Below are 144,179 nucleotides of genomic sequence, written 5' to 3'. Positions count from 1 at the left end.
CTCCAGAGAAGTTACTGTTCATTACTCAGCGAGCAGCCCTTTCAGCCATGAATGGTGACCTTGGCAGGAGGTCCTGGAGACCACAGAATTAATTGAGAAAGTTTTAATAAAGGCTGGTGCATGGAAACAAAAATCTATATGACTAGTGCATTGTTGGCTGGTGAGGATAGGCGGATACCTATCCTGTTACAAAGTCAGATTCATTGAGTCCATTGCCTCACTGTGCTTTCAGGGTAGATTTGATGACAAGCTAGAGAAAGGCAGCTTTAAAAAAATGTTCTTTGTTACATTCTGAAAGATGTCTTTGCAGTTTGACAAAAGTGTAGGCTCACTTAATAGGAGTCTGTTGTATTTAGCCAGATGCTTTCTTGGAATAGCATTTTTCCATGGCATCATAGTTACAGAAGTGGTTATGAACACATTCACTAGCTCATGTGGCCTAAATGAGTTTTCTTAATGAAAAAAATAGCCTTATGTGTTGATTCCAGTTGCCGTTGTTTCTTCAGTCACAGTTTCTTGTTTGTGAAAGCTCTGAAACTCTCTATGTCTTTGAATTCATCGAGCCTACATAAGGGGGCAAATGTCAGCATGGATGTAACTTCTTAAGCAGGCATGGCTAAACTTCAGGAGGGGCTTGGACCTTCTGAGCTAACACTGTGGAAGTACAAAGGGCTGGCATACACTATGAGGGTAGTTGGGGTGTCTTTATGCACCCGTCAATTCATATCCCAGCAAATGCCGTGATGTTATCGGGTGCTAATTTCCCTCAAAGTGACAGTGCACTCACTGGAAATAAAGATCAAAGGGAGGCTTTGTGCCATAACTTTCTCTGAATAAGAGCATATTGGAAGGACTGCACTATTCTCTCTCCTTGTGAAGCCATAATTAAGCAGTTACATCAGTATTTGTTCTGAGATCATGGGCTCTGAAATCACAGGACCGTGTCATCTTGAAACATGTGGACCATGACCGTGGGGAATGCTGAGTGGTCCTAGAGGACATGAGGTTTTAATCAAAGCACTCTGAAGTATTTGGGGCTCTTCATACTGACTTGGATGGGTTTTAGATTGAGCTCTTGAAATCTAGCAAGTTTAGGCAAATAGGCGTAAGCAACCAAATGTTTTTCCAAAGCTCATTTTGTCATCAACAGAAAAAACACACTGCAGATGCTCAAGATGCACAATTCAAGCAATTAAACTAGTTGGTTTTTTTTTTTCTTTTAAATAGAGAACTTTTTTTAAAGAATACTGAAACTTTGAGGGTTCTATCAACTCCAAGCAAAGCTGTTGCCACTTCCCCATCTCTCTTCTGACCGAAAACTACTTTTTTCGTTACTATTTACGGTGAAATGAGATATGCTGTTAGCACAGTTCATGAAGATTTACTCCAAAGGGGATAAAAACCTGAATGTATGGGTTAGACTGGAAGCCAGCATGTAACTGGCAAGCAAGCAGTCTGCTCCTATAGTGTGGGCTCAAAGTTATCCCATGTGGTTGGCCTTTTATGCTTTCTTCTTTTTTTTTCTTTTTAAACATTCTCCTCAAACAACACCGACAGGCTCAAGAGGAGCCAAAATATCCTGCCTGAACACCTGCAAACTTTGGATGTGGGAGTGAACGGGCAGGGCTGGTGCCAGCTCTCTGTTGGCGTGATGGATGGGACCGCAGCCGCGTTTCCAGGGGCTCGGGCCAGGCCTGGCACTGAACTTTGCCTTTTAGGAAAGGTCAGCTCCTTCCTGCCGTCCCACCACACGCCAAGCGGTGGGATGAGCCAGGCCACGGGGACAAAGCGTCACACAGCACAATGAAGAGTGTTAATATGAGTAATTATTGCAGTATGTCACTGCACTATTTTAAGGCTGCTCGCTGCATGCCAAAGAGTGCTCTGGGCAGGGTTTTCATTACAAAATCCTGCCAAAACACTTCCTGAGGGGATCGTGATAAATATAGATAGCAGAGAGCCAGTCTGAATCCACTGCAGCGAATAGCAAGAGTGCACATGCCTTAGGGTCCTCAAGGCTCATAAAGCAGAAGATACTTGAGTTGGCTGAGCTCCCTGAATAATTCAGCTGACTCCAGTGAGGGATTTTCAGGTAGCATTTTGATATGGTATATTAGACATGCTCAGGAATCGGCTCCCAGCTCCCCCTACCAGTGCAGTGGGGGTCACTTTTATTTCTGGCCCTTGATTAATTGTGATGGATCCCAGTCAGATGTTTTAGGACAACCACTTTTCTCTTTTGTTGCATAGCTTCACTGTTGACCATCTGTAGAGCATTGCTCTTTGCCTCGTGTCATGGCAGAAACAAATAAAGAACAAAGGAAAAATGTCTGGCTGTTTTTAAACTCTCTCTTAATAGCATTCCCAACTGCACACGCACATGAGCAGCACCACCACTGGTTTTGCAGGCAGCTTTATGTTCTCCTCGCTGTCCCCAGGGCTGCCAGAGGTGCCTAACCCAGGTGTTGTATCTGTAGTGTTGTCTGAGGACTACGGAATGACCCTGATTTTCATCTCCCAAGGCTGCCAGACCTTGGATTTCTACTCAGTCAGTGCAAAGCAGTGACTGCATTAAAGCACCTGTACGTAGGGGTCTGAGCAGGGTCACCTCTCCTGGACCAGCTGGCCCAGAAGCCCTGATGCTGCTGCAGTAGGGACCACTGCAAACCCGTGAACCCATGTGTAAAGCAAGGACCATGATGGCTTCTCTAAGAAGAATGCTGGCATTTAGAAGCAAAACCTTGTGGAGCGGCCATACATTCCCTAAAGGCTGATTTTCACCCCCAGTCCTTCTGAACAACAGCCAAAGCTGCCAGGCCAGGAGGTATTTTTATGTCTCAGTGGGTAGCAGAGTTGGGGCACAGTGTCCCCACAGTGATATGGGACTGAAGACATTGGACTGTGCTGCTTCTGCTTGGAAGCCTATAATTTTTCCTGCAGGCTCTGTTTTTTGGGGTGCTGGTGTAACTTGTTTGCCAAGTCATTGTCAGCTGGGGGTTATTGCCAGAATGTGAGATTGATGTTCTATGTGCTTGACCTGGACTTCTGCTGCTGTTTGGCAACAGTGTAGGCTCTGCTGGCCCCCATCCTGCTCCAGGTTCACTGACCAAGGCTGTCACAGAGTGTAACTTCTGGAGGTCTCCTGCACTTTGCATGTTGCATATTGATTTGCTTTGAAACTTTCTCATCTCTGTGTCTGACAGACTCCTCCATGGAAGGTTAATCCAAGAGAGACTTATAAGTCCTCTCCCTGGCCACCTCATAAGTTCCTGCAGCTTTTCTCCCAGCAGAAACCAAGGAGCTTCCTCAACTGCAGAAGTCATGAGGAGCAGTGGGGAAAACTAACAAAGGGGCCCCATTCCTCCCACAAGCCAAAAGCCATTCAGGGACAGCAAAAAGCCCCTTCTGTAAGAATTCCCTGCTGTATTTTCCCTTCTCACCTAATTTCCTCCCATGTCCTGGCTTCTGGAACCACCTGAGAGACCCCCAGGGCAGGCCATGTGGGCTCCTTTCTGCCATTCACCTTCTCCTGTTCCCCTATTCTGCCCAGGCACGTGCACAGAACTCTTCCTGGAGCATGCACAAGGAACAGCAAGGTCACAGCAAGTTATTCCCATGGCTTCCACTAAGTGTGGCCTGTTTCATATGCTTTTCTAGAAAATACCTCTTTGTACTGTGAAACTAATTCTGTCATGGTGGCTCTAAATGCTTGAGGAGAATTCCAGTCAGCTCACTGAGAGGGGTGATGGTGCATAAGCAGCAAATGAACTTTAGTGTCTGTGTCTAATAGACCCCATAGCTCTGAGGGCTGGAGAAAGACAGAAACATTTTTTCTTTCTTTTCAAGTGTAAGACTATCATAAATCCAAAATTGTCCATACTAGATAAGGGGTTCATGTTACAGTGTTATTGATGTTTATTTTTTGTTATTCATGACAAGCAACCTTGATCAAAGTTAAAGCCCATTCTCTTATCTCCTGTATAATTACACCAGTAAAACAAACCCCAGACTGTCTTGTTAAAGTATGAAAGATGCTGATTTGCTCCTCGGTTTTTTTGTTAGAGGGCAATGCAGACAAGGTATCCAGCAACAACTCTGAAAATGCAGGATGTCTCTTTGCAGCATCTGCATTGCTTTGGTTGTAAAGCATCGCAAGTGACTATGCAGTAGGGAAAATGTCTACTCCAGCAGTTTTGTTCCTCACAGAGAACTCCCTGTACCTGCTGGGACGGCAGGATCAGTTGACTGCTACCTGCTCTATTTAATTGTCTGTTTTTGTGAGTGCCAAGAGCTGGAAAACAGGAATAACAACATGTTTAGAGGTCTGATCCTTTCTCACGACCCACAAGGACTGTTTCCACCACTCATTCCAAAGGGAGAGTTGCAGGTAGCGGAAGTGGAAAAAGTTATGAGGAAAGATAGCTGTGAAGGTTTGATTTGGACATGTTGATCTGAGCTAAAAACAATGATTATTTCCACTTCCCACCCTCCCTGTCCCACTCTCATTTTTCCCACCCTCAGCAGACTGACTTGTGGCTGCCTGTGAAGACATGCTTTTGACATACTTCACTGTAATGTGCATAAGATAAGTCATGTGAGAAGGGAAGATTTGGGATTCCCATCTTTTCTCCACTCTAACCTCTTCTCTGGGCTCTCCTCTCCTCTGCTCTGTGCTGCAAAATAGTGAGTTATTCCAAGCCCCAAAAGGTACCACCCCTTAGCTACAACTATAAAAGCAAATGGCTTTTACAACTATGGCACCAAATAAAGTGCTGCCAGAGTAGCTCCGAGAACCTGTCGTAATAGCGTCATTCCTGTTCCATTTCCATTTTACCACTTGGTTTCACACAACCAGATTAATGCAGGGGAGAACCAGGTCTCGGGCACAGAGAGGTGATTTTGGTGTGAAACCCTGATTGTCGCCACAGGATGCTGGTGACCTTCAGACTTGCGTAGCTGCTCGGCCTGTGGCCATCTGAGAAGAAAAGCTACTTGGATAGAAAATTCCAATCATTGACCTCATAAGTACGAAATTCATATTTTGTGGGGGGAAGAAAAAGCCTGACAGTAAAGAGCTGCAATCGGAAAGCACAACCTTGAACCATGACCAAATGGGAATTGGAAAAACCTGGAAGTTACAAATGAATGTCACATTTTCCCCTTATACAAAATTTAGTGCTGTCCCTAGAGACTGGTGATTTGTCTTTACTTCACAAAGCTTACAGCAGCAGACCTCAGCGCTGCATTCTTAAGCATTTTGATTTGTGGGGCCTACAGATTTCCCAGCAGCACTGCTCTCATAGTTAATCCAATCCTCCTGCCAGCACACCCAGTTTTCTGTGTCTTGTGCTGGACCCCTGGAGCTCCTCCAAGCCCCTTGGGGACCTACAAATGACAGGCTGAATGGCTCTGTCCTCCAGCTCTGAAGCAGCATTGCAGTTTGAGGGCTCTTTTGTAACCTGCACTGACTGAATGGAACTTTGGATTGTGTTAGAGAAGGTGGTGCTCTGCCTCCATCATCACCTGTCTAGGAGAGCAACATATTGCTTAAGAGCAGCAAGTAGGGAAGCAGCAACTGCTGTCATGGCTCAGCATCCTGAACACTCCCCAGAGGCAGAGAGCTCCTCCCCAAGCAGAGTACAAGCTAGGCTTGAAATGTCTTTTTAATATTATTATTATTAATTAAAAAAAATACTGTTCTGCTCTGGCTTTGCCACAGCACAGTTTCCCTACAGGCTGAGCAGATTCTATCCAACTGAAACACATGTTCAACAACAAGAACATCCCCTGCCAGTTATTTAAGCAAAATGCCTAGTGAATCTGTCTGTGTGGGAGCTGACTTGGTGCAGACAAGCCTGGAGCTCCTCTGAGAGCTCAGGGTCTATTTGTGGGTCACTGTGATACTGGCTTGGTCACAGCCACTCATTTCTCTGCACCATCCTGACACAGAGCCAAGCACAGCACAGCAGAGTTTCCCCCAAGCCAGGTAGCTCTTGCTGCTGGGAGCAACTAGTTTGAAACCCCATACATGACCAGTTTAACCAGAACCCTTCTTGTCTGAGACTGCTGGTGACTGACAACTAGACTGAGCTCCCATGGAAATAAAACCGGCTGCAGGTCCTGGCAGAGTGATGTAACTTCCCAGCAATTGTAACTTCTCCAACTGTTAAACTTCTATAAAAACTTTGAGGTGTTTTCTGACAAAGAGCTGTAATAGTCTAGGGAACTTTGACTCCTCCTGCTCCAACACAGAATAACCCACTTCAGTTAACTATACTACATTTTAAGGTTTAGTCAATATTTGTATATCTACAGGAACATATTAAACACTGTGTGCATGCTATGAAGTTTTACCAGCATTTTTTTGTACTCATGATTCTTCAGAATTCCTTTCCTTCCCTTCCCCTACCCTACCCTACCATAGTAAGCATAGAGAAGGTGTAGGAAGGGCAGAAAAGTAGCAGCAGAACCTATGAATAACTTTAGCTCTTCATCTACTGGGCTGATCTATGTGAAATTCACACACAAACAGGAATTCTGAAAACCTTGGAGAAATTGAGAGTGCAGAATCACCTAATAAGGAGACTGGTTCAGGAATTTCTGGTCTTAGAAACATCCTCTTTGCATTTAACTTTCAGACCAAAGTCTGCTACTGGTGGGTAAATATTATCCCTTCCTCATCTCACTTCAGTAAATTGTTGTTAAGAGTCATTACCAACAACCAAACCCCAGGTGAATCTACAGCTCCTGCCCTGTTCTGTTTGCAGGTTTCACTTCTTTTGATCTTTCTGGGAAGCAGCCTGGCTACAGTCCACATGTTTTCCTCTACACCAACAGAAACTGGTGAGCACTTTGTGTCTGTTCAGCGCAGTGATGGTAAAGGGCAAAGTCGAGGCAAATCTGGCTTTGTCTGTTGTGGAAACACCAGCCAAGGGTGAGGCTCCTCACAGGGGAGGGTGGGAAGGGTTGCACAAAACAGTGTCAGATCCTGGATGGCTCTGGCAGTTCAGCCAGCACAGTGATCAGCACGGTGGGTATCACTGCTGTGGAAACTGCAAAGGCCACGCTTCCAAACAGATGGAGGTCTACCCAGTCATTAGGTTATTAACATTGTTGGCATCCTTTAGAGACTGGGAGAAGGACATGGCCCCAAACATACACCCCATGATACAAAGCATTTGACAGTGCAGAGATGCTGTCAGGAATTTCCTCAGCAATTCCAAGTTGCATGCCCGAAGCTAAGTGCTTGCACTGGTATTGAAGGACTCTGTAGTCAACCAGCAGCCTGTTCATCAGAAACACTGAGTGTCCATTATTTTTATTGTCTTCATAAGATCTAAATTTTCCTAAAATGAAGCAAAGGATGTCAGAAAAAGGGAATGATGTAACACGCACATCCATAGAATCACAGACAATTTGAGGTTTGAAGAAAACTTCAAAGATCACTTCCGACCCCCCTGTAATAAACAAGAATATCTTCAACTAGACAAGATATCTCAGAGCTCTGTCCAACCTGTACTTGAATATTCTCAGAGAGGGGGCCTTTACCACCCCTCTGGATAACCTCATGGTTCATCACTCTCATGGTAAAATTCTTCTTTCTTATACTTATATCTAAACTGGTATCTAAACTTCTATCTTACATCTAAACTCTTTTAGTTTAAATCCATTACTCTTCATTCTCTTGAAACAGGCCCTGCTAAAAAGCCTGTCCCCATCTTTCTTGTGAGCCCTCATTAGGTACCTCATTAGGTACTGGAAGTTGCTATCTGAGGTCTCCCGAGAGCCTTCTCTTCTCAAGGGTGAACAACCCCAGCTCTCTCAGCCTGACTTCATAGGAGAGGTGCTCCAACCCTCTCATCATCTTTGTGGCATCCTCTGGACTGATTCCAGCATGTCCACATCCTTTTTATGTTGGGGCCCAGAAGCTGGATGCATCCCTCCAGGTGGCATTTCACCAGAGTGGAGAAGATGGGGAGAATCACCCCACCTTGAGCTGCTGGCCATGCTGCTTTGGATGCAGCCCAGGATGCAGTTGGTTTTCAGGACTCGGACTGCACATTGACTGGTTGAAGTAAATTTTTTTCATCCATCAGAACCCACAAGTCCTTCTTGACAGAGCTGCCTTCAATCCCTTCATCCCCCAGCCTATATTGATAGCAGGCATAGCCCTGAGCCAGGTGCAGGAGCTTGCATTTGCTTCAGTGGCCCTGTAGGATGCAGGGATGCCGTTCCCCCTGGTCAGCCTTGTGTGCAAGCCTTGAGTGCCCCTGCAGCTTGTGCAGAGTGAGGCCAGAGCTCACTGCCTGTGGATGCAAAAGGCTGGGGTCTTGGTCCAGCATGATCTCACTGCACCCTGGCAGCTTGCTCCAGCTGCAGACAGGTATTGATTGGGGTGGCCAAAGGCTTTGCCTTTCCTTGAGAGGTTTTGGTAGTAAAGTCTGTGATGTTTTTGTCCAGTCACAATGGGTTTTCCTGATACACCCAACCTGTTCCACGGCCATCTTGCCTAGTCACGTTCATTGGTTTGAGCTTGGCTTGAGGTGCATTTCAGATTCTTTCCTATAGCTGTGCTTTTCCCTTCCATTGGTAGTTTTCACATCCCTTCACCCTCTGCCATGAGCTCTGCCTTCTGCAGTCTGGCCATTGCCTAATCGAGGGAGACAGCTTTCCTGTTGTTACTGTTGAAGCTGCAATAAATAGCATATCCATTTCTCCATTTATCTGCTTTTTGAAATCCAGCCTGTAATGCCAGCAATAATTACTCTGTTTCTATATTTAGAGATCATCAGCACCTCATGAATATCAAATTGTACTGTTATTATCTCTGTACAATATGGGCCAGTCTCCTATCAGTGTAAACATTTATAACAGTGATTATCAGTAGGACTGCTAGAGATCCCAAAATAGACAAGGCTGAACAGGAGTCTGCCATTATTTGTTTACTGAGGGAGGCAGGGAGAGGGGCAGAAGAGCCAGCTGAAGGTCTGACGGCACAGCGCCCATCTAGCACCAGTGTGGGAAGGCTGGTATGTGGGGAACTGCACCTGGTGGGACCATTAAGAGCAAGTGTGGAGAGTCTGCTGAGCCCAAGCACCATCCTTGGAATTAGGTTGCCATCTGCTCAAACATCCTGCCCCACAAGAAAATTCTTCAGAACACTTCCTTAGGGTATGTTTTTAGTACCTTCATTTGTCCAGAAGGTGTTTTTTAGAGCCGTAGTCTGACTGGGTTGGTAAATCATAGAAGCAATTTCCAAATTACAGATTAAACTAATTTTTCTGTCAGTATCAGCTCACCAAGGGGAACTGGTTGATGTCTCATCTTCTGTGGCACTGAATGGCTACATCTGAAGGTGTCTGGCCCCCTCAGGCAGTGCTTACTGTTGGCTTGAAATAAAACTGTGCTCTGAGCTCAGAAAAATGGCAGGATGCACAGACAGGAGGGTGGTGAGAGGCTGCTGGTAAATGTTAAGGGCATGGGTGAATGCCAATGGGTTTTTGCACTTGCTAACTTGCTTGGTTGGTTTTTTTTTTTTTTTTTATGGACATGCTGCATTGCATTGAGAAGGGCTAATCTAAACTTCTGTCAGACAGCTGAAGCTCAGTGGACCTGGCTGCCTCCTAAGAGACCTTTCCCCTGCTCTGAATCTCCAGGAGGCTTCCAAGGAACAGTCACTCACCATCATCATCTTTCAGAGCTGTCAAGATGCTTCAGCAGCTCAGCTCTTGGCATGGTTTTCCAGCCCTTGCATGCTCTGCTGTGGCCCATGTGTACTGTTTTCCATGCAGATCCATACCCCAGACCCCAAGGACTTTACCACCATCAATGACTGCAGTGATTAATAGAACTGCCTTTTCCTTTCCCTCACTTTTCCCAAGAGTTATTGTTCTTGAGTGATTACTTTGCAGCTCTAGGGGCCACCTGGGCATGGCTAGGCAGAGCCATCTCCTGGCAGGACAGTAAGGAAAGCTCCTGATCTGCTGGCGCAGCATTTGCCACTGCACAAATATTTGGCCACTATCAATGGCATGTCCCCAGCCTGCAGCCTGAGAGAGCAGGCTTACAGCCCAGTACCCAGCTCTTCTCACCCATAAATGGTGTATCTGTGCTTCATAGCACCTGTTTGGTATTTAAAGTGGAGGTGCTAAAGTGCAGGTAAGAGAAAACTACTGGCACTTGGAAGGAGTTGGGTGGGAAAGTGGCTGTGTCACTGAGATCTGGGCAGGTGCACTGCTTGCAGACAGGGCTGGTGGCACTGAGGGACACTAGCAAAGTGGTAAAATCCTATGAACACAGTGGATGCTGTGCAACTCCAGGTCCTGCTGTCTCACACTATTTTGTCCTAAGACAACAGCATATCCACACCTAAGCACATCCTTCAGATTCTAGGTGAAAACATTTTAGTGACACTAAAACCAAGCCCTAGAATCGTATTTTCTATTCTGAATAAAAAAAGTTAGTAAATAAAGCTGGCTTCTTATCAATTCCTCATCCCTGAAAGTGCTGTAATACACCACTCGACAGTTTCTGTTCTAGCTAATTTCTAGAATCAGCTCTCTTTTCAGAGAAACCACTGCCAGAAGAGGACATGACTAAGCAAGAGAGGAAACTCAACTGTAGCAAAATGTGAGTGAAACAGAAAATAATCACTGAGTAAACTAGTACTTGTCGGTTCAGCAGGGGAAACAAATCTAGATCATTCTCTGCAGCTTTGGAGAGACCTCACTGGCACTTGCACAGCTGGCTTGGAGAGGCAAACAGAATACAAAACAGGAGTTAAGGGCTCCAGGGCTGTGCACAGCACCTCACACTTTCATCTCTAGCACAGGGGGACGTGTCCTTCCGACAAGACAGCTCTTGTACACATGTTTGTGCTGAGAGAATGCTGTCTATGTTTGGTTTGGAAAAGCTATGCTTGCTTAACAAAACCTGAATTTATCCCTGTAATCCTTCCCTGCATCTCCATGGCCAGATTGGAGCAGCCTGTGGAAAAAATTCCTGTCTATTTTCAGAAATAGATAAAAGCATTCAGATTACAGAGTGCAAATCTCATCTCAAAACGGCTGGAAAAATCCATTCAGTGCCACTGTCACTGACCCTCACAACCTCTCCAAGTAATGAATTTCAGTTGCCTGTGCCTCTCCCCCGTGCTGCCTCCTTCTCCTCCTGCCGCCACTGCCGGCGCTCCCAGCATCTGCAAAATGTCAGCCTTGAGTCCCACTGTTTATCCCACAGGGAGCAGGGAGGGAAGCGTTATGTAAAAGAGCCGAGTGTGGAAATTATTATTGATCTCACTGCTTGAAACCACTAGTGGGATCTTTTCAGTCCAGTGTCCATGCTTACAAATTTTAGCAGAGCACCCGTGTGCCAAGGAAGAAGTGCTCTTTACCACAAAGGTGAAAGTGCCAGGAATTGCCTCATTGCCCACACTTGTCCCAGGGCTCTGCTCTCTGCTGTGCCTGGGTATGGTGCCATCCCCTCCACTGCCAGGAGATCCTATAGCAAATGAGCCTTTAACATCACTTATTAGTTCATGAGATGGAAGATTCCATGAAGGAGATTACTGCTCATTTAGAGGGATTGTGTGCTTTAGGTAGCCCTGAGGTTTGATGAATTCCTGCTCATGGTGGATTAGGTGCCCTGTTAGCAAGCAAAATATTAAAGACAACAGCAGCGAGCTTACATCTCACTCATATTTTGCTTATGGATTACAGTCTTTGTAATTAATACCAAGGAAGAAGGCACCCAGATGGACTGTGGCTTTTGAAAGATTAACCTTGATGGAATTTCTTTTTTTAATTTAAAACTTTATTAGTCTTTCTGTGATGTTCAGAGCAGACTAGGGATGCTGATAGCTTTGTGTCTGGCTCATCAAGTATCTAACAGGAATCCTGTGGTCCTCCCTTGGGATTGACACAGCTGACAATCAGCACGCTTGTGTTCCCTCTGACAAAATCAGGCTCAATCCTGGGAGGTTCTGAACAAACCATTTTCAGGGCTGAGGACACTTCAGTTGTCTCTCCTTCTGTTTCAGGATGAGGAGCAGGATATGAAAATCTAAAAGAGGAGTGTGTGGCAAAAAAAGAGATGCTGGAGAGATCATCAGCTCTGATAATGAGTACATGGCTTAGGGTGATAACGTGAGTGTTGCTCCTAGAACTGCTAACCTTCCAGGGAAACAGCTTTCTTCACTAAGAAATTTATAAATATATCCACTTTGCAATGGTGACCAGAGGCTTAGTTGTTACCTATTTAGTTTGGACAGAGAGAAGCACAGAACTGAGTGAAATATGTAAAGGATGGACAAGGTATTTAAATGACTTCACAATACTTTGAGTTTGTGGATTGCAAGGCAGCAGGTGCGATATAAGCCCAAATTCTACATTTATTTAATGTGCATGTTTAGAGCTGGATTTATCTCTGTGTGCAGGCACATGAATGTGTATTTGCATGCATGATCTTTGAAGCCCAAACACAGCTCAGCTGAACATGCAAATGAAGAAAACTGGGCAGCATTTGTGTATCCATAGATATATACATTGCACATGGAGTACAAGTGCCAAAACACACTGGAAAGCACAGCACACCTATTACAGTCTGCCTGAAAGTATAATGCCAAGGTCAGAATTTTTTTTTATCCCACTGCCCTGTTTTTAAAGCCTAGAGAAATACCCATACTAGCCAAAATAATCTGATTCTTGAGCTCGCTTCGGTATTTTCCACAATTTTCAACCAGCTGTCAGGTGAAATTTTCAGCAATTGTAAACGGCTGCTGACATTTTTAGAAATGCTCTAACTGCACCATTTTAAAGAAATGCTAAATTATTCTTCTTTTAAGATAAATAAATGTTTTTTATCATTTATAACAAAGTCAATAGTGTTTTTGAAAATCATATATCTGATGCTATGGGCGTAACTTCATTATTTCAGATAATGTTGCAAAACAAAGGTACCACAGGAAAGATGATTATTGCCTATAAAGGTTAATGAACTTAATACCTCTTAAAGTGGTCAAGAAGGGATACATATTGATTCAAGGTTACTGGATCTATATTTATGGAATACATAAACCTGAACTATATTGACATATATAAAAATGAAGGTGTTTGTTAAGATCTAGAACCAAATTTCAGGTTATAAAAATTTTGTTTTAATTATCTTCAGAATATCTGGACATATTGCTGTTGTGATCATGAGCCTGAGAAGTATAACAATGCCTTCTCCAAGTGAAAATCTAACCTGCTAAGCGAAAATGAATGTGGAAATCCAGTAAAAGATTCAACTCTGACCCATTTGGAAGTCAAAATAAGCTTGTGATATCCTGTTCGTTCACCAGGGAGTCATACTTATCATTGAATTGTTACAGCTAGACAGAACACAGGTATTTATATATTCTGCATGATCCAAGTGCTTAAAATTGCTTTCAACTGTTGACTTCACTGGAGATGAATGAAAGACGTTAATAGGACTGCTGCAATCCAGCCTCTTCCAGCACTGTGTAATGGCCCCAGGAATATCTCCTGTGTACATCATTCCCACCCATTCCAGGAGTTCCCATGGCATTGTGCAAGTCCCACAGCAGAGAGGTCACCACAGCTCCTGCTGCCAAGCTCCCCCACCAGCTGCTGCCAGCTGATGGCTGCTCTGCAGGAAAACAGCTCTACAACACAGGCAGCTCGTGGGGCCACTTGGATGGGTGCCTCCTGGAACAAAAAAGAGGAGGGGAGGGAAAGGAATGGAAAAAAGGAGAAAAGAACTGAACTAAAATGAAATGCATGAATATGGGTGGGAAAATGAGTTCTGTTCCTTGCTGAAGCTGCCCAGGCAGATTCTCTTACCATGTGTCCATGTCATAAGATATGTTTGGCCAGCAAAGAGAACAGATATGTTATCCAAACACCAAATAATGATCTTCACTGCTCCACTGAGACACTGACACGGCTTCCCCTGGGCACCATCCCTTTTTGATGGAGGCAGAGATGAGCAAATCTTCTTGGATAAATACCCATGGACAATTCATTTCGCCTCTTGGTTTCTGCTTGGACTATCTCTATCTTTTCCATGGAAGTCTCCTCCTTTACTCCTGATTCCTGCTGTTTCTTGCTCTGCTTTCAAAGCTATGTGTTTTTGCAATGAGGGATTTCATGAAAGGAGAAAGCACCTTTAGGTAGGTTTAAAGGGTCTCAGAGGGATTATTTTAAGTCTTATGATTATACTTCTAGGTTTAGAATGGATGTAATGTATAAATTAATCAGACAAAATGTTGAAATATGTAAAACCTGGAAAATGTCAAAATCCCCCACACTTAGGACTTTCCACATACACGTTCCCAATAATTTCTAAGTCTACAGCTCCAGCTCTGAGAGTAATGCTTATTTTTGATCTTAGCTTTAGCTAAATGGTGGTGAAGAATCTATCCTGGACCTCACTGAATTGGTAGCCAGCCCATGGGTATTTCAGTAAACTCCAAGTTGAGTGGAAGGAGACAGTAGCAGACTGCATTAGAAAGCTGTCAGTCTCCTAACACAGACTAAACTCATTAAATCCTCTAGGACTTCCAGACTGAAGATCAGCATTCACAACTTCAGCCCCAAATCACTCATAAGCAGTTGTAAATAATGGCACCCATGTAGAAATCCCTCTAGTGGTAAATTCTGCCCTGGGCACAACATAGTTAGCATGAAGCAGCAGCCTCCAAACAGTTTGAAACTATAAGTTTTAATTATAAGGGCAAAGCAGGTTACAGCAACCCAACAGACAGGAGAGGTGAGGTTCCAACCTCCAAACTGGCATGATGCAACCTCCAAGTAAAGCATAGCTGAGAAGATAAAACAGCTCTAGAGACCACAGTGATTCTTTTGCAGCCATCTGAGGCCCAGAAGCTTTAAGGACCCTTGTGCTTAGAACACACTGAAAGGAAACCCTGACTTTTATGATAGTGCCTTGAAGGAAGCAGCACCACAATTGCATAGGAAAGTGGTCTGTCCTTTGCACAGCTGGATTGTTTTCATGGCATGCCATAAAAAATGCTGGAATAGTGTTTCTTCCTCCACCTCTGCCTGTAGGCTCCACAAGGAGGTAGAAGTGTGGGTACAGTGCGTTCTATCACCAGTTTGTTGATAACTGGAGGTCATGAGTTAATGGCACTTTGCTGCCTGAACTCCTGCCTTGCAACTCGGTGCCTGATTCACCCTGAGTTGTATTTCTGTGTGTTCTCACCAGGTCCTTGGGTGGTTGTGCAGGCAGCTGAGAGACCTTCTGTCCACAGCACTGGCAGCTGGGCTCCTCCATCGCTCCTTGGATAGCACTGCTCTCTGCTCCTGACCCTGGCTGAGGTGCTGGAGCCATGGAGCTCTCTTTGGGGCACCTTTTCACTAGACAGGGGGAAGGGAGATGGACCTCTGCCAACAGATTTGAAAAAGTGGGTTCTTTTGCTCATTATCTGGATATATATTGCCATTGCTGGCTTTGCCTGGCTTTATGACTGTGCTCCCTCTTGCCTAATAAAGATCTGGGAATGCAAGTGAGTGGTGGAAATCCATCTTTTTAAGAGCTCCCGGGGAGGGTATGTTTAGTTTTCTCAGGTTTCTAAGTGGAGATTGGAATTTAGTCCTTTATCAAGAGGGGCCATGGGTATATTAAATCCAAACATTTTTCTCTGCTGTTAACCACCTGGCAGAAAGGTTACACTAATTACATCAGATGTGTTTTCTCAAATTTTCCTGCTTCTATTATATGTGTGAGGCTTATGACAGGGGAACCAGTCTGACCATTGGGAAATGCAACCTGTCTTATTCACAACTCAGTTCCCAGATTAACCAGGAGAGAGTGACCCTCATGGGAGGTGAGGTATGGGGACAGAAACAGGCAGATCATGGGAGAAGAGCAGAGCAGAAATTATCCAATTCTGTCACCACAGAGCTCCAAGTCCATACTCATGGGCAGAGAGTGGGCAGGCACTGTGCCAGTAGAAAGTGCACAAGACTATGGTGCTTGGTACTTGGAGCAGTGAAAGCAATTTCTATGCTGTGCAAATAAATCTTTATCCTCCTCCTAACAATCAACAGACATCTTTTGGGGTTGCCATTGTAAGAATGGTGAGAGTGGCAATGCAGATGTTGGCTTGGTCTAGAGGGAGGAATAGAAAAGGAACAAGAGGTGGAAGAGAGGCTATGTTTGTGACACTAAAGATGAGCCTTCAAACTCCTCAGCAAATCTGTACCCCTCTGGCAAACATCAGAGCATGGCTAGCCATCATCTCAAGCCCTGCAGTACCATTCACGCAAACTGAAGTGTTTGGCTTTTTATCACTTCTCCCTGTGTAGTATTTTTGCTAAAGGTGTCTCAAAACTTGGATACTTGGGCCAGGCTTTGGTGGAAATTTATGGTTTGAAGATTTTCCTGGAAAGCAAGTGTTAATTTTTATCTCCATCCAAAACCAAATTGCTCAGAAGTGACAGTGGTGAAAACAGTATTTAGTAGAAAAACACTGTCCTACTCAAAAGAGAGAGCACAAAAAAAGAAAAAGTCAGAATTTAAAAAGTAGAGGAGTAAAATATGATTTGACCTTGTTCTTTCAAATGAGACTCAGGGATTAAAGTGCACTGGGGGCTGAACTTCTTACATTTAGTGACAGCTCTTTTGACATGCTCCCACCAGATGCTTCTGTAGATTGGAAATGAGCAACAGGGAAGAAATATGGTAGGTTTTTTTCCAAGATGCAACAAGATGTTGTACTTCCTGGCCACATGTAAAATGAATTTACAACGGAAACATGCCAGAAATGCCTGAGGGTAACACTAGCCATAGCAGAACGCTGAGTCTTTTTTTTTTTTTCTCTTCCTCCAGCATTGAATAATGGTCCTGAATGTCATTTTTCTTAAAACAACCCCAGCATGGGTGACTGGTGAGTGAGATCAAGGTTCCATGTTTCATAGGGCACATTGGGAAAAAGGTATTGTGCAATCTGCACATACGTCCTCTGTCATACACACTAAGATAACTCTCAAGGTTATTTATTGCAACAGGCCCCTAAAGCGATGACATTGTGAAATTAATATTATTACTAGGAATAATTGCATTGTTTTCTCTGACTCTAGTTATTCTTGCTTTCTGCTAATACATGCATGTCAATGCTGTTCATTGCTGGAGTGACTTGTGCTGGAGTGACTGGAAACACTTCACATGGTTTGCAGAGAACAGTTTTAACATTTTCCAAGAAAAGAGGAAAAATGCGCTTTGACTCTTTTCAGCCTCACAACTGTACAACAGGTTTGCAAAATATTTAAGCACAGGGCTAGCAGGTCTCTGTCAAGGTCACTGTAACCTTAAAAACACTCCTCCTGATTCATTAGCTTTTCAATTACACTGAAGTGACGAGAGCTGCCTCTTAATTCAAAGAGGAGACAAGAGGGACAGCCAATCTCGTAATGCAGGTACAACAGTAAATTACACTGCACCAAGCCCTGCGTGTCTCAGAGGGCTGACGGCAGTGCTGAGCTGTGGGTGATGAACTGCCAGGGCCGCGCAGCCAGAGGGGCAGATTCAGGGGCTGGTTACAGCACTGCAAATCTCCCCTTCAAGCACAGTAATGCTTTACACTTCGCACATGGAACAGGAGAAAATACCACTGTGCAGTAAGTTGAGAGACCTGGAAGATCTTTATGTCTTACTTAGGGCTCTTTGCGTTAGTGTCAGCCCTTCCACACTGATGCACATATGCTTTCCTAACCACAATGCTATCCAAAGCCTCCATCTTGGTTAACATTTCATCATTCACACTCCGGGAATTATCATTTCCTCTAGACATGCTGACAAAGCTCATTGTTTATTGCTCACAGCATGTCAGAACTGCTGGTTTTGCTTTGGACTGCAAGTTGTTTGGAAAGCCACATGCTTTTTCTGAAGCCGGCTCAGTCCCCTGTGTGCCAGCTTCAGCTGCTGCATTCGCTTTCACCCAGAACGTCAGATCCTGTCCAGGGGAGCCAGAGCAGAGGAGAGCATCAGCTTCAGACCGACCAAACAGCACGGGAGTTCATGTAACCATGGCCAAAATCCTCCTGGCAGTCACAGGTACAGACTTTCCAGCAAAGAGGGCTGGCACTTTACTACCTTGCTCCCCTCTGGACCCACAGATAAACCTGCTGGATGAGTGCGCCAGTGAGTGCGACCTGGACTCGTGCCTGTTGTGCCATTTCCCAACTCGGGGGAGATTACAGCTCTTCCTGGCAGCAAAGTTGCCCATGGAGAGATTATAACAGGGAAGGAGGCCATCCATAACCCCTTCTGGAAAAGAAAACGATCTTCAGCCAGGGTCCTCTGCTCCAGGTCTCCCCAGCCAAAAATGGGGGCAACACCTGGCTGCTCACTGACCTATTACAACACTGCAGTCATGAGCAGTTGCTAAATGGTGCAGAAATGCAGATCATTATTTATTAGTTACTGCATTTCATGTAACAGGACATTTATTTTCCCATAAGTCCCTGAAAGCTGAACTAATACAAAAAACACAGGACTGGTCCTCCAGATCTGTACAGCGTTACCTCTGGCTGCATGGCTGAGCCCTCCTCTCACTCCAGGAGGGGTGAGAGCTGAGTATTTTGGTGAAGGCTTAATTTCTGTCTCGAAGGAAAGGTCCTGAGCCACATAATCTGACCTCGCCAGCTAAAATGTCTCCTGGAAAATCTATCCTACCCACGGCAGTACCATAGGCAGGAGAGGGGACACACAGCACAGGAGCTGCCTGTCCTGGGAGAAAGAGTGCAGCTGCACACATGAGTGGAGGCAGAGCTGCAGGAATGGACTGAGAGGTGTAAGACCAGCAAAACGGCAGTCAGGGGATGTCCTCAGCACACAGCAATTAATGGTCAGGGACGAGCAGGGTCACTTCAGCATTCCTTATTGCATGGAACAGACATGCTCAAAGGAACAGAACACGTTCTCTGCAGGATGGAGGTCCCTCTGCATCCAGTGATTGCCTCCGAGGTTATTACTCCCCCCACAGTAACCCTAAAGGGAGCTAGTAAGGATTGGTGGAGAGTCTGTTGTCAATGGGAAATCAGTAAATGGTTTGAGTAAGTTTTCTGGGAGAGCAGACAACTCCTAAGGGTCACTTGCACTGATGACAAAGAGAAGCTTCGCCACAAAGAGCCCAGGCAGATCTGTGTTCCTGGGAGCACTGCCCTTCCTCACCCCTCAGCTGTACTTCACTGTCTCACTCTGCTGCTTTGGGCCTGTCAAACCATTGTAGCTGTGGCCTGTCTCCTGGAGCTTGTTATCCCACATTTTATTTCCACCATGCAGGATCTGTCCAGGTGATTAAACAAAAGACATCTTTTCATTATTGTTGTTGTTTTTACTGTGCCATTGCTATGTCCTTTATAACAGCTTTGCTTTTCCTGTGAGGAATAATCTCTGGAAACTTGGATCAAATCCTTTGGCTCACACTAGAAAAGGTAATAAAATCCTGGGAACCCAAAATGTTTCTCTGTTGTTTTCACCAAGCATCTTTTTCCAGCTTGAAAAAAGCATTTCTTGTTTCTGATTTGTTTCCTGATTTAGGGAAAATTTCTTCCTAACCTGCCAGTCTTCTTCCTGTTGTCCAGCACACCTGGGCATTTGGAAGAATCTGCCCATGTGCTCAGAGGGCTCCAGAGACCTTTCTCTTCCCCTCCACAACTCTGACTCTCCCTGCAGTTACAAGGAAGCCACTAATTTCCTCATTGCTCTGGTTTCTCCATCTGCCACCTTATGATATAATATTTACTTATCTTTTCAAAGCATTTTAAATCTCTGTAGGAATGCATTATAAAAGTGCATTAGTGTTATTACTTTACTCCGTTGTGTAACTTTGAGAAATGCCTTATGTAAGGCCAGCTCCTCTATCCCCTCTATGATCCCCATCCGTTGTCCTCCTGCTGCAGCTGCCTCCTCCCATGACAGCAGTAATTAAGCTCTGGTGTTTCCCAGTACCTTTCTTGGTTCCTACCCAGACTTTGGGGATTTAGCATCCAGTTCCCTCTACATCAGTTCAGAGACTGGCAGCTTTGGATTCAAAGGTTCTGCTGCTTCTCTCTCCACACCTGCATTAGGGTCACAAGATATATTTTCAGAGCCTTCAGAACTACTCATATGAACTCAAAGCCCCTTTTTCTGGCATCTCAGAAGTACCTTATCAACAACAATTATTGGTACTTCCTTATAACTATAACATGAGTTTTAGTGGGAGGTCATTTGTAGCCTCTTAGCCTTGTACTCTCTTGGGTTCAGTCTTCACAAACCATAATAACAGGACCAGAGGAGCAGTCCAGCCATGACCTACAGCAGAATGTATCCAGATGGTGTGGTGAGAGAAGTGGTGAGAGGAATGGAGCTCCTGATGAGAATGACATAGCTGATTCCTGATGTGCTACTGTGATCTGCTTTTTTTTCCACAGCATTTTTCTTTTTAGTAGGCAAGTTAATTTTTTTTGTTCCTTGTATTTGCTGTCATGCCAAAATATCTATTTTCAGTGAGATAAAAGGCTGTCAAAAGAGCAGGTACTTGAATTAACAACACTGTATAGAAGAGTTTTCACTAAAGGGGCAGATGACATGAATACAAAGGGTGCAAACCAGTGAGACTCCTTCATACTCTTCTTCCTCTTTCTCTTCCTCCTTTCCTGAAGGATATTGGTCCACATCCTGACTATTTTATATGAAGCAGCTGCCAGGTTTCATGCCAGAGGTGACTACATTTCAGAGACAAGCAAATGTGCTGCTGTATTACTGCCAGATACTGACCTCATGTGTGTTAGTCTTGGCTTTTCAAAGAGCACCACTGGACTTTGGTGGTGCAGCTCCAGCCTGACCCCAGCATAAAAGAGATCTGAGCCCATTCCACTAATTTTTGGCATTCAAAAAACGTAAAGTGTGTGTCCTATAACAATGTGTCCATACGCTCTGCCACCCTGCTAACACCCATCTCTCTCATAGTCAATTATTTGGACAAGAACTGGTGACTAATAGAAGCAATTTGTAGAAAACATGCTGTTCCCAAGTGACCAGCAGCAAATTGCTAATGACTGACATTAGAATGACCATTCTCCAAAGAAGAATAGTTGAAAGCCCACTGTGCACAGCACTGATCACATTTAGCAACAAAACAACCCCTCCTGATTCTGGCATCTGCCATTGATGCTGGCTGCTGCTTGCTTCCTTTGCCTGGTACATCCGTAAGACAAATTACACTGAAATTAAGCAACCACATATTATTTGTTGACATAAACATGAAATGTAATGAAATGTACACTTCACTAATGTGACCTTATAAACTTGATGGACAAAACATTAAAAATACAAATGTGCTATGGGGAGAAATCCTGCATTTTTCAGGAGATGGATCATAGGGCTTAATAGATCATTTCCATCTCTGAAATTTCTGAGTTGTGATGAATGGAATTTCTTAGTATTTGAAGCATGAGAGGGGCATGTTTAAACAGACTGGAGAGGACTGCAGTGTAAAATCTTTGCTCCATAAAAAAGGCAGCCTTGGTTTTTATTGCCCCTGTGGGGAGTCTCCTGTGAACCAAACAGCAACTAAATCAAATAAACATTTCTGAATCAACTCCATCTTCTCTTCAGCTTTGGAGAGTTTAAAAAACCCTGTAATTTATCGAATCACGTTTATGGTTGTACCTACAGATGTCTTTTGAATTTGATAGTAAAAACATTTAAACTCATAATGTTTCCCAAATCAGCTAAATCCATTATCTCACCTGTGCCAGTTTCTATATTTGTAGGGCAGTAAACAGTGGCCCTTATTGTTTGCTGTTCATGGAGCTGTGCATAAGAACGAGCTTAGTCTGTCTCCAGAGATATACACCTACCTTGCAGGCACCAGAAACATTATACCAGCTTAAATCAGTGCAAGCTTTCCATGCTGTCACTGCCTCCCATGTTTTGATTTGGTGATGGTAATGTCTATTCACTGCTGTGCTGATGCCCTTCGAGTCAAGGCCCCTTCTCTACTTCTGCTGTTTCTGGAAGAAAAACTAACAAGTGCAGCTTAGGCATGTTATGAACAGTTAGCAAATTTCCACACCTAGGAGGGTATGTGGGCTCAGATATCTGATTTTCTTTGCAAGCAGATGGAGAGGTGAAAATCCTTATGTGGGCTTGTCATATCCTTATCTCAAACCCTCCAGAAAAGTAGGCAAATGGAGGTGAGATGGTGAATTATCCAGACATCAAGTAACTTAGCTCTTCTCACAGGCGGTGAAATTTGCTTAGAAAACCCAGGAGAGAGGAAAAACCCACGTGGATGTGGAGTATGACAGTTTCAGCAAATGAGCTACATGAGGGCTGTTAAGAGAGGCAGAGCCATCCCAAAGTGTTCATGGAGTGAAGGCAGTGGGGGCCCTGAGGATCACATCTGCACTGCTCTCTGGGGCAGAGGGCTTTGGGGAATGCACCTCATGACCCCCCACCTTGGGCATTTAATGACCCCTTCTCATCCTTCCCTTTCTGTTATGCAATCCTTTCTTCTTCCTCCTCTCCCACTCCTTGATTTTACCATTCAACACCATCCCTCGGGTTAATTTTCCAACTGTTTACACGGTATAAGACCATTAGGAAAGGAATGAACACGTTCTGATGAGATTTAGGAAGTGGAAATAGCTATGTAAACAGCAGATCCATAAGTAGCTTGCGTGTCTCAATTTGAAAACCATTTAATGCAAGCACAGCCCAGGCCGTTTCTCGACAAGAGCTCCTAGAAAGCCTCTTTATTCAAGTGACTGAGACTTTTCCACGGAATGGGAGAACATGAGTTATCTTTCTGCTGTTCTTTGGCAGTTATAGAGAGGCGTGACTGGCTGCCTAATGATATTTTCCATATTGTTTATCTTTTCTTCCTTTTGAGTGCCACATGGTCGATCACTCCCTCAGCTCAGATATAGGCCCCAAGGGGACTTAGTCTACAAATAAAACACAGAGCTAAGCAATAGTGATTAAAACCCAAAATGTTTTAGGCATACTGCTGTTGTTAGTAACACAGGTTTCAAATTATTTCCCTCATCTCTATGTCCCCTCTTGGAGACTTGTTATGAGCTCCATGATGCCACTTGTCATCCTGCTGAGCTATACCAACACAAGATGAATGGAGAGGTCCCACTACAAATCATATAGCAAAAAAATGTTTTGTAAAGCTAACTACAGCTATAATAAAAAAAATTCCTTTCTCTTGTGTTTTTATGAAGATCTTAAATTCTTCATTCCATATGCTTCCACATCCTGTCAGTGGATGGATAGTAGCTTGTATCATATTCTATTTTCACTTTCTATTTCTCAGGTGCTAACACAACTTGAAAGACTCAATCATTTTCAATTTCACCCTCTGGCAAAACAATTTTAATTGTTGTGAGCTCCTCCCCTCCACACTGTGAGCAACTTTTTTGGTTTTCAATCTGGTTTTTTTCACATGAACTTTGCTTATGTGGCCCTGCCACTTTTCACTCTGGATGCAAGTCCCTCTCCAAGAGCTTTTGAACCTTCTTGATGAATTTTGCTCAAATTTGATTGAAGGGCAGAAAGGCAGAATTCTCAGAAACAATCATGCTCTTACAAGATCTGTTAATACAGACATTATGATAGAGGAGTGAGAACTAAATTCATGCCCTGACTGAGCAAACATTATTGTTTCTCTTGGCAGTTGGTACTCACTGGCCCACCTGCTTCTTCCTTTGCAGGGATGCTGCCCATGGAGTGGCAAGGAGACAAAATTAATGCAGTGGAGATGGGTTGACGGGCACAGGGAGCAAGTCTGTTGGGAATCAGGCCTTGCTGCTTCCAGCTCTCCCCACAGGAATTGTTTTGTGGCTAAATTAAATCTATATTGTTTTATTTCAAACACGTGGAAAGCTTGACTTCGGCATCAAATGGCATTATTTTTGTGGACGTAAAGCCAGTACCTCAATATTATTTTAGCAAAGCTTTCTGAAATGCACATACATTTCCAGTCAGCCGGATTCTTCCTTTTTGCTGAATACTGAACATTCTTTTCTTCCCCTCACTGTTGTCTTTGGCTGTAGAAATTGTACTTTCCACTTTCACAAAAACTGTAGGGGCATTATGAATGCCTGTATTTTTCTTGAGCAGACTTTTTGCTTTCTAACAAAATGCCTACACTAACTCACTTCACACAAGTTCAGCTTTCAGTGTATGTGTGCAAAACACAAGGTGCTTATCTACTTTGCCTGTGTAGTTGCAACTGAAAATTAAATTTGCATTTGTATTTTCTACTATAGTGCTATGGTGAATGCTTGAAAAGATGTCATGTCCTTCTTCAGCTGCCTGCATGTCAATGTGATAGACAAAGAGATTTATCTCCAAACAAAATTGCTCTGGGGTTCTTAAGGAAAATAGGAACACGATTACTCATTATTGTTTGTCTTACCAATTTGTTTCCTCCACAGTTTTAAGTAAAATATCTTAACTGAAAGTTTATATAACAAGGTGTTGGCATTGTAAGGAGTGCTGCAAAATGTTTCACACTTTCTAATCAAATTACAAACTTTGATTATCATCTCCTGGCAGCACTCTCAGCAAGAAGAAAGTGCCATTATTCTTACTACACTGATAGGAAAGTGAGATGATTTATCCAGGGTCACCCTGGAAGTGGCAGGGAGTGCGCTGCAGTAAGATTCTGGCCTACGTGTTGGCACACAAAGTGCCGAAGCTCCTTACTTAGCTACTTACAAAATCTTTCTCAGTATTTTATTAACCCACTTCAACAAGTATTTCTTTCGTGCAAAGAGCTTCAGCCCAAGAGGCATTTAGCCATATGCATTTTTGCCCAGTTTATCAATCTAATGGAAGAGCCATGACTGCCCTATAGTACAAATACCAAAAGCCACACCTAGACACGACTGCAGTTTCACTCCCCTCGTCTTCCTAGACAACAGCAGTATAATAACGTGGGGACAGCTTTCCATTACCATTGCAGGGTTGCACCAGAAATTTTGCAGATATTGCAGATGCCATCACTGCCCTGTTTCTATTCAAAGTTTTGAGGCTGCCCAGGAGCCTGGCCACAAGTCTATGGCTGACAGCCCACAGCACATGTTACCCTTGGGGACATTCTGCTGATGCTATGTCTTTCATGCTAAGTTATTGCTATTTAAAATTCAGCAGTTTGCCTTGCTTTTGTCCTTATTTTCAAGAGGCATCAGTGAGGATTCATTTGACCTGTCTTTAACCATGTCATCAGCCGGAGTGAGCTCAAGGTTAGCCATTTCAACTCCTCATGTGCTGGGCTGTTTTAGACATCCATTTTGGAATGGAATGGGTCACTTTTTGGAGCTGCCTAGAGGAGGGAATCTTGGTGACTAAGTCTGACTAAATGCTTGTTTCCTGGTTAGCATAAGTCAGCTGAGGTGAATCACACAACAAAGAGCATTCCTACACAAGAGGCAGAATGTTCCAACACAGGACTTGATTTTATTTCTTCAGCTAAGGCATTTTGAAGGATTTGGGATGCTATTGATACTTTTACATAAGATCTAGTCCATTCTGGGTTTGAGATAGCACAGGGTCTTTGGGAAGCCCGTTTCAGTGCTTGACTGCTCTAATTTTGAAGAATTCCTTCCTATTAACTTATTGAGATTTCTCCTGCTGCAACATGGGACCAATGTCTCTCACCTGCTTGCTGTGCACCTTGGAGAAGAGTCTGGCTCCACTTTCTCAATTACCTTCCACCAGTTATAGACAGCAGCTAAGACCCTCCTTAGCTCCTGCTTCTCCAGGCTGAATGAACCAATAAGAGCCCTCAAAAAGTGATGACAGTGGATTTTCCAACATCTCTATGACTTTTAGGATGAAATTCCCCAAATGCTCATTCCCTACTGATTTATTCCCTTTTTATTTACACTATTGACTGAACTGGTGACTGATTCTCAAGTCCGCCAAGGTACTCCCTAAGGCCATAAATTCTCACTGGATCATTGAAGGTGTATCAGAAGAGACAATGTTGTCCTCAAAACCAGCTGCAGTGGGAAAGAAGGATCCCAGAGGAGGAGTGGCTATGGGGGGGGGGATATATCCTTAAATAGGTATTGAATCAGGTTTTGCCCTTCATTTGTACTTTGCAGGAGTTTTTTGGCAGAGGAAGATGTTAATCTATGCACATGGAATTGACGCGGAATCAGAAAGAGAGCCCAGGTTGCTTTGGTCCTCGTCCAGCAGCTCTTGTCAGCCGGGCATGGACTCGCTTTGCTTTCACACAAACATAAAACTTTATTTAAAACCTCCTGGAGTTTCCCTTCTTCGACTAGGGGTTTCACCAGGTTTGTTTACCTTATAAAAGCACACATGTGGAAAGAATATAAAGAGGTTAACTCCATCAACAGTGCGCGGCGGCAAAGGGGGTGCAATAAAAACTGAAAATACAGCCCGTTTCGGGGAAAGTTAAGAGAAACCATCTCCTCACAGCAGTGGAAATCATGCCACGGTCGTTTTCCACTACTCTCCCACCCCACAGGCTATTTTATGAGAAATTCCGCAGCTAAACACTGGCTCGGTTTTCCCCTTCGCGCAGCGCTGTGGGGCGGATGAATCACTGTCCGTTTTGGGCTGATCCCCGAGTTGGGAGGCGATCTTTCCCCCCCGGTGGCCGCAGCCCGGCCCCGCGGTCCCCCTCAGGAGCCCCCGGCCCCTCTCCCGCGCGGGCCCTTTAAGGGCCCTGCCCGCAGCGCTGCCATGGCAACGGCGTGACCGCCGTGACCGGAAGTGAGCGGGGTCAGAGGCCGCGGGAACATGGCGGCGGCCCTGGCGCCCGCGGGCGGCGGCGGCGGCGCGGCGGCTCCCTGAGCTCCTCCCGCCGCGGCGCTGCCCCGTCCCAGGTGAGGGAGGGACGGACGGAGGGGGGGCCAGGCCGCGGTGCTGGCGGTGGCAGCGGCGCCGGGGATCCGCAGCTCCCCCGGCCTCGCCGGTTCTTTCTCGCCCGCCGGGCTCTCACCCGCCTCCCGTTTCTCCGCAGGCATGGGCGCCGCGCTGTAGGAGGGCCGGGAGCCGCGGCGATGGAGGAGAGCGCTTGAGCTTGTCTGCGGAGGCGTTCCGAGTGTGTGAGACGTGTACGGTACCCGAAACCTCGGTTTCAGTGCTGCTGTTTTTGTTGCACCTGGAGGAATAAATAACTGGAGGCCTGTTGTTAAAAACCTCATCCTTAGTATCTTTCCTTTCGGGAAAAACAAACAAACAAACAAAAACAACCAGAACAACAGAGCGTCTTGTTTCGACTTGTACATACACAGAAGCCAGTCAGGTTTTTTCCAGCTGAAACTGGGTGGTTTTCCTTGGTTATTGTGTCTGTTATTGTGTCACTTTTCCCGTTAGTATTGGCGTGTGTGCTGCTGTCTGGGCTGGATGTGCCCTCTGGCAAAGCTAAACTTTGACCTGAATGGTCTCTTGTGCAGTAAATGCAGGGTGAGTGCTGAAACAAGGCTCGTAGCTTTGCACAACCGGGCTGTTCAGCTCATAGCTGTGGCTGCAAGAAGCTGCGCACTAAAAATAAATGCTGGAGTTAAACTGGGCTTGCAGCTTCACACTGGTGCTTGTGTTTATTCATTGCAGTACAGTTCTTAGTCACTGGACTTCATTAATCTCTTTTGTTAGTGTTTGGAGTGGACTACACTAATGGGTAGCATAATTTGCTTATTGATTGAAAGCGTCACCATATTTCATTTATTTCAAAGCAGCTGTGTGTTTTGTTCAAGACATGACCCAGCCTCTGCTTTTGGACCACTGGACTTTTTAGTTGTAGATAGCATGGTAACATTTTAATGTTTCTCAAGCATGGGTTTATTCCACTGTAAAACAGAGATTAATAGATGGGTCCCCCTCTATCCTGCTTTTTACTTAACAAATGGTGAAATTATAATAAAAAAAAAAGCCAAAATATGTCTTAAATTGAACACAGAAATCTGAAATGAGTTAGATGATTTTGCAATTTTACATTATTATCTAGTAGTCTGAACGCAAAGCTGCAGTGGAAGCTGTACCTCAGCAAATCAAGGTACCCTTTACCAGTGTGAATTCATAGTTTGGTCAGTGTGTGGGCTGCAGCTGGAGAGTGTGGTCTCACTCCTTTCCATTGTTGGCCATGGGTTCTTGTTTCTCTCTTTGTAGTGGATTTAGTGGTTGGATGATTTCAGGGACAGTTGATCTAACAGTTTTATGGGGATGGAAGTTATGCCAGTGAGTGCTTGCTCTGATATGTATGAAAGTTGTTTGTCCTTCTGCACTAATGTAACCCACCTGTGGGTCAACCATAATGTGAAACAGTACCTTGAGAAACCAATTCTCAAATTGGTCCTTCAGAAAATCAGAACTATCCTCAAACTTCTGAAAAATTTCGATTAAAGAAAAGAGAAGTCAGCCATGTGTAGTGAGTATGTGGTAAGAGTGAAGAGACTATAAGCCTGTGAAGGAACTTTCTCATCTTTCCAGTTTTTTTTTCTCCATTCACTGCTTGCAAAAGTGTTTCTGTGCTGAAAGAGGAAAGTCAGTCACAAGCCTTTATTTACTTTATTTACACCTCAGGGGCTGGTCCACCCTGTGTACTTAATGAGGCAGAATCTTGAAGGAAAGGTAATTTTGTACCCTACTGTGAAAGCCAGACTGAGATTCTGCAGGGAGACCTTGGTTCTGGTATGGTCCAGCTCCTCAGTCTCAGGGAGTTTTGCTTTCATGGAGCTGCCTGCCCTCCCCACAAAAGCAATCTGGAAAGAGGATTGGAAGTGGGATGAGGTGTCATCTTCACACCCACCTGGGGTTTTATGGGTGTTAGGATTTGCTGGATCAGGTAACCTTTCTGCAGTTGCTCACGTGGGAGGCTGTCACCTGTTTCATCTGTTCCTGCAGAGTCTCTACTCCTTCAGCAGCTATTTTTAGTAAAGCCAGATTTTTAATTCTTAGATTCTTAATCTGAGCTGCCATAGGTGCAAATCCTCTTGTCCTGCTGCTGGTTTTCTACCTAATTCTATCCAAGACTTTTCCCCATAGAGTTTCCTTCTCTTAAGTTTTGTTTGGACAGTCTCATGTATATCTTTTCTTTCCTGTCACTTTACCCATCCTTCAATGTGCTGCTTACTCCTCCCAACTCTGCTTTGCCAAAGCACCTTTTTTTTAACTTTTGTTGGCTGCTTCTTCCAGCTTCTTGGGATGTGCAGAATCTGTCTCAATTTATGCTTTCTTCCTACCTCATCATTATTTACAAATAATCTGTGGTTTCCTCTGTCCTTCTTTCCTTGTTTTATTCCCCTTCACTTACAGTCTTACTCAAGGGTTTGCCTTCCTTGTTCCCTTGTTTCTTCAGGTCATGGTGCTGGGAACACACAGACATGAGACACTGAGCTCCATAGTCTGGTTCAATGTTTTATTGGCACTGGCCTGAGGAGAGCTGGTTTGTGTTGTGTGTGTGGTGCTTGGTCAGCACTTAGGGCTAAGAGAGGGGGAGATGGAACCTTTGGAGAGTTGAATTTTTGGAACAGATCCCTGCTGACTGTGGGCAAAGGCTCACAGTTTGATTTTAGTATTTGTTGCCTTGGCCTAACAAGTAAATTGCTCCTGAAAGACAATTCTGCATTGTGAATTGTCCAGATTTTTGCTGTAGCAGGGCACAATAAGATGTAATAGAGCTATGTTAGCAGAATTCTTCAAACATACCCAGAATGTCTCTTCATTTTCCTGTCTTTTTCTCTTAGCTGAGCTAATTTACTTGTGAACTTGACCTTGTTTTGATATAATAAATTTAATTTACCTAATTATATTTGTTTGTATTAGAGTTCTTGTATGCTTAGGGGTTAAAAACTGTGAGTCTTTACTTGCCAGTGCAAAATTAGTAGCTTCACTGGGTTCAGACACTATCCTTTCATGAGTTCGAGAAAATTAATTTTTCCTTTAATCTGGTAATAGGCTTAAGGTGGTTTCCCTTTGAGAACAGAACTGCTTTTTTTCACCTTGCTTTTCCAAGATTTTCCAAGATATTCTTTTCAAAAGCTCCCCTGACTCTTGAGGAGCTTGTTTCAGGCATCCTTTGGTATAAAACCTGCTGTTGATGTTATTTTAGGTATCAAGGGAGTAGGTATTGCTTTCATTTCAGTGTTCCTGAAAGATATTTCTTAATCTCAGGTGCTTTTTCATTGAGCTTGAGTTTTTATTATTTTTAAGGCATCCAGCATCTTTTACCATCGAGAGAAATTGATCTCTATTAGCTCTTCTCCTTTGATGGCAGCTCTAGAGGTGCTGTGAAGGCCAAATGAAGACTGCCTCACGAGTCTGTATGAAGATCACCTCACATTGCTGGTTAGAAAGAGAATTATTTTTTCTGAAAAGTTTCTCTGGTCCTTTATAAAATTACTGTTTGAATGATGGGGGCCCTGTGAACTGCTGTGCCCCTAGACATGCTCACAGTTCCTGTGTGCTTTCATATATAATCGACAGATTGTTTTGTACTCCTTTCACTAAATCAGTGAAACAACAGACTGGGCTGTAGTCAGAAGATTCAAAAGACAGCTGAGCACTCAGGCTTTCAAAGGACACCAAGAAGTAGAACACAACCAAGTCATTAATTTGTCTTCCTAAATCAAAGACAGACAATAAAAGGCCGTGCAGGTACTGACGAGTACATGCAATCATGATTTTGAAACAAGAATGGAGTTACTTTGAATTTCTTGAATGCTAATTGCATCAAACTGTTAATGGTTCTTGCAGATCCAGATTTAACTTACTTTTCAAAGAAACTGGAATTTACAATGGTTATATATGAAATGGGCAAACAGATCTGGGGTGAGCATATGATTATGTTTAACTTTTGTTTCCTTTTAAGTTGTACATGGTCAGTATGATAATGATCCCATGCAGATGTGAATGTTAGTTGTGAAGTAGCAGAACATGTTCTATGACCCTTCAAATCTATTTGAAGACCCTCTCTGGTGTTTGAAGTTTAAAATGTTGCTATCTTGCTACACATGAGAGCTTGGGTAAAATGCATCCTGATGCAGTTTTAACGGGGATAAAAGGGCTGAGGATCCTCTGTTCAACTTGAGCAGATCTTGGAGAGACAGAAGCAACAAAGAGAGATTCCAGGCCTTTTTTTTTTCTCCTCGAAGAGAATTCTTGAAGTAATTAATTCCACATCACTTGGTAATTCTGCTCTTAGATTTCATTATGGTTGCTCCTATCTGGTGTTGGTATTGGTGTTTAACATTGATTTCCTTAGTCTTCACACAAACAGCCCACATTTGTTCAGATCGAGTATTAGTATTATGTGTTTGAATACAGAAGATAATTGCATATCTTGCAAATTACCCAATGGCTGTTTCATCTTGAAACATTTAGAAATCCATTTCAATTTCTCATAATTATAATGTTTTAGTCAGACAGCAATCTAAACTTAGGACACCACTTTGGCAGTGATATGCTTGTTTTTCTAAAATGAGCGCAGTTTTTGTGGTTAAATTTTCCTTTCATTTAAGTATAGATTTTAATCAGTGTAGACCAAACTTTTCCAACCATCTTTAAAATTAGCTCAAGCCTTATTTTAAAAAGTATGTTCTTCTAATGTGATTTAACTTACACAGAAAAATGTATGCAGAAATTAATGGTTTTAAATTGATTAATGCTTTTGAAGTGTTTTTACAATTTGTTTATAGACAGCCTCAAATGGGATACTAGTATTCTCTTTGTAATAAATACCACTGAAAGCACTTCATGCTGTATTTCTGGAATTTGAAAGGTATCTGTTTAGAAAGAAACTGTAAATTCCACTCATCAAGCAGCTAAATTACAACATCAAAACAAAGTAAAATGCCTCAGTTTTTCCAGACTTCTCTGCAAACAGTGTGTGTGAAGTTTTGGAGACTACTGAAGTTTTCATGGGTTGTCTTGTATGTCCTTGGGCAGGGTACAGTTACAATGTTCAGTTGGTGACTTAAAGCTGTAAACAGATGTATAGCAAGTGTAAAGCTCTGGGTAGGGGATATTCAGCATTTTATATATTCCCACACAGAAGTGGGAAGGAATCTGAATTGCATCTATCAGGTGACTATTACAACCCTCAGAGTTAATGCTAAACATTTGGTAGTTTCAGTTTCTAGAAAAGTACTAAAAAAGCCCTCAGGTAAAAAGACCCCAAAAACTGCTACCACTCTTATAAGACTGTTTTTTACCCAAATGCAGAAAAAAAAGGTCTTGGCTATACTGAGAAAGTTTTCCAGTTGGCAGAGTGTTCAGAGATCAAAGGAGTCAATTTGTCAGCAAACTTCTCTTCAGATAGACCATTTCTTCTGATCACAGGTAGAGTGATTTCCTTTCCCTAAATGTGAGGACAAATGTAAGAAAATTATGAGCTCTGTGAATTTCCATTATTTGGTTTTATATTTCTATATGAGATGTGCTGGTTAGCTTTGATAAACTGTTTCTCTAGTGAAAATAATGTCATAAAATTCTGTCCTAGTTTGGACATGGAATTGTGAGAAAGCTCATTCCGTTTTTAAGATGCTTTATTATATTTTTCAGATGTTAGATGGACTAGATCCTTCTGGTTTTTAATACCTACAATAATAATTTGTTCAGCTGATCAATTCCATTTACTATCAAGATCATGTTTGTGATCTGCTTGAGTGTAAAGAGCATTGATTTTGAAAAAGTTGATAGTACTTTAGCAAGAATGAACAATAATATATTTAATAATGACTAGTAAAGCTTTCCTTTTTTCTTCTAATTGTTACAGCTTGTGCTGTTACTTTTAAGAAACTTATATGATGAAGTATTTTTAATTTCAGTCAGTGATTTTTTTTTTGTCATAAACTGGACTAACTCTTTCCTGGAATTCTTGTGGGAATTTCTACAGAAATAGATTTTTCTTCTATTCTGCTCCCTGAATAGAAGTTACGTGTTTTGTCCTCATTGATAAACAACTTTTAACTCTTCCGGTATGATAAGCCAGGAGACAGTGAGGACCACATGCTGATCCATGGAAGATACAGTTTTTCAAAGTGAGCCAAGCTGCAAATGGGCTTTCAGGCTGTGGTCAGAACTTGGAGCTTGTTTCCGGTTCTGCTGGGTATATTTTTGAGACTGTGTATCAGCTGTAGCTGGGGACCATGTGCTCCAGGGAAGTCATTGCTTGGTTCTTTAACAAAGCTAAGGAAAACTGCAAAAAATTTCTCAAAGAGCAAAACAAGTAAAAGAAATACGTACCTAAGTCTCTGTTGGGAACCAGTCCGTTCTTCGTTTTTTTTTTTTTTTTTTTAAACTCTTCACTCATGGAAGTCCTCTTTTCTTGAGTCCGACGTTTTAGAAAGTGTGAGGTAATGCACTCATGCCAAGGTTATTGAGACAACCTGTAGTCTGGTAAGGTAAGACTGATCATTTCCTTTCAGCCTTCTAAAAAGACAGTAGCTTTCTTCTGGGCCTTCCTCTTCAGTATGAAAACACCACTAATCTGTCAGTTTACCTAGTGAATTCCTTTAAAAAGAAAACAATTATAGTAATTTCTTTTAGGATCTCTTACCCAGATCAGTAGATTTGTCCTCAGGACAAGTAAAAACGATGGGCTGCCAGTGAGCTGTTTGTATGTAATTCATCATCAGATAGTGGAACTCTCAGTTAATGTCCTGGGAATTGGCATGCGTTTCACATTTGGAAAGGGGGTGTTTGGTTTGTTCAAATCTCTCTTAAATAATTACAGACTATTGAGGAAGATGGAATGCAGTGTTCTGGTTATGTTTGATCTTTCTAAACTTTGGTGATAGACTGTTTGAGGAAAGGACTTGGTCTTGCTGCATTTTGTGCTGCCTCAATGAGATGGATAGATTTTGCACTAGAGTTTCCTTAAAAAAATATTCGTGTATTTTTTACTCATGTAAATCATACTCAATATGATTTACAATAAATGTTTTGCAGACTCATCTATTTCTAACCATTGGAAGTGACAAAGGGTGTGTCTCTCCCAAAATTATGGCTTTGCTCAGAGAAGCATCTTCTTTTATTAGGAACATCAGGTTTACATTTTCTCTTGAATACCAACTTTTAAATGAAATCCGTACATTATCCACTATTTCGAGCACTTGCATGGGTCTACTATTCATTACAGAATGAATACTTCATTATTTTGTCAAAAATGATTCTATCTTGAGATGCCAGTTTCCAAAATTTACTTAGAATAATAATTTCTATAAAAATGTGTCTCACAGGGTGTTTTTACTTGGGTTGCAATAAAGACAGTACATATGTATTGTATCTCAGTCCTACTAGGAAGAAAGAATCTTGGTCTTTTTGAGAAGCATTTAGTTTTGCACCTCTCTTGGATACAATGTTAAGTGTTGAACAGTGTCAACTCCACTAAGCAATAAAAAGTCTGACACTTTAAAACAATGCTTGAAGTGAACAGCACATCTCAGTTAGATTATGAGAATGGGTAAAAAAGCTGCATGTTTGTCTCGTCTGCCACCTTAATAGTTTTTGAAAGACAAATGCCTGCAAAGTTGTCAACGGTCAAACAGCTATTTTTTGGTGTGTGTTCTGATTACAGCAGGACATCAAAGGACCTAGAGAGATGACACCTGCAAAATTGAGACAATGGCTCTGTAGTTATGGAAGTATGGAAATTAAGCTTAGGAAGAAGCAAATGTGGCTCAAGTGGACATAACAGGGATATTGCTAAAATGGTTGTTGAAAGCACAGGAATACATATTATCTTCTGTCTAAAGAGAAAAATAACTGAAGTTATGTAGGTTTTGTTGAAGTAATTATGGTAGGCTGGTCTACCAAAGAACAAATATGATGTGTTACACAACTGCACCCCTGTGCGATTGTTCTCTTTGAAAACATACTAATAGCAATTATTTTTAATAGAAAAGGAACCTTATGGAGAATTTAGAGGATTTAGTAAAGTTTTGTTCTTTCAGTCCCATTTTAGCTGGGTTTTCTGGTGGTCTGCCTTCTCTCTCTGCCTTTGCAGCTTGGTAGACCTTCACCCTCCTGCAACAGCACGAGGCCCCTGAAGTGGCTGTAGGAAAGCCTTCCCCTTTTTAAAGGGAAGCTGTAAGTCATTCCCATGTTGTATGTGACCCCCAGTTCCTTCAGATCCTTGTTCGTTTTACGTGTCATCAATGGCAAATAGAGATGCTAAATACAGCTGTTTTTTCTTTTTTAACTTTATATAAGGCATCCATAAAAATCTTTTAGGCAAACTGGCACTGCACATGTTGCCCAAAGCTTTGTTATCGTGAGCTCTGGGCCTTCGACTTGGCATCAGAACTGAAGGTAGCATTGCTGTGAGCAGAAAGCTAAAATGAGTTTTCATACTAGAAAGAAAGATTATGTTCCCATTCTCCATGATCTCTCACCATGTCTTGAAGTACAAAAGTAGTTAGAGAAGGCATATTTAGGACAGACTTTGGCTGAAGTTTAGAAATATGTCATTTCTTCATAAATATAAAATAGGCAAACCTTAAAATTTAGGGAAACTCTCTGGTAGCTTTGGATTTCAGTGCTAGATATTCTCTATATACACAGTATTAACACAGATGATAATGTTTACTAGAAGTATCACAGAATGGCATATTAGCTGCGATGCCCAAAAATGGAAAGTAGTAATTGCAAAATGTTGTAAAAATAGTTCCACAGGTGGCAGAATATGTTAGAATAAAAATTTTTGGCTGTACAGAAAATTACTTGATCTGTTAGAAAAGTAGTATTTTAATGAGTGCTTATAGCATAACAAGAGGAAAAAGAAATTATCAACAGGTATTTCTTTATCACTTAAAGATTGCTCTTACTGCAGTTCTCTCCAGCCATTTAGCCTAAGGTTTACAGCCTTTATAGGGAGTGTATATTACAAGCTGCAAACCCAATACCTTTGGCCTTAACATCCTGCAAAGATTCCATTTCCCAGGATTTTTGCTTGTGGAGCCATGGTTCTTCTTCATCCAGCTGGTACAAGTCTGCCTCTTAAGGACTTGTGTTTTGATGCTAATATGATGGAGTGGCCCACCCTTAGGAAATGCATCTACTTCTGTGAGACTTCAGTGTCTGTCCTCCTCCTGAGAAAGATTATGGTGTGCTTTTCTGCAGATTTCAATGTTTTGAATGATTTTGAAGGGAAGTTATAAGAATTTTCCTTTCTGGTTTGGGAGCTTTTTGTTACAAAACTACCAGTCTGTTGTTCTTGAAAGCAGTCACCCAGTTAACATCTCTTTCCTAAGCTGAACTGTACTAAGATCAGTCAGATTTCCACCAGACATGGGGCTGAGGAGTAGAACATAAAAGAGAAGTTAATGCTGGAGTGGGATCTGGAGAGAAGAAGCAATGTTGTGGGCAAGTATTTTTCCGTTTTCCAAATGTTAAGCTTCAACCACATTAATAATATTTCTACAAAAATATTACTCGGCTAATTTAAAGCAAAACTCTTGAACTGTTATATCCCACATGGCATGAAACATTCCTTTTTTTTTTTTTTTTTTTTGTTGGTGCATTAACTTCTTACACAGAAAGGAAATGAATTTTAGAAAGAATGTTATACATAAACCATTTGAGACATTCTCTGTTAAGGAAATACCATCTGTCAAGAAAGATGCAGCCAATGTTGAGTTATATTAAAAACATTGTAAAGGAAATACTTCTCAAGGAAAAGTGGTTTAATTAAAACATGTTAACTGTTTTCGCTCTGGAAAAAGCTTAGGAAATTTCTGTATAAGTATTCTAAATGCAACCACAATAAAAGATCAATTAATATTTTCAGAAGGAAATTAGCTTAGATAAGTTGTTCCTTAATGTAAAGTTTTCTGACTACAGTGTAACTAGTAGGAAAAAAGAAAAAGAACAGAAAAGACTTGGAATCATTACTTTATAACCTTCAAATTCTGTAAGCCTGCTTTCATTGATTTTTCTTGATGGACAGATACTACTTCAAACGGAAAACAGGTTACGTTTTAGGGTTTTCATATTAATGTTTTTATTTGAAAATCAGTTCTTTTATGAGCATTCAGTAACACTAGAAGACATTATTTGCTTCTGTAGAGGAAAATAGTGAGGCACTCATAAAAAGGTATCTAGATCAGGCATGAGAAACATTAAATATGATAGGATTTGCTCTTTCTTTAACTAAGTCGAGCCTGCTGGTTTAAGGAATTGTGCACTGACTATACAGATTTACTCTAATGACTTGAAATAAAAGCTTTTGCTTTAATTAGCACTTTGCTCTTTCATCCATTAAACCTGTTGGTGCGATCAGACCTACCCTGAAGTGTACCAAATACAGAAAGAGTTATGTCTGATCCCTTTCTAGATAACACTCCAATTGTTTTGATTTGTTATTGTTGTTGTTGGTGGTGTTGTTTTTTGGGTTTTTGTTGTTGTTGTTGTTTTGTTTTGTTTTGTTTTTAATTTAGCTAAAGAATTTGAAGGGAATGCTTGGAAGTTGCAGGTTTTGGCCAGCTTAAATGCTGAGGTTTTGATTTTTAGGAAAGCATGCATATTGTAAATGGTAATGTTGGGTCTTCCTCTGTTAAAGATATCCTACCTTGTCATTTGAGTGTTTTCCTTTTCTTTGTTCCTTGAAAATATTAAAATGACATTTCTTAAGCTACATGATTGCTATTAGAGATGAGCAGCTGTTATTCTCCCAGATTCTCTTCACAGTAGGCTCTTGATCTTCGACTTCATTAAAATACCAACAGAAACAGAAGTGACAAGTGATATATATGGGCTAAGTTTTTTAATGTCACCCACATTTCTGTAGTTGGATTGACAGGATGTATTTCCATTAACACATTCTCTTTTCTTTCCCCCTTAAAAAACTTGCTGTTTACTGTGGCTTGTATTTTAGGAATGCCTAAAAGATCTAAAGAATGTGATCTGTAGAACCCATTTTACTTGTTGCACATGCTTGATGTTGTACCCTGAACTGAATAAAGGATTAGAGATGATCATCTGAAAGTTTCTGCAGTTAAATGCCACTGAAGACTTGGATTTTACTCTTTGCTTAAAAAGCAAGATGTGTAACACTATTAGCAGCAACTACTTGTGATCCTTGTATTTGAATAGTAAGGTTCCAAATTGGACATCTATAAAATAAAGAATGCAAAGCTTTCACAGCTGCAACTGAAGCTGATAACAACTGTGAATTGTACTTGTGATGTACTGCACAGTGACAAATATTCCGAAAAAGAAATTAGCCTGGAAACATTCCAGATTAAGCAGACACAATTCGTATGCTGTGTGCTGTAGGCCTTGAGTTATAAAAATAAAAATAGGATCTTTTGTGAAAATAAATTACTGAAATATAACACTTTCAGATAGCAGTATAATAAACTTAAGATGGAGGAAAAAAGGGGGAAAAAAAGAGGGTTTTGTCCTAGAATTTTAATATCTGAGCACTCTACCATGGGATGGGAAAAAAGAAATACAACATAATTTCTCCCTCTTCACCCTGCTGTCAAGGCCTGTGCATTAGGTAAGGTGGGGTTCCTGTGTGAAAAGACAAACCAGCTAGGGAGCAACAGCCTTAAATCTGGTGCTTTCTAATTTCTCTATGTTTCACTGTGCAGCTTCAGTATCCCAAATGTTTTTTCGAGTGGTGCCGAATCCCCTGATCTCCTCTGTGAATGTAGCAAACTATACTTACGCTGAGGATGACCCTTAGCTAAATAGGATGTTCTCCCTCCTGTAAATTCCGATGTTGCTGTGTCTGACCAAAACAGCTTTCAGGCTGAAACTAATCATTATGTGTTAGATTTCCACAGAATCACTTCATCTGTAGTCTGAGACGGTGATTTCCTGGCAGTCTGTTTCATTGTAGGCAAATGATAGATACCTGAGATCAATGCTGACTCCAAAGAGAGGTCACTGGATTGAGTTCCTGAGTATAGGATCAAGAGCACCAGAAAAAGAAATCTGTCAGTATTCCAAGTTATTTCTACAAAGCCATTTACAGTCGCAAATGGTTCTGCAGTTTGGCTGAAGTCTGCTTTATGCCTCTCTCACTTAAATCTTGTTTTGGGCCAGAGTGAAACAGTTCCTTGTCTATTTACATATGCATGATTGAGCACGTGGTTGTTGTTCCAAGAAGCAGGAGGAAAAGAGCTTGTTCTAATTTCTTGACTCACATTCTGAAATTTTCCTCACAGTAACTTGTGAAAATCGTGTTGACCATCCAGGACCACTTCTTCCAGTTTCAGGCTGATACCTCTGCAGTCAAGGTGAAGGATGTTGGTTGGGATGCCTTTCTCCCTAAGAATTCATACTGGACCTCTGTGCTTTGACTTTTACTGTCTAATTGGGAATAGACAGCTTTCCCTAATCTTGGTTGGCTTTCGCAGTAAATTTCAGCCTCCTAAAAATGTACTTGAAGTTAGTTGGTGTAAATGTACCTTGGTCTTTTATGATATTTAGAATGAGACAAAGCTGACTGGATGAACTGGTAGACATCTTTGCAGTTGATAACTTGGAGAGATGTATTTTAAATGAGATGTGAAGCTTGGAGTTTTAGATTTATCATAGTTCACCTTATTTGGTGTTCAGTTAAATCTTTTTCAGCTTTTGATGGAGGACACAGTGATCATCTTTCTTGGTACATCTGATAACAACTTACAGTTAATGCCTTGAATTCCTTGCTAGCAGTAAAAAAAAAAAAAATTCCTCTATGCACCAAGTAAATTTTGATATGCAAAAGTGTTACCATTTCAAATTATATTCTGTTATGTGGTTTCCATAATAGAAAGTGACTAAATTATTTTATCAAAATGTGTAACAGCTTTACAGAAATTGCAGGTTCTAGATGTTATTTTATAGGGTATCTTGCAGCTGATTTGAGGTGGTTCTTAATGTATAGAAAAACCTACTTTATGCTTAGAAGTGTCAGTTATGATACCCCTTAGTGTAGTTTCCCATTTTTATGCTTGGTATCTCTATCTGACAGTATGGAAGCTAGAGATAGAAAGTTATAAACAGAAATTATTTGACTAGATAAAGTGTTATGGGAGAGTTCATACTGAGTCCCATTAGCCATGTTGTGTTGAACTGCAGCCAGACATTTTGAAATACTTTAAATCCCTAAAGTTCCTGAAGAACTGGAGGAGAATCCTTTTCTAATATTCCTTCTAAAAGGGATTATTATTTATTTTTGTTGTAGTTTGGTCTAAGAATTTCAGTGAAGTATCAGGAAATTATTACATTTTTCCTTACTGACTAATGCAGTCAAATCTGATTTGAAGCTTGGAATCTGTTACCAATAAAAAAGACTTATAAATATGTTGTTAGAGATTTTAAATCACTTTCAATTTTTTATTTTCTATAATATACCTAAAATCCCATTTCTTGCTTGCTCTGTTGCCATTAATCTCTTTCTTCTTTGCTACAGTATTAGTTATTAAAAATTCTGACATCCTAAGAAATACTAGTGACATGATTTCTCAATTTTTTTTGTCTGTTATATTCCTTTTTCATACTGCAGATTACTGTAAATTGTTCTGGAAGCACTATGGAAGAATAATGACTTAATATAAATAAGTGTAAAGGAACTTGCAGATGCTGCTCATGTCTTCTAGTCTGCCTAGGTATTTGGTCCTCGTACCAAAATGTGGAGGGAGAAAAGTTGGAAGATCAGGGAAGGTTTTTTTTTTTAATATATTTATAGTTTCCTAAAGTAATTTGAACTATTTTGATAGGTCTTGCAGTGACACAGAGCTGCTAGTTTTTTCTCAGCCTGGCAGTATTTCACAAAAACATTATCAGCTTTATTATTTGCTTCATGAAGCTTAAACTGTTTGAAATGAAGCTGAGGACTGGTGAATTTTTAAGTGACTTTGTAGTCTCCTTAGTTTTGCAGCTAGCAGGGAGATATTTTCAGACAGAATTCAGTTTCCTGAAAGTTAGCCTTAATTGTTCTGCTCTGAGTTAGGACCAGGACCAAAGCTATTATTGTAGTGGCCTAAGTGGAAACCCTCTCATGGTGAATTTGAGGGCAATGAGCTCTTTTTGGTTTCTTGTAAAACCTTGTGCAGCAGCATAGGTGAAACTTTCAACCCTTCAGGCTGAACTTCCCAGCTAATCAGGATACTCTAGATTCTTCCAGAATTTTTTAGGATTGAGTCTCTGCACAAACACATACTGGATATACTGGAGAGAGTTCAGTGAAGGGCCACAAAGATGGTGAGGAGACTGGAGCACCTGTGACATGTGAGGAGGAGTGGGAGCTGGGGCTGTCCAGCCTGGAGGAGAAAAGGTTTGCAGAGGGACATGTTACCAGTGTGTGCAAGTTACCTGAAGGGAGGGTGCAGAGAGGACAGAACAAGGCTCTTCTCAGGGGTGCCCAGAGACAGGACCAGAGCCAATGGACACAAACTGAGACACATCAGAAAAGACCTTTTTTTTTCATTGGGAGGGTCAGTGAGCACCAGCACAGGTTGCCTGAGGTGGTTATGGAGTCTGCCTCAGATATTCACTGGCTGCAGTTGGTCCTACTTGAGCAGGATAGGACCAGAAGACCTCCAGAGGTCCCTTCCTACTTCAGCCATTCTGTGTGGATCTGTTGACTGTAGTGGTATTGTGTCTGTATTGGTTTGAGGTGACTCATGGATTATTCTATTTAAAAGAAAAAGATGTCTTACTACCTGCTGTAAAATCCTCATAGGAAATAACTACTTAGCTTTACATAAGCTGCGGAATAAGGGGTGTTATTTGGGAAACAAATTTCTTTTCTACTTTGGAGTCTTGGGAATCATGGGGATTGAAAATGGAAGCTGTAGTTTTAGCTGCTGTTAGAGCAACTTAAATGTACATTGTACCTAAGCCACCCTAGGAAAATAATACTCTTTCCTGAGGGTGGAAAGGACAGAAACACTTGCTGTGTAGTCTGGCTATAGGCTGTTTCTCCTCTCGTGTTAATGGTCTTGTCTTGTAAAAAAGGAAAGAAGCACTTAAAAACACAGGAAAATATGGTTGTTGAGCCACAAAAAAAAAATAAATTCAAGAGTGGTTTTGATACTATTCACAGTATCTCTCATTCTTGATTTTTAATTTTGATAGTGACAGTTTAAATAAAATTAATTGAAAACCTTGATTTTCCTTAAGGTGATGGAAATCTGCTTGTCGTTTTCGTAATGCTTCCATTTTGAAAATGTTGGTTTGTTTTCACAACTCTAAATTCAGTGACTTCAAAACGTGCCTGTACATTTTAATTTGCCTTCTTAACACATGCTTTGTTGTTAAATGAAACATTTTTATTGGCACAAAGATATTTGCCGCACCTATTTTCGTTTGCTAGTGGTGGGAATGGTAACATTAAAGGCTATTTAAAATATATGAAGGGAGTTCTGGGGTCATTCCCCACCTTTTGTTTATTTTGGTTTGTGCAAGAACAGTCAAAAGTAATCATGTTGGTGAAGCTCTGTAATTTAAGTAGTGCATTTGGAGACCCACAGTTTACACATCAACAGGTTTGGCTTCTTCCAAACTTGGGACTTTTGTGTTAGTGAACAGTGAATGCTGGCAAGAAAGGTCACAGCTTTAAAGTAACCTAGAGTACACTGTACTATGTTATGGAACAAAAGACAGTAAATATAGAAAGTCTTTGATTAACTTCTCCTTTTCAAAGTGTCTTGACCTTTATTGAGTTCCCCTAGCTGACATTTTTAGAAGACTTTTAGTATTCCTTTCATTATTAAGGGTTTATTTGTATATTTGCTCCCACATATTTCATTGTCATCTTGTCTGCCATTTGATTTTCTTTGGTTACAATGCCATCTACATTTCATATCAGCATGGTTTCTGTAGCAGTCATGTAGTCCTTTTTTGTACAAAATTCTAGAAATGCATTTCTGTGACTAGATGTTACACAAAAGAAATATAAAGCAAAACTGAGTGAAAAAAAAAAGCTGAAAGCACCTAGGAAAACATTTGAAAGACAGCATAATATATTCATGTTAGGAGTAAATCACATAGGATTCACATCACATATCTTTCTATTTTTAGTGTTAAAATTATTAGTTGCCATTTCTATTTAAAGATAATGACATATTTAGTCAGACTTAATGCAAGTGAATCATAGTATTGCATTATTATTGTATTAAACAGTGATTGTTGGTTGTGTTTCTTATACTTCTTATATTTTGGAGGGCAAAAATAACTTCTCAGTGCTCTGGAAGTTGCTCAGACATTTCAGTCTGGGGTGGTGATGAATAAATTACGCTCTAAATAAGGCAGGCAACAGGAATTCATATTTTTGTTTTCTTTGACTAGCCTTCTCCAGCTGGCAGCTTTCCTTCTCTTTACCCCCTGTGGTTTTAGCCACGTAGGCTGGATAAGATAACAGATATTGTTTTACAAGGAGTCACTGCAGAATTAGTCTTTTTACATGACTGTTTGTGCTGGTTCTGCTGTCTGAGCTGGTGGCTCCCAGCTGTTCTTTAAAGGGTGTGCCAGGCGTGCCTGTTAGCATGGCTGTGTCCTTCCTTTGCCCAGTTCATCTCCTGGGGTTGCTGCAGGAGAATAAGAACTTCCTCCAACAATTCAGGGTTGGTTAAATCTTAGTAGCTGGCACCTTGGACAGCTGGGCAGCCCAACCAGACCTCCCTGGCTTGGAGAGGCAGCTTCTCGAGAGCATCCCTTGCTCTGTAGTAACTGAACAAATCCCAGGAGTAAGATTTAATCTTCTTATTACTTTCTTCCTCTTTATTACTGTGCTCCCTGAAGCCTTGAAGCTGTTTTACACCCTCTGAGCCACCATTCACAGCTAACAATGCCTCCTAGTAAGACATTCCAAAAAATGGGATCTTTTTCTTAGAGTAAGATACAGCATTAGACTTTATTTTCAAGTCACAGAATTTGAAGTGTGGGGCTTCTGCCTGATTACCTGCTACTGGTAGCTGAGTGAACCCAGAAGTGTGATTTGTACCTTTGTTGCTTGAATGGGCAGGTTGTCTGGCTGCTCTCAGTCCTTTTCCTTCATGAATTTGGGTACTCAGCAAGAGTGAAGAAGGCTTAAAGATTGCTTGTAGAACAAAAGGATTAGGTCTTTTTATACAGAAGACAAGATCAGTCTGCTAATGAATGAGTAATAGTGAAAGGAATGTAAGCCTGAGTATTTTATGGCATAAGATAAATGTTAACAGAGGCTAAGAATAAACCCAGCATCTCTTTCTCTTGCAGACTTTCTTCCTGCACCTTCTTATCGAGGCGTCTGACAAGACACTGTTAGACAGGGCACTACTGCTGATTGCTTGGCAATTTCTGTGGTTTTTTTCCACTGGTCATTTCTTTGAACATCATGCAAGATAACAAAGTTTCCTAGGTCAAGACACTGGAAATATTAATTCTCCATAAATGATGTTCTGTTCAACACAAGTCACATCTGAGTTTATAGAATACTTTCTTTCTTCAGCCTCGGCAATTTTCCCGTTTTCTGAGGGCAGGCTGCCCAGCAAACACTCCTTCAGACAATTCCTCATCTTTCTCCTTTTTCCAGAATAAAAATCCAAAAATATTGGCAATGGGGGCCAAAATAACAAAAGAAAACTGGGTGTTGCCACTTCTTGCCAAGTTTTTTTGTAAATGTTTCTCTCCTTCCTTGTCCCAGCATAATAGCAAAACTTCCCCAAAAAATCCACAAAATAAACCAGACTCTTTTACATTCTCTGCTCTAATTCAGAATAGATGCCATAAGAAAAATGCTAGAGAACAAGTTCTTTAAAGGGTATATGGTTTATCTGACTGTTAAGGTTTTATTCCTCATCAGTTAAGGTTGCAGAAAACTGTGGGGCAACTGGTAGACTCTTGATAATGCGATGCTCAGGTGTTATTCTTGTTTCTAAGTTATCAGTGGGGTTGGTGCCAGTTGATTTTCTTTTACTTGGTTGCAAGGAATCTTAACTGGGGCATGAGTGCATAGGTCTGTGGTTCAGGGCAGGGAGGAGTGAAATACTGTTACAAAGAACTGGAAAAACAAGGAGTTACAAGCTCCAGGGGTCAAAGAGCACTGCTGGATCAGAACCTAAGACCAAAGGGCAGCAAGAGGGACAGGAAGCAGGTTCTGAGAGCAATAATCAAGGTTTTATCTGTAGCTACAGAATAAACCCTGGTTTGGTTTTTTCTGTACCAGGAGTGTGTGGCAAGTTCCATTGATGGGATTGACAAGGTTAGTCCTTTGACTGTTGTTAGGCTGGTGGCTGGCTGCAGCATTTGTCTTGAGTCACATGTGCTGCTTTTTCTACAGGTTGTTCTTATTTGAATTGAAATTCTTGCAGCTACAACAAATTCATTATTATGAGAGTTTTAAGAGTTTTTTCCCCCCAGAGGTGAACCATTGAACTTAAACATGTTCATACGTGTGATAAGAAAGAACAATTTTTTCATCAGTGGCTTTACTAGAAAAAATTCTGTTTGAATTTATACGTTCAAACTGTTGAGATTGTTGCCTTTTGATGTGTCAGATCTGCATAATTGATCTATATAATGAAATGGCTGTGTGTGAACTGTGCTGTGACACATTCAAACAGCTAATAATTGATTCCTTGAAACCATCTCTGTGTGTGTGAGTCATGGTGGGACTTGTGACCTCCCTAAAATGTTTTGGTTTTTTCAGGATCCTCACTGTGACCACTCCCCAAGGGTTAAGTATCTATAAAGTATTTCCAGGTCAATGACTGTCAAAGTAGAGTTCCAAATCAAAGGGAACAGTCATCCAAATTGAGACATTGCCTGGAATTTGGGTACCGTGTCTGTGTAGGAAAAGGGCTTCTCAATTCCTGTACTTTTGCTTCTATTTTGATTGCTAATATAGTTTCCTTTTTATTTATTTTGGAAAGTGCTAAAGCTAGAAAATTGGATTCACTGAGTCCAAGCAATGTCTCATTGGAAGACTCCTGTAAAACCACGCTTGTTCAAGACAAACATGATGTCATTTCAGTAGCAGAATCCCTTTGTGAGCCTCCTGGAAACAAATGTTTTGCATGAGGACTCAATTTTTCCTTGTTCGGAATTAATTCAAACAAATTACCCTGCGGACTGTATTTGTGGTAACCTTTTTTTGAGAAAGCCTTTTCTTGGGCCATGTTCAGAGTCAAGACTGACTCTGAATGATGTTTAGCAGCTGCAAAGGTTGTAGGCTTGTGAACAGGTAAATGTATCAAGCAGAGCAGTATGCTTCAGTCTTCTGAGCAGCTGGGAAGATCAGTGTTCTTCAGAGCTTCCAGCAGGTGTTCCCATCTGCTCTCCAAACTATTGTGCTCTCCATAAGAGTATGTTGGCCTGGAACAGCAAAGCAGCTTGCTTCTCTTTATTTAATTAGGTGATGACTTAAGATATTTACAGAGGAAAGAAGATAATTTGCTTAAGTAAGCCAATTTATAATAGGGATGTTGAGGCCCCATCTTTATCTCTTGGAATCTTTTTTCCCCTTCCCTATCTGAACATGCCCAAGTTTCTTGTTTCTCTAGTGTGGGAGCAAAGACAGAAGACTGCCTCTGAGTGTCAGGGAGGGACTTAAGATATAAATCCAAATGACCTTATTGGGACTTTGACACATTTGCTTTCCAGCTGATTGAGAGCATAGCCATGAGAAGAACGTGCTTGGGAATTTTCCACCTGCCCATTTGACGTAGGAGAAGAAAGAAACCATTCATTGCCTGACAGCATGTCGGAAAACTGGAGATGGAATGGTTATTTAATGTGTTTGGGTTTTGGCAATCTGATTCATAGTTTTTGAATGCTTGTAGTTTCCAGTTCTTGATGCAATGCATTTTTTAATTCCATGAATACAAAGATGCAGCAGACAAACCTTCAGAATGTCAGAGCACACTGTGGCCTATTCTCTGTTTTGTTCTCCCTCTAATAGCAGGATAAATAAAAGAATTTTCTGAGGCCTGTCCTCTTCCATCAAGCTTCTGGGAAAGAAAAAATAAAGGGCAGGGGGCAGAGGGGGAGGACAACAGCACGGAAACTTTATGAAATTGCTTATGGGTTTCCTTTTCATGTGAAATTTCCCTGAAATTTTCCCCATGACTCATTTCCTTTTTATTCCTTTTTAAGTCTGTAGTTTAAGCTTTTTAAATTTTTTTTCTTTTCAAAGACAGGTTGGTAGCTTTTTCCGGCCCAGTGTGATGTTGATTTTGCAATGGTGTATATTTTGCATATGGACATTGCAGTCTGTTCTCCATATGGGCAGTTGTCCTCTTGTCTCTAATTTCACTGCACAGCAAAGGCAGGAAGCAAGGAGTACACTTCCACAGAAAACGGATATTAATCACTTGTATTGTGTGAGGAAAGAGGTGGTGGGAAGTAGGTTTTATTTTAGCAGATGTGGATTGATGCTTGCAAAAGTCTTGTGCTGAAAGAAGGTCATTGAGGGAGTTTGTAATGGTTTAGTAACTTTTGACTTGCAGTTTTCCATTCATGCTGATGTACACTCCCTGCTGGATGTGGAATTTTCTAGAACTCATTCTCTGAAATGTGACCCACCATCCTCTAAGTAATTAATGCAGCTCTTTTCTGGATTGAAAACTTGTGTAATTAACTCCTTTTCCTTGTGCAGTGTGGGAGAGGCAAATGCTTGACAGAATGGCAGTCTTTCACCAAGACATATCATTGCTACTCAAAAATGGAACCGTAAAATATTTGTATTTACTATGAATCTTTCTAGTGTGACCCAACTCTTGTATATGTTTAAAGCTCTACAGTCTGACTTCTCTAGCAAGGGAAAAAACGCAATACTCTTAGGGTTCTTGTTGTACTGCTAAGATAAGACTTACTTCTTTTGTGGAAATACAAACAAAAATGTGCTCTTCTTGTGCAATTAGTGTTTAGTAAAGCAATTCAGTGCATCTGAAGAATTGTAAACTCTCGAGGACCTTGGCAGTGTTTCTTGGAATATCTGATTCCATAGAAGCTTGTGTGATCAGATCACCAAACTATCTGAGTGTTCCTCACAGTGAATTCAGGCTACTCCTCTCCCTGCCCTCATCCAGGGCTCAGATAGATCAGTGTGAGTATTTAAAAAAAATCATGTGATCCCTCTAGTGAAGCAAAATTATTTAAATTCACCATCATTAATTTACTGGAAAATAAAGCATAAATACTAGAAGTAAAACTGCCTGCAGAGGTTAATTAGATTTTGATCTCTGCATTGGTAGAGATATCTTTGATTTACATAAAGATATACTACTTCTATAACTAATTGTTCCCTTTTTTAAAACATAAGCAACCAAATGGAGAACCTTGAAAGAAGAATGTCACTTACTCTTTAATTAGAAATATCTGCTCTCCTCTTAAGCAGTACAGTCCTCGTAAGTGTTGAAAATTTCATGGTTTAGCATCCTCATCCTTTATGAAAAAAAGAGTTTATCTTGCAGAGAAATTTAGTGACTTCTTATCTAGGCCCTTTCTACATCATTAATAGCATAATTTCTTATAGTTGGACAAATTGCTACATCTTAAACAAGTTCAGGATACTCAAAAAGAGTCCTCAAGAACAAACTGGAAACTGAAATCCAAAATAAGATTAAAGTAAGTTAATAAAAAACATAAAACTACCCACACACACTTTCCTATCCCGATATAACTAAAAAAATATCCCCTGCATTAACTTACAGCTGTTACCTGGTAGGATCTTGCAAATTCTGAGAGAAAGTGGCATTTTCCTCAGCTGTGGCAATGCTGTCTTAGTTCCCCTTTCTAAAATGGATTGAGTTTTCCATCCAGGAATAAATAGCTGTGTTGCAGCTCACTTTCTATTCTGCATTTCCACGTGCAAAGTGAGAATTCTTAGCTTGTTTTGGGGTATCAATACATCTAAATATTGATAGATGCTTTGTAACTGTTTAACCAGACAGGAACCCTGAATAAAAATCTCATTTTTATGTTCTTGTCTCTGAACATGCAAATAAATGTAAGGAGTAGTTGTTGAAAGGCCATGTTCTTCAAAATCGTACACATGCTCAGAAAATCCATTGTTAAATTAGGAAAACTAAATTTCTGAGCTTGATCACTTTTGGATTACAAATAATTTGACTAGACACTGGCTCTTTGTGGTATATTATTACTTTTGTCCAGTGTGTCTAAATGATGACTGAAGTTTTCTGGTTAGCTTGCAATTCTCTTTATAGATGAAAATTACTGTATCAAAATATGGGGAAACCTTTTTGCAGACCAACTATTGTTGAATACTGTGGAATAGCATTGCATTAACATTTGATTAAGGGATTTAATGGTGTCTTCTGGCTTTTGACTTTGAGGACAAGTCCATGATAATTAAAATACCACCTCAATCTAACACAGGTTTTTCCCAACTGGTGGCATTGATTGAAGGATCTTTTCAGTTTTCTTTCTGTTTGATCCTGTAGATTTGAACATACAAGGGGGAGCTATTTTGCAGAAACAATTAATTTTGCAAGCAGATTTTTTTTTTGTTACTGAAGTTTGTTATGATTCTGCACATTAAGTAATCTCTTACATGTAACAGAAAGATGGCAATTTTATTGTCACTTTTTATCCTTTACATATCTCAGTGAGTCTAGTGACCTGGCTCTTGAACTGATCTCCAAAACAGTTTGCAGGGGCTAAATTTCGTTACATTCTGAAATTGAGTTTAGAAATCCAAGCTGTGGGTCTACAGCGATAAGCATGTTCCTGTAAAAAAACCTTTTTTTCTCAACAGGAAGCTCTTCCAAGGCATCTTGTACTTTTTTCCTTCACCCCCTCTTCTCAGAGGAAAAACTTGAAATAACGTTCCCTGCACAGTAATTTGCATTTGTGGGGTCCTGATGTCACAAAGATGTGAGCCATTCCTGAGGTTAAGTGTCTCTTCGGCTTTTCCTGCTGTGATTGCAAATTTTACCTAGGAATTCTAAAATATTAACCCCCTGTAGATCAAGCCTCCATGAAAATAAGCTGTATGTATATTTGCTACCTCACAGGGAGGGAAAGTGCAGTTTTCTTTTGTGAAATTGGATTATAGGATCTGCCTTCTGAATGGAGTGGGATGGGATGGGGAATGAGGGAGAATAATTCCAGTGACCTAACTTAAGGTACTTATGTAAATGCCCAAAATGAAATGAAGGAAATCCTTCTTTGATGGATTGGTACTAGGCTTGGCAAATTCAAAATTGCATAAGGTAGTTTTGATCCAGGATTTTAAAGTCTGTACTACTTTGCTGGTAGGAAGCAGAAGGCGGCTAATTGCTTTTCAATTTCATCTTTTATTAAAGATTTTTAAAAAATATAAACAACCAAACCCTTACTCCAAAAACACAACAATGTATTGTATTATACATACAAAAGAGGTGAAAGCTGAGTTAGAAGACAATTCTTAAAAGTCCTTTAATATCTATTTAAACTAAAACACTTGAAGAAATGTGCTCCTTTGCATAAGCAGGTCTGGTTGTGGAAGCTGCTTGTGGTTTAATGTTTCATCACAATAATGGCAGCTTATATGTGCTTGCCAAGAGATCATTACTATTTCTTCTGCTGCTCAGGCTCTTCCAGTGAAATATCTTTAAGGTGAGAAAATGCATATTTAACAGAACCTGTCATCACTGCCTGTGCAGTGAGAAAGCTTTGTGTGAACTTCTTACCCTGTTCTACCAAGCATAATTGCTGATGTTTCTGTGGAGCAATGGTTAAAAAAAAAAAAAACAAAACAAAAAAACCCAAAAAAACCCCCACCAAAACAAAACAAAAAAACTATAAGATAAAACCAAATAATAGAATTAGATGTGATTTACAGCAGAGGTTTTAAAAGCAACTTATGTCAATAATAAAGATTATTTGATTGCAAATACTGTAGTATTCTACAAAAAGTGTTTTCCTTTCTGTAAGGAAAAAATGGAGAATGTTCATCCAATGTTGTTAGAAAATGGGTTGTTCTATAAAAAACCTTGATACTTTGATTTTTTAAAATTTTTTTCCCTTAATGATATTCCTTTCAAAGAACCAGCTGTACCTTTACCTTGACATCCATTACCTGATGGGAACAAATCAAGGAGCAGCACGCACTGGGACTAGTGAGGGCTACCCATGTGCTGTTTGACCAGCTTCCAAACAGAGTTCATATGGCTGTGTTATTTCACTGGGTTTGTATTACATTGGTTGTATATCTCTCTTTGAAAAGGATGTTAAACTGTCATATCATTAAACTAGTGAAGGTGAGGGAAAGATCTAAAAATGCTGGGTTTAATGACTATTGCTAGCTTACCTTCTATAGCAGAAATTCTCAGAGGTGTCACTTTTTTTGTCTGTTCCCATTTCTCTATAACAAAAACCCCCAAACAAAACAAAATAAAACTTTTTTTGCTTAGTAAGTATGCTAATAATACCATTATTTAAAACTGAATTTACTGTATGCATTGCCCATAAAGCTTTTCTAAATATTGATGAAGAGGATTGTTTGCATTTCTTAATATTCAGATCCAGGGCAGAGGGAAAGTAATGATTCAAACAATAGTTTCATAAGCATTTGTCTTCCATTTATTTTCCTCAATACTCTGTTCTGAAGTTCTCATCAATATGTCGAAATTAATAAGTGGATTCAATTGCCCAGCAATCCTTAACATCACTTAGTCCAGTGATTGATTCCTCTTACGGCCATTGCTTTCATAATATATTTGTTTGGTCCCAAAAGAAGAGAGCTTCTTAAAGTTGTTGTGAAAACTTGTTTTCTTACTGTAACGGTTCAATGAACTGTTCAGCTGTGGCTGAATTAGAAAGGAAACACATGCTATTGTAGCTTGTATCTATGTTGGAAAAGAATTTCAATATAATAAATCTTAGCTGTTGTTGAAAACTCTGTGCTCAGCAGGAATCCATGTTTCCTCAAGTTGTTTTCAAATTTTCTCCTTACTGCATTTTCATAATTCTAGCAGCTCTAGCCCTCTTTCCGTGAGTTAGACAAAGATTCTTGGGAAATATGGGTGGTGGAAAACTCAGGCTCATCTACGCCCGAGTCAATACATTAATCTTCTGGGTTGTAATTGGTTTCAAATTGTCTTTGTTAGAAGTCATGTTGTATTGCCTGGCTTAACTGGAGTACAGGGCTTTCCAATAGCTCTGGGCTTCCCCTTTGACACAGTGTGTTCCTTTATTCCCAACGCTGTGTTGTTTTGGTTCTTCCTGTCCTCTCTCCCCAGCTGTTCATCTGCAGCAACAGCAGCAGCAGGTGAAAATGATTTGTGTGAGAAGAAAGTTTTGAATATTAAGCAACTTCACATAAAATGAATATTGATGTGTTTTAGCCTTGAGAAATGATGGCCGTCTTTCTTCTAAGTTATTTGTGTTAGTCCAAGTATATAACTGATGCTGTAACTGCCAGGAATTTTTCTCACAGCCTATTTGTACATACCAGTAGAGGTTGCACACTTTATCTTTAAATAAAACAATACAGTGCTTTGTGCATTTCTAAGGAGAGCTTTTAAGGCGATCTATGTATTAAGAGCTACCCTCATGGAAGCCTGTGCTCCTGTATAAATTCAGGTCAAAGTATATGCAAGAACTAATATTTACTGTTAGGAGTGGAAGCACTTAGAAGTGTCCACATACGTTCTCCTGTGGAATTTGGATTTTTTAGCTTAAAATCACAGTTAAATTTTTCAGAGATGCCACTGCCTCAGCCACTGTTCAAAGTGGACCTGCTGAAGGGAGAAGTCAGAACTATGAAGAGCAAGACCTTGCTTGTCACTGCTCTTATTTCAGTGCCATTGTGAAGAATTAGGTGCTTAGTAGGAGTTAAGACATAGGAATGAGTTATCTCCATTTGATGCCTCCACTAGAACAGAAATTCCCATAATACTCATTCTGCCCATGAGCTTGGAAAGTGGCATCTCTGCATGTTGTCTTGGGTTTATGCCTCTGGGAAAGACAGCAAGTTGACCCAGCTGCCAGTTAATTAATTCATAACATTTTAGTAAATGGTTGGAACAGTTTTTCTGTGCCTTTTTTGATGAAGATTATGTAACTGCAGTTTCTCTAAATAGTTTCCATGTATTTACTTATGTTAGCGTAAATGAATAGTTTTATAGGCTCCAAGTGATCCTGTGTAATTTCAGGTCTTTGATCTCTGTGGTGCATCATTTGCTGTCACTACTCTTGCTCTTGTTTATCAAACTGGTTTTGATGGTCTTTCTGGCAAAAAAAAAAAAAAAAAAAAATTCAGAGCTGAACATCTCAGTATAGGAGAATATAGTTGTCTCTTCCTTGCCCAGATGAAAAATGTTACTTAACTCTGGAACATAAGAATATTTCACAGTCAATGCTCTTATTTTTAATGCTGGCATTTCTGTGTTGAACTTTGTAGCTGTGTTTGTGATGTTTTTTCTTAGCTTGAGCATGCCTTGCAGTCATACCTAAGGTGGAGTAATTTTCTTGAGGCTGTAGTGTTTGAATGCGAAGTGTCCCAGTAAATAAAAGCATACTGTCCTTTGATTATTAGAAACCACTCTGAGAGTTTCAGCATAGTGTTTACTTTCAGATGACACAGAGAGAGAAGCCTCAACCTGATGAGGAAGAGATGGAAGTGGAATGTCATATGAGAAATGGAAGGTCTTTTTGAGAAGTCCACAATTTATAGTTTCCCCAATAACAATATCGCTTCCTCAATGCCCATTGTAAAGAACTCATTAAAAGCACTTCAAGAGCTGTGATTACATTTGAGAATCCTTCTACAAAGACAACTAGATAGATGTGCATGCTTTCTCACACATATCCGTAGTTAGTTGCCCAGTTACTTACTAATGAGCATGTTTTATACCTCAAAGGTAAGTGCTTGCTTCTGTTTCTGTGATATTACTGTGCTAATCAGAAAGAACAAATTCTTTCCAGGAATTCTGTGGTTTTGTATAATCTTTTTCCTGAAAGGTCAGCCCTTGGTAAAAGGGGAAGCACACACCACCAGGGTGTGTTCCCACTTGGAAATAACTGAGATAATACTAGGTCTTCTTGGAACAGATTCTGGTAGCAAAAGGGAAAAGGGGAAACAAAAGGACAAAAAATCCTTACAATGAATTGGTAGGTCATTAAATCTTTCTGGCTCTAAAGAAAGGCTAGATATAGCTAATGTTAAATGTGTTTCATGTCTATCAAAACTACTGTGAGAAGATTTTTGATTTAGATATTTCTGGTAGCATGACCTGTACAGCCAGATTGGGACAGTATCTTTTTTTGGATAAGATTTATCTTGTGCAAAGATTGACTCCTTGTGCTTCCTCTTTGATTCTTTTTTTATTTTTAAGGGGATACCAATAAATAGCCTTCTTTAGATTATTTCTACCTTGTCACCTATTTCCTTTATTTTCCACATGATAGTTTTGGTGTAGGTCAGGGTATTATTTATCTTTTGACCTCTGATTCTCTAGGTATGAGCAGTGTAGTTTTCTGAATGATCCAAACAATTTTTGGGGTTTTTTTGCCTAAAGCAAAAAAGTGGCCTTTTAAAAGTTGTTCATTTCTTTATCCTATGGCTTTTCAGCTTTTATGGCACTTTTGTAGCAACATCAGTGATACTGAGTCAGAGACTGAAGGGTCACTTGGTCTGTTACAACGCCCCAGATGTTGTTGGGAGGCTCTTTATCTGTAGCTCTTGCAGGCTTTTCTTCTTCCTCCGTTTTTTCCTAATAGCTCTTGTTAAGCCGGAGCATTGCTCACATGTGTAAAATCTAGTAGTCCCTGAGTAGCTGCAGTAATAGGTTATTTCCCTGAGCAGGTCACTTGCTGTTCTGTAATTACTTCTTGGATACTTTGTTCTTGGATTGAGTAGCATCTGTGTGTCTGCAGCGGCGTCTGTCTAAGGCATCGGCAGCTGCCAAACGTGTTTGCAGCTGACTGGAAGCTCATTCTTACTGTACTGTACGTTGACTTGGTTTTTGTGATGGGAAATGCAGCACCTATTAAACCACTTCTAATTCTTTTTATAATAAATATAGAAATAATTTGCCTTTCAGTTCTGGCAAACTTTATTAGGAACTAAGTTTCTGTGTCAAATGAGCTACTATTTTACATAATAAAAAGCTAAAAATCGTAGTCTTAGATGTTGCTTTTTTTTCCTGTTTGTCTTCTGGCAGCTTAGTAAAGTACTACATAAGTGTTGGCAGATAAACTTCTCCGGTTGACTCAGCATTGAATTACTTTATGTAACTTCTTATGCTGGTAATTTTTTTAGGCCAAAATGACCTTGATAAATGTTCATGCAAAACATTTTGTCACTCATTTGTCAATAGCCCTGGATATTTTGCATCTAAATGCCAAAAAATTTACAAGTAAGAATCAAATGATCGCTCATATCTTTGTAGGTGTTTGAGGGACTGAAGCCATTCAGCTTTAACAAGAAACATGAGTTGCTTTATTGTACTGTACTGATGAGACATTTTCTGGCTTTGAGAGCATTTAAGTCTGAAGAAAAATGTTTGATAGAATCAGATTCAGTAGCTCTGGAAGCAGAGGCAACATGTCTGCATCAGGCTGCTGCTGTGAGAATCCCTGCTGAGCCACGGAGCTTCATTAGCACAAATACAGATGGACCAACTCAGTTGTGCGTCTTCCCAGGCACAGACTGCCTCCATGCACAGCAAAATACCGATGGTTTACACCCTGAAAATGCTCTGCTAGGAATGGCTTTGGAGACCTCAGTCCCCCAGAAGCCTTGGGGACATCCCTTCAGAGTCCTGTCAGAAGAGAAAACTTCCTGTTGTAGCTGATGGAAAGAGGAAATTACGGAGCTGGAGTTAAAGCTACCCTTCTTAGCAGTGGTTTGTAATGTAATCTTAGAAATAGCCAGATATGCTGTTGACTGATCCTACTGGTGAGCTGAGCAAATGAGATGTGAATGCTATTGTCTAGATGACTGAAAAGCAGAGCAGATCTTCATCTCTGACTGTAAGGTCCTGAAGCAGAAATATTGTTAGTTAATAGCGGGATGGTATTTTGGCAACATGTGGGTTTTGCCTATGCTTTGGATATTGATCTAACAGCAAAACATAACAGATTGGACATGAAATCCTGTTTTTAGAAATGGAGTGAATGCAAATAAACTCTTCTCTGCTAATTCTAGTGGGAATGAAACATTTTTAAATTTTCTGCAGAACTGCTGTATTTTTCTTCTTTTGCTTTGGAGCCTGACAGGTAACCCATCTATTGTTTGTTCTTTGCTTACCTTGGAAAGCAGCCAGCCTGTAAGCACAGCTCACTAGAAAACTACAATTTATGTGACTTTTCAAGTTGTTATAAACTTGTGATACTTGCTGATGTGTATGTATGCTTCAGAGTGCTGTGTACTCCTGACACAAAGGCAGCCCTGCAATATTTCAAGTTTTCAAATGGAATTTTACAATTAAACGGCTAGAACATTTTTAACATTATTTGCAAATGGTTTTTTTCTTTGATATTTGTCTTGGAAATACATTTTTAAAAGCCTGAGGCAGTTGCAGAGACTCAGAGACTTGGCAGAGTTATATTCCATTGATAATAGCCATTTATCTTTATTATTACTAGAAAAAAAATAGTGCCATAAATTTGTCTGTAGGTGCTCTTCTCGGTCTCTCATCTAAGTACTGTTAAGCCAGAATCACTTACATGGTGGGCAAATGAAGATAAGTGTCTAGTCTTTCTCTTCAGTCATTTAATAATTCTGAGAGTAGATAAAATCCATAATCTGATCTTGCAACTGATTTTAGGTGGAAACTCAATGGCTTCAATAAGTATGCTGTTGGGATTTTTAGCATGGAGCCTGCTGAACTTTTGCAGCATATAATGTGCTGCTTAGAAAAGGAATAATGTAGTTTAGCAATTGTTGTTGCTCTATAGGTGATGACTGTCACAGTTTAAAAGATGCTAAAAAAGAACAAAGCTGCATTGGGTAAGAAAAACAAACCATAGTGCAATATTACCCACACAGAATCAAATTCATTTGCTGCATACATTATAGCTGGAAAAGAAGGAATTATTTGGGTTAATATATTCTGTTTTAAAACAGAGAGGTTTTTGTAGAAGCTGGTCACAAATGCAGAACTTTTAATGAAACTATTTCTAAGTTGGGTACCTTGCTTAAGGCCTCTGAAAGTCTGCTTTTATGTCCCCCCTCTTTATTTTCATAATTGCACTCTCTGAATAATATGACTTATCATAAGCTGTGATGCTGTTAGTGTCCTGGTGATAGTCACTGGTTTTCCTAGGCTACATGAATTTTGTTCATATGCCTTTACTGTATTCTGAGCTGTTAACCTGATGAGAAAATTCTGTCTTGATGAGGGCAAAAAGGCCATTAGAAGTTCTGTGGATGTCTCCTTCTCTGAGAGTGATTTTTAGTTCAGTACCAGTTGCAGAGATTTAAAGATACTCCTCTGAAAATTGCTAGTTTTCTATTTGAGTAACTGTTCTTCAGCATGAAGCCCTTTATTTCTGTTTCCCCATTGAGGATTATTTTATTGTGAAATAGATACTTCTGAAATTGTAAATGTCACCCCTTCCCACCAAGAATAGCTCTGAACTAGAGTGTTAGGGTGCTCTTATGCAGGAGGGGGGGGGAGAAATTGATTTATTGGTTTGTTTGTAACATCTCCAATTACAAAGTGGAATATTTTATCCGTTTTTCATAATTTTCGCTTGGATTTGTTATCCATCACTGTTGGTCAGCTTTTTGGTCTGCTGTACTCTTTAAAAACTGAAGGAATCAAATTTGCCAGCTGTTGACCACAAGGAACTTTTTTTGAAAAGTAGACTGGGCCTCAAGCAGACCTGCAGGTTTTATATAAAATACTTAATAAACCCCTAAAACTGACACTGCTCCATGTTTGTTGCAAGGCTATGTTGGGTTTTTGTTTGTTTCTTTTATTTAAAGATGGGATGGGAGGAATACAGCAGCTGTTTTTCTTCTGCCAAACCTATTCTTGATGACTTGTCAGCCAGGCACTTTATTTATATTGGTTGTTGTTTAATACAGGCTTGTGGGGCCCCAGCAGCTTGATGGATAGTGGAGAGCAAAACTCTATGCATGGAAAGCTATGAAGAAGTAATTCAGAATTATTTGTGTCTGTGCAATATGCATAACAAAAAAAAATGAGGTAGCTTTTGGGAGTAAAAGCTCTCCAGCAGTTCTTCCTACAGTAAATTTGTCAATTCATCTAGATTTTCTGATTATAGTAAGGAATAAAAGCAAGCTACTTTTCAATAAATCATTGTTTCCTTTTTTTTCCTGGAAGCAGCTGTAGCTATTGCATGATACCCTCTTACAAATGATTTCAAATACCTTAGCTCATGCTTTCATTCAAGCTTTATTGGTCTAATGGTTGTCTGGAGCAACACTGGAAAGAGAACAGGTAAACAATGGTGAAGATGCATCAGACTGATTTGATGGCTGTACCCTGACTGAATTACCTGCTTACAGTGTCTAAAGGCTGTACTGCAAAGAATCTCAGCCAGCATTTTTGCATTTGGGAAGACACAATTACTTGGAAGAGCAAATTCAATATTCTGTTAAATTTTTAATTGAATTATGATAGTCAGATTAAGTCTTGGCAAATAAAAGAGATAATAAATTATCAGATGCAGGAATAATCATATTTTATTCGTAATATTTACAGAAATTGCTCATTAAGTTTTTTACTTTTTACTTTGTGCATGTGTAAGCTAATATCTGCTATACTGTCAGGGGTGTGGCTTGTGATAATAATTACCTCTTACTGCCCTTTCATATATTGTTTTATGATGCATGTATCTCTTAGGTTTTTTAAATGCAAGAACTGTATAAAAAGGAAGTAGTTTTAGTGGTCAAGTGCCTGTTTCTTCACATATTTTTTCAGTGATAGTGATCTGTGTCATATTTGTATGTTCCTTAAAATACTGAAGTGCCCAAGAGAAGGAAATAAAATGTAGTTCGTAAAGAGTTCTGTGGAGAGTGATGGAGCTTCCTGCCTGTTTTGCATGGACTTCTGATTAGAGCAGTCACCCTAGGACAAGTGCCTGTCTCTGCAATTAATAATTCAGCTTGCTCCTGCCACTGCTCCCCCTAGAACCCCTTCTATTTCTGCAGTTCTTTTAATTGAGGCACAAGTGAGAAGTTACGTGATCAAAGGGATGAGGTGAGTTGTAGATCAAGAAATACAACTGAGTCAGTCTACACAAACTTGCTGTGAGCAAGTTTCTTTTTAAATATGGTGATACATAGGAACTAGTTTCTTGCTCTGGGTGTAGGAATTGATAACATTTTCCTTTGAAATGCTGTTATGGAAGAAAACCCTAAAATGCTCAAATAGAAAAGTGGTGATTTTGTTGGACTTGAAAGGTTCTGCTAGGATGTGTCATTTCCACCAAAACTTTGTTTTCTTGGCTGATGTTTTGTCGATTGGGCACCTGCTCAGACCTCTTATTTGCATCACTAAAGCTGTGAGGGGTTGTCAACCTGCCTGCCCTCTGGTCTAAATGGTTTTGGTTTGTAATCTAAAAAAGAAATAAACAAATGAAATTCTGGGTCATTCATTTGCTGGTTTGTTTGATGGACACCTAAGTACTTGGCAAACTTTGATCCCCTCTTGCCCACCTCCTGGAACTTCAATTCACACATCAAAGGTTTTAAAAATCGTTGTGAAAATGATATCTTCTGGTTTGGAAATTGTGTTTCCAAATGCAAAATTGAACATGGGAGCTGGAATTTCCAGCTCACCTGTTTCACTTGCTATGCTTGGAGGAAATGCAGAAGTTAAGCCAGTTTGTAGTTAAGTGCTGGCTTTCTTTGCAGAACTGTTAGAGAGGAGGCATCACTGGCTACCTGTGTGAGTTTCTGCTTGATTTTAATTGAAGGTTTTTACCTTTTCTACTGGTAATAGACTGGAAGAAGCATTAAATCCAGTTCCTAGTATTTCCCATTCAGGTTTGAAGACTAATGAACATTTTTATTTCCCATGCCGATTGAATGGAAATGTGCTGACCAGTAATCATACACTGTTGTTTTGTTGGCACTGAAGAGCATTCCTTTGTTTTTTTCAATGGTGTAATAAAACCTGATTTGCTCACTTCATAGTACTAAGTGCTTGAAAATTTCTCTTGTTATCAGGCAGCTGGCTTTGTTTGTCAGGTAGCATTGCTCAGTGCTATGCTGAGGCTAAAATTTTGTTTTTCATTGGACCTGGAAGATGAATTAACCTTAAAGCCTTAAAAAAACCCTTAAAAATTAACCTTAAAAAAAAAAGGCACTTTGAATTACCTGGGAGCTATTAAGGAAGAGTGAATAATGTGGTGAGTCTTGACTATGCTGAGACTTCTAGACCTTAAAATTTAGAACTTCCTTTGTTTCTTATCAGATAAACTTACTTTTCATCCTTTGCCCGCTTATGAGCCATAGAAGCAGTCATGAAGAAAAGTTTTGTTGTAGGGAACAGGGTGTTTAAAACCTTTTGAAATCATCATCACAGTAGGCTGTTGTTTTTCATTTCAGCTGTACCTTCAATAAAAGCATTTAGATGTTAAATAAAACAAGCCAAAATCCAGTCACAGGGAGGTACCTTTGCTTTATGCTTCTATCGAAATAGTTTCAAGTACATATTCTAATAAGAATGAAGTTTACAAAAACTCTTTGGGAAAGTATTTTCTTGCCTTGTAGCTAAGAATTTTTCAAATTAACTGAAATAGAAAGCAAAAATTGTATTTAAAGAATTATTGTTTCCAGTTACCTGGAGACAGAGCATGTTTTCCTTCTGCTATGGCAACAAGAACATTTGAAGTGCAGTACCCCAATAACTTGGAGTTCTGCCATGAAATAGATGAAGAATTACAAGCCCAGTATGAGGGTGCTGTCTTTATCACTCTCTGCAGCTTTCTGTCTGAATTGTAGAATAATTTTGATTGTCTCCCCACAGCTCTGACCCACAAAGCTAATAAAAAGTGGCTTTAAGATACATAAAGACCATCCTACATGTCGAATTCAGTGTTGAGGGAGGTTGCTGCATTAGAAAGAGGGTTGTCAGCAGCAGGAAGGGAATACTTCTGTTCTTTGAAAATGCTTGTATCCTCTTCAGGCTTCCTGTCCAATGCTGTAATTCATTACTTGGGTGTCTTATCTCTGACATGAGTCAGCTCCAATTTTCTTTGTTTTTGGGATTTTTTTGGATTTGTTTTAGATCATTTTCCAAGTCCTCCTTAAGTACTCCTTCTTTGGCTGGTTTTTAATCATGTTTTGAGGTCACAGGCATGTATTTTGCACTGATTTGTAGCTGTTACTTGTTGAATGCAGGTGTTAGATTTGGGATGGCTGACATATCTTAGAGACAGTTCGTTCCTAAGTTAGGTATTTGAAGGCTGAGCAGTGCAGAAGGATAAAAATAGTCAGTTCCCTCCTGTCTTTGTTGGTAGGTGTGTGGAATGGTAAACTGGGTACAACAGCCTGGGTGTGCAGAGCCTGGCCTGGCCAAGCTGTGTGCCAGCCCTACATCCTCAACCCTTACAAACTTGTGCACTGCACTCCCAGTTGCATCTGCTGAAATTTTCTCCCTTTCTCTCCTTCGTTGTGGTGGAGATAATTCAGAGACAAAGTCGAAGTCTATCCATTACTCTAGGTAAATGCATGTGTAAAGATATATAATGTGTTATATAGAAGCAATAAGCAAAATGCAGTATTTATCACACTAAAAATGTGGCTTTAGGAATGATAAATGGCATAGATTGAAAATGCCCATGGTATCTTTTGTGTCTAGAAATAAACACCACAGTGTTTAACCCACTGGAACGCACTGTAACTTATAACGTGTACACTGAAATGTAAAAGAAAGTACTGCTTGGTGCTGGTTGAAGAAGAGGAAATTCAGAACTTCCTCAGGTCTTTCCCCTAGCCCAGATACTTTCATCTAAAACAAACAAACAAAAAGATCTATGAGACAGTCTTTCATAGAAAATACTACAAGATTTTTTTTCCTTTCGTCTTTGGTTGTGTGTAATAATTTGAGGGAAGGACCAGTGTAAACTGAGAAAAAAGGACAGCCCCTAAATAAGTGACCCACATTGCTTTTCTAAGAGTCTAGAAGGATGACAGAGCAGTGTCTCCTCTCATCAGCTCTGGGGGTACCTGTGAGCAGCAGTCAGGTGTTTGGAACTGAGTGTGTCCTCCATCCCTGTTGTCTGGCAGCCTTTTGGAGCCGCAGTGTCTGTCTGGCAAGTGTCACTGCATCTGACTGATGGCTCTGAGAGCCTCACAGAGGACCAGAGCATCTGGCTAAAGCTTAACAAACTCCTGTTCTGTGTCTGCTAGTGTGTTTTACCTGTCTTAAAGCTCTTCCCGCTTGTTTAGATATATTTGTTCCTCAAAAAATGCCTCTTTGGACCTAGCACATAGAATTTTAATTCTGTCTGCTGCTTTTGCAGTAGGTTTCAAACCTTGATGTTGAGAGAAGACTTTTTCTTCTGGTCTTGTTGCAACTAGTAATTCCCCCCTACCCTCCTTTCTGTTCATTCCTGTTTTTTTCTGGGGTTTTTGTTTAAAGGTTTTTTTCTCCTCTTTTGCCTCTGTCTTGGACTTTCCCCACAGATGTTTATAATAACAAATAGAAAAAGTCAGGTGGCCTTACTCTTCAAGGATTCCTTAATGTGTCAGAATTGATCCTACTTAGTGTGTACATATGCGCAGACGTGGTCATTTAGTTCCTGCTTTTGGCAGAAAAGAGAAAGGTCTGTACTCCAGGATATAAATAATATGTATTTGTTTAAATTCAAATTTCATTGTGTCAAAATCTTTCAGATACAGCTATCAGCAAACATTTTTGTTTAATGTTGCTTGTTTTACTGTGCTGCAGAAGTAGAGTTAAATACAGCTTCCTCTATCCTTCTTGCATTAAAAATTTGCATGGCCTCTTGTCTCGGCCTTTCTCCAAATACCATACAGTTTAGAAAATTGTTTAAACCTAGAAGTATCTCAGAGTAGAGCTACTTTCTTGTTACTTGTCAACATGAAGTAGCAGAAGCGAATTTCATCTACTAGCAGCCCTAGCATTGCCATTTCTTGACAGTCAAATATTTGCTGTGCAAACATCATTGCTATGGACGTTCTACAAAACATGCTTGAAGTAAATCATGTATGTTACAATACACAAGGCTTAATGGATTGCTTTTCCATTGCTTATTTTAAAATTAAACCCACCAGCTTCCTGTTTTTCTTGTCTTGAAGTTCTGTCTATCTGAGCTCTTATAACTTCTAAAATAGCCTGTCAAAAGAAGGAATTCAGTAAAGTGACTAAAAAGTGACTTCTGCTTAACCTTTGCTTTTACAAACAATTGGCTGAGTCCTAAATAGATGAAAACAATCTATTTTTAGGCCCTAATTTAGAGAATTGATATTTCCACATATGCTTTGTCATGGTTGGTAGTAGTTGCTAAATTGTGAAAGCTTGTAGCTATTACAAATGCTTGGAGGATTGCTGAGTGTTCTGCCATAATGCACTAAAAAGCTCAGTGTACTGTACATTTCAATTTATAATAAGACAATGGAGTTGATAGCACAGACACTGAAATATTTCAAGTCTAGACTATGCCTTAAAAAACACAGGCTATTGGCTTTTTCGTGCAGCAAGTTGGAAAATAACTGATAAGGGCAGTTGAAGTACAGCAGACTTCAAAAAGTGAGTTCTCTAAGTGAGGGTGGGTTGGGAGGGTTCAGCCACTGCTTGCCTGCCTCGTTGGGGTGAAAAGGGAGCTGGTGTTTGAAAGGGCTGGTCAATCTTGCCAGGTTTGAGTGGTTTGTGAGGGAGGTCACACGCAGAGCCTTGTTAGATGTTGAAGATGAGTTTCTGCAATGCTGTGTTTAGCAAGAAGAAATGGGATGGAGAAATAGAAGAGCAAAGTTTCATGTCTTTAGAAAATGGTAACATAAGTATTTCACCACAAAGATAATGGCCAAAAAGTTTAATGTAGCTGGTGTGCTCTTTATATAGCCTTTTTGTACCCTTGGATAATAAAAATAGCTTGCTGAAGGTTTTTAAGTGGAGCTACATATTGTAGTAATGGGAGGAAATTATGATGTAGCTGATACTTTTATGGCCCTTTTAATATCCCAATTCACCTTACAAATCACTGTGTTTATAAAGTCCTTCTCTTACTGCTGCTGGGGAAGAAGAACATTTTGATTGTGTTTTCTGTTGTCCTGTGTTGTTAGCTGTGGAGAAAAGGAAAGGAAACATGGGAAAAAGGAGGTTGCCTCAGATTGGGCTTGTGGACTTGAAGAATTATGTAATTACTTCCAGTTTGTCCCTCTAACGTAATGCCAACTCTGTTTTTCAGAGCCATGGTGTCATGGAAGGGGATGTACTTTGCACTTACACTATTCTTGGGAAGTTTCTTTGGAAGTATATTCATGCTGGGCCCTTTCCTGCCTTTGATGTTCATCTCTCCAGCCTGGTACCGCTGGATCACCGACTGCATTGTGGCCACTTGGCTCACACTCCCTGTGGTAAGTGCCACATAATCCAGGTCTGGGCAACTGTCCATAATCCCATAATTTAGCTTCCTCACTAACACTTTGGATTTTATTTTAGGGGTTTTAAAGCTCTTTATGCTTCTGTTGTCTAAACAGGCCTTAACACACTTACTATCTGTGGAGACTTAGCGTTCAGCTCAGTGTTGTGAACAGTGTGCCTATTTACAGTCCTCCTCTTCTTTCACTGTTTAATTTATATATCAGCTAATGCTGTGTGTTCATTTTATGCTTGAAAAGGCCTTTTTGTGACATCTTCATCTAGTGTCAGTCAGATGCAGAGAAGAGTAGGTGAAACTCTAGTAAACAGAAGGAAATTTTTTTAAACTGGAAACTTCCAAAATGAGTTGTCTTGTAAACTCTTTCTTTGGACTATGCTCTAAGTATTTTATTAGGAAATCTTCCAGTGTCTGGTACACTGTTGTCAACCTTCACTGTTGTGTAACTTAATCCTTTTAGAATTTAGCCCTTGTAGTTGAATTAGAGATAAATATTTTCAGGTGAAAAAGAAGAGCTTCCCCTAGAAAGGAGGTATTCCTCACTTACAATGCATCAATTTTCCAATTATATGAGTCTGGAAATCAATAACAAAGCTCTTCCCTGAATTGTTCCAAAGGAAAGGCAATGTGAATGGGATCTGTCTCTTTTTCCGTTCTCTAAAAGCTGCGGGACTTTGTTCCTCTAGGTCATTAGAGAATTTGTTTAACTTTTTCTGAAGTAAAATGGCATATGGGTGTGCAGCATTATGTATCTTGTGGCATAAAGGAAGTTTTATCCTTATTGTATATCAAATAGTTTCTGTTTTCGCTGTTTCTGTTTTAAAGAAAACTTTTATGTTTTAAAGGGGCCTCAGCTGTTTCTTATTCAATTTTTTTTATTGTTTTTATCATTACTAAATGTAATGAAATTAGGAGGGCCAAGGTAATCACCAGTAAAGGAAATAGATAGTTATTTCTTGTCATGATGAAATTTAACTGAGTACTGATACCGTTACAAAATAATTCTTTCTCCCCTTATCTTCAAATTTCTATATAATTTCAAACTCCCCAGAATCTAATACTGGTCTTTTCTTCAGTTAGTTGCCTGGGCTTTATAATTCTGGGTTATTATAACTGGTTTGTGATAACTTCTGCAGTCTAGAAGTTTGATTTTTAGCCCACAGTAGAGCTAGACTAAAATAATTTTAATATCTTTGTGAAAAGGATTCGGTCTTTTGAGAATCTTGGCAATTTAGATTCAGGAAAAGAGTCTCAAAAAGATTTTGCATCCAGCCATTTTGAGGCTCAGACCTTGTCTACCTTAGTTTGCTATCCTTACACTCAGTACATTCTTAGTCAGGAGGAGCAGGTTCTTGGTTTGTGTCTCCAAACAATAAAGTGCTCTTGTACCAGTTGGACTCCAGCAGGGAAACTCTGACCCAGACCTCTGTGATGTAAGAAATTTTCACCTTCCGCACTCTGTTACCACATTTTACTTCCTTTCTAGGAGAGTCAGGATGGGACAGTGAGGTGTTTCAGTTTAGTTTGGCTTATACTAGGCACACACAGAGCTGGCAGAAATATGAACAAAAGTTGTTTTACTTTCTAGAGCTCTGTTTAAATCCCCAGTGTTTGGCTATTGTGTTTTTGGGTGCTTTTTGGGTTTGGTTTGTTTTATTTGTTGTTTTTATTGTTTTGTTTTTTTGTGGGGTTTTTGAGGAAGAATGAGGAAGAGAGTGTAAGGAGGTAATTTGAAGGCCTTTTTATATTAAGGGCTGTAGGGGTCCTAAGATATTTTGTTGGTTTCTTTTTCCGTGCTGACTGGGTTGAACAGTGTGCTGCCAGTGAGCCTGACCTTAGGGTCAGTAGGTGTTTGTGCAGCCAGTCTCTCCTTAAATTACCTACCCAGTTATAATCCATACTGACCCACTCGGATTCCTCCATGATAGTATTCTTGGAAAACCAGGGAAAAGTAAGTTTAATGCAGTGATGGGAATAAAGTGCTTTTTGAGAAGTGCTGCTTAATTGTTGTTTCCTCTTCCATTAAATAGCTATTACTTCAGGAAAGCTGGCTGCTTTATTAGAAAACAGAAGTTTGTTTACCAGTTGTAATGGGAGTAAATAAGTGAAATTACATAATTCAAATTAATTTTTATTGCTAATGAGGTGATGCTTTTTTTTCTGGGAGCAAAGCCATAATACTAAGATACTATTTGTAGGCCTTGCTGGAAATGGTGTGTGGTGCCAAGGTGGTTGTCACTGGAGATGGATTTGTCCCTGGAGAGAGGAGTGTCATTATCATGAACCATCGCACACGAATGGACTGGATGTTCCTGTGGAACTGCCTGCTGCGATACAGCTACCTCAGACTTGAAAAAATCTGTCTCAAATCCAGTCTCAAAAGCATTCCGGGATTTGGTATGTTACTAAACCCTGTAATTTGAAAGGAAAGTATGTTTAAATTATGTCCAGGACAGTTCATAACCTGCTAAATGACATAGGTTTAAATTCTGTTTCAGAGTGTTACAAAAAAAAACAAAAAAAAAAAACTGGTGTAAAATATGTGACATGTGGAGCAATTAAGCCATAAATCTCCAGAGGACACCTGGACTACATGCCTAAGCATTTCTTTTTTAAGATACTACATGTGCTACTGTTGCTTGTAGGTAAATATATTTCGACTTTACATACCAGAAGCATTTTTCAGGATGATGAAAAATGATTTTTAGTTTTTTCAAAGTCTCAGCATTTGGGTGCTGTTTCACCCCATTGCAAATGTTCTCATCAAGCTTCTTTCTTCATTATTCAATCTGTACTATCGTGAGGATTAAAAAAAAAAAAAAGTTGTATATGCAATTGCAAAGTTAATGATTATTTTTAATAACTAATTTTAAATTGAACTTGGCTATGAAAATGTTCTGTGCAGGATATGAAATCATCAGAATTTATAGTGATGTAGGCTGGAAAGAGGTCTGAGTTGCACGTATTCAGAGAAACTGTTTCAGATAATCCAAAAATTGTTACACAAATGGTTTCTGAATAAATAGGCAGACTTATCTGAAATAAAAGCATCTCTGCATTTTATTTATCTCTTAGATTTATTTGCTGTTTTATACAAAGCTAGCTTGGGCAGGATATGCGTCAACTTTATGATGTCGAAAGAGTAACCTTATTTATGGTTGCCTTTTGTCAGGCCATTTATCTGAACAGATAATTTTGGCAGGATTCCATCCTGAGCAGCTCTCCTACTGTTGCACTGGATTGCATTCACTGTTGCATTGTGCTGCATTTAGTGCTCTTTAAGTAACAGTCAGCAACAGGGTAATGTGCTTTTTTTTCCCCACAACCACTTATTAAGGTCAATTTTGCTTGACAAAAGACAAATCTCTTTTAATGTGACAGGAAACAAGAAAATACATATTAGGTATCTTCATTATGCAGCAGAGATGTTTTGAAATCTCAGAATCAGCTGCATATGCAACTTTTTATAGCAATGATAAAAGATTAAATCAGCAGTATCATGGGGAAGATTCATAGATTTCTGTCTTCAAAACTAACATGTGTCTTGAGATTTAAAAAAAAAAAAATGTATGTGTGCTTATTAATGCCATTAATAAAATTGGTAGGTCAGTTCCAGGAGCTTGGATGCTAAGCTATGCTTGGTAAAATTTGGTTCCTGAAAGGGTGTTAGGAGTTGTTTAGAGATTGATATATCTATATATATATATTTAAATTGAATTCTCAGTTTTCTGCATAAACTGAGCACATCTAATAGATTTGATCAGTGGGCTCAGGCAGATGGATCCATGTCAGGTCAATATTAGCAGAGCATGATGCCATCTTCGTTCTGATGTAGCAGCACTAACAAAATTCTGGGCTCATCCTCCACTTTCTGATGTAGAGGTGACACATGCAGACATTTGCTCCTGTTCTTTCCATTGCAGGATGACAATTTCTGGTGGTAGAGCTGACACCTGGGTCAGTAGTGTTATAAACCACTGTTGTTATGCCAGATCCCCAAGAATTCTCCACAATATCTGAGCTTTGAGGACTTTGGTTGCAGTTTTGTGAATTAAAGCTTATTTTTCAGTAAATTGTGAATGTGAGGTTATTAATCACAGAAGGAGAGTTCAGCTAACTGCTTCCTTCACTGAAGCCATGGTTTGATGTTGTAAAATTTTGAAAGATAAGCTTATGTATTAATATAGTGTATCTAAAAAAGAGGCCTTATAAATGCAGGTCTCTGAGTTTTGGGTGGCATTTTCTCGCAAAAATAAAGTATTCCGTGTATCTGTGTAATTAGTGGATTGTTGGAAAGTGAGACTCTTAGATTAAATGAAGATTGATGGAAAAAGATGAATCTATATGAAGTTTCTTGGGGCAGGATCTACTACAGAGAATGGTGCCTAAAGAGGACAACCCTAAATCCCATCAGTGACAGTAGAATTTCTCCCACTTATTGCTCTGGGCTGTGCTGTGTTATATAATAGACCCTTATTAAGTGTTTATCCAGGTTTGGGGGTTTATTTTTAAGTTGTGTCCTGTGGTTTTTAACTAAATGCTTTATTTTATGAGCTTGTAAAAGCCAGAAGATCACTTGGAAATCAACCAGACATATTCAGTGCACTGCATCTGTAATTGATACTTTAGATGTTGATCATTTAAAATATATTTGTGATCATTCAGTGAGCTACTTTCATCATGGTTTTTCACCATATTTCATCTTTCGTCATTTCAGTTTTGTCTTTTCATATATTTATATTGATTAGTTATACATAGTCAGATGTACAGGATTAGGAAAGTTTGAAACACTGGCTAAATGGTACTTCTAATAAATCTTAACTTAGTGGTAATCATGCTTTGAGTTTCAGAAATATTTGAGTGAATATTCCGTATTTCTTTCAGTGTAATTTTTTGGTGATCTTTCAAAGGCTTTTTTTTTTCTAACAGGCATTAAATTTAAAACTATGCTTAAGATAAGGTTTGTAATGCAAACCTTCCATATCCATGTTTCTGAAAGCCTTGCTGTATTCAGCATAGCACTTTTGTTGTCATGAGTAATTTCCCATTTGGGTGTAAAAATAGGTCTGTGGGAGATTATGCTCTTTCCAGTGGTATATATGATAGGTGAAGGCCAAAGCTGGGAATGGAAATAGATCTAGAGTTCTTGTGGCCCCCTTTGTAGGTTAAAAGTGTAAAGGTATCAGATTTAATGAGTCTTTATTACAAGTAGGCAGCTATTTTCTAGTTAATTATAATTAAAATCAGAGGATTCACATTTTCAAGGAGAAACATTGAGTCATTTATCTAGTTCTTAAGTTATTAATTCTTTGCATTCCACTGTATGAAAAAAAACTTAAAATTGATTAAAGGTGGGCTTTAAAAAAAGAAGTCCAAAGAAAAACAGATGGTCCTTTCTTCCTGGAACTGTAGCTTTGGCTTGATGAATTGTGTGCAGTAAAGTTTTCAAAGAGAGATATTACGTTTCAGTAATCTCAATTTCAGAAACATTCTTGCAGCATTTCGGTACATCTTGCCAAAGCTGGCGTCTCCAGGGAGCACTACTCTGCTCTTGGCTGTTGCTGCAGTTTCTCATCTGACATCATCAGAAGCTACTGACACATTCTGCAGTATCAGTTTTCAAGGAGAATTTCTAATGGCATTGACAGTTTCCTGCATGGTCTGACATGATAGGACTTCTCTACAGTACTTGTAATAGATAGGAGCAATTAATAGTCTCATCTATTCTCAATTAATTAGGAGTAGTTTGGGAAGTGGTACAGATCATGGTGCAGTCATGTTCAGAATGTGCTATGGAACACAAACTCTTGCAGTAGGTACCAAGGAACATACCAAGCTAGTGTGAGATGACTGGATAATGACTAGGAGATTGTTTTAAATTTTTTTCTTAATAGTTTCATTTGTAAAAGTCTTCTTATGATAACCAGTAAGTGTAGGAGCATCCGTGAACGGCAGGGAGAGGGAACTCTGCAAACCTGGGACACTTGTAGAAACTTGTGGTTTTATTGCAAGGGTGGTGGGTAACAGGGGCTGCCTCCAGCCACCAGCCTCGGCTGAAGGGAAGCCCCAAGGGGAGAGAGAGAGAGGGGTGAGAAGTAAGAGATGAGAGCAGCGTAAGAGAGGTGGCAGGGGTAAGGGAAGTGAACGAGGTAAGGTAAGAGTAAAGTAAGAGGTGTGAGAGAGTAGGGTAACGGCAGGGTAAGAGAGGGAGGTAAGAGGGCAAGGTCCTTGTTAGAATACATTATATCTCTGTGTTGAATGTTCTGGTTTACATAGACCAGCCAGCACAAGATACAAAACCTACAGACTTTGCATACAGCCTGTGAAAACTGCTATATTGCCATATCATTCTGTATTCTAAACTCTAGAGACTGCTTTTCTTATCTACCTTTTCCCTGATACCTTTGGGGGCTACTCCCTCAAGCTCCTTCGTTTACTACCATCCAACCCATCACCAGCTAATCGCTGTCTTCCTGCCTGGCATGCCTACATCTCAAAACCAGCTTTCATTTCTATTTCACTCACAGGTTTTATATTTTTAGTATCTCTTGCCAGGCAATCATATTTGTAGGCTTTTCCTGTCTCACCAACAAGTAAGACTTCAGTGGGAATGAGTATGTGTTTTAATGGTGGACAATTTAAATGTGTTGGATGAGCTTACAGTAATATTTGAATTTTAATGGTTAAATATGCCTCAACATGTATGTGAAAACTAAATTGAAATTTGGGGTTAATTTGAGCGCTATCAGGTAAATTTATGGAAAAGTGAGAGAAGGTAACCACAGGGACTAATGTCAGTGCATGGCTGCCACATGAGATAATATCAATTCTAGTTTTGTGTAGTGCAGATGGAAAAGATAAATACTATCATAATTCAGTGTACGCATGTAAAGTATGCAGGTGTTGCAGGCACCATTGATGGACATATCTTGGAAGGCTTCCCTGTTTTGAAAAGGCTCACTAAGGTGGTAAAGGAGGGAATTGTAGTTGAAGCAGATTGAGATAGGAGCAGGTGAGGAAAGGACAAGATGACCAAGAAAGAAGAGAATAAGCAAAGTTGACAAGCCTGGAGTAGTTAGGAGCAGAGACAACTGAGTAACTCTGTCCAGATCTTCATCTCTGGATTCAAGTTATTCTGTGGCTAGCATTGCTCTCAGAGAAGATTGCAAGATGTAGGAGCTTTTTAGTTGTTTTTCACTCATCTGTTCACTCACACGTTGTAGCTCTCAAAGGCTCAAGTTAAATGCCAGGGGAAAAAAAAAAGGACGTTTGCTCTATTTCAGCACTGGGCTTAGCCCCACCAATCTTCTACTACATGTCAGTTGATCCATTATAGCTGTCCAAGTGCGTGAGCCTCGCCTGAAGCAAGCTCAAAGTAATTTGAGTCATCTTGGTTTTCAATGAAGCAGGGCAAAACAACTCAAATTGTCCTGTCTTTGCCACAGGCTAAGTGCATGCACACCGACAGCTATGATGGATCAGCAACCATGGAGTAAAATATTGTTGTCACTAAGCCTAGAAAATTTTAACACTTAACTCGATTGGAGTACAGCTAAAGCAGCACTCTGTGGAGGATCTGTACACATTTATATTGGCGTGGAAGTGTTTGTGCTGCCACAGCTACTTCCATAGGTAGGGATGGAGATGTTTCAGCATAAATCTTCTTTGCTCAGGCAAAAGCAAATCTATAGCTGATTTACATTAAAATTCCTGCCAATCAAGTGTATTAGTTAAAAAGATTAAAACCATAGCCTACTGAACTTTTTAGTATAGTTCCTGTGTGAAGTATCTTACATTAGAATTTCGAGGAGCTGTGATGTTTTGTCTTCTAGCAATTCAATTATGAGCTGCTAGACTTAATTACCATGGAGTTGTTATCCTACGTGATTTTGAAAGTAGAAGCTGAAAAGCATGCTCTCCAATGGCAAGTACAATTGTTATTCTACCAGTTATTCCTGGTGAAGTCTCTCTTGAAGTTTTAAGTGTGAATGAAGGATTATTACTTTGCAGCAGAAATGCAGCTTAAGTTTGCTATAACATATATGCCTTTTTTTTTTTTTTTTCTTTGGTAGGGAAGAAAAGCTTAGGGGCCTGTTTCTCAGCTTGTCTCATCCAGGAAAGGCATAATAGGTTTCTCCCACCTCTGTCAGGGAAAAAAAAAAATCCCACAACCAAAGCCAACAAGCCTGTATTCCATTAAACTTTCCTTACCCTTTCTATATAATGACTCCATTTGTTCTCTCCTTTTCCCTCTCCAAAATGCACATAAAAAGTGTGAGATCAGATGCTAACTACTTTCATTCTCCCCATTATACAGGCAATAAGTGATGGAGGGAGAGGTTGTTTTGTCCAAGCTCACAGAACGAATAAGAGCAGAATTAGGTTGGCATGTTTTCCCGACTTGCATTCCTTTGCTGTTATCTGCTGTTATTCAGCAGCTGTACAGCTCAGCTCTTCAGTGTGGGTTCTTTTCATGGTCCTCCATGGGGGAGATGAAGCATCTGAAGAGGATGCAGGCCTTTGGAAGAGGTATTTCGTTGTAGAATCTCTCTCCCTTCTTGACTGGCAGTTCAGATGACACATCCATGGGAGAGTCTTACACTGTTTGGTAGAGCCTGCTTGTTCTTCCTCACAGTCTCATAACTGGGTTTTTTTTCCTTCATGTCTTTGGAGATTTTGGAGTGACGTGGGGCTTTTCTCCAGATACATATTGAGCAAGACTCATCTTTTTTAATATTTAGGTTTTCATGTGCTGTTTCACTGTGTTGATGTATTTTTAAAATGCATGAAAAAATGCTACTTTCCAGCCATCCCAGAGCCTTTGCTTTACTTTTGGTTGATGTTATGTTCTGTTATGTTACTCTTACTTTACACAGTGCATCAAATCAAATAAAATTAAAAATAAAATTTAAGATACAAACCGTAACCAAAGAGGTTTAATAGTCCATAATGACATTTATAGCATTTTGTAAGTAGCACTAATATAATGGAAAAGTTAATCATCTAATTGTCCATATTCTATAAAAATGGCATAATTTAGGAAATGAAATGAATTTTCAAACATGAAGTGTCCAAATAACATCCTTCCGAACCACGGTTAAGGTACTCAATATTGCAAGAATATTTTCCAAGAGGATGGTATATCTCTGGGTGCTTTATATACACTCATATCTTGCCACTACTGTAATGAGTTTTTTCCCACATGCTTTCACGTGCTTTGTGTGTGTTCCTTGGCTGAGAGATACCAATTCTTCAATGGAGTATTCTTTCTGGAAGGTTCCACAGTTATATTCTCACAGTTGAGACACAGACTCCTATGTCTATCTTGTTGACAACATTGTTCTTGCCCTGACAAGGAAATCTTGTACTGCAGACCTTGTTTGAAGAAGCTTCTAATTGTGTTCTACGTAAACAGTAAGCTAAAGCAGGGGTTTGTACTGGCACATCCTATATTCTTTCACAAGAGAATGAAGAAGAGCAAAGGTAATGCAGAAAGCATTAATGTAATGTAAATGAACATAAGATTTAGAATAATTTGTTACTGAAATAAATGCATGAGAACTATGGGGAAGCCAAAGATAAAACTAGCCAATCAGAGCAAGACCAGAATATTTTTGGTTTTTTTCATTTACATTGAAAATCTGTGTTTCTAACATTGCTGTTTTGTTAATTGTTTTAGTAAGGAAAAAAAAACATATTGGTTAGGCTCCACATACATTGAAAGAGATTATATTCTCTAGAATGCATGGTCGACTACATAGGGATATATATATGAAATATATAATCTGAACATAAACTGGACATGACTGGAAAAATAATTTTAAAACAGATGTAGATTAATGTTCAGAGTCTGTTAGGGCAAAGCAATAGCAAATGCATGGTGGTTTTTAAATGGACACCTCACAGATTGAATCAAATTAACAAACAGACTGAATCAGATGATTCACTATAAAACCAGGAGCACTGCTGTGAATTTGTATTTGTGAATTTTATCTCTTAGTTTATCTTATAATTTGCTTAAAGAATTCACCCAATCAGATAGTAATCATTCAATTAATTATACTCCTATTAAATAAATTGTTGGAAACAAGCATGGTTAAAAAACTTGCCAGGAGCAGAGATTGTACTTTACAAGATTGTTTCAAGAAGCATTTTTTTCTTTATTTTTCTAGTTTCTGCTCTTAAACCATTACATTAAATATAAAAAAAAATTAATTTGCTTTGGCCTTTTAGACATAAAACTATCTAGGAAATAGGAACAACAGCAGAATGCCCAATTCTAATTGAATTTGCAGAAATGTGCTTATGAGTCTATACTGATTAAAACTCAGCAGTGTATATGCACCATAACTTTATGCCCTGGCTTCCTGTGTGATCTTCTGTGTGCCAGCATCTTTTCAGTACCCACAGATCTTTGAAATAGGGGACATTCAGAACTGCATACTTGTTGCCTTGTGGTAATTTTATGCAGCAAAACACTTTGAGTAACAAACTGTTAATGGGCCCAATTATTTGTGTACAGTGGGATCATGAGCTTCCCAGTGATTTCCCTCACTGAGCCTGGATGTCTGGTTCCCTGATGCCTCAAAAGCCCTGATCAGGACCAGACCCCTGTTGAATACAGGCACTCTCAGTAAGGCTTTTATTTTTGATCAAGATAGTGCTATGGAAAAACAGTGAATAATCCGGTTGTAGAAAAGAGAGAGGATGGATGAATATAATAGCAAACCCCATAGTTAGGCCTTTTGCCTTCCTACTTGTTTCTGTAATTTTGAATCATTTATTGAATTCATTTGCAGGGGGCTTAGTATTATTAATTGTTCTGTTACATTGCTACCAGTAACATACATAGATGCCATTTCTTTGAGGGGGGTATGTGTATGTTTGCTTTCAGTATCTGCCATAATACCTCCCTTTGAGATGTTACATTTTGGGGGATATCTAATTTCTGAGGTTATGTACATAAAATTGTGATACAAAACCAAACAAAGATTTTTTTTTTTTGGCACAACTCAGCACTTTCTCTCTTTTGTTCATTTTCACATCCATCTTTGGTATCTGCTTACTTCCAAATTACCTTTACAATGAAAACACACTAAGGAAATTTCAGCTTCAAGTGTTGTTTTCTTCTAAAGGATTTTGGGATGCGGAAAATAGAAGTGCAGGGTCTTGGAATTTAAAAAGCTTTAGACTTGGAGTTAGCATTTTTAATACAATGCTGCAAATTCTCAACCTGCATAAGCTGTAGTTCTCTTTATCCCCAAGGCAATGAGGCAATTCTGATGTACAGCACATCTCTCTGTTTCAATAGCAGGCTTTTCTTTTTGTGCAAGCGCTTTTTTTTTTCTGCACAGAATTACATCCTAATAGGATACATATCATTACTGTGTCTGTGTTCCTAGAGATTTTAAGCTGCTCGTTTATTTTTTCAGCTCTGAAAAGTTGATGTAAAGGTCAGTGTGGCTAGCTATTCTCTCTGGTCGGTTTTTGCACTGCTGTTTAGCAATTTGGAACAAGAGCTGTGCAGTGTGATGCTTTTTGTATGCCTTTCCAAGCAACACTCGTCATCCAAAATGTCGGCTCCGATAAGATTATTTTAGCAAAGAAATGGATGTGCATTGTTATGGTTTCTTTAGCTTTGTTCTTTCTCTGCTGTGTTCTTGTCATCAATGATTTCTTAAGAATTTGCAAATCCAAAGGCAGCCATTTTTCCCCAGTCAAGTAAATGCTGCCTTTGCTAGGAAAATTCCTGTTGTCCAGGAGCTTTTAGACAACCAGAAATGCTGTGCAAAGAGAGCAAAATATATTTCATGTTGTTGAACAATGTGTTAACCTAAACTGAATAGCAAGTCTTACTGCAGGCTGCACATTAGAAGGGACTGCCTTCTGCTGCTTTTTCATAAATATTACTGATTATCAAAACCTTTCATTTTGCCCATTGATTTACTGAATTCCTCCCATTTTCCCATGCATTCACATTTGGCTCCCACATTATGTCTTGGACTTGTAACATGTTTCTGCAGCAGCACGATGGAGACACACTGGAATGGAAATCAAGGCAAGAACTGCTTTTGCTTTGCTCAAAGGCAGACAAAAGGATTTTCTTTTCCCACTTGACTCTGTTGGGGTAGTACAGCACGTGAACAGCAGGCACTGTCCCCACTGGTGCATGAACCAGGGCTTTATAGAAATCAGGAATTCACAGTTTTGTTGCCTGGAGGCCTTGAAGCATGAGCAAATGTGGAAATTCTTCGACTGGCATCAATGGTAAGATAGCTTGGCCCAGTGTGCTGTGCTGGGGTTAGTCAGGGAGAAACCTGGGTCCTTTACTCTTAGTGATCCAGCTGTTAGATAATTTCTTCTTATTTGAACAGTCAGGACTGTTTTATCTAATTAGATATACACTTAAAAGTAGACACATTCTTCCAGAACACTGGATGTTATTTATTGGAAAGGTTAGAAAATCAAACCTGTTGTTTATCTTAAAAACTGGATGCCTCCCAACTCCTTTCTCACTCCTTCTCCCTGATATTGTACTGTCATTACATTACTGCTTCTGTTTAATTATTCATAGCCCATATATAACACCACCACTTAGAGCAGGAATGGAAACTACTGCACTCTATCCTCTGCTTTATGCAGTTTAGTCAGGTAAAGTACAAGTCACCCAGGCAGCATCTTTTGTTAGTAGCTAAAGGTGTTTATAATATGATGCTCATAGTGCTGTTGAAGAATGATAGCTGGAGTGAGTTTATGTGCAAGTTTTGATATAATTTAAAGCCTTGTGCTGCATGAAGAAGGGTAGCAGAGAAGATGGGATCTGGCAGGTTTTTCTATATTTCCTTTGTTATGGATCAGAATCACTCCTAAGGAGCTGCTGACCTGGGGAAGTATGAGCAGGCTTCTTTAAGTGAGTGTTTATTTTCCTTTTTGCTTCCATTCTTTCAGGCTACAGACTATGCTGCAATGAGAACACAAGAACTGAATAATTTAGGCCTGATGTGTGATACCACACAATAAAATGGCTTAGCACAACACAAGTTTCCATATACTAACTTAGGGGTAGTGTCCGTAAAATACACAAAAGGTCTGGGCTGAGGGCTAAGAACGATTGGAAAACACTGAAACCCCAGCAGAATTTTACTAATCTCTGTATTTTTCCACTCTGTCCTGTGGAGCATCTGTAAATGGTATGGTTCAAGGCATCTCTGTTTCTGCTCAGAGGGATATTGTCCTTTGCATTGTGCATTTTTATGAATTTGGTACCAGATGAAGCATCTCAAGTCATGAGAGGCCCATAAGGACCATCAAGTCCAGCTCCCTGCTCCTCACAGGACTGCCTAAAGCCAAATCATGATCAGGAGCATCAGTCAGGTGCTCTTTGAACTCTGCCAGGTGAGATGCTGTGGTGACTGACTACCCTTTCAGTGAAGAACCTTTTCCTAATACCCAATCTGAACTTCCCCTTATGCAGCGTTGTGCAGTCTCCACCTATCTTCCAGAGGAACCAAATGCTTGGGCACCACTTGGTATTAAAAGATGTCCTCTTTATATAACACTAGTGTGGAAATGAAGCCCTGATTAGTTCAATTTCAAATACTGGTGGCACCAATATTTTGTGCCATGTATTGTAACAATAGGAGATTATTACATGCCAAAAGATAGCTAGTTAAATCGCATCAGTTACTTTAAAGTTACTGTAAAATGTATCTTTGGGGCTTTTTTTGCCTGCAAGCAATTTGTTTAAACATGGATAGCCTCTGTTAATAATGCTGTACTGACATTTCTTAATATTGCAGATGTGGGAATGTGATAGGTGCATAAATGCACATAAAATGTTATGGTTAAAGTTGAATTTCCTTTACAAAGGGTTTTTCACAAATATAGTATGCAAATATGAAAAGATTTGCTGAGACTGCATTCTGGGCATTTCTTTTCTTAAGTCATGTAACCACTTCTAGTATTCAATTACCTGAATATCATTGATTATCTGGATATCTGAGATGCACTAGGTCCAGATTGCAGACAGCATGTTAGTTATTCATGTTTCATCTGTTTAACTGATTTTAAAATTAGAGTACTTACCCCATAACACAGGTCACAAGTCTTTAACAACACAATTAATGTTTCTAACCAGTACAGAAGAGATAATGCAGCAAGTTAATGTGTTGTCCAGGCCAAATGGCTTACAAAGTTGATAAGTGAGTGACTTTAATAAGTAGTTATCTAGCATATGGTCCTTGTAGAGATACTGCTATGAACAGAATATAAAGGAATCCTGTAAAGAGGAGTTGAAATGAAGGGCAAGAATAACATGCTGTAAGTCACCAGCAAAGGAAAAACAGGCTTTGAGAATGGTGGTGAGCAAAAAGGAGAGTGAGCAGCTGTCATGTTTTCCCTTTGATGTGCAGGATCTCTCTGCAGGTTTTCTGATGAGGTATAAGCTGGCCAAGTGCAGTGGCAAGGCAATGTCATGCTCTTCTGAGCCCTGTTTAGGAAGGGAGCATCTTATGCATATGGTAGAGCTGAAGCCCTGCTTTTTCATCCTGCTGTGTGAGCTAATGGACAGAGCTTGTAATATTATGTGATACACTGTACACTATGTACTTGTGCCAAAAAGAGCCAAGAATATCTACTGAAGATAATGGGGTGTGACCCCTAAACTGCAGGCTCAGCAGCAGTTGCACTTACTTCACTGCATTACATTGTCAGTTGGACGCCAGGCTTCAAATCTTCGTGTGTATTAATACAAACAAATAGATATATATAATACTGGGTTTTTTATTCTATAATCAAGTGTGAAAAAAAGCTTCGTATTTTTTTCTGTGAGTAATGAAAATTATGAGGAGGTATATGTAATGAAACTCTCCAAGGAACAGATACTTTCTGGTTTTAAATGCTTCACCTCAGAGAGTCATGGCATTGTTTATGTTGGAAAAGACCTTTAAGATTATCAAGTCTGAGCACATCCCTAAGCACTGCACCCTTAAGCAGCACATCTACACAGCTTTTAAATACTCCCAGGGAGGGTGACACAAACACTTCTCTGGGCAGCTTGTTCGAAGGGCTAGCATTACAACTCTCTTGGTGAAGAAATTTTTCCTAATATCCAATCTAAGCCTGGTGCAACTTAAAGCCATTTCCTCTTGTCTTGGTGCATGTTACCTGGGAGAAGAGATCAACCCCCACCTCGCCACAATCTCATTTCAGGACAGCATTGACCCTATTCTTGGTCTGGTAACTTGAGTTTTGAATGCATTTATGCCTTTTTTTTTTTTTTTTTTTTCAATCCAGAACATTTTTCACAAGGTAATCAAGTGCTCTCAGAGTTGAGGACAGGTGGGCAGCAGATTGGGTCTAACATGATTTATAAAATTCTTTGGAATAACAGACACTGTAGAAGTGCCAGAGTGAAATGTTGCTAAAGGTGTATTTTTTTAAACTTTAGGCTGGGCGATGCAGGTTGCAGCCTTTGTTTTTGTTCAGAGAAAGTGGGAAGATGACAAGAATCACTTTGAAAAAATGCTGGATTATTTCTGTGACATTCATGAACCGCTACAACTCCTCATCTTTCCAGAGGGAACTGATCTCACAGGTAGGCTGCATTTGTCATCTTCTCAGGGTATGTTCAACATGGAAGTTCTTTTTTGTTTATGGAAAGAGTTTAAGAAAGTCCAAGGCAGGAGCAAGACTTGGTTCTCATGGACAGTAGAAATGATAGTAAATGATCAAACAATGTGCTGATTCATGTGAGGGGCACAAAGGTAGTTCTACTGGGAGACTTTGCCAGTCTTCCTGAAATAATTTATGTTGCAAAGCATCTGATGATTGACACTGCTTTTTTTTGGTCAGTACTGTACTGTACATACACTGCATTAGCAAAAGCAGGTTTCAAGACCCTGAATTACTGTGACAAAATAATTTCTTACCTGTGAAGAGTGATTGAAAAGGATTAATGATTCTGTTTGATTTCTTGCCTAATGTTTTAAGAGAGCAATATGGAGATATTTGTTCCTTAGGCCATGTAAGCACTGTAAATAGTTTGTATTCACCTCTATAGGGGAAATATCTCTGTAAAACAAATGTTGAGATTTACATAGATGTAAATGTAATGAGTTTGACACTGTAGTATTAATTTTTAATCAAACATCTACCTTAATACAGGTATCTTACGGCATCATTAGGAAGCTGTTAATCAATGTTGAAGACAACTCAAGTGCCTATGAAAGCAAATATTGTAAGAATGTTCTATGGTAGTTCATGCCTCCAGCGTGATGCCTGATTTGATGTGCACTTTCTTTAAATAGAAAATCAATTGCAATTAAGCTTTTAACTTTTAGCTTATTTAAAAGATTTTTGCTATACTTTCCATTGCCGATATTCTCAAATCGTATTTTATTGCAAAGCCACATCGGTAGCTACTAGACATGGTATAAAAATAACCAGCATATGATGTTATTTTTTCTTCTGTATTCCAAATATGCTTAAAATAGGTATGTGTGTAGTATTCAGATGCTATCACATTGTAGGGAATTGTCATCACTTGGTCAGCCTTCCTTAAAGAAGATAAATGCATTGAACATTTTTGGACTGCTTCACATGATACCTCTTGTTGAATTGGTTATCTTGTATCTGAAGTTAGGAAGAAGGATGGAATTTTCTTCACTAGAAGAGTGGTGAGATGCTGAAACAGGGTGCCCAGAGAAGCTGTGGGTGCCCCATCCCTGGAAGTGTTCAAGGCCAGGCTGGATGGGGCTCTGAACAGCCTGGTAGAGCGGAAGGTGTCCCTGCCCGTGGCAAGGAGTTGGAATGAGATGAATTTTAAAGTCCCTTCCAACACAAACCATTTTATGATTCTGTGAAATTATCTCACCTCATCTCTTTTTTTTTGTTTGAATTCATGAGGGACTGTCTCCTTCCAGTTCTAAATTATGAGGTACAATCTTTATCTTACTCATAGAGTCAGGAAACACCTTTTTAGAGCACTCACACTCTCTGAACAGGTGTTTCCATCTCAAGATAGCTGAAAGAATTGGATTGTTTAGCATTTATTCCATAAATTATGTATGCATTCTAATCTCTAGAGGAATCTAATATTCCTGAGAGACAATAGATTTTTAAAGAATTGAGGAAGCTTTGTACTGCATCTTTGAAAAAGATTTGACTGAGGACTGATTCAGCCACAGTGTGTTAACATTTGTTCTGCAGAGTTCAAAAGACAGTGGTGAGGATGCTCCCACCTGAATGTAAAGCTGCTTAAGAAAATACAGGGTTTTCTCTGTTTTGTAGGTACTGATATAAATGACTTCAGCTAAACTTGGGTATATGCTGTTGATACCATCCACTGAGAAACTCATGGGAACAAGTTTCTTTATTTAATTAATTAAAAAAAATCGAATTGAATTTTTGAACACGGGTTGTTGACAGATTTTTTTTTTCATTTGGTAAGATAATTCTGCTGTTCTGATTTCCCTTCTTTATACCTGTGTAACATTTTCTATTTAACTTCACAATGCCTAGTGAAGATGCAGCAACTGTGCTGTTCTGCTGAGGCCACCACAGGTGGGTGTGAGCAGCCCAGGAGGAAGCAGAATGGTGGGAAGGATGGAGCAATGGGTAGGGAAGACAATAGGACACTGCTGTGCTGGCTTCTGATGCGTTAAACTGTCTCATGTTTCCACTCTTAAATTGCCATCGAGTATTGAATGCCACTTGGACATTACATTTGTGCATAAAAGGATGAACAGAGATGGACAGAACCCTGGCATTTTTTTCTCTGGAAGAAAATAGCTCTCCCTCTTTGATTGTCTTCACAGGAAATATTGCTTAATATACATTTTAAAATACTGTAGGAGACAGGAAAAAATCCCTTGACTAGCTAATCCTGATCAAACAGTAAATTTATGCCATATGAGAATGCTAGAAAATAATATATGTACCTTTTTGAAGAAATTATTTTCAGAAAACTCTTGCCTTATTGACATATTGGGACTGTGGCAACTTCATGTCCCATCCTTCAGAATAAGAAATGAGCTGGTTTTTTTCTGAGCAGTTGCTCAAAATTCTAGGGAGCATTTTGCAAAAATAGAGGCAGTGACTGGTTTTCTGACCAAATGGCAAAACTGCTAATTACTTCTGAAAACAAAATTTCTCTGGTGCTTAAAGTGAAGAGTAATATTCTACATCACTGAATAGCAGAATTGCTGTGCAGCTCTGTGCTGCTGTCGTTTTTTTATCCTCTCAATGGCCCTGTGACCATGATAGATTTGCTCCCCTTTATAATATTTCCAGGTATTTGAGAATGAGATTTCAAAGAAATGTGAAATACGTATTTAAATATGGGCTACTGCCTGACTTTAAGGTGGTGAAGTACTTTGCTGTGGAAGATTCTACATAAATAAATTTTAGAAATAGTAATGTCATGAACCCTGAACATTGTATTTGCAGACTGGATTGTATAGGGGCTGAGGTAATAATTATGTAATTGTATACTTATTTCTGATAGGTTGGCCATCTTTTCACTCTGGAGTACTTGAAGGTTAAAGCTCAAAGGTATTTTATTGTAATTGCTTAAAAAGAAGCCCTCAGCAGGTAAACATGTGGCCAGACTTTCTGAAGCCCTGAAGAAATCAAAACAACCACGAATGAGTCTCATGCTTCTGGAAAGCTGGAATACAACCCACCATATTGCCTGTTCTTTTGTTTCCCTTGGTGTTCCTTCCAAGATTGTTTGTAGCACTTCTTCAGAAAGCAATGACAGAAAAAACAAAAAAACAAAAAAACCCCAAAAAACCAAAAAGTTGCTGTGTTGCTCTGTGCCTGGTAAAGCCTCATTTGCTCTGGATTTGTGTGTGCATCCCTGTACGTGGTCCTTTCTTCACGCCAGCTGCTCCTTTCTCCGTGTGTTCCCTTCCGTGTGACGTTTCCTCCACAAAGCCCTTGCCGCTGCCTGGGCAAGAGGCGTTGCTGTGGCTGTCCCCAGCCCGTGCCCGTGGCACCCGGCGGACTCTGCATGCTGTGCTGAGAGCCCTGGCACACCAACAGCCATGGACCCTGCCCTGGATTCTCCCTTAGTTGCATCTCTACTCTCAGAAGCTTCCCTTTACCCAGTGTTTTTCTAAAGCTTCTGCTGGGCTGGATTATCTTTGAATCTCTTGTCCCTGATAAACTTTGTTTGCAGGGGGCAATAGCTTCAAAAGTTAAGGGGAACAAACAGGTGGACAGAGTGTGATTGCACAGAGCTTTTTTCCTTGAGGAACAGTAAAATCAAGTAGGAAAGCTTGCTGAAGTTCAGATTTTGGCAGGAATGCTGTGATGTGGATGGCAGAAGGTAGCAATGAACTGCAGCTGGTTTTTAAACTTTTCTAGTAAATGTGATATACTTTGGAAGTACAAAGAAAGTATTGATAAGAAGCACAGGTAGGGGTTGCTCTAACATGGAATAGGTTGAAAGTAGTGCAAGTAAGAAAAATTGCTTCATTTTTTCTCAAAATATTAACTGTGAGCCAATAAAGCTTTATCATTTCTATGCTAATCTAATAGATAAATGAGGATTTTATTTATTTATTTAATATGAGAGACTTTTGGAGTATTCATTTATTCTTTCAGTGTCTGCCACTAATATAATTTGAGAGTACTTGAAGTCATAGAAGAACATGCATGTTTTTATCAGTGTGCTTTTATCACAAGTGAAATTAAAGGAAAAGGTAGTACTTAATATCAAATTTCAGCTCTCAAACTAAAAATATTATTTTACTAATAAAATTAAATTCATTCATTTTATGCATAGCTTTTCAGGAGCCAAAGCAATTTAACTTCTTTAAAATCTGTGACTCAAAAACCAAGGAAATGGGTTAGCATCATTTTTTCCTTCAGCTACTTCAGATGAAATTTTGAAGTGTGATGCTTCTAGAAAGTGCTGACTTTAAACTTTTCCAGTAATTTTAAAATGAGGCAAATGGGATTTGGAGAAAAGTGAGAAAAAAGGTAATGAAATTATTTACCAGAAGTGGCACAGGACCACAAAAAAAAAAAAAAAAGAAGTTTTGGCCAGAATCCATAAATTCTTATATTTTTGTATAGTTTGATAGTTGCTTTACAGAAGTGTCTAAGGACTCAAATAAACTGGATGATTGTACCTGTCATTACCCCAAAGAGCATGCTCTGAGGAGTTGCATGCATTAGCTGAAGGAGATGGGGGAGGAGAGGCAAGTTGGTGTGAGATCTGAGGGAAGAGGGCATGAAGCACCTCTGGAAATGTCCCACATCTCCCTCAATCGATAAACTAGCAGCTTTCCATAAAAATAACATTCTCTCCTTATTCTTCAACAGCAAATAGAACCAGTGGGTTAAAATACTCCTAATAGGAGTGATGAGCAAAAACTTGGGGAGTAAATTTGCTTTCACCTTAGTACAATGTAAGGAAGAAAATACTTGTTCCTAGAAAGCAGCACTTGCTAAGCTTTTCAGAGGGTTTGGTGATAGGGGACATTACCTGCAGCAAACCAAATGATGTGAGTGGCCTTTTGAGACTGAGGCAAACCGAGTGCATTTCCAGGCCTTGTTTCAAGAGCTAATTTATGCTATTTGTGTTGGTAGTTTGGAAGAGAAGAACATATGTTTCCTCTTTTTAAGGAAGTTGTTAGGCATCTTTCACATTTTTTTATTATTCCACCTAAGACTGTTATAAACCAGCCTGTGGAACAGTAAGACATCTGCATAAGTTTTGCAGCACTGACAGTGTAGCCTGGTCTATTGATTAAGGGATTTTAAAGGGGCATTTGTTGTGTGAATTCCCTCAAGTTGCAGAGAATATAAAAATGGGTTTCTAATTTCCTGGATCGGTTTTCTAACCCCTAGGTTTCATAGAATGGGGAGCCTTGCATGTTCTGCCTTTTGTTGGCTCTGGTTCTGAGCACAGCAGAATTTGCTTTGAATCTCCCCCCAGAAGTTTGGGCACTGGTGTCTGGCACAAAAATCCCAAACAGCAGTGGGCACCAAGGTCCTTCCATTGGATGAGATGGCAGGCAGAGCATTTAGTCGTATATAATAAAAGAGTAAGAAACTGGTTTCTTTCCAATGCCAAGATTACAGGAGAGGGAGGAAGGGCATCATTCCTACATTCTTTGTAGAGTGGAGGGTTTTCCTACCCTTGCTTTCAGTATATCATCAAAGCACATTGACCCTCCTGACCTGCTGTAATAAATAATGTTTAATGCACAAAGACCTGTGGCTTTATAGTTGTTAGGAAGGGGAGAGGGAGATGATTTTTCCAGATGACAGTGATCGTTGTATTAGCTGGGAGCATTATTCTGGTTGTAAAATCCCATTACACTAGGGTCATGCAAAAGGGGAGGGGAACAGTCTCTGTTATATAAAACTTACAGTCCAGAGGCAAGACAGGCATACAAATGTCAGGAAATAGCTGAATAGTGTTGGCCAGTGTGCCAATGTCCAGCTGTTCACACATTTCAGAAAGGCAGTGTAGTAAAGGGAAATTTGGAAGATGTTTTGCAGATGTTTACAGTGAGTTCTTTCCAAGTACTAAGAGGAAGTTTGAAGATGATTACTTCAAGGCAATGGGCGCTGGAGGTCCCAGATTTTTCTTGCAGCATCATCAATTAGGTTTTACTCAGAGAACGTAAGTGCCCTTTCACTCCTTGGTTATCCTTTGGCACAAGTAAGAGTGTTTTACAAACACCATGGAGTTCATTTTCATAGTCCTTCTGAAGTAAAGTGCTAGTGAGCAGACACACAGAGATAGTTTTTCTGAGTGCTCATTAACTGTGCGCAGTTTGAAATGCTTGAAATGTAGAAATTTTTTTCAGACTGCTTAACATTATGTATATTTATATGGCACTTGTGTCTCAAAGCTCTGATTGACTTGATTTGCAGATTGCAAATTTTCTGAAGTGAAACCCAAACTTGGATATGCAGAAAATGAAGAAGATGATACTTCTGTTCTTTGGAAACAACAATACATTACCTTAAGAAGTTCTGTGATAAATTAATTTAAAACATTTTACTTGCATTATCCCAAAATCTGGAAAGGAACTCTTGATTTGGGTATTTTTTATAGGAACATGCTTGATCATCAGTGTAATTTCTTAGAAAATAGTTTCTGTTCTTGAGTTCTGGTGCACCTAAGAAGTAGAACCTGGTTTTTTTGGAGGAGCGTTTAATAATTACCAGATTACTGTTGCCTCTTCAGCCATTCCAAGTCTGGCTCATGGCTCACTTTGCAAGTTTTGCCATTGCAGTGGGAGTCTGCGAGGCAAGTCCCCCCTTTGCTGATTCAGAATAGTCATTTGCAGTATCGAATGGAGTAGTAATTGAGCAGACAAAAACAGATATTCTGACCATGTGGTTAAAGACATAATGTATATGTCCAAGGGAAGATAAATTTAAGTTACATAGCCAAGTGTAATTTTAGTATTTCACACATTCTGTAATTTTAGCAATGCTTTTTGAAGTTATAATATTTTTCAAGTATTTGTACGTTTTGGCAATTTGGCAAGAATTAAATTTTTGGATCTTCTTTGCTGAATCACTTGCTTGGCTACTGTGCAACAGCTTTCCTTTCCAACAAATCACATGGTCAGGAAATATGTGCAGTGAATCTTAAGGCTTGCACATATGAAAAGCAGCACTCTTAGGCATGGAAACAGTAGGTCACAGGGAAAAATATTTAGTATAGTGATATGTCATAGCTTTTATTAATTGGTAGACAGACATTTAGGAGGGGCACCAGCATTTTTGATTAATAAAGAGATCATATATTTTAGGGAAAAAAGAAAGGTGGGGGAATGTTGTATTACAGCAAAAATTAAATCTCTCTCTGCTGTTGATTTGTTCACTTGTGCTATTGTGCCTTTACCAGAAAAAATTATGAGGATTGTAAAAGGAAGGATTTATCTCTAAGTATCTCTTCTGTTAAATGATTAAACAGCGATATGTTTTCCATTACTTTATCTCCCATCTCTGTTAAGCTTAACTGTGGACCCTTAAAAAAGGGTTTTTTTAAAAACCCTTTAAAAAAAATGCTTAAGCAGTGATGTTTTTTTCCCCATACATCTGTTGCTGGGATTTTGTCTCTTAAGCACCTGTAAAACTTCATAGCTATGAGTTATTAAATAAGTTATTTGATCAAATTGATTTTTGCCATGTTGCCAAGGGAACAGTGCATATTTCCATTGCCTTTTGGCCCCAGGGGAAGCACAGCAGGACCCACAGTAGAAAACTGAGTGTAGCCAGCAAAGTCCATTTGACTGTTGCTTGGAAGATCCTCGTGCACATCACAGGAGAACAAACTGCCTCCTCTCCACCTGTATGCAGAAGTTTTTGCTTTGGTGTCCGTGTCTTCTTTGCTTAGTGGCCTCTCTTAGCAACAGCCCTGGAAAGCCTTTGGTTTTCTCATGAGAGGTTTTTATTACCAGTGGTTTGAAGCACGTTTGTCATGGGGTTTAGCCACAGTGCGTTCCAGCTGCCTTGTGTGTACTCTGTGTACAGTGGCAGGCGTCTGTTGTGGCACTGAGGTGCGTGGTCAAGAAGTTAAAATGGGGTAGGTGCAGCACAGGCTGATGAGTAAAACGTGGCGAGTTCAGAAGGAAGATGTAAAATACCATTTTAAGGTATTAGACTACTGCGTTCCTCTTTTTAATGCTTTCTTTCTGCAATAAGTTTAATGTGGTTAAACACTGACTTCAAGGTATTTCTGTTCATAATATCATATCTACATTACTGTATGTTTTGCCTTTGAGTTGAAAAAAACCCCAAAACGCAATTGAGCCAATTAATATATTTTACTGTAGAATGGGTACTGAAGTGTACAGAGAAGTATTAACAGACTATTAATTTATAAATTTCAGATTGCGTTTGATAAGTATGAAAGATTTGCTGATGATCTGCTAAAATTAAATGAGAGGGTAAAAAGGCTTTTCTTGCAATCCACATGGCTCTTCCTCATACCATGGTATGGCCAACTGAAAGCGCACTTGTGTCTGCCTCCACATCCGTACTGTGTGAGCTGCTGTTGTACCATTCCTGTCATGTAATCATTCCGTTTCATCCATGGTCTGCTTGCACAGTAACACAAAGTGGTGCTTCTCCTTCTCTCCTCAGCCAATACCAAAGCCCGCAGTAATGAATTTGCAGAGAAGAACGGACTTAAAAAATACGAGTACGTCTTACACCCGCGAACGACCGGATTCACCTTTGTAGTCGAGCGTCTAAGGGAAGGTAATCCTGCTCTGTCCTTGTTTTCCCTTTAAAGTTATCGTAAGGTGGAGAGATTTGAGTGAGTTGATAACAGACACTGATATCATCAGGAGGTATGCAGTGAATGAAAGCAACTTTTGTGTTGTTTTGTTGTCTTACCTCAGAAAACGAATGGAAAAAATCCCAAGGAAGTTCAGCCTGTACTGTCCTCAACCCCAAATGGGGTTCAGGTGACACTGAACACACAGGCATGTATGTCACTGCCCTCTCTGAAAAGGTTTCTGGGTTTAAGTCTGAGAGCTCAGTAAATTATTGCTGTGTTAAATGGACAAGGGGAGTGCACAGCAGTGTGGAAATGCAGCAGGTCAGCTGCCCAGTGCTGCCAGATGTTTTGGGTGATGGTGACTTGGAGAAGTTGTGTGAAATACAAATTGTGCTGCTTGGCAGGGTGGTGGGCAAGAGAATGTGTGATAGTTGCTTTTTGTCCAGAAGTGGCTTTCCATCCCAATATTAATCTAGGGGTCAAGGGTGAGTTCCTTTTATCAGGAGAGCAGATTGTGAAGATGTGGTTATTACATTGAGATGTCTGGGAGTTGTTTTGGGAATGAGCATTTTGATGATGTTTGAGGCCATCAGGATGTAACCTTTAAATGGTACGGTTGTGGCAGGGATTCAGGTACAGATGAGTGAACATTTGCAGGATATATGGTTGAAGAAAATAAACATGTACAGTAGATATGAAGTGACTTTTTTATAGGCTGGTTCTTCAGGGAAAAGCAATTCTAGATCTTTAACACATGCTGGTTATTTTGACTGCCAAAAGAAGAAGTTTGACATTATTAAAAAGAATAGGGGCCTGCTGGTAGTTTTTTTGCTAGCTGGAATCTTTGCTTGGATTTTTGAAGCAGACCTGGATTGCATTTTACCTACTTCCTCCTAAGCAGATACCCTAAAATCACTGCAGGCTCTTCAGAATTTTGTCCAGCTGGACAATCGTCTGTATCTATTTGACCCTATTAATATTGTACATTCAGAGCTGGACACCTTAGATTTTCACCTCTCTTGAATGTTTATTGCTCAATTTGCTGTAATAAAAAAAATTGCCACATAAACAATTTCAAAAACTTGCTTTACTTAAAACTTCACAGCATTAAGTTAACCTAGTGTATAACAGTATTTCAAACCTGGAATAAATTGTCAGTTAAAGAAATGTTTTCCACTCGAAGTACTGATAACTTAAAAAAAGTCTGTATTTGCTGCAGGAACAAGCTTTGTGGTTTAGAGTAATTTTCTAATTTTATAAAAATGCCTTTCTCTGCAATTGCTCTATGAGCAATTGTTGCAAATCAGGCTGTTGGGTTATAAAAAGGAAAATATTTGAGGCTGATTAACTGATTTTATGCAGTAGAAAGCTGGAGAAAAAACAATAACAGTCCAGCCTTTGAAGTAGTTTTGCATCTCCCTATTATTTAAGGCAGGCAAATATCGTGTGAAATATTAATGTCCCTTTCATGTTGAATTTACTGAATATTGAGTACTTTGGTAGGCATTGTAAGCTATATATATTTTAAGTGTATGCTGTTATGTAGTAAATTATGTGTGAGAAGGTAGTTCAAGTACCATTTTAAAGTACTTGGTTATTACTTGTTAATAATTTAAGAATTGGTTTTCAACTGCTTCCAAGTGTGCAAAATGGGGACTGCTTGTGTTGAATAGTTTTGGGGTTTTTTATATGTATATGCAACCCAACTGTAGTTACTGGACTTTAAAATATTTCAGTATATTATATAGATATGCAGATCTATATCTATATCTATCTCTATCCTTTCATCTGTACAATATAGATATCAAGGTTGATATTCAGATGCAGATGGCCCAGTTGGTACCTGGTGTTATTGTACAGTTCTGGTTTGAGTTATAACTTAAACTGATAGAATGCCTTTTTACAATCCTAATTTTTGATACTAGCAGTAATAAATAAAAACCATGACTGTCAAGGGATATAGTGTTAACCTGAGTCCCTACTTCTGAACTGTCTTAATGCTACAATCATAATAATAATCATAAAAACAGATTTATTTTCTTTTTTTACTCCTCATAACTGCAGACACAAAGCAGTGTGTGTGAGACTTTAAAATGCAGGAGGGAGTGGTGGAGAATTTAACATCATGTTTACGTCTTTGAAAGTATTTTTGTGCATAGATGACAACCTTATTGCCCTATAGCTCTCCTGTGAACACATTTTGGCTCGTGGCTGTTTTCCATTCCTGAGGCTCAAGTGTCTTTTCTTCAGGCCTGAGTACATTATTTTGCTCCAAAAATAGGTTGATGAAAAGAGGGGGAAAATGTCATTAGAAGTTTAACTGCTTTTCAAATGTTGAAGAAAATAATTTACTTTGGCAAGAAGCCTGACTAATATGGATCACAAGCTGTAACATGAAAGAATTACCTGTTGTTATATAAAAAAATAACTTTTATTATATAAAAATAACTGTTAGTGACCCTTTTGAATAGGAAGTGAAGAATTGGGTGAAAATAACCTTCAGTAAAATTTTGATTGTACCTGCACAAAGGAGTTTATTCCTGGAGGAATCACTGTCTGCACCCTGCCACCATAAACCAAGCAGTTATCTGTTGTTTGCTTTCCACAGGGGGCAAAAAGCACTCAAACTCCCCTGGCTGGCTTCTCCCTGTTATATTATCATTATTTCAACTACTTGGTCACTTTGCCCCATAGATGCTGCTATGATGGTTTCTAAGTCACTGCTGAGATTATGGGAGCTAAGAAAAAAAGATCTACATGATGTTTACCAAAAAGCAATAAAAGCTGTTTAGGTAATACATCTCCTTGGCTTTTGAGTCAGACCTTTTCTTTGCCCATTCTGGTTCCTCTAAGTGGTAGCCCTTCCCCCCTAAACTGACTCTTCTAAACAGAAACCCACATCAAAGCTGATTGGTTTTTCCTTTATTATGTTCAGGTGCCAAAACACTAAAAATACTATTTTCTATTTAAATGAGCACATTATTGTTTTCTTGTTCATAGAAACCATAGAATCACACAAGAGTAAAGACAGACTATGAACATGCTTAAGATATATAATTAATAATATATATACTCAGGAGAATAGGACTGCAGCCATTGCTAGTTTTCAAGCAAGAGATACCTGGTTGGTTGACTGTTGATGGACAGCTAAGAGAAATAAAATAGGTGATCTGCTTCTTTCTAATTCTGTTCACTTGATCTAGTGAATAATTTGTCTTGTGTGAGCTGTAAGGAATGCTGATTTCAATTAGCACCTGGTAAAAAACTACTAGAGAATTTTGCTGTATTTTTAGGGGGAACAAAGGTGAGTATTTTTTGAAAGACAGAGTAAGAACATGTGAGTGAGCAACAGAAAGTAAATTTCAGGCTCCAAAATGAGGATTGGTCATTATTTTTTTTAACTCATCTCTCTCTTTAACCATCTCCTAAAATCATATTTAATCCTTTTTTTTTTTTTTTTTTTATTTTATTTTAAGTTTAGCATAGATATTATATATGGAGTTATTTTTGGCAGAACTTGGGTTAAGGTAGCTCATCTCCTTTTACAAAATGTGGAACTTCGAAAAGGGCAGAAATGTGAAGGAATTTAAATAAGACTTTTATAAAATCATTCCTTTAACAAAGTTAATTGAAAACATTTGTGGTTTATATAATGTTCTTGAAGATCCAGTTTGTGAGATCCTTCTATACGAGATCAGGAGGTTACTCAGATATGACGTATAGGTTTTCAGACCTGTTTGTATTTTATAAAGTTTTTCCTGAAGTGTCAAATGACATTGAAAGTTCAGCTGACTTGAATGTTCAGTTTCAAAGTGATGGAAAATAATTTTGGTTTGATTTCATTCAATATTGTCTGGACTCATTGAATTACATATATTATCTTGGCATAATGTCTGTAATTGTAGCCAAATAGTCTGTCAAGAGAAAATAGCTGTTTACGAATGTTTTCTTAAAATTGCTTCATGGCTTTTAAGCATTTTCTCTGGACTAAATAAACAGTAAGTGTTAAGACAGAGCTAATGCTTTAAAGCATCATTAGAAGATTATTCATGCTTTTGTAGAGAATCATTTCTGCCAACATTAAATTTAAACTGACCTCTTTTTGACACTTCCTCTATAGCCATCAACAGTCTTTAATAGCTGGATACATTGGACGGGATGTTCTCATTATGGAGTTTATATTTTACTGGTTGTACAGTATAAAGGCTAGTCAGAATTAGTTGTCTTATTATATTATATAGTATTTCAGCTTTGAATTTATTTCTGGTTCATAATTAGCCAGCTGAAAAAAATATTGCAGATAACATCTGCCAACTGCAGCATCCCAAAATAAACAAAGATACAATTTTAACATGCTTGCCTTCATTGCAAATTCTTACTGATGGAAAAAAGCTGTGATTCTCATCCTTTTTCCATGATTGGTTCAGAACTGATAGTTCTGAAAAATTAATGTTTATATGCACACAGTTGAAACTAGTCTCTTATCTCCTAACATTCATACCTGGGTTTTACAGTTGCTTTAGTAATTACATGTAGGTATTCCTACCTGATTCATTGCTAGGGCAGGAAAGTTTTCTTTAGGTGTTCAGTCCTGGTTATCTCTATATAAAACTATGTATATGTTTTAATCCTGGAATGCTTAGTGACTATTATGTAGATTCACTAGTAGTGTAGATTCAGATTTTCTGGGAGTTAGAGTATCCAGATATGCATATTTACGTACTGAATTCTTCATGGTATTTATTTGGGTTCTGGTGCAATTTCCTTACATGGTACTTTTGAACTAATAATGTAGGGAGACCAGTTTGTGATTTGCAGATCAGTGCAGAAGGCAGTCAATAGGAGGTGATGACTAACAGTTCCTGAAAGCTGACACAGGGTTTGGCTCCCCTTTGCTGAGGTGTGAAGTAGACAAGGTTTGGCAGCAGGTCTTTGTGAGCAGTGCCTGGATATCCCTGCTGTGCACCAGGAATATTTATTAATGAAACCCTTCAGCTTGAAGTAGCCAGAGTTGATGAGCTCCCAGACCTTTTTTCTTACTCTGACTTTGAAAGAGAGCAGGAGGTTGCTTGTATGAGTTGATGAAACATCAGAGAGGAATGCTACTAGGAGACTGCCAAGGGCTTGTCTTCTAGTGTTGATGACATTTATGTCCAAAGCACCTTACAGCTTACAAGACAGGTGCCATTTGTTCTTTCAAACATAAATCAAAGTAATACCAATTTCTAAGTGTGTTATGTTTTTTAAAGTGAAAATTGATGCAAGTGTGAAAATCAGGTCTATTCGTTGACTGAAATGTTCAGGCTATGGTAAGTGGGGTATATGAATGAATAAATGTATGTATTAAACAAGCTGAGTTTTATTTTGTTTATATTTTTGGTAGTTTCTTTCCTCTTCACATATAAATTGGGTGAGGCATATGGGTGTCGATCACAGACTCACAGGGTGTCTGCTGAATTACCTACAGAGGTTTTATGTGCTCAAACAGAACTACAGCAGGACTGCAGCAGTTTCCAGGTTCGTGCATGATTTGTCTTGTGTGTTACAAAGGTGCAGGACATAGAAAGACCCCACATCAAATGACAGGAAAGGTTAGATTTGTTGTTTCAACAAAATTAGCCTCCCTCTTTGTGACTGAACAGATTTCTGACTCCTAGAATTGTATGTTGGGCCACTGCCAAAATTTCTGTGGGTTTTGGAGAGGCCAGAGCTTGCACACTGACCAGCACTGCCATCTCTCAGAGCAGCTCTTGCCTGTTTGTGCTGGTTGCTCGGTTGTGTAAACTAAACCCAGTCTGTTTTTGTAATAGGAAAACATAAGTGTCCAGATCAGCCTTAGCTTTGGGTTTTCAATCAACTAATTTCGCCCGTATGTCCGTCGGTTTTGCAGAGATTAAACAGCAGCTCTAAACCATCATTCCTTAATGCAAGGAAATTCTTTCTTCACCATTTCTTTTTCCTCTGTGCATGTGTTCCTCCCAGAGTCATGTTACTAAGTAGACTGATACTATGAAATTACTGAGCTATTGTGAAAGGGCTTTGAGCAAGTTTTTCGCTGAAAATGCAGTATTAGAGCTTCACTGACTGTTGTAATTGATCTTCTGCTTTTGTGAGAATTGGATCCTGTGCATTAAACAGCATAGCCTTTCATACAGAAATATCAGTATGTAAATTGAAGCTTGCATGCTTTTTATGCCTTTTGTGTGTCAGTAAAAATTTATAACATTAGTTATTAAAAAAAAAAAATAAAAGCAGAGACCTTGTTCAAAAGCATGCTTTTATCACTGGGCAAGTCTGTGAAATTCAGCAAAGCAGAAAATAGGATGCAGGCTGTTGTGCTTTATTGCAAACGCTGACAGTTGTCTCTGTACTCTGGAACATGGGAAAGGGCAGCTCGACTTTTTCCAGAATCATGTTAACCGCTGATGATTACCATGTCTTGCAGACATCTGCGTGTGTTGGCTGTGATGCACTTCTCAGAATGAGCACCAGCTTTCTGTGAGATATTTTCTGGCCTTTGGTACACATTGAAGTTTCTGTTTCTCTTGTTTCACGTCTTACTGGAGCAACATTCTACACTGCTCACCCCACCTCTGTGGAAAACAGTCCATTGTTTCAGTCCTCCTGGGAAAGATTTGCTTTTTTCTAACCACTCTCTTCTGTCAGCCCCTATCCTTTCCTCTTTCTGCCCCCCACTGCTATTGAGAAGGGAGCACAGCCTTTCACTGGAGGGTTTATGGTGTAAGAATCACTGCCCATTCAATGTTTGCATGGTGACATGTAGCTGTTTGTGTCACCACACATCTGTGATATTCATCGGAAATATTTTACATTCTCGAGCCTATCAAGGTCCACCTACTGCAGTAATTCCCTTGCAGTCTCTCACGTGTGAGTCATGGCTTGTGACGAGCAGATACACCATGCAGTGGATCATTTTCCATTCACCTCCTCACAGGTTATTAATAGTTCCAGTGGTAACCATACAAAAGTTATCATTTGCCAGCAGTTACCCCACAGTGGTATTAGAGCTTTCCACTGTTTTCCCTTGACTCAGAATACACAGTATCTGTGGTAACGATGTGGTAATGTTTGGCGAGTGTGGACTTTTTTAATTGCTTCAACTGGAGGCCTGGAACGATGTTAGCTCATCAGATTGCATATGTAAAAACAAAGTGTGGCCACAGATGCGTTCAGGAAAAATGATTTTTCAGGAAAAACTAGAATTTTTTTTTTTTTTCAAAATTATGAAAATGTTCCTGCCCTTTGATTTTAATCTAATGTTTATCTCCTCTTGAAGATATTTGTAAGAAAGGTTTTTCTAAGTAGTTAATGTGCTTTGACTAGGTGGTGGAGCAGGAGTGTGAGTAATAAGGTGTATCTTCTGGTCTAGACTGGGTCAGTATATCTCTGGGTGTGTGTTTTGAAAGGTCACTCATCAGTTTGGGTGTTTTAAATACCGAGCTTTATGGTTGTTTTTAAAGACTTACTACAGACAATAGGTGAGCCTGAGGTAAAGTACAAGTTCATTAATTACTGCTCATTCTTGTTAGCCAATGATCCAAGAATTTGCAGGTGCTGTTGGTTGGATTGGTAGCATATTTAATTATTGCTGAAGTTGAAATTAATTCCTATAAACAGAGGAATAGTATTGGCATCAATTTGTTTCACATGCTATTACCAGATGCTTTACACAGCTCACCCGTTTCTCAGCTCTGTTTATTAGCAAGGCAGATAATTACTTCAAGCAGTCTTGAGAAGGACCTAAACATACTTTTTCCATACTGTCTTGTTCTTTTTTTTTTAACTGCTTTAGTTTCCGTTAGGAGATGATGTTTCCTGATGGGTTTTATTAGAAAAATAGCAGCATCTACAGGCTGAATAGACTAATCCCAAATCAAGACTCCTATTGTACAGGGATTCTCAGGCATATTTTTTGGATTCTCCACTCTTCTACTTTTTGCAGATGCTAGCTGTTTTTATTTCCAGCTGCATTAAGGTTGCTGCAAATGTGTTTTGTGTATTCCTGATAACCACTTTTCTATATGAGTAATTACTGGCAGGGGAGAAGGTCCATGGAGTATCATTTCAGTTACTGGAAATGTTGGAATCCTCAAACTGTTCAGCTATAGCCTCCAAATCTGTAAGAAAGTAATAAAACTTTCAATCTCATCTACTTGCAAAATATGCTGCTTATGTATCATTAAACCTTAAGTAGTTTGTTTCTTTCATTCCTTTCTGCTGTTGCAGCTTCAGCTCTCCTTCCCTTTGCCCTCCTCCCAGTCCCCTGCCACTATTTTCAGGATATAAAAAATGAGCCTAGCATCAGACTTTTCCGAGCTGACTCAGATCCCTGAGTTTAGCAATCATTTGCACGGCTCTGCTCCAGAGATATTGTGAGCAGTGCCACAGCCATGAATCCTGGATGTTGCTATGGGACTGATGCTGAAAAACGACAAACATCAGAGGGCAGAGGAGCTTGGGAAAAATTGTAGTAGAGCATAAATGCTATTTAAAATAGATTGTTATCAAAACATAAACTTCAGCATAAATTCAACTCTGCACCTCATTCATCACTTTATATGTAATCTGAAATATTCCTGTCTTTGGGACTTATTTTGTCAACCTTTTTCCGAACTGCAGGATTTTGGAGGGCAGGAAACAAGGCCTCTGCTCTCTGTGTTCTCAGTAAACGCTGGTGGGATATAGGAAGGGTTTCCCTTTACTGCCTGTGTGCCATGCCAGTAATTTGAAGTGCACCATGCATTTAGTGTTGTAATGAAGTATATTACAGCTGTGGGGTTTGAATGTATTTTCCCATAAATTAATTTATTTGTAGAATGGTGACCAATTAGCAGCTGGAGAACTCTTTTAATATACATTCAAGTCAGTAATATCTCTCTCTTTATTTCATACCATTAAAAACAAACAATATCTTTAAAAAAAGCATCTCTGAAATGCCTATCATCTATATTTAGACTTATGCAAAACTGTAATTTTGTTTGCAAAATAGTCATTGTTGCCCTTGCAGTCTAATAATAAAAAAAAAATAAATGCTCTTGATTATAAAATAATTCCAGAAGCATGGACCTGAGCAGGGCTTCTCCTGATCACCGGTCCTTGACTGCAGTGCTCTGAAAGGAGCCAGCCTGACCTGAGGGATTCTGGCATGACAGATAGTAAGGACATCTATTAGGAGAAAAGAAGAGCATGCACAATAAATAAAAAGAAGAGAGGCATTTTCAAAATGCTTCAGAGACTTTGGAATTTGTGAGCAATGGCACGTTTGCGTTGCCTGGAAGTTGCTATGGGTACTGGCGTTTAAAAGCCAAACACAGAGGGCAGACCTTAGGGACATAAGTCCCATTTAAGATCCTATAAGAATTAGTGTTCTTTTAAATTTGCTTGGAGGCTTTTGAAAATTCATCCCTCAAAAGGATTCTTTGTCTAAGTGCTCTGCAGGTTCATCCTGTCAGCAGCACCATTGTGATTTAACCAGTCGTCTTCTGCCTTCACTTATCCAAAAAGCATTCCTACCCACAGACCTGAAAGCTCCCTGCCGTCCTTTATCAGCCCTTTGCATGCCTGCTCTTGTAGCTTGTATTAGAGAATTAAATGAAACATATGCTCAGCAGCTCTGTGGCTTCTTTCCCCGGTGCTCACACCCTGTCTGTGAGGCCTGTGTCCTTTTGAGGCAGGTGTTTTGTTTTGGTGTGTCTTAAACACCCATCTCACTGGTGTATAACCTCTGCTGAAACAGTAGCAGTTAAGCCACAGCTATCTCAAACAGTGCACTCTGCATGCAAATATTTAATAAACCTGTTAATAATACATTCCAAACCATAGAGGTTGTGGAGATTCATCAGGATTTATGCTACCTGTGGTGCTGACAAATTCGGTTGACATTACACGCTGAGATACACATGTAAGCATGCACTCAATGTTCAAATATATACATAATTTTTGATCTATAATAGCAGTGTTGTACATTAAGATAGAATATTGTCAAAGGATTATTCTTCTCCTTGAAGGGATAAATTCTCTTGACTTTCAGTCTTGTGCCTTTCTTTATTCTGGCACATGTCATCAACCAGCAGTATATTCTTCTTCCTCTCTTCTTGTTTGAACAGTAGTGGTCAGCACAGAATTCATTAAAACTGAGCAGCCCAAATGCTGATAGAATATAATGTGCCTGAGACCTAAATGGGGATTTTTCCTGTAAGGTGTGGTATATTGTGTACATACAGAACTTTGTGTATGTATGTAGAGGAGTTTTGGTGGCTGATTTCCATCTTTCTTGGCAAACTGTCTAGGACGAGGATCGTACGTTAAAAACCCCATTAACACAATTACAGAAAACAAACCTTACTTAGCTTTTGTGAACTTTTGCATAGTGATATATGCCCCATGATTTTTTTACAAGCAAAATGGGTTTACTTTGCCACTCCCTCTCAGCTGACTGAAAGCACACTGTGGGCAGACCAGGGCTGCTTTACACCCAAACAGAAGAGATTGTTGTTCAGAATGAGTTTCACGGGCGTCTTGCTGGAGGCTCATTGCTGCCTCTGAGCTGGGTCAGGGGAGGAACTCAATTTTAGGTACATATTGCTTGGAAACTGTTCAAGCATCTGCTATCAGGCTGTCCTGTCCTGGTCTACAAGTGAAACGGCCTCATAGGGCGCTGCTTCTTTTCAGAGTAACACGGGAGGAAAGTGTCAAGCATTCAGATTGCGTAACTAAATACTGAGAAATGGGAATTTCAGAAAGGGAGATTGAATGCAGCCCTCTGGTGGTGTTCGCTTTGGAACAAGAGAACAAACGTGTTTTGCCAGTTCGGTATTTTCTTCGCTTAGAATGGCAAGCTTCTAACAATGTATTTCATGCTTTTTCTTTTCAAACGGCAGTAAAGAAAAGTCAGAATGGAGAGCTTTTGCTGGCAGGGCTTTGAAGTTGATCTGCTGTGTGAGAAGCTGTGGAAGAATAAAGCAAATTCCATAATCTGTAATGTTCTCTGGAAGAGCCCAAGAGCTGTGAACCTGAGGAAATGCAGTTTCTTCCTAGGAGAAAGGTGGAATTTGGTGGTATCTGGTTGTAACTCCAGAAATGTTGTCTTCATTTTCAAATATTCTATAACAACTCTTTTACAGCTCTTCTCCTCTGTTATTTCAGGATTGTTTTCTCAAAATATTTTGCTATCCAGAAACCTATTCCTGAGATATTTTCATTATTTTAGTGGAAGAGTTGTGGCAAATACAAAAGGATGGAAGTAGTGGAGATAGATGAAGGAATATAGAGGCTTGAAGATTCATACTTTCACAGCAGCACATACATCCACACCTTGTAAATGCAGTAATGGGGTTTATGTCTGTGAGTAATCCAGACTACACTTTGGGAAACAGTCCGTCAAAGAGATACTTGCACGTGGTTACATAATAGGCATCTAGCTCTCAGATTTTGTTCTCTTAAAAAAAAATAAGGACAAAAGTCCCCGAAACAAGCAAAGAAATAAAAGACCACACAAAAGTTTTTTGTAATTTTCTAGTGATATATTTCTTTGTTAACTTTCATTACAAAATTTTACTTCTGCTTTATGGAGCAGAAATGTCACGTTGCTTTTTCTTCCCTGGAAATTGCTATGTATACCTGATGTGGAAAAAAATCAAGAGCTATCTTGAAAAGGAGCACCAGCATAGTTTTAATCCCAGAAGTATGACAGTTCACAATAATTGTTCTCTGAAAAGTATTAAACACAGTAAGAAACCAATTATAAATGAATAGGAACATGAACAGTATGCTGGTCAGGCTTTTGTCACAAAATAAACAAAGACTGTTGAGACCTGCATGTAAAATATATTTTGTCTGCTACTTTGCACACACTGTAGCTAAAATGGAAAATTCTGTAGAGCTGAATGATAGCACTAAGTGAATTGGCATTTGCAATTAGTTTTCCAGTGGTTTGGCAGTATTAATAATGCAGCAGAAGGACAGGATATCCTTCAACTAAGTCAGTATGAAAAAAGGTTTTCATTAGCATTACAATGAACTCTGAGAACCAGGTATTCTTACTCACAGGAAGTAAGGTTTAGGGAAACAAATTTTGTGTTTGAAAATGTTGGATGAATTTTGGAGCATATCTAAATGTGACTATTATCAGAAAATGGTTTTAGAACAGTGTAAGGATAAAGTGGCTTTCTCAAGCTGTTATTGTAATTCATAAGATATTATTTTCAGCAGTGTTTATTGTACGAAAGAATGTTTAGAGCCAGATAAATACACTAGGGAGCCTGGTTAACTAGGAATAAACCAAAGGAGTTACTGAAAGTTACAAGAGAAACAAAATGCTGACACAGATGAGATAAATTATCCTTTCTGTTGTTTTTCCATAATACTCTACTTTGGTCAAAACCAAAGAGCGGTAACTAATATATTTGCATATTTCTGATTCAAATTTACATGAAGATAACAAACATTCTGATTTATCAACCAAGGTAAAATGAGATTGAAGCAATCCAGTCCAGAGGAGCAGATTCTTATCAGCAGAACCTTGTCGCTGAAATAGATTGATTGGAAGCCATCTGATGCAAGTGGCTGACGAGGAAGGGGTAGAAGAGGAAGCAGAGTGCCTTTTTGTAACTGTTGTCACCACAGGACATTTGTGTTTGTCACAATGGTCAAATTAGTCCAGACTTAATACTGCACTGTGCAATTCTGCTAAAATAGAGGTGACCTTCTGGCAGCCTACAGCTGATTTGGAAATTGGTTTTGCCAGTGTTCTCGTGAACAGCGGCATGCGTAGATTTTAGCCTGATGGCCAGCTACCTCTTTATCAGCCAGAAAGATCTTTTAGGTGAATTACAATGTGTGCTATTACACAATAGCTCAGGGTCATCCAAATACTCAGGCTTTTCCACATACTTGGTTAGAACACTAGCAGGATTTTTAGGAAGGCTCTCTTCCTACACTTCCCTGCTCTAAACACTCCAAATACACTTCCATGTAATACTTTTAAGTCATTGTGGGTCTGTCCTCTGCATGTCCTGATGCCCCTGCCTCAGATAGGCCTGCAAGAGTGTCCTAAGTGGCATCACAGTTCTGCAGAGCACAGTTCATTCTTCAGTGTTCCTTCTCTCTTACACCACTTGGATTTTTTTTCTGTCTTCATCTGACAGCAGAGGGAGGAAACTCTCAAGTTCAAGAGAATTAAGAAATCTCAAGCATTCCTGATTTTGGCTATTGGAAATTTCTTCTTTCTTATCTGTGCAGCCACCACTATATTCTTGCTCCGGAATTGACTACAGTGAAATTGATTGCTGGTAATTTCTATGTGTTATGCTCAGCTTGTTCTCTTGAAAGAAGCCATAATTTGGATAGGCCACTCTCTCAAGCATGAAAAACATGATGTTTTGCTAATTTTCTTCGAGAAAGTCACTCCAGATCAGATGTTTGTCAGAAGGACCCTTCTGCAGCCTCTATGAGACTTCTGCTCTGCATACCTCTATCCAAGGCAAACCTGGTTGTGCTGGTGCCTCAAAGTTGCCCAGTACAATAATGTTTTAATGCAGTGTACAATGGATAGAATTTCTTGCCACACAACAGACACTTGTGATAGTAAATGCAAACTCAACTTTCCAACTCAACGCTGCTGAGATATATTTGGTTGCTGTTTGTTTGTTTGTTTGTTTGTTTGTTTTTGGTTTTGTTCAGTGTCAATAATACACCTCATAGATGATATTCGGAGTGAAATTCTATTAGCTCTCTATTATGAACAGTCATGAACAGTAGAATCCCCTAGATTAAAGTTTGAGATGCCAGCCAGCTGGTCACTCTCAAAGGAATTTGCTTTGAGTGGGTGATGTGCTTGAATGATCTTATCTATCAGATTGGAAGGCAGATCCATATTGAGAAAATCTCCCAGAAGATGTATGAGTAAAGCTCAGTGAGAGACAGGAAGGTCTGTACCAGAACCTCAATGATGCTCTAAGCAGAACTCAGAGACTTGAGGGGGAGGTGTCCAGCTGTAGATTTGCCATAAATTTTTGACTGGGCTTGAAAATAAATGCCTGGAACACCATGTCTGCAAAGGAAAAGAGATTAAGCCTCTGCTAGCAAACAAACAGCAGGTAGTCACCTTGGTAAGTGTAGGTAAAACTTGGTGCAAAGTGTCTAGCCCAGGAATAGCAGATGTGAGTGGAACCTAATCCCAGAACTGCAAACTCTGTTTTAAGTATTTTAAAGAGGGAGGGAAATGGCAAAGTTGTTTTTGTCAAACCTGTGCCCCAGCTATTGCAATACCTCAGTATTGCTCAGTCTTAGTGTACTGTCAAAGTACAAACGTCTTTAATGCTTTGGGACCTTTTTTAAATATACCAGTTCTGTTTTATCTAGTCATAATCTGGAAATTCCTTTCCAGAAATTTCAGTGGCTTTTAGTGCACGATTGCATTAAGATAATTTAAGGTGTCTGTTTTGGCCACCGGATCTTTGCAGAATCCCTCCCTTGGTGAAGTTAGTAGAAAATTTCATATTGACTGTACTAGAAAGGCAGTTGCATGTGTTCTTGCATGTGATAAAAAAAGCTATAATGTCTATATACAGCAATTTTTAAAATCCCAGGTATTGATGTGTTTATTCTAAATTTCAGTGTGTCTTGTACTTCAGTATATTGGAATAGGTAGAAAGACTTTGAGAAGGGACAGTACAAAGGAGGGGAGAGCTTTAGATGTGTGTTTGAACTCAGTTGAGTGAAACTGAAATGCACATCTCCTTTAAGTTAAAACATCAGAAAAAAAAATCAAAACACAGAAGAGGTGAAGATGAGTCGGAAATTGCTACTCATCTGTTGAATGGAAACTTGATGTTAAATAAGATCTTCTTATGTTTCACTGTTTGAAACACAGTACGAGTTCCAGGAACTAATTACCTAGCAATGGATGATGACATGGAAATATATTAAATATACATAGATAGCTAACCATGAATACTTGATGCATGCAAAAGAAGAGTCTAGTTAATTTTTATGTAAATTAAGCAACATTGAAAGTGGCAATATAATAAGCAACAGCACTGTTTTGCATTTGAATAGAACAAAGTAGCAAATTCACACTTGAAATGGAGCCTTTCTTCTTAAACTGTCCTTTCCTGCGTAGATATCTTCATGTTTGCTTTATTCACAGTAAAAAACAGTGGTCCTCATAGGTAACATCTTGTCCACAAACAATCAGACAATTTAGGCTTTCAAAAGCTAATTTAATTCTTTGGTGTGTTTCACGTCTGTGTTCTCTCTTAAAATGATTAAAGGGGTGTGTTCAATCAGTGTGATAAGAAAGCATAGTTAATGCCAAGATTGTGTAAGGATTAGCTTATTTCTAAAATTTTGTGGAAGTATTGAAAAGGGATGCTCCCTCCCAAGGAAGTGTGTTGTGTGTAGACTGGTCTGGCAGAGGTGGAGATGCTCTGAGGTTGGGCTCAGCTGCATCACGCAGCTTCCTCAGGGAACAGCTCCAGCAGATAACTTCAGCTCAAGCCTGTTATCTGAAAGAAAGAAAACTCACCTGTGGTGACTGAGTGAAGAATAAAAGCTGAGGAGCATTGAGGAGGAGGAAAAATTTCGAAAAGAAGGTGAATTTGTCTTCAGCCTTCTACTGCAGATTGCTTGATAGACAGCAGTGTTTATAACAACTTTATCCATGGTTTATTTATGCTGCTCGTATTACTTCATCTCAGAGTTGTCCATGGATACACAAAAAGTTCAGCTGTAGATGTATATATCTTTTAAAACTCTCTTGGAGCTGTTAATCTTTGAGGGTCAGGGAGGAATGTATTAAAGCCATTATTAAATGAATTGTAATTAATATGTACTGGTAAACAATCTTCAAGCCCTGTGAAAGAGCAGCTGCCTTTGGCACGTTTCAGTGGTAAGCATATGGCTATTCAAGTTTGCAGTACAAATCCCAAGGCATTTAGATCAGTGACTGTCAAATAGTCTGTTATGACAGAGAGTTCAGCTTGAAGCTGCAAATTTGGTACTATTCCTTCTTTCTAATCTACTGTTGAATTTGATTAGTTGAGCCACCACTCAGCTTCCTATAAGACAGGAGTTCTTCATCAGCAAATAAACCGCCAGAGGCATGCAGGGCACAGTGTTTTACCTCTGTGTTATACAGTGCTGTGTATTACAAAGGTTTAAATAACTTTGGAAGGAAGGGCTGAGGACAAGTGTTTGTATTAAGGAAAATTAACAAAAATTAAAAGCATTATCTGAGTTCATATTATAATGACCAAAATAAAAATAGGCTCTTATTGCAGACAGTTTACATGTGCGAAGTTTGTGGATGAGGCTTTAAAAATTGAGCTGAAATCAAAATGACAAAATTCTAAATTTTTCCTTAGCTTGTTTCCAAATCTTCAACTTCCATGTGGATTTGAAGTATAAAATAAATGAATAATTTTATTAACATCTGAGAAACATAATCAGAAAAATCATGGTGAATTTGCTTTATAGTTGCTAATGAGTACTGGTTTTATACATGGAAAGTACTAAGAACTGATCATTGACATTATAAAATACGAGTTTTCCTTTACAGATCAGGTTTGAGCTTTGAATTTAAAAGCTGGTGCAAAACTGAATATTTGAGGGTCTAATGTATTCCTTAGGACTGAGGCCAGATTTCTTTGACACATTTCGGCATCCAACATCTTTAAATCTTACAAGATTATTTTATTCTATTAGTTGAAGAACTGGTAATTTGAATTGGATGAAACCAACAATGAAAACAAAATTAAAAAGAGAGAGAAAGAGAAAAAAATACAATGTTTGGAAAATTTGACACTCAGAAGTTGACAAACATAATAAAGCTATTTGTGGAATCTTAATTTGGCTTTCTTACATGTATATATGAGATGATTTTGTCTTTAGCTAAATGCTTGCATGCCATTCTCTCCACACACACACATCCACTGCCTCATTGAGCACTCACTGAAGGAGCAACTTTCAAATATTTTGTTTTCCTCTCCTCTTCAGTGTGTGGCCCTGGGGGTTATGTGCAACATTATTCAAACTCTTCTCTGAAAACAGATTTTCTATATAAGCATCTCTGTTGCTTGCTGCTCTAGTACTAGAGTGCTTCCTGATTTTGAAAGAATTTGTTTTCACAATGCCTGTATTTCTCATGTTTGAAATGGAAGTGTGCAGCAAGATTAAGGTCAGGTCTGCTGCGGGGTTGCAGCCACTTGTGGGCTTGTTTTCCAGCCATGGTGCTTTCCATGCCCCTTGCACCTCAGCCTGCTCAGCAGCGCTGCAAAACTGACCCCACAAACGTCCACTCAGCCCAGCCAGAAGACGAGAAATTCAAATCTGTTTATGAAAAAGGCAGAAACAGCATGCAGTTCTCTCGGTTTGAGACTCCCCTTGTCCTGTTTGCTCCCCACTCACTCTGTTTTGTTTGTTGCAGACCTTTGTGCAGCAGATGAAGCAGAGCTCTTACATTCAGCTGTTAGACAGCCCTGATTCACTGCAGGTTCAGGTCCTGGGGCAGAGCAGTATATCATCACAAAACTAAGGATATACATTATACAGGCAGAAGCAACCTTAGATCTGGCATTTCCCTAGATCTGAGAAATGAACTTTGCAACCTAATGTTCTTCTCTACTGATGTTTTCAAACACTAAATCAGCTGCCGATGGCACAACAGATACTACCACCATCCCTCCACGCGCTGGATGTCTGCTTTGGTTGCCAAATTCCCTTTAAGAGTTGTTAAATAGCTGTCCCCTTTGCATTTGAATCAGATGGCTTCCTTCCTCGAGCTGCATGGGTGGTCACACACAGGAGCTACAAGGGGATGGGGATATAGTGTGGTCCTTGACTCAGAGGAAACGGGGTATGAATTAAGGACCAGAAGTTGAGAATACTCAATAAGGACAGATTCTTTTAAAATTTCAGCTCTAAACTCTACAAAATGTTTGCTGAGCCTGTGCAAAAATAAGATTCTTCAAAGGCTCATAGTTGTTGGCCAAATTTGGGATGTTTTCTTGAAAGCTGGCAAAAGGCATATTACTGACACAAATACCATCTCCTGCCAAACTTCAAGTCTCAGTTCCAAGGCTTGGGGATGTTATTCCTTTCCAAAGAACAAACCATCTGAAATACTTTGGGACTTTTTAAGTAACAAAAACATTTTTTCCATAGTCCCAGTCTTTGATATAGTTGAATTGCTTTAACTGAGATTGTGGTGCTCCTTTTTCCCTTAAAAAAAAAAAATAAAAGAAAGAATCTGAGTCTAAAAGAGCCTGGAAATTTAAACCACCTCAGCCTGAGAGGTTTAAACTTGTTGTTGCACACAGCAATTACAGTAGGTTCTTGTAATGAAAGAGTTGGGAAATTGTAATGTGGAGGTACTAAGCCTGCTTTATAGTAAAAGAAGTTGGCTGTAGTCATCTGAGTTGTTTCATGCTAGCATAAAATTGGTGTTCAGGAACTTTTATTTTTAGATGATATAGCCCAATCTGGACTGGACAATCTGTCCTACTTCAATTTTTGCTTGGTCAGGAGAACATGTGCTCTGTTGGCATTGCCACTGTGTAGACTCGGTCCAGCCATCTAAGGCTGGTTTGTTAGGATATCGTCTTGCAATAGGAAACATCTTTTTGTGACAAGAATGTGAAGAATTTTGTTACTAATAGCATCTTGCCCTTTATGGGTAAAGTTATTTTGCTGCCTTTCAAGTTGAATCCAGCTCTTGCTGCTTTTCTGCCTTACTTCTGCAAGTCTGGGGTGAATTAGTTCAGCTCTCTTGAAATACAGATGAATTTGTCGCTGTACATCCAGTCAAGTATTTGCACTTCTTTTAGCTAGAATGTGTGGATTTGCATTTGGAAGCTCACGTTTTTATTTCCCAGCTAAACTTCAGTAAAGATAAACTAGGAAGCCATTTGTAAGTTGCTTTGGTTCTCAACAAGTTACACAACTGGGGTGGAGGGGATGCGGGGATTAGTAGTCCACCCAAAAGGTTTGCAGCCAACTGTGTAGTTTTATGTGTGTGTAAACCAGTGACTGCCCCTGGGGAAAAATACAGGAAAAGGATTGTTTTACAACAGGAGAATTTTTCTTATATTATTCACCATCTGGCCTCCAAATACTGATGTCATAGCAGTGGTTGTAGAGGGAAGGATCAAACCCACAATGCCACAGCCAGAAAGCAAAGGGAGGTAGATGAACCTGTTTCATTTTGATGACAGTGGAGAAGGCCACCTCAAGTGTTGCACCTTCATCTAAAGCAGCAGGGCAGTTGGCAAAAGAAAGTCATTGATTCTTACATGTATGAATTGGCACATGATTCAGTGTGATACATCTGAAAAGACCATGGGGTATTGAGCTGTTTTTCCTTTCATGGAGGTGCGCACATGATGAGTCCAGATCTCTGCAAAACCTCCTCTTCATACTCGTGTTTGCTGGGCTACAGAATAAATTGGTAAACCTGGTACACTGGCCATTTTCTGGGGTACTGTTCTTTTTTTCTCCAGTTGACTGTCATCTCCTGACACTTAGCATTTGCTGTCTCTTCTTGCATATGAGTAGAGGTTGCTGAGAATTCAGTGCTTTATTTCTATTGATTAAGGAAAAGAACATGGATTCATTAGAAGTCAGCTTGATATTAGGCATTGACATGGCTGTTTTTAAATTGTTCGTGTCTTTTTGATACAGATTAATCAAAAACATAACTCACAGCTATTAACAAGTCTAAATGCCTTCTAATACTCTCTGATCAATCTATCATTATCTCAAGCCCTTCAAGCCCCATGTTGAGTTTCAAAAAACAGTGAATCTCAGACACATAGAAAGGTTTGGGTCGGAAGGGACCCTGAATATCATCTTGTCCCATTCTCTGCTATAGGCAGGGCCACTTTCCACTAGACCAGCTTGCTCAAGGCGCCTTGCAACCTGGCAAAGCAATTAATTACAAACATTTAACAAGGAACAGTTAAACATTTTTCTTTTCTAGAATGTCTTTCAGGTTGTGGGATTCTTTTGGTATTTTAATTATTTTTTTTTAAGTTTAAAAAAAACCACTATGCTTGGTATAAAATAATTCAGTAAAATACTGTTGGTCTCTATATTCCAATTAATATCCCTTTGAAGGTGAATGTGATAAAAATATCAAAAGATAAATATATTTACTGGAATTTATAGAGCTTCATCACTTGTTTTTGTTTAATGTATGTTCTTTCTTATATGTTCTTTCAAATACTACAGGTATTGTTTGATTTAATTCCTGTTTTGCTTTTTAAACAACAGGAGTAATAACAAAAGAAATGTTCCACTAAATGTGGCTATTATCCTATATTTAAAGCTACTTAACTTGAAACCATAAGCCAGCAGTGGCTTGTGTGTTGTAATGACCATAATAAAGAAATGGTTTTCATAAAATCATGACATGGCCTGCTATACTTCATATGAGACAAGCTCATTCTAAAATGAGCAAGACAAACTCACTCCTCACTCCAGACAAACAAAACCCCTTAGACAGAATCAAAACAACTTTTTGTTCTTCAATGAGCTTGTTTGGTAGCCTTACCAGCAGTTGCAATTTTAGTGGTTTTGCAGGAGATTTCATAATTTAAATTTAACACATGAGTATTTTAGCCAACTTTAGGGTAACAGTGAGAACAACCTGTCTGCAGGCACAGCCTTAGGAGCAAATGCCTCTCTTCTTGACCATCCTAAGAGTTTAACCTAAGCAGGAGTATTTTCAGATGATTGTTTTAGAGATTTGAAGAGTAATTACATGTATCTAATACAAAATCTGTCACCTGTGGTGACTGTCATTCTGGCAATTTAAGAAATCGTTCATTTTGTGCTGACTGCTTTAGCTTCTCTGAGAACATCTGATGAATTGAAACTCCTAAGGAATTATGCAGTCAGTTGTAATAAGTGAATATAAAAACAAATGTGTATTTTGAAAGATGCCAAAGTACAGGCTAAGTCATGCTTGTAAAGCAGTGATAACCTATTTTCTCCTCTGAATTTCCAAGAATAAGAGACACTTACTTGTTTTTCATTCTTGGCTGGAGCTTGAAATTCAAAGCCTCAGCCACAAAAGGGTTTCCTTAGAACAGTATCTTTAAAGGTCCAGTAACTAGCAGTGGTTTTGATATAGTGTCTTACATAAAGATTTGTTTGGGAACCTGACTTTTTGCCAGTTTCAGTTCAATTTAGCCTCCTGTTCTCTTTTCTCTCTCTTGTTTTCCTGAAAAGGGAAATACAGGTTGGATATTAGGAAAAAATTTTTTACAGAAAGGGTGATAAAGTACTGGAATGATCTGCCTGGGGAGGTGGTGGAGTCACCATCCCTGGATATGTTTGAAGAAAGATTAGATGTGGCGCACAGGGCCATAGTCTAGCTGAGGTGTTAGGGCTGGGTTGGGCTCGATGATCTTGAAGGTCTCTTCCAACACAGTGATTCTGTAATATAAGCATTGGTTGAGTTAAAGCTTCCATTTGGTGGTTTCTTGAGTTAGGCCTTGCTTCCACCGCCCTCCCACTCCACCCAGCATTTTCTTCATGACTCACACTAATTTGTAGGTAGTAAAAGTATTAAGATCTACGGATTGTCCCTTTGCCACTAACTGAGTTTCTTCCAGGAAATATTTAAAGCGTATCTGTGAGGCCCTCTGCAAATTGTGCCTGAATCTCCACCTCTTAGTAATTCATGTAAAGTCTGGCTTGTTTGGGGCACATTGCTCTGGTTGTTTTGTATTGGGTTTTTTGGTTTTTTTTTTTTTTTATGTAGCAACAGTTCTTTCTTCATTACACTGTAATTTTAAATGCAGAACCAAGAAACTCGTCAAAATAAAAAGAGTATCAGGCAGAACACTGTGAAGAGGTGACATAGCAGTGAGTCTCCTGTGCTCCCTTTGAAGACTTCAGGAAACAGAGCCCTGAACACTGAAGTTGTGCTTGAGAGGATGGGGTTTGAGAAGGCATTATAGTGCAGTGGCAAAGGTCTTTTAAAGGAGAGAAAAATAACTGGTATCCAAACTCCTTCAGCAGCTGCTTTGGGAAGAGATACAAGAAACAAAGAAATTGTGTAATAACCAGCCCATCTAGGAATCACCTAAAGATGTAAATGCTCTGAGTCTGCCACCTAGATCTTTGCTGGTTTACTGCAGAGAGGAACATGGGTTTGTACATGTTATAAATCTCTGTCTAGCAAAATTGGTAGCGGGCAGACAGACTGAAAAGACACATTTGGCAGCACTGCAGAGTCATGTACCAGTGTGTAAAGAAATGGCTTAGCTTAAAAATTGAGGTTTTCAGTAAAATAGGTGCAAACATCTATCAGACACTAGCAAAACTATTCATGAGATTCTGCTCCTTCAGCTATGAGAGCCTTGTGAAATGCTGGTTCTTCCATCACTAATTAAAACCCTGTAGCAAAAATGACATATCTGTTTTTGTGTGTGTGTGTGTGTTTCTGTAGTTTTTGCTCTATTGTTTTGTAACCTTAAATGGGACTTAAGTTTTTATGTATTGTCTGGTTTTATTCAGTCTTAATTCCTTTGAGTTTAGTTTTTTTGAAGGGTTCCAGTTATTGATGCATTGAAGAATATCATGGACAGAGGTTACCAAAAAAGGGTGTGACTTGGGAGTGGAGTAAATTTAGCACATCCACATTTTATTAAATTCATGACTCATAAAATGCACAATATTTCACAGAATAGCCAACTGACCCTCATTTTGCTGGTGCTGATGGATGTCCTGAAGTTTTGCCAAATAGTTTTGGAATTATATCCTCCAGAAAATGTTATTGCCTATTAAAGCTTGAATGTGACCTTTTCTCCTTTCCCTTCTCTCTGACCTCTTTCTCTGGACAGATCCCATATTGAAATTCTTTTTTTTCCTCTGTCCCTTTGGCAGAAGGATTTCACCTCCTGCACATCCTCCGTTGTAATTTAGTAGATGTGAAAATGGACATTTTTGCATGCAGCACCTTCTTCAGAGTGACATATGTCTCTGTATATTATTTTTGTTTCTGCATCTGGACAATCTGATACTTTTAGACAGAATATTTGTAATAAGCTTCAGCTGTTCACTGAAAAGCTGCTTAATTGTTAAAGAGGGTTTTTTTTGTTGTTGATGTTTAATCCTGTTATGAAATGTTACTTTTTGTTTTCTGGGTGGTTTTTTCCATACAGCTGTTGATATTGTAAACTGCACATTTGCAGGGACACATGTGTCTGCAGTGTATGATGTTGTCGGCTTCTTAGTAGTTTTTCCTGTTTATGGACTGGAGAATATTTCAGATGGAGAAGAGCAGCTGGAGGGAGAGCAATGTCAGCATACCCTACTGGGATTTTGATCACATTAAATTCTGTTAATAAAATTCAGGGTCTATATATCAACATAGAATAACTTCGAAATGTTATATAAACATTTTCCAGTGAGGACTAAGGGTCTGTGAGATGCAACTTAAAAGGTATTATCTTTCTTTAAATCTTTTCTCTTCAGAACTGTAAAAGAGTCAAGGTTTTCCTAGCTTCACTGGCAGATTTTAAAAAACAAAGATTTAGGAGTCTTTTTTTGGTAAATGTTAGAGGTAATACTTTTAATCATGAGCTAAGTCAAATCTATGAAAATAACCTTTAGTGCTGTTTTTAAAAATTACAGCACTAAAGATCGGTGGGCTCACAGCAAACTCTGTAGGTCGGGATATGCAGATGTACTTTCCAGAATGACTGTGTGTGTACTCACCTGCCCTGTGTCCTGTCACAGCAGCTGTGTGTGCAAACAGAGAGGGACATGGGGTCTGTCTTCCTCATTTTGATGTTCTTCTGTGAGTCCGAGGAAATCAAGTAATGTGTGCGAGGAGAGAGTAACACATTATATAATGCTCTGCTTCTCTTACTCAGTGCCTAAGCGAGTGCATTTGGCCACTTCATGGCTTCCTCTGCCTGCACGAAATGTGGTTTGTGGATTGCAGGAAATCAGGAGAAATGAAAGAGCTGGCACAGGGAAAATTAATAAGCGTACGCAGAGGGGTTGTAAACTGTTCAAGGCACTGGTGAATGTGCATATGAATAAGCAGGTACAAGAGGTGAAAGGGGGATTCTTTAAATTTTAGATCCTAATCTAGCAATTTCATTTGTGGTCAAGGGACTGCATAAATACACAGGGCAAGTTATGCACATCTGATTTCAGGACTGTTAGTGCATTAGGTTTCTGAAAATAAAAATAAAGCAATTTATATGAAACCCAAACAGCATTCCTTATGTAAGTCATCTTCTGCAGGCATCTTCTTTCTTTCAAACATGTTGAAACACAATATATTTTTATTAGTTAGCCTGTCAGCTAAAAAAAGCAGGCTTGATTTCTGTTTTATTGTGTTTTCCCTCCAAATATGTTTTGTACATTTTGTTAAATGCTGTCAGTAGTCACTTGCTGTCCAATTTGAATAATTTTTTACTCTAAAACCACAAGAATAAAAACCTTCAACGTGCTTCTTAAAGACATGTAGATAAACATATACAGCTGCATATATATATAAATATTTATATCTATTTCCAGATGGGAGGTTGATATTTTTAATCGTAAATTTTAAAAACTGTAGTTGCATTCCTTTCTAGGCTAATTTAGTAGAGCTTGGTATATGAAAATATATTTACAGAATACTAAAGTAGATTACAGTTGTCTTTGCACTTCTCTCAAAACCAAAATTGGCTATCTTTTCGTGCAGTACCTGGGCTGGGGTCTTTTTCACACACAGGATATCCAGTGCTATAATGTGGCTAAGGAATGCAGATTTTTATCTGAACAAATGCAATGCAATCATCCTCAGTTGAGAATGGCTGCATTATTTTTTCCAAATAGCCCCTCTCTTTTCTGTTTTGGACTATAAAAATATCTTTTCTGAAACCTTGGTTGATCTCTCTGAATGTATGAGGTTAACATTTAATTGCAATTCTGTGCATGAAGCAAGAAGCGAGCATAGCATTTAGTTGTGTGATCTTGTTTCCACTTGAGAAATGGAAAAGTACAAACTCAAGTTCTGTTTGAGTGAGGCATCCTTAAATTGTCAAGTACTTCACTTAAGCAACAGGAGAAAGTGAATCTACTACACTTAGAAGCTAATTTTCAGAAACAGGCAGTGAAACATCATAGAAACCATTTAAAAACTTGAACCAAGCTTTTCAGTAACCAGTCTGGGTAATTTTAAAGATAAATTATGTGTTCTGTCCTAGCAAGAGCCTCCCTGGAACCCACAGGGTTGTTTTGAAATTCATCCATAAAGCTGAAAGTTGTTGTAGTGAATTGCATTTTAATAATGTTCTGCAGGTTCCAACCAGGCCCCAAAGGTTTGATTCATATCTGCCAAGCACAGAGAACACATGATAAACAGACAAAAAGATACGGATCCTCCCTGCAAGAAAATTGTTTCCGTGCAGAACTTTGGTCATTTTGCACATGGTGGTAGCATTCCCAAAAAGCAGCATTCAAGCATCTTTGAACTTTTAACACTTTGAGGATCAGTTTTTGGTGGGTGGGAGAGCAGGGACTGAGGTAATCCATCTGCGGGGTGCTGGTAATGTGCCTGCTGTGGAGGTTTTGGCAGATCACCTATACAGGGGTGAGTCACGTCATTTGCAATAAAGAATTCTAGGTGTAATTGAGGATGGAAATTCTAGATGCGTTTCATAAAGGCAGAAAATAAAATTAGGCAGGTTTAAGCATGCATGTTTCTTGTAGGCATTGTGTGTGGAAAAAACACTCGTGTCTCCTAAAGCGTTGTAAATTCCAAGTGTTAGGCACGCAGACTACAACCTGGTTTTGAGAAAATGCATTAACCATAGTTTTATAGCTACTTTTTCATAGCTGTAACAAAAGTCATGGTGGAGAATGCTTATGTCTAGTTCAGGCTTGTCTTTCCCATGCCCATTTGATGGCAAATCTCTTTCTTTGGGAAATCTCTTTTCCTGGTCTGAACCCAGTATTTTGCAGACGTTTACTCAGAGTTTTATTACTGTATAGGTGTGTTCAGGCCTCACATGGTTTCTTATAAAGAACCCTAGGTTGGATTTGGTTACTGTTTCTGTCTCTGCAGTTAATTTTTTGGTCAAGCACTTGGCCATTTGGAAAGCCGTATAAACTCAAGGAAGCAAGACTGAAGGACTAGGCAAAGCAGGGATTGTTTTCTTTCTTTTTTTTTTTAAAAAAACCCCATGGTTACTCATTTTCAAGAGAGCTTTCTGTAGCAGAAGTAATTATGTTGCATCAAGCCTTAACACTGTTTGATCTGTCAGTTTACAAGTGTATGTATTAAGCCTTCAGTAGGAATTCTTACATTGAAACTGAAAAGCACTGAAAGGCAGAAATGCACTGTTTACTAAGACAATATCAGCTCAATATGTCGTGGAGGGAGCTTTAAGCATCTTGCAGAGTAATAAGGAATATATGTGTCTTGTCAGTTCCCCATCAGTTAACAGCACAAACTGGGTAACTGATGGGAGGCAGGAAGCATCTTGTAAACATTGCTGTATTGAAACACAGACCTTCCATTTGGAAAAGAAAGGAAACAACCCCCAAACCTAAAATTATCAGTTGAATTCAGTTCTGACTTTTTTTTCTGTTGGTGGAGGAGAAGGAAAAAAAACACCTAAGAAACTATTCTAGTTATTTTTCTGTTTGCACTTTTATTTTGCTTTTAAGATGAAATGTGTAAAACTGCAATATCCAGGGGTTCAGGGCTATGCATCTGGAGGTAGTGGTATAGCCCAGTCTTCGTTCTGCTCTTCTCTTGAGGCGCTGCTGTTTTGAGGATCTCCTATTGAGGACGGGAACCTTTTTATTCATGTGAATGTGTCAGAGCTGAGCACTGACTGATGGCACAGGGTGATACTAATTAGAGATTTCTTCCTCCCTGAAAGTTTTTAACTTCAGGAATATGTGGCAACTTTTGCTGTTCTAGATAAATGAATGCATAGGGATACTGGAGGAGGGATTAAAAAGTGCTAAACCCCACAGTTTCTTGATAGCTTGAGTCCGTCATTGCTGTTTTCTTCTCACCTAGTTTGGGGATGTTTGTGATAAAGCACATGAGACAGGTATCTGTTCTGTAATCCAGTCTCTCTGGTGTTTTGTCAGTGGTGAAGAGATTGGGTTCTGAGCAGCAGTGATATGTGTGTTTACAGGGATGGAGTGAGTGCCTACACCTCTGGAGGGAGGAGGGAGGCTGTGCCCCTCACTTCTCTGGAGTTTGTAGCTCGGAGGTCCTCAAGGGCCCTTCACCATTTCAGAAAAGGAACAGCTGTGGTTCCATGCCTTTGTTTTTCCATCTGTTGCTAGCCAGGAATTTGTGAACATCCTTCTCGGATGAGGATCTTTCTGAGGTTATTCATGTCTTTGTCACCTCCCAGGCTGAAATATTGCCATCCATACTTGGAGCAAATGTTCCAAAGTCTGCTGAGCATTTAGTTGGTGTGTACAAAGCAGTGGCATACTTCCCAAGAGGGTTTAATCAGCATGGGCTTGATTTTTTCAGATACCTTTGAGCCCTTTAGTTCTATGATGAATTTGCTGAAAGCTGCAGGTGTGTTGTATCTCTGAAAATCAGGTCTTGGGAACACACTGAGCTCATGTCTGTTACACTCCTCTGGCTACCTAACTTGTTCCAGATGCTGTTCTATGCAATAGCAACTAATAGAGGAAAATGCTTCTCTAGGCAATGGGAGAATAATGAAGAAAAAATGTCCCAGCCCTTGGCCCAGAATTCATATGAATTGCAGGAGGACACTGTATTCTGTGTAATCTTGTTTTTGCATCTTACCAACACAGCAGATGTCAGCTGCAGGTTGGGTCTTCTGCCATGAGAAGACAAGCCCGGACCCACATCTTGGATGGGTGGGGGAAAACAGCACTTTTCCCTCTTCGGTGGATGAAGGAAGGGTTTTCTAATAAGAAAACGTACTGCTCCTGTAGCATCCAGCCTGATGAACTTCCCTGGCTCCACAGGCTAGCAGTAGGAATACCTGTGTCCCACTTCTATCCAGAGTCAGGGGTTCAGATTCCTCAGGAGCCCCAGTACACCTCATTGGCAGGTCTGGCTTCTGCTGACTCCTTGTGTTGAAAGGACTCAGTGCAGGATCTGGTGAAGCAAAGGGAGCATCCAGTGTGAGGCAGGAGACAGCAAGATAGTTCCTTTCAGAGATGGGATATTACTGGATTTGTTGTCACCTGCATCCCAAGAATAAAAGTGGCTTAAAACCTCCTTTTGGAGGGAAAAGTGTTTGCTGTCAGACTGAACTGGCTACCCTTGTGGTCTGGTAGCATACAGAACATTCATGTTCTTCTTTAGCCCTCTACCCAGGACAGTTGTCTCAACAATTAAAGGAGCACAAGCAGCAGATCAGAAGATCCATATTCAAGGTATTCCCAGGGGGCAGAGAGCAGTCCTGAGCTCAGATGTGTTTATTTGCCTGTGAGAAAATGGATCATTGTGCTGATGATGCAGCAGCACCCCCCTTACATGTCTGCCAGCTGTACCTCCTGCTCCCAGCAGTCCCTTTCCCTTTCCTATTGCAGGGCATGGAGCATGTTCCATTGAGTCCTTCCAAACAATCTCTCTGTGCCTCATACCTTGTAAGGTCACAGAATCACAGAATGGTTTGGGTTGGAAGGGACCTTAAAGATCATCTTGTTCCATCCCCCTTCTAGGGACAGCAACACCTCCCACTACTGCAGGTTGTTCAGAGCCCCGTCCAGCCTGGCCTTGAACACTTCAAGGGATGAGGCATCCACAGCTTCTCTGGACACCCTGTGCCAGTGCCTTACCACCCTCACAGTAAAGAATTTCTTCCTAGTACCTAACAAACCTACCCTCTTTCAATTTAAAACATTCTTCCTTGTGTCACTACATGACCTTATAAAAAGACCCTTACCAGCTTTCTTGGAGATCTCAAGATCTCAAACAGGAAGAAATTTCTGGAAATTTCTACCTTCACAAGCAAGAAGATTGTTTGGCCATGTTATGTAGTGGTTAGGGGGTAGCTTAGGCATGATATGACTCTTACATTACCAGTGTGGCCATTTTTTAAACCTAGTTACAGACTCCTTAAATGTAATCCATATGCAACAGTCCTTGTTCCCATGGGGAAGAGGGGAAAAAAAAAAAAAAAAAAGAAAAAAAAATAGGAATGTAAATATACATATTGTATCCAGAGATGCATCTTTCCTGGAAAGCTGATGTTTATAAAAGACTTACAGGCAGTCTGCTGAAAGTAGTAAATACTAGTGGTCCCATCTTACAGAGAAACAAGGGGCTTTCCTGTGAGTATTTTAGATTTTAAAAAGAGCAAGGAGCTGTTGATGGGCTACATTTATTCTTGCTATGAACCTAAAACTATGTATGTTGTAATGGACAAAATAGAGAATATCTAAAATAAATCCCTTCATAGTTCTTCTTTAGCTCTAGATTACAGAGAAGAGCTGGAAGGCAAATCAATTTATTTTTTGTGTTTCTCTAGCCCTGCTCCAATATCTACTGCTGATCAGTTATAACAGCAGTAGCAGATTGCATGTCAGTACATCTTTGGAAGTGAGAAATTAGAACTGTTGAAGACAACTTCACAGATGTGTCAACCCAGGAATTAAGTGAGAATTAGACAAATAATATGTGTAGTCTTAAGAACTGGCTTTGGGTTAGGTTTTTGAATTTATTTTTTGATACAGTGTCAAGGGGTTAAAAGTGAAACAGTACTTCACTATTCACAGGATTTTGCAGAAATTGTGAGAGTATGTCCCCAGCATGATTACTGTCTTGTTCTCTAGGTAGAAATATGGTATTTAAGGCAAAACCAGTGTCAATCCATTCTTCTAATAAAAAATAATGAAAAATATTTATACACATCTATTCACTTTGGATAGTGAAGACAGAAAATGAAAAGCAGCGCTCTCAGTGGCATTTAGGAACATGGAATTTATGATGTGCTGCAGTTCCTTGTTTATTGTGTTTCACAATATATGGTGGTCTCACATTTCCATCAGTGTGCCTTAATGCCTGACATGCTTCTGGTGCCAAAACGTCTCACTGTGGGTTATCCACAGGCTATGCTGGATTTACAATTTCCTATTTCACCTTCGTAAGCAGAATGTTTTCTGTGCCTGGATAGATAAACGAGCACATCTTGCAGTAAAAATTTTATATGGGAATTCCTGGAGCAACCAGCACAAAAGCTATGGCATGCTATACAATTAATGATAAGTCCTGGGCTTTGCATTTGTGTTGAATTGTGAAAGGAAGATTGAAATCCTTTTTCTTAACATAAAATATTTAAAATCAAGCATTTATTATGCGTAGATTTGATAAGGCTACTTACCAGCCTAGACATGTTTGCACACAGCAGTATCTTCTCATTTAAATTCAATCACAGTCACAAAACAAGGCTGGCTTAGACTAGCTGAAGATATAAACTTCATTTTCATCTCATTAGGCCACCTGGAAGCAACAATCAGTGAGTAGTCCTGACGTCAATGGTCTCTCTACTTCATTAAAATGTTAATTTCATGGCTTTAATTCCCTTTGTAAAACGTGCTGCTGCAGGACACTATATGCAGATTTATTCTGAAGCAGACAAATCTGCATGCCATATTCCTTTTTAGTGCCTTAGGTTCCTTTGGATTTTTATTTTTAGCCATCCCTATTTTTATAAACTTCTGTGAAAAGATGATCACCATAACAACCAAAAAGTAAATATTTTCTTAAAACAGCCCTTTGAGAATGTATACTTAAGAGTCAGGAATTCAGGGCATCATGCATTTACTGGTTTTGCTCTGCTGTTCCCTTTTTCAGTATTTAAAAATGGGACAGGTATTGTTACTGGCTAGCATTTTCAGACCATGGATCATGAAGGGAAAGCAATGTGTGATAAATCAGAAGCAGCTACGTAGATCAGCTATACTATCAATATTTTTAGTTGAGGTCCTGCTTATGACAGAACAAAATAATGGTCTTCTCAATTTTGGAGTCCTTCCTTGATCATATATACTTCCTCAGGGTTTAGTCATCTTCATCTTGCTTTAGGGGATATATTTGTGGTTGTGTCCTTCAAATCTGTACGTCATAGTTTGAGTTCAACTGTTGGCAGTAGAAGTAAGTGTGTCTTCAGTGCAGGAAAACAAGAGAAGGTAACTGTTCATCTGTTTTTTTCCCCTTCTGTTGCATGCAGTTCTTTTTTAATAGTACAAGCACTCTTGGATATTTTTCCAAGTGCTGTGTAAATGCTTATTGTGTTTTAGTGTGCCTGTGGCATCTATAGATGGATGAGCTGTTTGCTCCTGTTGCAGATGGTAAATCCAAACCTCAGGGCCTGGGCTTCTCAGGACCCCTTGCTGGTGGAGCTGCCTGGCTCAGGGGTGGTGTGCTCAGCCAGGGGCTCTGATGGCACACTTGGGTCTGGTGACAACACTCAGCAGCATGGTCCTCCTCTCTGCTGGCAGATCCTGTCATTTCAGGCACTGTACAAATCCCACTGAGGCCCCACTGGCATGTAGAGCCAAGGCCCTTCTGTGCAGGACCTCGGACAATGTGTAGGGTCTGCTTGGTGTTAACCTGGCTGAAGAGGACAAAGACCACCAGGTCCCAATACAGCAAATTAAGGAGGGCTTCCTTAATAAGCACTGGACACATCTGAAGTTTTCTCTCTCGGAGTCTCTCTGGGATTTCCCTGCAGCTTGCCCCAGGATGGTGATCCTGATAAGTAACTAGGAACAGGTAGTTAATTTGGCCTCGTGCCTGCCAGGAGAGCAGTGGAGATGTAGCTTTATCAGTCTACTACTGTGTACATCTCTGCTACTCCTCTGAGGATGTGTAGTACAGGGAGCAATATAGAAATGTGCCCTGCAATTGTAACTGAGAAGTAGCCAAAATAGCTTAAAGGGTGTTAATAAAGTTAATGTTCCAGACTTCTGTAAGTTTCCTATTTCAGATTAAGTAAGATAATTTACCAGTGAGTTTAAAAGCATGTTGGTACCTAATTTTTCACTCTTAGTGTCGAGGGAAAAGTTTTTTAAAAGTCAGTGAAGACATATGGACAGTAGCCAATTCATTTCCATCTTGGGTCTCTTGCCTGTGATGTTATTTCATCACAGGCAGTGCCATAACTCAATGTACTAGTCAATTTAAAATGCCAAAATGTGGCAGGGTTTTACTCTATGGATAGAATTATTCATTCATGTCTGCAGTTGGTGTGTAGAGGGATACTATGACAACTTCTCAGATCACAGACTGATGTAGAAAAATATTCCATTTGTAACCTAAGACATTAGCTGTTATTGCAACAGCATATTCACTCTTCTAACACTGTGTTTTGATTTGTCTTACAAAATGTCTTATAAGCTAATCAAAGAATTTATCACTTTGGTGTGCAGGCCACTTAAACATGAGTTACTGCAGGTGCTTGGACAGTTGTCATCAGATGGTCAAAGGAATTTTGTTGTAGCCTAGATATTTGAAAGGCCATTTCTATGATAGAGCAACACAGTTAATATTGCTGTCATCACTTAATAGACTCGTGACTGTGGATTGACATGGCATTGGGAGAATAAAAATAAGAAGTCTTACTGTTTGGTTTGCATTTCCTTTGTCTCAGAGTGTGTAGTTCCAGAGATATCCATGCTATAATTGCTTATTGTTTGGTGTGTTTATTTGTTTTCATGCTCTTGGAAGCAGGGCAGATGGAAGAGTTGGTGGGAGGTAGTTTGCCCCCATTGCTTAGGCAGCAAAAATATTGAGTGGCAGACAGTAGGTTTCAGCATTCCATGCATTTCATGTTTCAAAAAGTATATCAAAACTACTGAAGTTCTCCTTGACTTGTGTTTGCCCAAAGAGAGAAAGGTTTTGACCACAATTACCTCTTAGAGCTAAACTATTTTTGCTCAGCCAAGCTATAGTGGATTTTTCATCACCCACCCCATTGTTTATTTTTGGAAGCCTAACTGGCAGTTCATCATTCAGCAGCTCTTGAATGATCTGACATTTCCTCTGAAGAGAGATTATGCTCCTCAGATAAACTTCATCTCTCTCACCACCTTTGTTGACCCGCTGTGTGACCCAATGGCAACTTCTTTGTTCCCGTTTTTAAGGAGAGCCTTTTCCTTTCCCACTGGAAGATGGGATGGAATATGGGAGACGTCCATTTGCACCTGGCTGGTGAAGAATCGTGCTGTACCACAGCAGAGCCTTCCTGCAAGCCTTTGATAGTTTTACATCAGCCCTGGGCTGAGTCTCTTCCTTGGCTCTCATTCTTCCAGAGCAGAGGTGTGTTGGTGTTCAGGAGGTCTCTTGTCCTTTCCCTCCTACCTGGGAAGCCCTCCACAGCTGTTTGTGTCCATAGGCCAAATATGAGTGGGAATAGCAGTCCCTGAAGGCTGTGCAAATGGTATGTAGCTTGTCCATGGGCACTGAGGCAGAATTTAGCAAGGCTAAATGTTGTTTGCAGTGAACAGGGTTATGTTCAGGAGCACTTGAGGGAAAATAGCAATGTTCTGCTGAGGAACATGGAGTTTTCTGGGATGTCCTCCCAGTGTGAGTGTTTCCCTTTGGTTTGCTGTTCCTGTACAGCTTGGGATCTCTCAATGGAAGAAGCTGTGGAATGAGGATTTTCACGATAACTTCTGTGCTTTCAGTGGTAAGTCTTAGGGGAGCAACATGCAGATAGATTGATTGTTCAGGTAGCTTTGAAGGAAAATTTCTGAACTCAAATGTGTTAGGGACAGCAAAGTGTATTTGTGGAAAACATTGCTCAGAAGAATTTTCTGTTGTGACACATAGTTTCTCCCCTTAATTAAGCATTGTCCTCTCCGTGCACTGTGTGAAATTTAGAGGACTACATTTTTCCTTGAGTTAAAATATTTAAAGAAAACAATTGTGTACTGACAACAATGGGCTTTTTAAATTGCAGAGCATTTGTTTCTGTAATTCCTATGAAATAAATTCAAGTGCCTAAGTTGATTCTATTCATTGTGGTTTAGTTATGTACATACTCATATTTGTGTTAAAAAGCAATGTTAAAGCCATTAGTGATGAGTGCTTTCAGAGCTTTCTAGCATGCAGTGCCAATGGAGTTAAATGCTCCACTGGAGTTCAGAAATGGAAGTTTATAGCAGATGTTTCCAGGAAACCAATTTTAGACTTCTGTTCAAAGATGCCTCTGCAAGAAGGATTTACAACATTTCTCATCTGTGACTTCTGCCAGCAAGGGTTTGCCTTCTGATCAGTATAAAAACCAGCAGACCACAGCTGTACACATCTTTAATATGAAGGTACAAGGCATAGAGGATGACCCTAAACCTGGTTGTCTTTGCCTTGAGCAGAGAAGTACATTGACTCAGTGTTGGGCCATTGCATATTGGAGTAAATTGTCTCTCTCAGCCTTGTTCTTGCAACACTGAGACCAGATCTGAAGATGAACCACTGACCTGTATCTGACTCTTTTACTGTCCTTGCAAAAGGAATTCAGTTTTTATTTCTCTAGCTGACAGACTGACAGCATCACACATGTGGAAGTACAAGATGGGTGTCCAAAATTCAGCTTCTGTCTGGGCACAGGAATGACTATTCAGGCACTCTCAGCAGTCTTCATTCATTTTCATTCAAGGGATTGCCTTAAGTTAATTTTTCTAAGCATCGCTGTGAATAGCAGTAGTTGGGAAAAAACATTAGCAAATCGTTTTATCACTGGAGACAGATCTTTTTGTTGCTCTGCATTAAAATTTAAAATGAAGGCTGCAATCCCTCATGCATCTGTAAGGCCATGGTACTCTGTTTTCACACATCCCGTGGTATGTAGCATCCCTTTCTCTTTTCTGTGGCATTGTCATGACAGCTGCTGTTGGTACAGCCATTCTCACGTCACCATAACTGAGCTGGAGAGAATTGCTCAGTGCTTCCAGCAGTCGCTGTTAGAGGAAGGTTATCTGCTCCTGGTCCTCCTTATGTCTGTTTTCTGCAGGGCACTGCTGGGTAGAGGAGCACTTCCTTCAGTTTTCCTACCATTTTACCACTGAAGAGAAGAAACAGTTTGCTCTGACACTCTGGCAATGTGCCGCAGAATAAATAGGGCATGTCCTTCACTTTAGCTTGAGTAAAGGTAGGCGTAGTAACTAGCCTAGTATTCTGTGGGGACCACCATGCCAGTGCCACCAGGATAACATCAGGAGGATGATTGGTTTTGCAAGAAGAATGAATTAGGCAGGGGTTTTTTTCTTAGTCAGGAAAAAAAAAACCCCAAAAAACAACAACAACAACAACAACAACAACAACAACAACAACAAAAAAAAACAAACAAAAAAAAAAACAAAAAACCACACAAACAGGAGACATTTTTATGTGCCACGGGTACCTGTAGGGCCATCCCTTCCTGAAGAAGTGCATCCTGATTAGGAACAGTCAGTCCTGCAGTCAGTTCCTACAGGTAGGAGGGGTCTGCACTGCTTTTCCCTTCTCCTTCCATAGTAGCTGGGAGGTTGCTTGTGTTATGTGAGGTTTCTCTGTGTGAGGAGGATCCAAAGGCCATCAGACCCTTCAACGTTATGACTCATTTCCATCAGAGGAGCTCCACTAAGTAGCTGCAATAGGGTTTGGATCTGATCCTGTGTCATTAGGGAGAAAAGAAACTATACAATCATTATCCTTTTTAGAAAGTTTAATCACAGCCTGCGGAGGGATGGCAGTGTTTTATCTGACAAATATGTCACTGTCTTTCATCAGTTGATTATAATAATCTTGGAAGTTCCAGTGTGTCTGTTTTTCCCTCTTCTTTTTTTACTATCATGTTTTGTTTAACTTTCCCTAATGAGCCCAGTGAAAAGCAATTGTTCTAAATAAATCATGTGCGCTACAAAGCAGTATATCACAATTAGGTTTCCATTATACTTTAATTAGGCATTCCATTATTAAATTGATGTCTTTGGCTTCTTCCAGGTCCCAGACTAATCCTGAAACAAATTCCTCTTTGTGGATAAATATTAGTCAGTCGTAATTAAAGAGTATTCATTGGTGTTGTGGCTTTTCATTAAATCCCTTTCTGATTAAGATGGCTCCCCCAAGTACTGGGCTGATTAAATTTAATAAGATTTGTTCACTTGTGTGTATCATGATCTGGTGGAAACTGTTTTAGCACCAGGGGATTGGGAACTATAAGTTCATATCTTGGTGCAGGCAGCCATGGGTCTAAATGCCTGTTTTGCACAGTGCTGTACACTCTTGTTTCAGGGGGCTCTATGGTTTGTGTGGTCAGCCAGCAGTGGAAAAAAACCATGGAAATTGAATTAGCAGTGTTAGAGTTGAATTTCAAAGGTCTAGAGGGTTACAATAAAGAAGGGAAGATTAAAGTATGCTAGAGGCTCTGTTTTCTTTACTCTTTCATGACTAGGGCTTTGCTGCTAAGTTGAAACTTGAATGCTTTTCTGCCCTAAACTGTTTTCTCTCCCTGAGATGTATAGATGAGCTCATTTCTATGTAAATATGCCTCAGCTCAAAATTCAGATAATGAAACAGATGCTCCTGACAGAAGTTCTTCTAACAGCAGAGAATGAAATATTTTCAGAGCAGAATCCTTGTCCGGGGTTTCAAAATCAAGGTTAAACTAAAGCATGATATGGCTTTAGTATATATATCCATTGGAGAGAGTTCATAAGCATCACTATTTTCTGTGTGCTGAAATTATGCCTTCTTGTGGGGCTGCTGGTGCTGTTCTGCATTCCTCCTGCTTTGTACACAGAAATGAAAACAAACCACTGTGACCAAGAATGGCAATAGCACAAATCAGCGAGGCGTGCAAGAGATCGGCTCAGGACATCTGCAGAAGCACTCCATCCAAATATTTGAGGTGGCAGCTAGCAGGTGTTTTTTTCAATGTCCAGTTCATACTCTATTTTTGGTGCAGGGTACGTTTTCACCTAGTGTTTTCGTTTGGGATGGGCCGTATTCATATTATCAAATATCTCAAAATGCGTTTTCAATGTTGTGTATCCCAAATGTAACGGTACTAGGTGTATCATCTAGCCAGTCTGTCATACTGTGTGGAGTCAGAGTCGCCCCTTGACTCCAGATTGCTGTTCCTGGGGCTGCTGAAGGCTGGAGACTGGTGCTGGGATAGTCAGAAGGGGCAGGTTTGGAGGCGGTGTCAGGGCAGAGCACAGCTGAAGAGTTCTCTCTAGCGGTTGGTTGTGGGTACTGAGGACAGAACGCAAAGTGCACTGGATTAAGGAAAGGCTACTCATCTGTAGCAACTGGAAAAAGGGAGAAACACAGAGTAAGGTGAGGAAAGGAAGTTGACCTTCATATCTGAATTATAAAAAAGAACAGTTGTGATGCGCTAGAAGCCAAGAATAAAATGTCTTTTCTCTAATAGTCGTGATTTATTTACACATTGCTGCTGTTGCAATATAGCAGTGGATGGTGTCATGCTATTCATAGCACCATCCTTCCACTGGCCTGAAGTGAGGGCTGATGAACAGCAAGAATCCAAGGCATTTCCGAGGAGATGAGGTGCACTTTGATCTGTTGATTACCAAGCAAGAACCGCCACAGCTGCTTCCGAGTGTCTGTGGTAAATTAGTTTCCTCTACTCACAGTGACTCACACTAATTTTGTAGTGACTTTACCAAAGACTCTAAATAAGTTGCATGCTCGGTCTGCAGGTTTGGCAAAATGTTTATTTAAGGCAATGTGAAAGTGATTAAAAATTATGAGAAAATTCCTACCTTACATGCTGACAAATCCTAGAAGTATAGAAAAGAGATAGAAGCATTTGAAAAGAGTATGAGCAAGGATTTTGGAAGAATTGAGGGAATTAAATAACATTTAATAAGAAGACCAGGGAGATTGGGAAGTATAGCCTCTCTAACCCTTGTATTTTAATTGGGATCCCAAAAGCCTAGGTGTGCTGTTGTACTACAACATGGCAGTTCATACATACTGCTACTGCTGCATCTTTAAAAATGTACCACTTTTCTTCTCCAAAAATTCCAGGGTTTAATCCAGCTCCATTGTTTACCTAGCAGTAACATCCTGCAATGTTGAACATCATTAGTATGACAGTTGTGTATGTAAACTGTTCCAGAGTGTTTTGCTTTACTGTTAACTCAGTGAGACCAGTCAGAAATGGCAATGGAAATTGCAGATACAACAGCTGGATTCTGGTAGAACTGGATTACCTCAAATAGGAATGTGTTTTCTGTTGTAGAGATTGATGCTTCATTTCATCTGCATTGGAGAGAGATTGTTCATTCAAGTAGACAGGAAAGAAATGTACAGGGATGGATTATTTCCCAGATTTCCCAGGGATTTGAAATGTCCAACAAGTAAAGAGAAAAATTAGGTGGATGGTCTGTTAATTTAAAGATAAGAATAAGCATTGTATGTCTGTGTATGATTTATTTAAAGGCTGTCTGGTATCTTATTGTTGCTTAATTGTAATGATCCTTAGCTTTCCAGAAGTACCTGGATGACTTGTTTAGCTTTTTTTTAAATAAAAATAACTCAGCCATTTCCTAATTTAGGTACATTTGCCTGCCTAGCAAGACATCTTATCATGGCATGGTGGAGTACACATGATGTTTTTTGAAAAGATTTCTCTGAAGTGTAGCAAATTATCTTCATTTCAAACATAATTGTGATTCTAGTCTGAGCTGGTTGGCTGTTTGCCAGGAAATGCATGTTTGAGCTCAGAGGAGTTGGAAAGTTGCACAGCAGTATGTCAGTGTCTCTCTGTTACATAAAACATCATTTTTCTGTTTGGAAAACCAGTGGTGTCCTGTAAGCCTAGAAACAGCAATGTCTTCTTCTGCCTAACTTGTAACATACCTGTGAAAACCAAATCTTGTATGTGTGTGTGTAGAGGAGACTTGTAGCAGGGGAGGCTGGGAGAGAGCAAATATGCAGGCAAGGGAATAAACATGGCAATTTTGTTATCTGGATTTGATAAATATAGTTTGGGAATGATAGAGTAAAGAGTGGTGAGTCAGTTTTGCCTGGTCATCTCTAGTGACTGAAAATAACTTGTTATTCCAACCCTTTTATCCCTTCATTCCTTTCTCTCCACATATTTTTGTGTTTTATTTATAGCTCAACCAGCTTTTCCTTTGCAATTTGTAAAATAACCCTTCAGAGTCAAGGAGGGAAGAGTGAGGAGCAGCAGCTCCTGGGCAGTCTTGTGGATGGAGCCACGGGACCATTCCCTGTTGCTGTGGCTGGATCCCCCCATTCCCATGCACATCCATCCCTCATCTGCACAGATTCCTCTTTTAAGCAGGCAGCCTAGGTTCCTGAAGTCATTAATGGGTTTGTGTTGACAGGAGCCACGTGAGATGTTTCAGACCAGCTGGCTGTGACTTTGACAGCAGCAGGGTCAGAGACCCCAAGTCTGGAGAGGTGGCAAGGCTGAGTTTTATCTGTGAAAGCTTAGTGGAGGTTGTAAGCTGTCCTGAAATGCAAGAAATCCACCAACACAACCCATACTTGTATTTATTCTGTAAAGCACAGCTGTGTAAACAATGCTTGCAATAATTCTGGGCTAAATCTTTTGTGTTTTGCTTCAACTCCCATGCCCAGCATTTTTGTTCAGTTTAATCCACAAACTAAGGATCAATTTAGCTCTTGATACATCTTAACTTGCAGATCAGGATAAGAGGCTTCTTGAACTGCTCTTAAATCTCTCAGAGTACTGACTTCTCATAGCATAACTGGCCCACTCCATATTAAACCATCTGAATTTGGTCTGGAGAGGAGGAAGGGAGCTGTCAGGCTTAACTACAGTCCTCATTAATTGACTGATGGAGAGGGCAAGGGGAGAAACATGTTCAAGCAATAGATGTGAGTCATAAAATCAGAGAATGCTTTGGGTTGGAAGGGACATTAAAGATCATTCGGTTCCAAGCCCTCTGCCATGGGCAGGGACACCTTCCCCTAGATCAGGTTTTTCCAATCCCCATCCAACCTGGCCTTGAACACTTCGAGTGATGGGGCATCCACAGCTTCTTTGGGCCAATGTGTGCTAGTGCCTTATTACCCCCACAGTAAGGAATTTCTTCTTAGTGTCTAATCTAACCCTACCCTCCTTCACTTTAAAGCCATTCCTGTTTGTCCTGTCACTACATGCCTTGTGAAAAGTCCTTCTCCAGCTCTCTTGTAGCCCCCTTCAGCTACTGGAAGGTGCTCTAAGGCCTCCACAGGGCTCTTTTCCAGGCTGAACAACCCCAATTCTTTCAGCCTATCTGTAACAGAGATGCTCCAGCACTCTGAGCATCTTCATGGCCACCACTGGCCTTACTCCAACAGGTCCGTGTCCTTCTAATGCTGGGGATCCCAGAGCTGGATGCAGCACCCCAGGCGGGGTCTCACTAGAGCAGACAGATTCCCCTCCCTGGACCTGCTGGCCACGCTGCTTTGAATGCAGCCCAGGATGCAGTTGGAGGAGCCAAATAGCAGCCACCAGCCTGGGGGGGGGGGTGTGAGAATCTCAGGTTCCATGACAGGTCAGAGTGGAAAAACAAGATGCAAGTAGTAATAATGCTAGTTCTAGATGCCTGTGTATGGACTTAATGAGGACATTTTGGAAAATTCTACTGGTTTCAGCACCCATGCTTTGAAAAGTGCATTGAAATATTAGAAGAGATTCAGACAGCTATTAAAGGGATTTGAGCTTTAAAAGCCATGTTTCATATTGAGATTTCAGAAACTAAGTAGGTTTTGTTCGTTCAGGAGCAACTTACAAGGCTGACAGATCATACCACCACTTACCTCTGTGAGCAGACAGCTCTCTAATTTAGCCAAGTTACATGGTCAGGAAGTAGAAGTACAAAAATAATGCACACAGACACATACACACCCCCCTGATTAATTAGGGAGATTGCTTATCTCATGGTAAAAGCTTTAGGGCAGTGTGGGGTGTGTGTCTCACCACATCCCATGGCAAAACCGAAAGTGTTCTGCATAAGCCCCTGTGTCATTCGGGAGATCAGATTAGATGATGATAACAGTCCTGTCTGGTCTTAAAATAATTAAATTAGGTATTTTAGGAGATTTCAAAGTCAAAGTGGATCTCCCTCCCCACCATCACCCTCTCAGCAGCTTCAGTTAGTGGTATTGTTTGCATATCAATGAGATGCAACATCAGGCTGCAAAACTGTGATTTAAATGTATTTAGCAAAATGTAATGGTTGCTGATAGCTGTGAGGATGTCCTTATATCTCTTGATCTTTGTACTATCTGGGCTGGAGATCCCCAGTATGGGATCCCAGTAGTCCTCTACTCCTGTTTGCAGCACCCAGAGCACATTTCCTTCCTGCTGGGCAGCAGAAAGCAGACAGAGCTGTCCTTTCCCCTGGCTCCCACCCTCAGGGACCAGAGGTGCAGTGTCCTTAACTCCTTAGTGTCAGCAGATGGAAGGTCTCCCTCTCTCCTTGTATGACAATGCCAGTGGAAAATCAGATAGCTCTAGAAAGAATTGGTATGCAGAATCACTCTTCTCTGTTAATCAAAGCAGCATTATCATCCTGTCTTTTTTTGTTTGCTTATTTGATTGCTACACTTACCTAAAAAAGATTTCCAATAACTACTGAGTTGAAAGTGATTTAAATTAACCCCAGCTGACACCGCTGCTTTAAAGAGGGCTGCCTGAAGTTTTAAATCCTCACAAGCACGATACTTCCCAGGAGGAGCTGTAAATCCTTGAAGCTGCTCCCTCCTGATACTGTGTTCTCAAAGAAAAATCACTCAAATCTCATGATCCGAGGCAGTAACATTTCCCAGTAAGCAGTTTTAGATGGTTTTTGTTTTAATGTCCAGAAGTGTGTCTGTGTTTAAGGCTAACACACAATACTCAGATATTGTATAACCTGACAAGTTTTCTTCTGCTTGTTTCCATTTTCTTTCATTATCTTGTTGATCAGTTTATTTACAGAAGTGCCAAGCCTCCTCCTATCGGGTTTCCCAAGGAAATGTGAATAGGGTGGAGGATATTAAGGCATAGCTGGGTGGGTGACAGCCAGTGTTTAACTGAAGCCTGGAAATGTATGAAATATCTGGAGCTGTGCAATTAAGGGACAGGTGTCACTTTGCAGCCAAAAGCAGTTATATTCAGCTGGGAGGCAAAATGGACAAGGGCCTCACATACAGGTCCCACTGTCAACAGAGCAACTTAATTTAAGAATGAATATTCTGTTGTGAGAGCATCTCCACGTGCTTCTCCCCGTGGTGGCTCAGCAGCTCATCAGCTGCTGTTCTGTGTGTACCCTGGTTAAGAATAGCATCCTCTCTGCTGCATGAGAGCAGGGAAAGAGCCAGTATAATCCTTGTGAGGTTTAAAGGAATGTCAGTGATAACCAAAGTAGGACAAATTAGGGCTGCTGAGATCCTTGCTAGGGATGGAAGTGGGTAATCTCCCTGTTAATTCCAAGGAGACTCACCTTTGGGGCTTCTGAGAGTCTGAGCAGTTCGTTGCATGGATTTGCCTTGGGGCCGTCCTCTTTTTTAGCTCACTGGTGGTCATTTTGGCTTTCAGAGCTCCTGTTCTGAGTCATTATTTTGGCCTTGTTTGTACAGATCCCTTTGTCTCACAGTGAGCTTGCTCAGCATCACTGGGTAGGAGCAAGCAAGTGTCCTTGTGGTTGTTGTGAGTCAGAACTGAGGAACAGGCTGTGCTTGAGCTCCCGAGTGAGGCTTTGGCACAGAGAGTGTGCCCATCCATCCAGGACCAGGGGCTGGGTCCATCCCATTTTTACTTGGGATTGTGCTGTAGGGCTGAGCTTCACCTCTGGCAGTTGTCTCCAGTTGTAGCTGCACTGCAATATTCTCTTTGTGAATGTGTTTGAAGAAAGCTGAAGATGATTTAATCCTGCCTTTTACATTCAGGCTGGGTTTTTTCCCCTAGAATTCAAATACTATGCTGGCATGGTATAATTGAACACACAATTAAAAGTAATGTTCAGTTTACCTGTAACATCTCTTTTTGAACCTAGTAAGAGGCTCTTGGTTGTAAAGTTTATAGTAGGTGATGAGATAAAAGATGTTGGCTGGCTATGCCCATGTATAGTGCCCATGTATTGCGTGTGAGCATTTTGGGAATGTGTGCTCAGGTTTGCTGGTTGCAGAAACTGAGCAATACAGGGCTACCAGATGCTGCAGGAAAAAAATTCTGATGGAACAACTGTTGTAGTGGAAGAAAATGTCCTAATTTTTCCTTGGAACTGTTTTTTTAAAAACTGTGTCTTTCTGTGATGCTGATATTTTGGTCCTGAGCCTGGTCAAGTTCTCCCTGTGCCACCTCTGAGTCCAGTGCCCAAAGCAACCAGCTGTGCATTGTAATTGCCTGAAGTAATGTCGTGTTTCAACGGAGCTGAATATAAATAACTTTGATTGGAGCACAGAAAGTTCAGTAAGTTAAAGAATAGTGCTTTTGAGGCATTTTGTCATCCCAAAATGGAGACTGCCACATGGATTAATCATTGTCTGCATATTGTGCAGTTTACAGCCACTTAACAGTAATTAGAAATAAACCTTATATTCATTTCTGAGCGCTGCAGTAAGCTTTCCTTTTCTGAGGTGCTCTTATAAAGCATAGGACAAAATATTATTCTTGGGTACGAAGGATACATAGTTCTACTGCAAGAAGAAAGTTGTGAGACTGTAAAGCTACTGAAATTGGTGTTTCTGTTTATGCTGAGGAGCTGGGCTACCTGCCTGACATTTTAGCCTAAATAGCAGTTTCTTAGCCTAATTAGATTTCAGATGCAAATCTCTGAACATTATTTGATTTCCTTTGTCCTTCATTCCTTCCTCAAGGGGTTATGGATACTTACAGGATAAAGATGATCCCTCAGATGTCACTGAAAATATTGCGAGAAGTGTTTTGTCCTCTGCAGCTTCTCTGAACTGTGAACAGATACGCTTGCTTACTTCTTTTTTGACCCACTAGAGACATAGAATGATGTGGTTTCCCATGTGGAATTTTTTTTCCAAAATGATCAGAAACAGGTTGTTGAAGCAGTCTTTAAATTCAGGTGGAAAAAAACATCCTTAAGTCAGTGACTGCCCCATGTCTTCACTTAGGATCACTTGATTTTCTGGTTGACTGGCACTTTGTTAGGGATCTGAAGCAGAGATATCTCCAGATTGGGGAGACAACAGCCCAACTTCACAGGGAAAGAGACAGTAAAGATGCTCAAAGGATGCAGGTTCAGAGCTGCCTGATTAAACCTAGCCTAAGGGAATTTTGGCCCTTCTCATGAATGGTCTATCTTTGTCTGCTGTGCTGACTTTCCTTCTTTTTAGCAGATTGTCTTGTAGCTTGCCTTGCCAGGGAATTAAAGCTTCAGGCTGCCATTTGTGTGGAGTTATTAAATCTGGATGACCCAAACCAGGGGCCTCTACCTGGTATTCTGGTCTTCTCTCTTTCTGATATCACTCTTCTTTCAGATATGCTAAATACACCTTTGAAGTTTCTTTTCTTCTTGTGTAAAATACACTTTCATAGGTGAACCTTGCAGCTGGAATTAGGAGATACTGGTTCCAGCTGGACACACAGAGCAGACCATATAATCATTCTATGCCTCAATTTCCCCAGGTATAATGTCAAAACAGTAACATCCCCCCTCCTCTGTGCAACTCTTTGAGCCTTGTTCTGGGTGACTAACTAAGAAGACATAAATGTAGTCTAGACCTTCTACTATCTGGTGGGAAGCCCTGCTGGAAGGTATCTTGTCTGGGGATGCTATGGGTCCATAGGCAAGGAGAGCCTTTCCTATTTCTGATCAGGAATTCATGGGGAGAAATACAGCTGCATGCTAAAGAGATCAAACCGGCTGTGTGAATGCAGGTACTCTGCATTCTGACTCTGTCCTGCCTGCACAGAGTCAGAAGAATCTGTGTCTTAAGCAGATCTGATGATTTATTACCTGAGGTTTGTATGCCAGTGGCCCTTAAGTGTAAAGTCTTGATTTTTCAAGTTCATGTAGTTGGCAGACTGATAGTTTAGCTGCCCAGACGTGCAAGATGTGCAAGAAGATGTGCAAGAAACTCATCTGGCCAAAATCTCATTTCATAAAAGTCTTTTTTGATGCAAGGATATCAGGAAAGCTGGACTTTGCTAGCCTCTTTTTCGGGGTAAAGTGTGTAGGTTTTATGTTCCACTAGACCTGGAGGACTATGGAGGATCAGGAGGAAGGAGATTGGAAGAGATGGAAGTCTCTTGGAGATTTATGTCGCAGCCCTTCTCCTGGTTGGGCCAAGAGCTAAGGGATGGATGTCTGTCCTGCAGGATGACTGTAAATCTGATGGCAGAAATATTTGAAATAGGGGAGTTAAAATGCAACCCATTCTCAAAACTGAAATGTTTTGTGTTAAGGTGCAACAGGCTGGCAATTATTTCTCTTTGTTAGAGCTGAGTTTCTAAGACATGATCAATTTTGGCATCTCTTGGAAAAAGATCTGAAAAGTTTTACGTGTACAGAACACAGGGATTCTCTGCTCAGTTCAGAGATGATCCCAGAGCTAGATAAAAGGTGGAATATTGAGTTTTGCTGTGATGGATGTCCAAGGAGCCATATAAATAAATCTCTTTAAAACCCCAAGTAACCTGCAACAAAACTGTCCGAGATAGTTTCAAGACAGCACAATTATAAAATACTCTGAAAGGCTGAATAGGGTTTTTCTTGTGATATTTGAAGTTGAACTCTAAATACATCATTTTGAACATGGCCTTTTAAAGTAACTTTCCATTCTGGCCCTGTCATTTTAAGGGCTGTAAAGGAAAACCAAAATGCCAGGGAAGGAAAGGAAATGAAAATGAAGAGTGGGGCTAAAGAGTAGGTTTTGATAGTCTTTGCAAGAAGTGGCATCATCTGTGAGAACAAAAGTCTTCAATTGCTGCAACTGGAGACAGCTTTTAGTCTCCAATTCTATTTTGCCCTGAGCCAGCCAGCCAAATAAAAACAGCAACATAAATCACTGCTGGCAGAACTTAACAGTTATGCAACGTCCAGTGCACCACATGCCTATTTTTAGATCAGTTTTACACTAGCAGAATTTATTTTATGAAATCTAAAAAGAATGTCTGTTCAGAGGCTGGGGGATAAAGACGGTATTTAGAAAGTGCAAAATGTAAAAACACTTAGTACAAGGATGCTCAAGCAAGCCCTGCTTTGGCAGTACTGATATCCTTTCGAAAATGTTGGCTCAATTAGGCATGCTAATGAAGAGTAGGGGGCTTTTCATCAATAGCCTCTTGAATTTCTAATCTGCAATTGCTGTTTGAATGGTTAGCTGTGCTCCCTTTACCCAAACAGCTGAACATCAGACTCACATACAGCGCTCATTATCCAAGACCAGATGTGCCTCTTCTCTCCTTTACATTTGACTTAATTCTCGTACTATTGTAATTCTGCATTAGTTTGTACTGCGTGTAATCTTGTTCCCAAAGCTTTTTTGTTCAGATTCAGAGCAGGCAATAATTGGGAAAAGTTTGACCTTTCAGCCTTTAGATATTCCAGCAGATGAAACACAATCTGCATAGTTACTGGATCTCTGGGATTTCTGCCATAATTTTGACAGTTTTCAATCATGCCTTGAAGCAACGTAGTATTCTGACTGTTGCATGATCTGTACTGATCTTTTTTTCCCCCCAAACCTTTCTTCTAGGTAACAATCTCGACGCCATCCATGACATAACTGTGGCGTACCCCCAAAACATTCCTCAGACAGAGAAGCACCTTTTGAAAGGAAACTTCCCAAAGGAGATTCACTTCCACGTCCAGAGATACCCCATAGAGACAGTGCCCACTTCCAAGGAGGAGCTGCAGCTTTGGTGCCGGCAACGCTGGGAAGAGAAAGAGGAGAGACTGCGGCGCTTCTACGAAGGTGGAAAATGCTTCAGTGCAGCAGGGCAAAGCATTGTCCCCCCCTGTAAATCCGAGCTCAGGGTCCTGGCGGTGAAGTGCGCCTCACTCCTCTACTGGACGGTGTTCCCGCTGGCAATGCTGGCGCTGCTGTACCTCTACAGCTTTGCACAGTGGTACTTTGCCACCATGATTCTCTTTTTTGTTGTGCAGCAGAAGATATTTGGTGGGCTGGAACTCATTGAACTCGCTTGCCATCAGTATTTTAAAAAGCAACAGAAATTTCACGACACAAAAGTAAAAATCAATTAGTTCCGGGGCAGAGGAAGGGTGGTTTTGAGATGCCCTGCAAATTTTATGCACAGGGAACAATTTTTGCATGAGAATTGTCTTTTACTATCGCCATTGTTAGACATTTCCATGTGATTCTGTGAAGAGAAAGAAAATGTTAGTTATTGCTACACGTGAAAATGGTAGGTTTTAATCTCTGAATGTAATTTTGACATTGCTCTCACAAGCAGCTAGCAACTGCATTCTGCTGTCATTAAGAAACAAATTGCTGGATTACTGAACAATCATAAGGACATTAGTAAATGTGACATGCACTGATGTTTCATGTAGAAACCCAAACAGTTCAGCAAAGAGAGGCAGATGTATGATTTCTTTAGAGTCACACTGGTGTGAAGTAAGCATCGAATTTGGAAGACTGGTAAGTTTGCTGGTAGGTGAAAGTTGAAGGAGAAGTTATTCTGTTTCTTTTTTTTATTTCAAATACTCAAACTTATTTTGAAGTGATATATTTGCATAAGCTTTTCCAAACACTACTGAACCTACCAACTATTCAGCTATTCTGGCTTGGTCACTCAGGAGGATTTTTAAGCCTTGCAATCTTGTGTCATAGTACCGAATGCAGTACAGGGCTCACTCTGCCTCCATTTAAGTGTTTGCTGATTATTTAATAGACCTGTGCAGCTAAGTTTTTATCTCTCGCTATTTCATACTGTTCTCCCTGTTAGCTGTGGGATACTTGCTCCTACTGTAGTGTGCAGAACTGCAGGATAGGGGAGCTGGTTTTTTATTGGTCTATTGGTATTTTTTTCTCACAGAGGCAAAAATAGGTGTTCGTCTCTGAGTAACTGGAAAATGTTTTTCAAAAAGGTTTCCTTGTATCCTTGTAGACATTCTTTGGTGGAAAACATTTTATTTAGTTTTCAGAGTAGGCAAGTTACCTCTTTTTCTTTCTTTAATTTTTTTTAAGTATTAATTTTGGTTTTCGCATTGCTTCCTTTGGCATTTCACATGTCTGTGTACATAAGCAGAAAGACTGTCTGTTCCATGCATGTCAGACAGACCTGTTGAAATGCAATAGTTCTCTCCTTGGTGGAACAAGAGATGGGTTTGGGTTTTAGACTTAGCACAGGGAAGAGCTGCATCTTCCCTTTGCATACTGGCTTTGTTGGCCTGATGACATCATTATTTTTTCAACCTCCTTCACAACTTTTGGTACTTTCCCTTATTTTCATGACATTCATAAAACCGGAAGGCCTAAACTCAGACAGGGCACTTTCAAGTGTATCCCTTGTCATATATAGTAAAAGTAATGTTCATGCTTACTTAGAAAAACACAAAAACATTGCCAGCACTTTGGAGACACTTCAGGTTAAATTTTTTTGCAACCTCCAAAATTTTACACAATTTGATCAACTGTATTGCTGCAAAACCTTCCTGACTTACTAAATGTTTGGTTTTTCTTGCATGAGGGCTTGTTTGAGCTGGACCCAGATGGCTTGGCTCCATTTGTTGAGTGGCATTGCCGTGAAATGTGGAAGTCCAGAGTGCAAAATGTTTCTCGTACTGTGCTGTGTATCTCAGGTGTTGGCTCGGCGTGGTGGACACACCTGTGTGCTTCTAAATTACAGCACTAAGCATGTTGTCTAATGTGTTTGTTTCAAAGACCATTTTTTGAACGAATCACCAGCCTCTATTCACCTGTCCCTGGCAAGGTGACAAGTCTTTTTTAATCTGTGCTTATGATAGCTAATTGTTTATTATGGGGAAAGTACTTGAAGCCATCTGGTTTACTCCAAATTTTTTAATCCCCTTTTTCTTAAAAATAAATGAAAGTAGGTTTATATTTAGGGTTGTGTTTCTTAATGATTTTTTCATGTTTGTATTTGTGTACCTGACAGCTGGTGTTGCATTGTCATGAATGGAGGGAGGTCATTTCTGCGCCTTGAGGTCTTTTTTTAAAGCAGTTCTGTGATATCACAGGCAAGGTTGCTGCTTAAACCTCCATAGCCTGGTTTTTCTTCAGCTTATACCCTGCACATTCAGGTAACCCACTGCAAGGGAAAACCTAAAAACCTCATTTGTGGTTAATGCAGAGAAAACCTAAAAGGCTTCTTCCAGTCTCCTGAGCCACAGCTGTGCTTTCATACCAGGAGTAACCATAGGCAGCCTACTCCAATAGCCTTAACATCATCTTCAGGAATGACTTCAGAGGACAGGTTCCATGTGTTGGTGACATAAAACACCAGCTACGCTTTTCTCAGTCATTCAGAGAACTTTGTGGTGTCATCAGATGTACCAGGAACACCAGTGGGAGTCTTGGTCATGGCACAGTACAGGAGTTATGTCTCTGTGTAATTAAAGTTGGGCTCTGAAAATGAAGTCAATCGTTGACCCTTATAAGGGATTTTCTTCCAGCTGAAGCCAAACACGTAACCTACTGTAATGTGGTAAAAACATCCTGCTAAGTCTGTAATTCATCTTCCTCTCTCATGTGTTTGGATCAAAGAGAAAGAATAATCTGGTTGTCAGTGGGCAATGTCATGTTGCAATGCCCAGCTCCATGATGCAGAGTGAGTGGTAAATGAAGAATCCTCCTCTCACAGGGAGGAGTGTTGGCTTTGTGTCTGGTGTAAGTGTTTAGATTATGTGCATCATTTTCCAAGTCATTTAGAAATGCAAGATGGGAAAAATGTTCAATGAAAACTAAAAGTTTTGTGGATAAAGAAGCTTCTTTGTTTAAAAAGTGATTAAGGAGCTGGGGGAAGATTTTTCTGTGAATGCTTTTTTTCCCTCTGGTGATAATGTAGGTTTTTAAACAAAAGGTTCTGATATACAGATTTCTTGGAGACTACTTTATTCCTACCCTGTCTCCCTTTTCAAAGATCACTAAGATGGCATTTGGGGACATGGTTTAGTGGTGGACTTGGCAGTGCTGGATTTACAGTTAGTTTCAGTAATCTTTTCTCACTTAAATCATTCTGTGATTCTGTGCTGGGTAAATCACTTTGAAATTTTTTCAGTGCTGTTGGGATAAAGGTGCTAGTACTCCAGGAATCACATAGCCCTCTTCCATGGATTGGCACTGGGACTCGTCTCACTCACTTGTCCCTGTTCACCTTCTCTTGTAGTCCAGCAGCTCTGTCTGCAGGGCCCACAGGTCTCTCTGGGTCTTGTGTACATTGTTTGGGATCAAGGCTGTGCTTTAAGGATGCTGCACCCCTTTGCTCAATCAAATGTTTCCTCATCAGCATCAGGGGGTTTGTTTCTCTCTGTTCAGAACAGAAGGTTAAAAGCCTGCCATCTGTGTGTGTCATCAGGCTCATCTGGGTAGTAGGATGTCAGACCAAGACACTTTTCTCTTGACTTCAAAGCTGCAAGGCCCAAAGCTGGTCTGTAAGGTGTTGTCTTAATCATAGGAAATGTAGTTCTAGTTTTGTGCATTGCATCAATCGGTGTTGTTTAAAAAAAGATCAATGTTTTTATAACTTGATTTTATATGTACACTGTGTGAAAGGAAACACCAGGACACTACAAACCTACAGAAAGCCTTAGTTTTCAGATTTCACTGATGATATTATTAGAATGTTTTAACCATGTACCAGTTACTCTACAGCAACAATAAAGACCTGAAGCATTGCATGTGTTTAATTTTGTTGTTTTCTTTTTGCTGCACCTGTAAGGAACTAACTTTGTCTTCCTTCAATCTTATGGCTGGCTGGCTCAGGCAGACTGGTGTCTATTTCCATGCTTGACTCTTGGATTGTGGCTATTGAGGGAGGAGAACCCCACTTCTCTTCATGGGAGGCTGGAAAGGGATGTCTGGCTCTACCCTCCCTTCCAGCTGCTTCATGTAAAGAGGCACAGAAATCTTTAAGTGTGCAAGAACTACAGCTCAGCTTAAGCCTTACTGTGCTGCTTAACCAGAATTGCTGAAGAATAACCTGTCTTAGGTAGTGATAGGTGGGTAAGTCCATTTTAGCAGCGTTCTGTTACCTTCCACGTTATTACTGACACAATAAACAATCTATGGCAATGTTCACATTCTGAGAGAACCTTTCTTTGATGTAACTTCAGATCACAGACCCCCTGATTTCTCTCTCCATTGCTTGAGGGCTAATCAGGTGTGGAAGCTCAAGGGCTATTTTTCTCAGCTCCTCATTCCCCAGTGAGAATTGCCTTGCTGTACTGGCCCTAGGGAAATACCCACATCTCCAGCAGGTATCCTGTGGCAGAAAGAAGAAACAGATACCCTGGTAGCAGTTTCTGCAGCTGGAAATTATATTGGCCATGTCTGTGTATGCTCAGAGCATTCAAATCCTTTTCCCAAAGTCAAAATGAAGGGCTTGTGACTCTGGAAAGGTGGTTGTCTCTTCCTCTCGGTTTCCTCGCAAATATGCAATGAAAAAATGTATTTCTCTATCTTACCTGTCCTTACAGAAGACATTAGTAATGGAGGCCAAAGCTTTCACCCTCCAGCTGCCCCAAACCCCTTTGCGGTTCAGTACAATGGGGAAAAGGTGGTTTTATTTCCTGAGGAAATAAGAACTTTGAATCACACTGCAAGCGATCTCAACCAGAAAATGCTCCTGGGAGCAGGGAGCATGGTTTGTGCTTGTACCATGTTTGGGTGACTCTCACCCTAGAGGGTTTGGGCTGAGGCATGTGAGGGGGACAGAGTTTGCTTCTGTCCTTGCTGGGCAAGCAGTTTTATCAGGAGTAGATATCAGTCCCTGAGATTTTAAGTAAATGTCTTTGTTCTGTTACAGTAGGGCCTCTGGATGGTTTGTCATGCTCTTTTCTGGGGCTCTTCATCTGAGAGGACTGTTTCTCAGGTGGGCACTGTTGCTCTCCATAGAATGGGGGAGAGTGTTTGCTGCATTTGACATGCTTCATGCTGGGCTGCATGAGAGAGGCAGATGTGCAGATGCAGGTAAGTGTAATGGTTTTGGTGGTCAGCAGCCTCTTCCCTGCATTTCTTTTTCTATATTATTTGTCTGAGGGAGGAGGCAAGGGTCCCTTCACCCACAGCTTCAGGGAGCAGAGAAGCACCTTCAGCCTTACCAGAGAAGAGCTCAAGGGGCTCAGGCCTCAGCATTTCTTCTGCATCCCCAAGAGAGGTAGCAGAGGAGGATAAGCTGCTGCATGGTGTGGGAGCACGAGGGGATGCTGTGGGAGGAGCAGGAGGCACTGCTTGCTGCACCTGACACTAACATTGCTGCTGGGTCTTGCCCTCTGCCCCCCTGCACTATTTCTTCCCCTTCCTTCAAGGCTTGCTCTGCTCTTTGAACTGCTGAGTGTCCGGTGAGCCAGGGGAATGGATGTAGATTAACCCTGAACACAAAGGGGAGGGAAATGTTAGGGATAACAGGATAGAGGTGCGAGGGAAGGTGTTGGCTCCTGCCAGTGCTTGGGTGCAGCTATTGAGAGCGTGTCATCCTGTCTTAGAGGCTGAAAGGTTTGTGTTAAAATACTTCTTTATTTAGAGGTCTTTTGAGAAAGTGAGGAGAGAAAGAGCATCCTCCGTGGGGTGGTTCCCAGGAGGATCACTGGAATGCCTCAGGAGGAGCCTCTCTCTGTTCTTACCTGACAGGCTGTCCCACCAGTGTTGGCATTGCAAGCACAACAGTGTGTCCCTGTAGCTGCTCAGAGTGCTGTCTCCTCTCTGTGCTCACATTTCTCACTTGATGTTCTGTGTTTAATGGCATCCAAATGGCTCCTGATTCTTTTCCTGGCAGCTGGGCAAGACCCTGAATTCTTTAAGGAAAGAATAATCTCTCACTGTCAGTAAGATTCTCACTGGCAGGCTGGGAAGCTACCCACCTTTCCAGAGAAGCTTGCAAAATTACTTTTAACAGTGCTGCCTTATGCAATCCATGTTTTGCCTGGCAGCCAGGTGCTTCCTCACCTTCCTGGCAAGGAACTGCTTTATCATCCCCCTCCCCACTGGCACAGTTAGTTTCCCTTCCCGATTATCCACTGAAATGATTCAAGTGGAGTTGTTCTGCCTGCTGGTAGGTCCTGAGGTTTGCTTCCTACGGCTTTGCACCCCCTGCCAGTGCTGTTCAAAGAGCTCTCTGAAACTCAGCTCTGAACTCACTTTCACTCAAGTGCCCTTTTTATAGCTACCTAAGCAAAGGTCCCTCACTTTCCCAGGGCTTTCCTTGGTGCTTTGTGATGGGCACCAATCATCAGTCAGTGTGTCAGTCTCAAGGTCACAGCAGGGAAACCTTCCAGCACTTGAGGATCAGACAAACATGCACAGTCCTGGACATGGGCAGGTCAGGATCTGAACTTAAGGCTGCTTCTCACACCTCTTAACACCAGTCACTGCAGGAGAAGAATCAGCATTTAAAGGAAATGCTCTAAAGAACCTCTTTGGGCAGCAAACAAAACTTTTCTGATTCCTTTATTGCTCTATGCCTTCCTTCTCTCTCCCTCCCAGGAGCAAGAGATGAGAAGGTTTTGGTACACCCTCTGTTGCTTGAAGCAGGAGAACAATGATCCTGGAGCCACTGTCCATGTGGATCAGGCTGTGCTGGCCAAGTTCACAAAGCAGGAATTGAGCACTGCTTGACAGTGCAGGCTCCTTGCACTTGTCTGTCCCTGGAGAGACACACAGGGACAGGCACTGGATCCAGTTCCTCACCCACAAAGGGCTCTGGTGTGGGCACCTGCCAGCTGGTTCATCTGCACAAAGAATGTGAGGTCCTCATGGCCAACACTAGGACAAAGGCCCATGGAGCATCATCCCACAGGATCCCAGAGCTTCAGCCAGCTGCTGGGAAGCCAGAGAGGAGCACTTGGGAAAGGACCTGCTGACCTCAGGTGGCCTTGGTGCTCTTATCAGAGGTGCTGTGAGGGATGTGGGCCAAGGGTAGGGACAGAGCACAGGCACCCTTACTGCAAGCCAGGGCTATGTCTGGCATCAGGCTCTAACACTCCCCTGTGGGTTTGGTGCTGCATGTCCATCTGGGACAGGTGTTATTCCTGGCCCCCGAGACCTTGGCTGGGAGTAAGTGGCCCCATCATGGGTGGGACAGAGCAGGAGGCAGCAGGATAACGGCAGCAAATGCCACATTGCCAGCAGCAGTGAGGGCTGGCACAGATATTCCAGCTGCAGTGACCCAGCTGCCTGTCTGGCCTGTCCCTCCCATGTGCTCAGCACACCCTCCCCCAGGAGTTCATCCACTGATCTGGTGGGGTTTTGCCTGACACAACTGGCAGTGGGGCTGATGTTCAGCTGTGATCTCTGCTCTCTCCCAGCTTTGACCCCTGTACTATGTGAAGGGTGTTGTGTGGTCTCAGAACATAGGCTGCCTCAGCCTTCATGCCCAGCCTGGCTTTAATTTAAGGGCTTGAAGCTCTCAGAATTGTCAGGTCTCCTTCTCTGCTCCTATCTGGGATGAGTGACCAGGGACAGGGCCTCTGTGGTCCATCACAGGGCTCTTACAGCAGGGCAAGGGCAAGCCTGATCCTGTGGTCACTCTGTGGCCAAGTGTCACACCCAGTGGCCGTCTCCAGCCTCTCTCTACAGATGCTGTGCTCCTCTAGAGGTTTTGCTTTCTGCCTGCACTGAGGAAAGGGAGATTCTTTTCCAGGAGCCCCTGAGAGGCAGCACAAGGAGATGTTTTATGCAAGATCACAGCAAGGTGTTCAGGTCTGCCTCCTCACAACATATGAAGGTTAAAGGCAGGCTCTCAGCGTTCCACTGCTAATGACAGAAAGTGCTTTGTGAGTGAGAGAGAGCATAATTAGGGATTAATGAGAAAGGAGCCTGTGGTTTTATTACCCATTGGACATCAGTCCCGTGGATGAACAAGAGAGGTTGCATTAGCTGCTTCCTGCTGAGTCCTTCCAGCAGGAAAGTCCTTAGCAGACTTTCTGCATCATTTAAGGACGGGAGGTAGAGGAGGGCACTGCAGGGGAGGAGTGATGGGGCTTGGTGTCCTCTGCTGCAGGCTGGCACAGGCCCCAGATCTGTGGCCCCACAGGGGTCTGTGGACCTTGGGGCAAAGACCTTGGGCTCTAGTGTTGGCTCTGCCACTGCCCAGTGGCATGTGTCACACACCTCCAGCATCCCAGGTGGTTCAGTGGGACTGGAGACATCTCCTCAGGCCGTGCACAGTGGCAGCCACAGCATGTCAGGAGGGGCACAGTCTGGGGTCAAAAACAGCTATTTGCTCATGTGAAGGTCAGAGCAGATCCCACCATGCTGGGACAAGTCTTCTGCCCTGCTTCAGCCTGAATCAAACAGTGAGGGAATCTGGAAGAGATCAGATAAAGGCAG

General features: G+C 40.1%; 1 protein-coding gene across 2 annotated transcripts; it reads left to right on the top strand.

The window, feature by feature from the left end:
- The first annotated feature begins 26,741 nt into the window (after positions 1-26,741).
- Positions 26,742-139,540, top strand: LCLAT1 (lysocardiolipin acyltransferase 1). 2 transcript variants are annotated; one of them, XM_066316315.1, is made up of 7 exons: positions 26,742-26,879; positions 27,017-27,110; positions 64,273-64,441; positions 66,663-66,861; positions 79,913-80,059; positions 88,585-88,701; positions 135,405-139,540. In XM_066316315.1, exons 3-7 carry the CDS (start codon positions 64,277-64,279, stop codon positions 135,911-135,913), a joined length of 1,137 nt encoding a protein of 378 aa, XP_066172412.1. In that variant the 5' UTR covers positions 26,742-26,879; positions 27,017-27,110; positions 64,273-64,276; the 3' UTR covers positions 135,914-139,540. The 2 variants fall into 2 exon arrangements, with proteins under 2 accessions (XP_066172412.1, XP_066172413.1); XM_066316316.1 differs by lacking the exon at positions 66,663-66,861.
- Positions 139,541-144,179: the final 4,639 nt, after the last annotated feature.

The sequence above is a fragment of the Sylvia atricapilla genome, chromosome 3, assembly GCF_009819655.1.
Source record: "Sylvia atricapilla isolate bSylAtr1 chromosome 3, bSylAtr1.pri, whole genome shotgun sequence".
NCBI lineage: Eukaryota > Metazoa > Chordata > Aves > Passeriformes > Sylviidae > Sylvia > Sylvia atricapilla.
The sequence above is the reverse complement of the archived record's forward strand: the minus strand, read 5'-3'. Positions and strand labels throughout refer to the sequence as shown.

What these genes read in the sequence shown, in the direction of transcription:
- LCLAT1 (XM_066316315.1), top strand. Translation starts at nt 64,277, where the DNA reads ATGGTGTCATGGAAGGGGATGTACTTTGCACTTACACTATTCTTGGGA. An exon ending in AGAGGGAACTGATCTCACAG is followed by an intron (nt 80,060 to 88,584) that starts GTAGGCTGCATT and finishes TTCTCTCCTCAG; the next exon opens with CCAATACCAAAGCCCGCAGT. An exon ending in AGTCGAGCGTCTAAGGGAAG is followed by an intron (nt 88,702 to 135,404) that starts GTAATCCTGCTC and finishes CCTTTCTTCTAG; the next exon opens with GTAACAATCTCGACGCCATC.